General features: G+C 42.9%; 2 protein-coding genes, 1 long non-coding RNA gene and 1 other non-coding gene across 5 annotated transcripts; 2 read left to right on the top strand and 2 right to left on the bottom strand.

Moving 5' to 3' along the window:
* Positions 1–1820: 1820 nt before the first annotated feature.
* On the bottom strand, positions 1821–85382 carry LOC121290656 (adhesion G-protein coupled receptor G7-like). Of its 2 annotated transcripts, XM_041211395.1 has the most exons (16): positions 85272–85382; positions 57171–57299; positions 56839–56955; positions 52097–52206; positions 50825–50989; positions 45989–46086; positions 39424–39560; positions 36774–36881; positions 35420–35580; positions 26282–26437; positions 15811–15923; positions 11954–12288; positions 8949–9030; positions 7036–7197; positions 6017–6173; positions 1821–2418 (listed from the first exon to the last, which is right to left on the bottom strand). In XM_041211395.1, the coding sequence occupies exons 5-16, from the start codon at positions 50984–50986 to the stop codon at positions 2200–2202; spliced, it is 1890 nt and encodes a 629-aa protein (XP_041067329.1). In that variant the 5' UTR covers positions 50987–50989; positions 52097–52206; positions 56839–56955; positions 57171–57299; positions 85272–85382; the 3' UTR covers positions 1821–2199. The 2 variants fall into 2 exon arrangements, with proteins under 2 accessions (XP_041067329.1, XP_041067328.1); XM_041211394.1 differs by lacking the exons at positions 52097–52206; positions 56839–56955.
* LOC121290658 lies at positions 11427–16378 on the top strand. The gene is made up of 3 exons (XR_005945858.1): positions 11427–11568; positions 13942–13999; positions 16253–16378. It is a non-coding gene; the product is annotated as an uncharacterized LOC121290658 (long non-coding RNA).
* jagn1a (jagunal homolog 1a) lies at positions 77759–85382 on the bottom strand. Its single transcript, XM_041211396.1, has 2 exons — positions 85272–85382; positions 77759–80002 (listed from the first exon to the last, which is right to left on the bottom strand). The coding sequence occupies exons 1-2, from the start codon at positions 85358–85360 to the stop codon at positions 79540–79542; spliced, it is 552 nt and encodes a 183-aa protein (XP_041067330.1). The 5' UTR covers positions 85361–85382; the 3' UTR covers positions 77759–79539.
* A 2104-nt stretch (positions 85383–87486) lies between these two features.
* Positions 87487–87591, top strand: LOC121291011. The gene has a single exon (XR_005945938.1). It is a non-coding gene; the product is annotated as a U6 spliceosomal RNA (small nuclear RNA).
* The last annotated feature ends 24027 nt before the right edge of the window (positions 87592–111618 follow it).

Raw genomic sequence — 111618 nt, 5'->3', positions numbered from 1 at the left:
ATATCCGACTTGCCAGTGCAGAGTAACATTGATAGAGTTCTGGAATTGTTTAATTTGTGCTAAAAGCAAAATGCAATGTTGTTCTTGTGGTTCTTGAAGTCACAGAATGTTTTCCTTTCCCCCAGTTTTATAATAAATCGGAACCCTTAACATGAATATTCCCTGTGCTGCTGTAGCCTAGTGGTACGTTTTGCTAACTCCAATTAATTCAGTCTTCTTTTATTGTTAGAGGAGCCAGTGGAAAATATTAAAATAGACTAATTGAACGAAAGGAAGGAATGAAATGTTATCTTAATGTTATTTTTAGAGCTATAGCCAGTCTTCCAATTACTTGAGGGTCAGGTTGTAAGAACAGGAACATAGGGTTGGATTTCATGCTGAGGTGGTTGGCTTACTTACTGGCTGAAAAGACGAACCTACTTCCACCCTCCTGGCAGACAGAATTGGAATTTACATTCGACAGGCAGTCCACTGCTTGAGGTCGTGGCTTCCACCTCCATATGGGAGGATGTTCCGCCTCCAAGAGCTATCGGCCAGCAGCACCACTAGGAATGGTAGCCAATTCTGGGATTGCAGTCAGTCTCCGATGAGGAGCCATGGAGGAGGCTGGACCATAAGGTAAGTGGAGAGGCCTTGCCGAAGCCAATTGGATAGTCTCCAGCAAGGGGAAGGGCTGCAATCAGGTGGTCAAGAGGGTGGGTTTGGGTGGTGTTTTCAGGCGGGGTTGGCCTTTTCCACTGCGGGGTTCCTCCATTGGGCATATGGTGGATGAAAAGGTGGCACCAACTGCCCGCACACCCCCAGATCTCGCCACATGGTGTAGGTACCCACCATTGGTAAAATAGTAGCAGCGGTGAGAGAAGGTCTTTGACCTCAGTGCCCAAAGATCAACCCCATCACTGGTGAAATACCAGCAGAAGCAAGTAGGTGACAGACATGGCACACTCCACCATCACCACTGATTTTACACATCCCCACCTGCCAGGCTGCTCCCATAAAATTTCAGCCATTGCAACTAGAATAGGCCATTCAGTTCTTTGAGCTGGCTCTGCCATTGAATTCGATGATGGCTGCTTGGTATCTCTACTGCATTTACCCAGCTAATTTAACACCAACAAAAATATAATATACATGGGGCAGAAACTTTCGCTCGGCGGGTGGCACTCACCCTACCTGCTCGAGTGTGAAATGACACACGTTGACATTGGCCAGGCATGCTGATGTCAACGCACAGTCGCGTGTTGGTTGGGTCGGTGGACGCGCGCCAGAGCCAGCAGCGCACCCGCTGACAATTAAAAGGCCTGTTAAGACCATTCAGTTAGCAATTAGCGTAAATTTTTCACTGCCCGTCCAACCTAATGGTTAGCGGGCAAGCAAAAAGGCCAAGTGGCCTTTGCATTTTTTTGGAAACGTCATTCACGGGCGGGATGAGCTTTCTAAAACCAAACAAAAATAAAAACTTTATTTTTTTCATTAAAAACATGTCCCTGCTCATGTGGCAGAGTCACATGAGGGGACATGTTTTATTGCATTTTTATGTTCTTTATTATTTAAAAAAAATATCTCTTCATCTCCTCTGAGGCAGCATGTGCGAAGCTCGCGCTTGGCCTGCTTGCCCTCCTCCCCCTGCCTGCACAGGCAGTGCTTAACGCTGCCGCTCGCGTATCATGCTGGGCGGGCCTTAATTGGCCTGTCAGCGTGAAATCATGGTGCGGCGCCGACTGCCCCTGGCCCCCTCCCACCAATCCTGCATGCCAAAGGCAAAATTCTGCCCATGATCTACTGAATCAATCAATAATAGCCATCAATGCAAAAACGTGAACAATGGATCCATACCCAGTAGCATGGTAATTTATTCTAATTCCAGTATTTCAGGAGCTTCAAATTTAACAATCATACATGCAGTTATTATGCCAAAAATACCAAATAGAATGCTGGCCTACAGTAATGCAATGTTTCAACTTGAAATTAATTGGAAGCTAACGTATGCAACATTTCCTCCAACAATGAGTTCACCTGGTATTGACGGGATATTATTGTTGAATTTTGCTAGGAATACACAATGTACTTTCCCATTATCGCAGCCATCATCCTGGGTAATAAAAGTATCAGGGAGGTTTGAGCAGCACTTTAGGAAGGAATAATGAAGAAAATCTGGTAGAAAATGTACCCAATCTCAAAATTTTATGGCCCTGTGTTCTAATATAGAATGGAAGGTATGGAACTTGAGGTTTCCAAGAAGTTCACTGTGTCATATTGTGTGTACCGTTCTCTACTCTCTGTAGTGCTTAAACTTTGAAGTGAGAATCTTTTAGAATGGACTGTACTGATGTTCTTAGCAAATCTGGAATCCCAGGCAGCATAGATCTTTTGAAATGTTTTTCGACGAGCAGTGAACAGAATGAAAATCTGTAGACCCTATTAATCAGAAAAAGCAATATTTTAGGAAATCAACATCTTCAGAAAGCAATGCTGTAAAATAATTTGGCCATCAACATTATGGTCTGTATTTACTGTTGTGTTAAACTTTACTAATTACTAAAACACTAGGAGATCCAGAATGGACCTCATTATCCTACTCAGCAAAATCATGGCACCCCCAAGGATTTTGCTGCTAGACTTCTTCAGGGTAGTGTCCTCAGCCCAACTATCTTCAACTGCTTCATCACAGACCTCTCCTATATAAGGTTAAGAGTGGGCTTTCCACTGATATGTAGTTCCATTCACAACTCCTCTGATAATGAAGCAGCCCATGTCAGCCAAATGCAGGGCCTGGTTTACATTCAGGCTTGGGCTAACAAATGGCAAATAACATTCACAGCACTTAAGTGACAGGCAATGACTACCTCCAACAAGAGAAAGCCCAACCATCTCACCATGACCGTCATCCATGCCATCATTGCTGAGTCCCTTATTATCAGCATCAACCAGCATTTGTAATGCACCATACATATAGATATCTTGGCTACAAGCACAAGACGGAGATTAGGTACTATGTGATGAGTGGCTCACCCCGCTAATCCCTAAAAGCCTAGTCACTGTCTACACAGCTCAATTCAAGACTGAGATAGAATGACCAGCACTCACTGGATAGATACAGCTGTAATGACACTCAAGAAGCTTAACACTATCCAGGACAGAACTGTGTTGTTGATCAGAATCCTGGCCATTAAATTCAATAGCCACTTCTCTATCACCAAGTACTGTGTGTAATTTACTGCAATAACTCACCAGGCTTCCTTCAGGAGCACCTCCCAGCCATGCAATTTCTGTCACACTGAAGGACAAGAGTAGCACCATGTGGGCATACCATCACTTACACACTTCCTTCCAAATCAAACACCAACCTGCCATGGGCATTTATCTTTGATCCTTCATTAGCATTAGGTCAGAATCCTAGAATTCCCTACCTAACATCATCATAGGTGGGCCATTACTGCAACTTTCCTCAGTTCTGATGCAGGGTCATCACAATCTAAAATGTTAACTGTTTCTGTTAAATGCTGTCTGTTTCTCTCCACAGATGCTGTTTGACCTGCTGAGTATTTCCAGCATTTTCTGTTTTTATTATCACAAGGGCTGCAATGGTTCAATTGAAAGACAGCTAGAAATGGATAATAAATACAGCCTTATTAGTACTGTCCCCATCTGAGGAACAAATAATAAAAATCTTTGCACATGTTACAAGTAAACCTTGTTAGTGTATCCCATCATAATATTACTCCAAACTGATTTTTCTACCCCATTTATCTCACCAGATACTTTACTGAGGCTCCAAGGATAGGATAATCTGGGTTATAATTTTCTCAGACTGGCATTTATAGATCTACATAAATTGCTTCCTCCTCATAATTGGAACTCCCAACTTCCCTGTGGCACCCTATCAAGGTATTTGGAATTCATAAAAATCACCTGACCAGTTAGAGCTACTTTTGGGCAAGTTTAAAGCTAAAATTTGCAACTTTCCATTTGGTGCTTGTGTGTTCCTACCAATAGTTCCTGTGGGGTCCATGAGATTATCATTTTTTTGGGGTTTTTTTGTATTTGTTGACTTACTACTAGCATATTTTTCCACTGCTGGACATTAAGAAATACTTATTCAACTAACCTTGCATAGTTTCTCTTAGGGTACTAATACTGCCTTTTCGAAGTTAGAACAATGAGGGTACCATTGCCCAGCAACACATTACATTTTGATCCTCTATGGCAATAGTTATCCTAATAATTTGCAATTCCAGTCATGACCAGATGGTTATCCAATCCTCATTTTAAAATCATTAACCATCATTGATGGGAGTTTGATCCTTTCATCTTTAATTTTGCAGTAGGCGTTTTAATGTTTTAAATTGTCCTCTGGTTCTGCATTACAGTTGACTGTAAGTAATCTGCTTGCTGTGATGAAACCTGTGATTTGCAGGAAGAAGAAAGGTGTGCAAGTTGTTGTCTGCACGATGGCTTGGCAAATGTTTGTTGGGGGCACTACCTTTAGTCGTAAAGCTTATTTTTTTTAAGACAGTCCCTAACTACAAAAGAAACTAAGACTTCAGGGCCAGGATTTTGGCCTTGTCGGCAGGCTTGGCAGGGGTGGACGGGGGCAGTCGGGAAGCTAACCACCGCCCGCGATTGGGGCGGGACCACACATTCACACTGGTGGGCCAATTAAGGCCCACCCAGCTTGAAACACGCACTCCAGTGCCAAGCGCTGCCTGTGTGTGGAGGGGGGGAATGGGAGGGCAAGTGGGGAAGTTCGCACTATCACGCAGGTGTGTACAGGAAAAGCTCTCTGAGGCACAGAGCTGCCTCAGGGAGCTGAAGGTATAAAAAAAATCAGAAATAAAGATTTTGAAAATGTTACAAAACATGTCCCCTCACATGAGCACAGACATGCTATTAAAGAAAAGTTAACATTTTTATTTTAGTTTTAATTGCTGTTGGAAACCTCATCCTGCCCATGGATGAGGTTTCCTAAAAAATGCAAAGGCTGCTTGGCCTTTTCGCCAGCCTGCCAACCATAAGGTTGGATGGGCAGCGAAAAATTACCTTTAATTGGTCCTTTAATGGCCTTAATAGTCCTGTTAATTGTCGGCGGGCGTGTGTGGGAATCGGCAGCATACCCGCCGACCAAACTATCAGCTCACCTGACATCATTGTGTGTCATTTTACACTCGTTCGGGTCAGGTGTGCGCCTGCCCGACGAGGTAAAAATTCTGGCCCAAGTTTCTGGGAATGGCTGTGACTTCAGGTTACTGGGGAAATGGAAACCAGACAAAAGGCAGGGCATTGAAATGATTTGCCCAGTGGAGTTCAGGGCAGGCAGGCTATGGGGAGAAGAAAGTTATGGCACAGCTGGGAATAATACCCAAAAAAGGATGGATCTAAGAACAGGGCTGAGAAAGATCTGGAAAAATGTGAAATTGGACCCATAGAACTAGAGTGAAGTAAAGCCACTATCGGATGGAACTTAGTGACCAAGGCCTCCAGATAAAGGAAGCGGAAGTCAACCTGAGGAAGACAGAGTTTTGAAGGACTTTGCCACTGAACATGTGCTAAGGGGACTGTCAATAAATCTGTGAGATCTATCTTTGTTGTATCAGCTACTTGAAGTGTAGTTCATAGCTTCTATTGAATACAATTTGACTGTTAATTTATGTTTGATTTATGTTGATTTTAATTTTATTGTTAAGCTATAAGTTATAAAATGTGAAATCTTGTCCATCTGTTTCTTCTCTTGTGGATCGTTCGATAACTTTTTTTTTTGATTAATTGGCTTCCTCTGGGGATATTAACATAATATTTACATGTTCTACGTTTTTCAGATGTATTCTTGCAATTTAACTTTTCTCATTGAAAGTAAGTTTTCTTTAAACATCTATCCATAATGTACAGTCTTAAGATTTACAATCAGTTATGCTTTTTCTCTGAATTTTGTCCAATTCACCAGGTTTTTACCTTTGTCAAATATTATAACAGCAACAACAACTTGCATTTAATGTTTCTGGAAGAAAAATCTACAAACCTGAGTAGCATTAAGAACGCAGAAGATATAGCTAAAGACAGTTTGTGTTTCATCATTTGCTATAAGCATCAAATAACCTAGACTCCATGTTAAACATAACACAACGGCGACTGATAAGGATCCCATCATTTTCTTTGCTGAGGTTGCCTGTTTTGCACTAAAAAAAAGCACAAAAGGAAGTGTTTGCAACTATTCAAGCTGTTTACTGATTTTGATAAAATTATACTCGAGACCTTTTGCTATCTTTCAATAAAATATTAAATCGGTCTTTACAGTCTGGTTCATATATAAAATGAATAAATCAATACTTTCTCACTTAGCTATATGACTTATTAAATTGCTTTAAACTTTACAACCTTGCTAAAATTTGTTATACAGTCTGCAGCAGCTTCTTGGGGAGACTTATCATGATTTTCACTTCCTTCCCATGGGAAAATAACTGACCTGAGCTTTGGAATAATATTTTTGAATGGGATATTCTAAATGACAGATAAACAACGAAGATCAATTCTAAAGTGTGAGAATATCCAATTAAAATCGTTTATAGTTATTTGCTTTTAAACCATTATAGTAAATTTGGCATCTAATGAGGTCCACATATGCATGAAAAAGGATGCACACAACCCGGAAGTAATAGTCTACCATAGCTAAACAAACAATGCTGGTTACCAAAAAGGAATGGAAAGAATTATGGTGGCATACTTTTATGCTTTGAGCCATTGACTGAGTGATCTAAATCCCAATTGATGAATTGGTGATCAGCTGAATTGTAACGTGCATGGGCAGAAGGAAGGATGCTAAAAAGGGAAAATTCAATTGCAGGAATACACCTACATCACTACAGAATTTCCTCGTCACTAAGTCGAAAATGCAACTTATGATGCATACAGAAGCGAACTAATACATTTAGCTCTTCCTGACCAGTGAGGAATATTTGAATACAGGAGACATAGTTGGGTTGAGCAAAACTGAAATTTGTCTCAGTGCAAAAGAAGTTAATAAAAAATATGTTGTAGTACCTGCAAGTACCATGGTCTTTGCTGAACAGCACCAACATTGTCACTAAAGTAAACATGACAAAATTAAATAGCAGTAATATCCCAACTGGAACAAGAAATCCCCAAAGCATTGGCTTTGACAGATCCAGATTCCCATGTAGATTGAAACCAGAAAGCCAACAGCTGTGAAAAAAAAAGCGATTACAGTCAAAATCTGATTAAAAAACAGACTGAACATGCAACAGAAGGAGATTCATTGACTTGTTTGTAAAATCCAAACCCAAAGCAAATGATGCTTTGAGTTGAAAATTCTCCTGTCAAGAATGTTTTGCTTACATTGTACTACATTCTAATTACAGCACAAAAAGAGGTCATTTTGGGCTAACAGGTCCATGCTATTGTTTGTGTTCCTCACCATCCTCCAATCCTTCTAAATCCATCTACATATCCTTCTATTCCTTTCTCCCTCGTGTGTTTATCTAGCTTTCCCCCAAACGCATCTATGCCACTTGCTTCAATTACACCTGGTGTACGTGAGTTACGCATTCTAACCACTCACTGGGTAACAAAGCTTCTCCTGAATTCTGTTGCCTAAGGTCAGAGGACACCTTGCTTTATAGTACAGAAAAAGCATATCATGTAGATCACATTAAATTATTCTACTGCTGAAGTACAGTGTGAATGTTCACCTTCAGATTCTTGAGTCAATCAGAAATCAGGCTGGCTTTCTTATTTTCGCTTTTAAATAAGAGATCTGAAAGATCATTTAGAGGTGACAGGGATTATGATTTGTGGATCAATAAGCCATCTTCCAAAATAGGGAGAGATTTTCTGTAGATTACAAATAATTAGTTTTCTTTCTCTTTTTAAAATAATTCTGTATAGTGTGACGCATGGAGTTTGATGGACAAAATAAAAGGAAGGAATGCCAGGCTGCGGAACTGGCACAGGGTCACCCAGCTTGAGTGAAAATTCACAGATGCCCTGCACAGAGATAATGAATCTGTTTTGCTTACGTTGTATTACATACTAGTTACTTCTCAGAAAGAGGTCATTTTGGGCTAACAGGTCTATGCTGGTGTTTATGTGTCTCACCTCCTCCAACTCTTCTAACTCAATCAGCATATCCTTCTATTCCTTTCTCCCTCGTGTGTTTATCTAGATTTCCCCTTAAATGCATCTATGCCACTTGCCTCACCTACACTTTGTGGCTGTGGAGTTATGCATTTGAACCACTCACTGATTAGTTTCTAGAAAATAAATGGTTCATGTTTTTCTTAACCCTTGTCGTAGGTAATTAAATGGACAGATACCACTGCTGCTTTTTGTTTCTGTGAGGAAGGTCACATTTTTGTTGTGTTGTGTGGCCTGCAGCACTCCATGACTGGCATGGCTTTTGTGTACATGTTGGCAGCTATTTCATTTTACCATATGATTAGAGTCTTATTTTAACCCATGGGACATTTACCCTTTAAAACTTAATTTTGACAGCTTGTTGGATATTTTCCTAATGTCGTAATGTGGGCGATGAGGACCTAATTGTACTGAATGAAATTGCAACCAATGAAACCTTGCATCAGGTGCAATGTCCCAGGGAATTGCCTCTGTAAAATTACAATAAAGTAGAAGTGTAAGGATTAATGGTTATTCTTTTGAAATCATATTCACATAAAATTTGTTTATCTGCTATGATTAACACATTTGATTTAAATTAGTTAATACTTTTGGAAAAATAGCGGACAAAGGAGCAACGTCATATTATGCTTTTTTAACAATAATTTTCAAGGCTATACAATTATACAATATGTTTATACATTGAATCCCAATCTGTGCCCCAGACTATCCATGAGCAACACCAGAAAAGTTTACTAATTTATTATAATTTTCATGATTTGAAATGCATTGGAAATATATAATGATTATACAATACTCACAATTCCTCTCGCCGATAATTCAGTGCGTTATCAGTCTTATAGGTAGTTGCTAATGTTATTATAACTATAACTGCTGGAAGACCTGAGGAATACATTATTGAAACAAAATGATGTTCCTACTTATATAAATTCTATTTTACTCAGAAATATTATTCTGCCCAATAAAATCCAGAATTTGCCAATTTATTGGGAGCAAAATCACCAAAGCTCAATAAAATCGGAAAGTTTTGAATCTCCATTTAATGCTGCCAAGTCAATTAGTTGCATGTGAACAAATTTTTATGAACATTACCTTTAAAAATAAAAATGTCAAAATTAACAGCAAATGCAGTGAATTGCATAGAAACTGTTCCAGAACAAAAATATTGTGGGAAGCTTTCATCTTCACCAGTGGGTGGTAAACTAACTGAGTGGATTGTCTAACCATTGTGGAACTTACCTATTTACATGCAACGGAAAGTTCTACAACAGGCAGGCAATCCACTCTGCCAGATTACCACCCAGGCAATGGTGATAAAATCTACCACATTGTGTTTTACCATAGATATGCAGCTTTGGTGGTCAAAATCCCTCTAATAAAAAGTGCAGTGCCCTTTTTAAAGTTAGCCTACTTAATGTGCAACTGTGGCAGCCTTCTATTCATGACATTCTGATGTCTATCATATAGCATGTATAACTTATTGCTTATTGCTACAGTGTGCCAAACATCATGTGATATGCTCCTTGTTATATATCTGCTTTGGAGATAATTTTGATGGGGCTGTTATAAATACTTAAGGGAGTTATATTACCTTTTACAAATTCTCAAGAGGAAATTCCAGCGGGCATTAACCAAGCATATACAGTTCAACCATCAGGGGTATTGGGAACTGTCTTCTGCTTTAGTCCCTCACTCTCTGAAACTTGTCTCTGCAGTTCCTGTTCCATTATTATGCAGAAGGGGTGCTTGCCCATCGGACAAGCCATTCCAGCTGCTTAGTCCTTCTGAACATGTTGGGTGAAGTGGAGGAGGGGGGTGTAATGGGGATCTGAAAAAGTTTGATTGCACTGAGATGGACAGCACTAGGGGTTACTGCAAGTCTCAGGGAGAAAACTTAGAAAAAATTTTCAAAGAAAATTGCTATCAAACTTCAGAAGTCTGAGCATCAGGTCATTTTGGGCTCTGGAACAGAACTGCTTTGGCCACAAGTTCCTTAAATGTTCCATATATTGCAACTGTGACTACACTTCAAAAATACTTCATTCAGTGTAAAGGATCTTGGGACATTCTGAAATTGTGACAATCACTATACAAATGCAAGACTTTATCTCCCAATTACCAATTATATATGAAAACTGTTTTAAAGAGGTTTCACTTATTATATGAGTGACATGAGATAGTCAGTATATAGTTTTTCAGGAAACTATTTATTTACACTATTCACAAGACTTCACAGTAAGCACATGGGCCTGAATTTCATGCTACCCACCCCCCTCCGGTAATTTTCTAGGTGGGCGAGGAGAGGGTGAAACTGAAGGAACAGGATTCCCTCTGGGTTCCCACCTGCCCCTACCTTGCAGCAGTTTTATGCTGGGGTGCGCAAGACCTCAGGTGGGCCACTCACCCCTTGCCCCAAATGAGGTCATAAAGTGGCCACTTAAGAGCCGTTTCCCGCCCAGCCTCAATTTTTAGGCAAGCAAGAAGATTTACCTGGTGAGGGGGAGCCTGAAAATCAACGGGCTTAGGCCTTGGGTGGGAAGGGTGGTGGGGGTGTCGCTTCGATCAGAGGCCCCCTTCTGACTTCCAGAACATCCCCCCTTCCGAATGTCCAGTGGCTGCTGAACCTCCCTCCTCCTGCCCCAGCCTTTCCCCTGACGCCCCTATCGCTCACTTTCCAGCCCCCCCCGCCCCCCCCTCCCCCAGATCCCATAAACTTACCTTGCCATCCAGTTCCGGGACTTAGGCTCAGGCATCTTCTTGAATTGCCCCTTCTGCCCACTGCAGCTCTTGACGCTGCAGGAACAATGAACACAGCTCTCTCAGGCAGGACCTCCTCCCAAGTGATGGGCGGAAGTCCCGCCTGCAGCTAACTGCCGATCATCCGAGGTGAACTGGCTGCAGGGCAGTCAGAATCAGCGGGGATGTGTTCCCTGCTGACTCTTCGGATGCTGGGAAGGGGAACACCGCCATCCTAAATATTCAGGCCATGATTCTATGAACACAGTCTATTCTGTATCTTGCTGTTTTGGAGCCTCTTTGTCATCTGACCCTGATGTCATGTTTGCATCATTGTCATATTAATGTAATTGTTAACCCTTTTAGTCTAGCAGCTGCTCAGGAGTGCACAAAATCCTATCCTCCACCTTCCTGAAAAGAAAATTAAAAATACAAAGGCAAAATTCCAATTTACGTTTTATGCTTTTTCAGTTTTATATGGACAATCTGTTTTATTAACAAAAACAAAAACAGAATTACCTGGAAAAACTCAGCCAGTCTGGCAGCATCGGCGGAGAAGAAAAGAGTTGACGTTTCGAGTCCTCATGACCCTTCAACAGAACTTGAGTTCGAGTTTTATTGCTTGTTTATTCTGGATATTTGAATTTGATGTGTAAGACTTTTTAAGGTGTGGATGTGAATTAGGTACGTAACTATTCCTAATCTGCATATGTAGTTTAGACATGCACTTCAATAGTCATGTTATGGATATTAGTTAAATCATGCTTCATTAATCTGCATTTTATTCTCTTTCATACATTATACCTTATTCCTATTAACAAATGCAACAAATCATGCAACAGACAGAACATCGATATGTAGTTTATGAATTATTAGTAAAAACGAGAAAGAAATAACGCTGATTGGCTATAGCCAAAGGCACTTTTATCCTACTCTTGCACCTACAGATTAAGCAATAATGATCAAAAAAGCAACCATTCCATTAATGGTAAAAGCGAGATTCACTTTGTATTGGAGCTGCGCAAAATATGATAAGGAAATAATTGTTTAAAATTAACTGATCTCTTACCCCATCCAACCACTGAAATCCATATTAAGAAATGCCGTGGTAGTGGTTTGAACACGTGAACCAGAAGAACGTACATCTGTGCACCATACAGTGCTGACCAAGTAAATGTAGCCATTAGAAAATAATGAAGGATGGCAGCAGCAGCAGTGCATGAGTAAACCTCTGGTGGGCTGGATCGGTCAGAAGGTAGAATGACGTTTTCTGTATTGTTCGCATCACTTTTTTCATTCAGAGCATTGGGGTTGTTTATCCCAGAGATGAAGATCAAATTAACCATGAACATTGATGTGCAAAGACTCACAGTTACCCAGGTAAGCGAGGTCTTGCGTGCTTGCCTGAAGAGAAATTCTTCATTAGATAGAGTTTTGGTACTATTTAAAATGACAGATTAGGACACACATAGCAAATACAGCAATTTAGCATATCCCATTCAAGAACAAATCTAACAACAGCAAATTCTATTTCAAAAAGGATGTATAAAGAGTTGTTCGTTATTCATTTTTGTTGTGACAAAATTCCTTTAACAGCAAAGTTTCCAAGTCCACCTAAAGTAGCCTGGCGCTATTATGGTACGATCTTCTGTCCTGCTAATCAGACACAACTTATTTCACATGCATAAACAATAATTTGCATTTATATAGTCCCTTTAAGGTCATAAACACATTCCAAGGTGATTCACAGGAGCTTTATCAGGCAAAATCTGACACCAAGGCACATAAAATTTAATCATGACAGATGACCAAAAGCTGTGTTTTAAGGGTCTACTTAAAGGAGGAGGGAGAGGTATAGAGGCAGAGACATTGAGGGAGGGAATAGCAGAGCTTAGGACCTAAAGCAGCTGAAGTCACAGCTGCCAATGGTAGCGTGATAAAAATTGAAGATGAACAAAATCAGAGGAGAGCAGTTTTTTGGGCTGCAGGATTTTACAGATTGCAAAGGGCAGCATGGAGGGATTTCAACATAAGGATTAAAATTTTAAAATTGAGGTATTGAACCAGAAGGCCAATGTAGCTCAGGGTGACGAGTGAACAGGACTTGCTGTGACTTAGGGCATGGCAGCACCGTTTTGGATGAGCACAGGTTCATGGAGAGTGGAAGGTTGGAGGCTGGTCAGGAGAGCATTGGAATCATCATAATAATGTATAATTAAGTTAGAAATTGTCTCATTCCAGATGCCATTAATATATTTTTCTTTTTAAACTGATACCTTAAGATTTTGTTTAAATAATAGTGTGATATCCTGCTAATGAATCTAAATCATCAAAAAATGTAATTATATCTGAGCTGTAAGTGCATGTTGCTGATACGAGGTGCCAAAAGTGGAAAGGTGTTCCATTTCCTTACTGATAACTCAGTGCGAGGAAATTTCATTCAAAAAGAAGCAGCAAATAAGTATTGGGCCAGAAATTTCTCCCTGTTGTGGGGGGGTTATGCGGGGGCAGGCGCGAACCCGACCGGTGCCCCCGATCGGGCCCGCACCACCATTTTACATGGGCAGGCCAATTAAGGCCCACCCATCGTGACAGGTGCCTGGAAGCTGAGTGCTCCCTGTGCGGGCAGGGGGTAGTGCTTCGCTGCGCTCTTTCACGCATGCCTAAGGGAGATTTGCTTCAGTGTTAAACTTGTAAATAAAGGTTTTTAAAACTTTTAAAACATGTCCCCTCATGTGACACTATCACATGAGCTGGGACATGTCAAAGAATAAATGCAAATATTTTTATTAGATTTTAAAAGCTCTTCATGAAACCTCATCCCGCTCGTGGATGAGGTTTCATGAAATATGCAACAGCTGCCTGGGTTCTTCGCCTGCCCGCCAACCTAAAGGTTGGATGGGCAGCTCATTAAATTGAGTTAATTAGGTTTTAAATGGCCTTAATAGGCTTTGACAGTTCGGTGGGTGCACAGCCAACTCGGTTGCGTGCCCGTCGAACTGAAAGTCTAAATGACGCACAGTGATGTCGGTAATCCTGTCCTCTCCTTGCCAACAGGAAAATGCTGCCCCTGGGGAAGATGCTGTGCACTGGACTCTTGCTGCATTTTGAACTGGTAGGATGCAGGTTTGCAGTTGTGATTTGCACATACACGGCTGAACTTAATATGCCCTCCCCCGAGGTGACTTTGGAGGTGGGGAGACATTTAATTGGGTGGGAGGGTGCCAAGTGGGGTTCCCGCTACCTTCATGCCCCTGCCCCAATTAAGTCCTGGGTGGGAAGGCTCAAGGAAGGCCTTCCTGCCCTACTGCCAATTGAGGCCTTTAAGTGGGTAATTAAGGCTGGTGGGATTTCTGCCTCTGAGGCCCTTGATCCTGGGGATGGCCCGCTGTGGGCACTAAGCACCTAACTGGCACATAATATGGCGGGCCTTCCCTAAAGGAGATGTCATGGGGTCCAGCTGGCAGGAGAGACCTTTCTCTCCTGGATTAAATTCTGTCTGCAGAGCCTCTGCTTGAAAGTCAGGCACTTTTACACACAGAGAGAGGAAAGATCATTGGGAGAGTTACATTCACCAAAATTCTGTTATGCACTTTCAAGCAACCAGTTTCAAATAAGCATCGGTAAAAGCCACAAATTCTTGGCAGGAAATAGCTCATCATTCAAGGTGACGCCAAAGTGGGATGGGAGAAAATTCTTTAAGCAAGACATGGTTTTACCCTAACAGATGTTTTAAAATCTATTTAACTGACTGAATAAAGTAATACAAAATAATATTGCACAATCAAAACCCTAAGTTGCCATCTGGCTTTCTCTTGTCACACTATCTGGTTAAATGGTTCATAAATATTGTAAGGATCTACCTATACGGTTAGAGTTGTAGTATTTCATGCTTTGAGATGTAGCATGTTCTTGACTAGTAGGAAAATGGACATCTTAATTCTGTCAATACTGATTTCAATCAAAATAAATTTGATTGTGAAAATATTATGCAAATATATACAAAATATTGTAGAACTAAATTAACAAATTATTGTCCAAGGTTATTTTATATAGGGGCTGAGTGGTACAATGTATTAGAAAACTATACTTTCATCACACCTGGCTTCATGTCCAGCATAGATAAACAGTATGGCCATCTCTTCTCTCTGACAGCTCCAAGTCTCAAATGAAATGAGTTTGCAAATGCTATAGCTTCTAATATATATTAACCCAAGTTATATAAACTACCTTAAAATATCCTATACTCTAGCACTAATTCAGCAAGCTGGCTGAACTGGGGTGATCTTAATCTACTTCCCTGGTCGAAACCGGGCAGGTGGGTTGTTCAAACATCCCAGGCTACTTGCCTGTTGGGAAGCTGCCCAGATCCTGCAATTTTCACTTAGGCTTCTAAGTGAGTGATTAAGCTACTTACCTAAATCCCACAGAGTCATTCTTTAAATATGTCATTTAGGATCCAATTTTACCATCAGGCCCTGACTGTAATTTTAATTCCTGCCTGAGTGGGAAGCCACAGAAGTGGGAAGTAAACCAATGCTATGTTAATGAGGCCTTGAAGTTATATTATCCCAGGCTCATTCTGCCACAGTGGGTGCATTTCTAATTTATCTGCCAGACAACTGCCTGGAGTTAAAATTGGGGCAGTACGTTAAATGTGTTTACCTGAATTCATGTAGAATCTTGGTGCACTCTAGGGGGAATTTAGCATTTCATCTGACCCATTGAAGCATTGTAATGTACAGAACTGAAAAAACTATTTGCATCTAACTAGCCAGTCCCAAAGATTGTACCTGAGGTGTGGCATCTGTCTTTAGGTCTAAGATATAAAAAAAAATGACACATCCCCTGATGCACATACATAGTATAATAAATCAGCTTGAAATGATTACTATACTAATACATTTGCCACTGTTAAGTTCTTACCTGGTGATAATTTGAAATGCAATAGTGATGGTTAACCCAGCTATTGAAAACCCACATCCAACATATGACACAATGTTTAATGGTTCAGTGTAAGTGTAATTCCGTCTGAAGCTCTATCATAAAAAAAAATTGATCACAATTGAGTTTTGAAAATTATATTGTTTTCGAACAAATGGCTATTTATCTGAAACTTTAAAACATTAATTTTTGCAATACTTTTCTTTTAGATTAGCCAATCCCAGGGCATCACTCACTGAGTTTGAGGTATGCCGTTGCAAGGTAAAGTCTTGCTCGTATATAGGAGTGGCGGAGGGTGCACATTTCCACTGAAAGGATTAGGAAAGAAATTTGTGAGATGTGGGCAGAGACAAGAAGGGCTAATCTTTTTTGATTCTCAAATTTTAAATATTTTCAATCATCTGCAATTACTCATTCCACCTAGATCAACTTTAATTACCATTCCGGAGAGCTGTAATAAGACAAGGATCAAGAAGTTCTGCAATTGAAGAAAATTTGCAACTCTGATAGTGCACATATGGAGAAGGAGCAGGAGTAGGCCATTTGGCCCCTCGAGCCTGCTCCGCCATTTAATAAGATCATGAATGATTTGATAGTAACCTCAAAAGTGCATCCCGCCTACCCCTAATAACCTATCACCCCCTTGCTTACCAAGAATCTATCTACCTCTGCCTCAAAAATATTCAAAGACTCTGCTTCCACCGACTTTTCAGGAAGAGAGTTCCAAAGACTCAACACCCTCTGAGAGAAAAGGTTTTGCCTCATCTCCATTTTAAATGGTGACTCCTTATTTTTAAACAGTGACCCATAGTTCTAGATTCCCCCACAAGAGGAAGCATCCTCTCTACATCCACCCTGTCAAGACCCCTCAGGATATGTTTCAATCAAGTCACCTCTTACTCTTCTAAACTCCAACGGATACAAGCCTAGCCTGTCCAACCTTTTCTCATAAGACAACCTGCCCATTCCAGATATTAGTCTGGTAAAAACAGAAAATGCTGGAAAAACACAGTACGTCTGACAGCATCTGTGGAGAGAGAAACAGAGTTAACGTTTCAAGGCTGTATGACCCTTTTCAGAGCGGTAAGTCTGATAAACCTTCTCTGAACTGCTTTCAACGCATTTACATCCTTCCTTAAATAAGGTGACCAATACAGTGCACAGTACTACAGATGTGGTCTCACAGTGCTCTGTATAACTGAAACATAACCTCCCTACTTTTGTATTCAATTCCCCTTGCAATAAATCATAACATTCTATTAGCTTTCCTAATTACTTGCTGTATCTGCATACTAACCTTTTGCGGTTCATGCACTAAGACACCCAGATCCCTCTGCATCTCAGAGCTCTGCAATCTCTCACCATTTAGATAATATGCCTTTCTTTTATTCTTCCTGCCAAAATGGACAATTTCACATTTTCCCACATTATACTCTATTTGCCAGATCCTTGCCCACTCACTTAATCTATCTATATCTTTTTATAACCTCCTTATGCCCTCTTCTCAAATTATTTTTCTACCTATCTTTGTGTCATCAGCAAATTTGTCAAGCATCCTATCCAACCCTTCATTCATGTCATTTATATGAATTGTAAACAATTGAGGTCCCAGCACTGATCCCTGTGGCACACCACTAGTTACATCTTGCCAAACCGAAAATGACCCATTTATGCCTACTGTCTGCTTCCCATTAGCCAGCCAATCTTCTATCCATGTCAATATACCCCCTATATTATGAACATTTAAGTTCTGCAATAACCTTTGATGTGGCATTTATTAAATGCCTTCTGGAAATCTAAGTTCAGTACATCCACCAGTTTCCCTTTATCCACAGGACATATTACTTCCTCAAAGATAACCAATAAGTTGGGTAAACATGATTTCCCTTTCACAATACCATGTTGACTCTGCCTGATTACCTTGAATTTATCCAAGTGCCCTGCTATAGCTTCTTTAATAATAGCTTCTAACGTTTTCCCTATGACAGATGTTAAGCTAACTAACCTGTATGTTCCCATTTTCTGTTTCCCCGACTTTTTGAATAATGGAGTTACATTTGCTATCTTCCAATCTAATGGAACCTTTCCTGAATTTAGGGAGTTTTGGAAAATTAAGGCCAATGCATCAACTATCTCACTAGCCACTTATTTTTAGACCCTAAGAGGAAGTCCATCAGGACCCAGACACTTGTCAGTCCGCAGCTCCAACAATTTACTCAATACCACTTCTCTGGTGATTGTAATTTTCCTGATTTCCTCCCTCACCTACATTTCCTGATTTATAGCTGCTTCAGGGATGTTATTCGTATCCTCTATAGTGAAGATTGATGCAAAATACCTGCTCAATTCATCTGCCATTTCCTTGTTTTCCAGTATCAATTCTCCAGACTCACTTTCTAGAGGACCAATACTCACTTCGTTAACTCGTTTCTCTTTAAAATATTTATAGAAACTCTGGCACCAGGCAGAAAATACAGCCTTCTGGATTCACGCTCTTTGCTGAGAGAACAGTGTCAATCCCTCTGACTATATTGTCCCCCACTACCACTACATTCCTTGTAACTCCTCCCATTTGAATGGCTTCCTGTACCACGGTGCCATGGCCAGTTAGCTCATCCGCCCTGAAGCTCCCACTCTCATCCAAACAAGATGAAAGAACCTCAAACGTGCTGGACAATTGCAAGGGCTGAGGCTTCTGCACTCCTTCCCTCTGGATTCCCTTACCTGCCTCACTTGCAGTCACACCCTCCTGTCCCTGACCACTGACCAAATCAGAAGACCTAAGGGGTCCTAAGACCACCTCCTGGAATAAAGTGTCCAGGTAACTTCCCCCTACCTGATATGCCACAGTGTCTGCAGCTCGGCCTCCAGTTCAATAACTCAGAGCCAAAGTTCCTGCAGCCACAAACACTTACTGTAGATATGTTTGCCCTGGATCACACCAATATGCAAAAGCTCCCACATCCTGCAATCTTAGTACATCACCTGCCCTGCCATCTCCAATATGTGTTAATTAATTAATTGCTAATTAATTATAATTAATAAAGCTTACACTTCCCAATAGGTTTTGGCACTGCCAGTAGTTTACAATGCTGATAAAACAATGCAGTACTTACAATACTGATAAAATTAATAATACAATTTTCTGATTTACCTGCTCCTTCTGTTGCACCAAATCAGAAATCAAATACAGGAGGCTGAAAAAGAGTAGAAGAAAAAAGCACCTCCTCCCCTCCGCCCTTCACCGAACCCCCGACACTTTACTTCTTGCAGTACCTAAAGCACCTCTTTCCCCCTTATGCACAGAATTCCCACTTTGAAACAAATTCCCAAATATACTCACTCGTTCTCTGTCTCACTCAGGCCAATAGCTCCCCTCTTTGATCGTACGCCTCCTAGTGACAGCAGTTCACTGTTTGTAGATATTTGATTAACTCTTGCCTTTGCGATAATGGGCAGATTTTTTAAGGCAAGGGGAAGAAAGTCTGGTGCATGTGGGGAGTTAAATCACCTAAAAGTGAGGTTGGGTCAGGGTCCTGCCGTCAGTCCGCCCCTTCCAGGTTTCAACCAGGCAGGTTTGGAGGCAAGCTGGGAATGCCTTTGCAGCTGTTGCTAAGTCATTTAAATCTCCAAATAGGTCAATAAACTGTGTTTTAACCAAGGATTCTGGCTTTAACAGCCTTTAGACCTATTTCCTAAGCTGTAGGCAACTCTCCAGGGTTAAGCAGGTGAGTTGCACAGTGGGAACCTTCTCCTCAGTGAAATTGACAGGCTGGGAAACTTTTATTATTGGAACTGAAGAACTGTAGCCATGGCCAGATGAGAGGGTGCTTGTTACATTGTTATACTATCCATAAAGAGCTAGATGCATAATTCGAAAGAATGGTAAATTGTTATGCGAATATATATCTTGGGGTACCATGTTTTACTGCTGCACTGCATTCATGTGATGAGTAACAATGTATCAGTCCACTAGTCCACCAGCCATATGCATGACTGACGAAGCTACAGCACTATGAGTTTAAGGTGTGATTATTTATAACTTATAGGTACTGGAAGACATAACACTGCTATCCACAGTACTTCTTCTTAGAGTGTGTTTTCAATGCTTCAGTGCCAACTTATTGGAAGTCATTACACTTGTCCTGCAAAGGATAGGCTCTCTCAACGTGTCTGAGCACCAGTGCCTCAGGAGGCTCAGGTTTTCATAGTAGGTCATTTCTAGCGTCTGCAGTTTCCTGGAACAAGATCCTCTTCCCAGTGAGGCAGGAGGGCATTCATTGCAATTGGCCATCAAGGTGTTTGTAACTGCAGTGTCATCATCCCCAGCCCACTCTCCAGGTCCCTCCTTCTCTTCATGATTGTGTGCTCTCTGCTGCAAGGAGAAATTGTAGACAGTCATGAATGTTAGTAATGGCTTGTGTGGAGAGGACTGAAGGACAACATTTGGGGAGGATTAGTCTGAGGCATAGATTCGAGAGGGCAATTGGATGAGGGTGAGTGTCAGTGTTGTCTGTTCAGATGGGGATGTGAGGAGGTGCCTGGAGAGGTGGAATGAGTGCAAGACATGTTGATCTGGGGAGTGCTATGCAGGAGAATGTAGGGAAAGTCAGAGTGTGATGCTTGGCAGCTGAAGTTATTATGTCACTCATCTTTCTTGCATTCCTGAGATCCTCTTGGTGCATTGACCCCAGATCAGAGGGGCCACACATCTGCAGCTGTCCTCCCTGTTCGCTTCCATCCACAGCTGCTTGGCAGGAGAAGTTGTCCTTTCTGTCCTTGGGAAAGCTTGCCTCACTACAGTCCCTCAGATCCCACAGCAGGATCACCAGGTAAGAATGAGATACGTAGGGAGCAGCCTTCCCATGTTTTCTCTCCATTCCTGAGGTCGCTACAGCCTCAAAAATCCATGTCCAGTTGAGACATTATAACCTATGCTTGGGTTCCTTTAATGAGAAATCCTTCCTTTGACATATCTAGCGTGTTGTGCCGCTGGCCCTCCTTGATTGTTCTGGAAACACTGAAGAGGGTTGTTAGTGCCGTTGTTCAACTAAAGAGCCACAGCAAAGCTCGTTGCAGAGTCCAATGAGTTCCCAGCCCACTAACAGTCCCAGAATTTATGCAATGATAATCAGCTTAAAACTCTACCCTAGGAATTTATTGCTTTATGTTGGCATTATCAGCAAGGAGGGCAATATCACTTCAGATGACATACATCATGTTACTGGTGAAGATCAGAAATAGTGGGGCCAATTACTATTATGCTGAGGAATTTCTGTTTCAACATGATTAAAAAAAAATGGAAGTTCACAACCCATTGCATTTTGAGACATTTGCATATTTCTTTCAGTGGTTCACTATATATACTACAAGACATTAACTTCTTAATGAAGTTCGGAAGATGTATACTACTGAATTTTCCAGAAATGGCAAGGTTTATTATGTAAAATGAACTGTGCATCCAGAAAATCACTACGTTTCTGGGTCATGAATTTGAGAGTGTCACAAGACAACCAAAGCCATATTGCTTTCAAACCAAATTGCCAGTGGGATAATAGGTGTTGAGATGTACTTCCATACAATTCACAATAGGGACACTGGCCTGTTATTGCATAAACTCCACCAGAGTGGAACCCAGGATTCTCTGACATTCACATCATAGAAACATTGAAAGATAGAAAATAGGAGCAGGAGTAGGTCGTTCGGCCTTTAGAGCCTGCTCCGCAATTCAACATGATCATAGCTGATCCTCTACCTCAATGCCGTACTCCCGCGCTCTCCCCATTCCCCATGACACCTTTAGAGTTCAGAAATTGATCCATTTCCTTCTTAAAAATATTCAGTGACTTGGCCTCCATAGCCTTCTGTGGTCGAGAATTCCGTAGATTCACCAACGTCTTCATTGTAGTCCAAAATGGTGTCCCCATAACCTGAGATTGTGACCCCTTGTTCTACAACCCCAGTCAGAGGAAATATCTTCCCTGCATCCAATCTGTCCACTCCTGTCAGAATTTTATATGTTTCAATGAGACCTCCTCTCATTCATCTAAACTCCAGTGAACACAGGCCTAGTCGGCCCAATCTCTCCACATACAACAATCCTGTCATCCCAGGAATCAATCAGGTGAACCTTCGCTGCACTCCCTCTATGGCAAGTATATCCCTTACTTAGGTAAGGAGACCAAAACTGCACAGAACACCCCAGGTATGGTCTCACCAAGACCCTTTACAGCTGCAGTAAGACATGCTTGCTCCTGTACTTAAGTACTCTCACAATGAAGGCCAACATACCATTTGCCTTCTTAAATGCATGCTGCACCTGCATGCAAGGTTTCTTTGTACCTCACCATTTCCCAAACTATCACCATTTAAATAATACTCTGCCATTCCGCTTTTCCTACCGAACAGGATAACTTCACACTTATCCACATAATACTGCATCTGCCATGTATTTGCTCACTCAACCTGTCTAAATCGCCTTGAAGTCTCTTAACACCCTCCTCATCGCTCACAGTCCACCAAGTTTCGTGTTGTCAGCAAACTTGGAACTATTACGTTTGGTTCCTTCATCCAAATTATTGATATATATTGTGAATAGCTGGGGCACAAGCACTAACCTCTGCAGTATCTAACTAGTCACTGCTTGTCACTCCGAAAAAGACCCATTTATTCCTACTCTCTGTTTCCTGTCGGTTAACCAATTCTCAATCCATGCCAATATATTACCCTCAATCCCACATATTTTAATTTTACACACTAACCTCTTCTGTGAGACTTTATCAAAAGCTTTCTGAAAATCCAAATACACCATTTCCACCAGTTCTCCCTCATCTATTCTGCTCGTTATGTCCTCAAAAAACTCCAGTTGGTTTGTCAACCATGATTTCCTTTTCATAAATCCATGTTGACTTTGTCTAATCTTGTTGATACTTTTCTATGTCCTGTTATCACATCCTTTATAACAAACTCTAGCATTTTCCCTACTATTGATGTTAGGCTAACCGGTTTGTAATTTGCTGTTTTATCGCTCCCTCTTTTTTTAAATAGTGGGGTTACATTTGCGACCCTCCAGTCTGCTGGGGCTGTTCCAGAATCTACAGCGTTTTGGAAGATGACAACCAACGTATCCAGTATTTCCATGGCCACCTCCTTTAGTACCCTGGGATGTAGAATATCAGGCCCTGGGAATTTATAATCTTTCAGTCCCATTAATTTCTCCAGCACTATTGTTTTAGTAATACTAATTTCTTTCAATTCCTTCTACCCACTAGACCCTTGGTTCCCTAGTTTCTCTGGGAAGTCATTTGTGCCTTCCTCCTTGAAGATAGAACTAAAGTAGTTGTTTAATTGTTCTGCCATATCCTTGTTCTCCTTTATAATTTCTCCTGTTTCAGACTATAAGGGACCTATATTTGTCTTCACTAATATTTTTCTTTTTACATACTTATAGAAACTTTTACAGTCCGCTTTTATGTTCCTTGCAAGTTTACTCTCATACTCTATTTTTCCCTTTTTAATCAATCTCTTGGTCCTTCTTTGCTGAATTCTAAACTGCTCCCAATCCTCAAGCTTGCTACTTTTTCTAGCAACTTTATATGACTCCTCTTTGGAGTCAGCAAGTTATCCTTAATTTATTTGTGTTACCCATGGTTGGGCTGGTTTTCCTGTTGTGTTTTTGTGGCAGAAAGGAATGTATAACTGTTGCAGTACATACATTTGTTCCTTAAATATTAGCCATTGTCTATCTACCGTCATGCCTATCAATGAAATTCCCCAATCCATCTTAACCAACTCACGCCTCATACCTTCGTAGTTTCTATTGTTAACATTTTGGACCCCAATTCTAGATCAGACTACTTCACTTTCAATCCTTTTGAAGAACTCTATTATGTTATGGTCACTGTTCCCTAAAGGACCCCACACAGCAAGATTATTAATTAACTCCTCCTCATTGCACAAATCCTGGAATAGCCTGTTCCCTCGTCGGTTCCTCGACATACTGGCCTAAAAGACCATCTCGTACACACTCCAGGAATTCATTTGCCACAGTATTATTGCTAATTTGGTTTGCTCAGTCTATATGTAGATTAAAGTCATCCATGATTACTGTACCACCCTTGTTACATGCATCTCTAATTTCCTGTTTAAAGCTGTCCTGTACCTTATCATTACTGTTTGAAAGCCTATAAACAACTCCCACTAATGTTTTCTGCCCCTTGTTGCTTCTTAGCTCCACCTAGAACTGACTCTACATCTAGATTTTCTGAGCCAATATGCTTTCTCACTATCACACTGATTTCATCCTTAACTAACAATGCCATGACACCTCCTTTACCTTTTTCCCTGTCTGTCGTAAATATTGAGTACCCTTGGATATTCAGTTCCCAGCCTTGGTCATCCTGCAGCCTTGTCTCCATAATTGCAATCATATCAGACCTGTTTACATGTATTTGCACTGTTAATTCGTCTACCTTATTGCGAATGCTCCATGCATTCAGATACAGTGTCTTTAGACTTAACTTTTTAACATTTTTACACATTTTTTTTGTGGCCCTATTTGCTGCTAGCCCTTATTTACTCTGCCTTCCACTTTTGCTTTCTACTTTTCTGTCTTTCATTCCTATCTTCATTTACCTCTCTTGTGAATCCCTGCTCAGGTTCCCATCCCCCTGCCAATCTAGTTTAAACCCTTCCCCACAGTACTAGCGATTACCCCTGTGAGGATATTCATCCTGGTCCTGCTGAGATGCAAGCTGTCTAGCTTGTACAGGTCCCATCTTCCCCAGAATCAGTCCCAATGCCTCAGGAATCTAAATCCCTCCCTCCTATACCACCTCTCCAGCCACACATTCATCTGGTCTATTCTCCTATTCCTGATCTCGCTAGCATGTGGCACTGGAAGTAATCCTGAGAATACTACCTTTGAGGTCCTGCTTTTTAATTTATTTTCTAGCTCCCTATATTTCATTCTCAGGACTGCATCCCTCTTTTTACCTATGTCTTTGGTACCGATATGGACCACAATCTCTGGCTGTTCACCCTCCCACTTCAGAATGTCCTGCAGCCACTCATTGACATCCTTGACCTTGGCATCAGGGAGGCAACATATCATCCTGGTGTCATGTCTGCGGCTACAGAAATGTCTATCTATTCCACTTTTAATAGGATCCCCTTTCACTATTGCTCTCCCACACTTTATCCCCCCTCTGTGCAGCTGATCCACTCATGCCGCCACGGCTTTTGCTGCATTCTCCTGAGAAACCATCTCCCCAAGCAGTATCCAAATGGAAAATCTGTTGGAGAGGGAGGTGGACCCAGGGGATTCCTGTACCACCTGCTTAGTCCTTTTACCCTGTCTGGTGCTTACCTATTCCCTTTCTGCCCGTGCATTCTTTTCATTCTTTGCCTGTGGTGGAACCACTTCACTGTATGTGCCATCCACGAAGATCTCATTCTTCCAGATGCTCCACAGTGACTCCAGCCACAGCTTCAGCTCCGAAACACAGATTTAGGGTAGCTGCAGCTGAAGACACTTCCTGCACATATGGTCGTCCTGGACACTGGATGTGTCCCTGACTTCCCACATCACACAGGAGGAGCATTCCACTTGGCTGAGTTGTCCTACCATGACTTACCCTTAAATTACTCCCTTTTCTTTTACTTCCTCTAGCTTAGAGAATATTAAGGATGGAAGAAATATTTACCAGGTCCTACTTACCAAGGCCCCAGCTCTTCTTAATGAGGAAAGGTAGAAAATGAAAGAATCACCTTCCTCCCTCTTCAGCAAACTCCCTCTCTCACTAAACTCCAACTAAGGCAGTCTAATGCAGCCCAAAGCAGCACTGTAGATGGTTTGTTTTTGTGCTGTCTGAATCTAGCTTCTAAAAACCTGTTTAAACCAGTTAACTAATTTACTAGCTGCAGCTGCAAGCAGAGCCTGTAAAACTCCTGTTTTAAAGCTGGACTAAAACTCACCTTCTCCCAACCCAAAAACCAACTTTTAATTAGTTGCTAAATTAAAGAAAGATTAGAACCCACATCAATGCTAAGTTTAAAATGATGTCCTTTGTGATGTAAGAACTTCTCAAACTGAGTGAGGAAATCTTGACATTGTAGTCCAACCCCCTATGGCAAACTGCTTACTATTTGATTCAGAGCACAGACAGGCTTACATAAGAACATCTGAACATAAGAAATAGGTGCAGGAGTAGACAACATGGCCCCTCGTGCCTGCTCCACCATTCAATACAATCATGGCTGATCTGCCTTAACTCCACCTTCCAGCCCACTCCTCATATTCCTGATACCCTGAGAGACCAACAATCTGTCTCTCTCAGGTGACATGAAACCTGCTGAAAGAGCTTACACAAAAACAGAAATCCTTAGAGTGAAAAACTGCTGAAAAGCACATGTAAATATATTAAACTTGATTGTAATATAACTTTGGTCTTACCATCAGCACTGCAAAATTAGTGGTGTGATTGCACTGACATCTCAAATACCCAAACTCATCTGTGCTCTTTGAACAGCCTGCTGTATTCCAATCATCCACAGTATAGTCCCAAAACACACAGGCATGATCATGAATGAAATACTCTGTAGAATTGTACTGAATAAAAACATAAATAAACTTATTTAAGAAAAAATGTATCAAACTAACCATTTGTCCTGCATTATGTCACTCTTGTACAGGATGAGGTAAACTTATGAAAATATCAATTTGACATTATTACATCTGAGCTTTAATCCTTATTTCTTCAGATGACATTGGAAAAGTTGCATTTATTGCCCACTTCCAGTTGTCCTGAGAACATAGTAGCAGGCCTTCTTTGAGAACTGCTGCAAACCTTACAGTGATGGCATTCCCAATATATTCTACTCATGATGATTCTTATTCTATGGTTCAATGCTGATATTTGCATTACTACCAGGCTTGCTCTTCACTACATTATCATATTTCAGCAGTAAATTGAAGCCACATGTCCAATGCCAGAAAAATATTTTTGAAAGACAGTATTTTTTTTAAACTTAAAATCAGAAAATACTGGGCTTGCACAGCCAGTCCATCAGCATTTGTAAAAGACACATTAATATTTTGGTTGTAGACTATTCCTTAAAACTGAAAGCTGGAAAATAAGTGAACTACTTAATTGAACGGGAGAAAACAAAACAGCAGATAAAAAATAGAGCCTTAATGGCTCGAGTGACTAAACAGACACAACTGAAAAGCTGGAAATAGATAAAAACTGGTGGAAGATGCATGAAGATAATTTCAGTGAGGCAGTGAAAAGATATTAAAAGAACAAGAGTGTGAAACCAGCAAAAGAAACGATATCTTCAGCCATTCCATCATATTCCCATTGAAATCTCAGCAGACGTTTACCAGAACAGCTGGTACCTCAGCCAGGATCTGACAGAGCTGAAAATTTAGGCCTTGTAGGGGAAGGGGAGTGCAGGGGAGAGAGAGGAGAAGACAGAGGCTGGGATTTTCCATACCCACTGGCCATTGGGTGTGTTCAGTGACGTGAGCGGACAATATGTTGCGATCGGTTTCACAACAGTGTGAAAACTGTTTGTGATCGTCTGCTCAGCTCGCCATGTTTCCTGCCATCAGACGTTGGGAACCTCATTGTAATACATCAACATATCATTTTTAGGCCAGTCCGCCGGAATCAGCCCACACCCGTCCCATTGGATCATCCGTCCACCTCGGCAGGAAAGCATGCCTGCGTTTTTCACAACAGTATATAAAAGGTGTGAACTTGGCGGGCTGCACTTTGAGGGGAACTCAGAGGTGAGTGCACAGTAACAATGCGCAGTGCTTGCCAGGGTCATTTGTTGGACTTCAAGTTTCAAGAGCTTTGGGGGGGGGGTGGTGTGAAGGGCAGCCCTGCTGTTGAGGCGTCTAGTGGGAGGGAGGGGGAAATGGGCAGCCCTGCCCTTGAGGCGACTTGTGGGAGGGGGGCAAGGGTTACTTTGCATTGAGATGACTTGTGGTGGGGGGGAGGGGGTGTGGCAAGGGCAGCCCTGCTGTTCAATATAGTGCACAAGCAAACAGGGTGGGGGTAGGGTGGGTGAGGGAAGCAGCCACTCGCTAGGGAAACCTGTATAAAGTGACCAGTTCAAGAGAAGCCACATTGATATAATTGGAGTCGGGCTTCTAGCTTCTCTGCTCATTCAAGCAACGCAGAGACATCAAAGTGCCACCAAGTGTTCCAAAGCTTTCACCACCCTGGCACAACCTGCAAAGTCATGAGCATTTTAGTGGACTTCAGAACAGCTGGAAGACTATACACATACAATCTCCTTGCTAAAGCTGGCCATGAAGCAGCTCACTCCTGGTTTGGACCAGTCTCCCCCATGGTTCAAGCTAACAGTTTAGCCTTACAGTGCGGGTTAGGAGAATGCCTGTGCCTGAGCTGAGATGACAGCATGCAGTGCAATGGGAGAAGCTGCTGCCAATTGGTTGGGTGAAGTGGGGCGGAGGTGGATGGGGTTTTTGGCAGCCATGCAGCGCACTAATCTCTGGCCATCCAAGTGGTGGCCAACACTCTTCAGGAAGCTTTAAGAGGCTTTCACACTTAACCAGGAGAGGTTCTTAGTACACCCATGCTAACCACATGTCTCTCTCTTTCATCCTGCAGGAGGAGTACATCAGGATCATGGAGCCTGGTGAACTAGCTGTATTGCTGATAGCCTACAGAGAGTGAAGACGATGGAGGAGAGTGCGACTGAGGCTCCTGGCTGCGCAGAGGCAGAAGCAGCAACCTCAGGAAGAAGGGGCAGCTAGGGCTCCCACACATGCCACTGAAAAGCCACAGCGAGCCATCGCTGGTTGGCGCCTAGCAACACCCAGGGTCTACAGACGCCGCCTGTCATTCCTGCAGATGACTGAGAGCCAGTGTCGCTGAAGACTGTGCATGTCTATGGAATCGGTGTGCATGTCTATGGAATCGGTCGCTCGCATCTGCCAGCTACTGCCGGATTCGGCGCCATGGAGACATGGCGGGCATCCACTGCCAGTGGCTGTGAAAGTGACAGTGGCGCTCAATTTCTACACCAGTAGCTCCTTTCAGGGCTCCACAGGTGTCCTCTAGGAGATCTCACAATCCTCCACCCACAAATGCATCAATGAAGTCACGGATCCTATCTTCGTGAGGGCACACAACTTTGTGTATTTCGCGTGGGACCAGGACATCCAGGATGCAAGAACAATTGGATTTGCCCAGATCTCAGGTTTGCTATAGGTGCAAAGTGCGATTGACTGCACTCACGTGGCCCTTCGATCTCTGTTGCAAGACATGGTGGGCTACATCAACCGCAAGGGGTTCCATTCGCTGAATGTGCAGCTGGTGTGTGACCAGAAATGCATCTTGCAGGTGTATGCACAATTTCCAGGAAGCGTGCATGACTCCTACATCCTCCATCAGTCACAGGTCCCTGAAGTCTTCCAAAGTCCACAGAGGCTGCAGGGATGGCTCCTCGGGATCAAGGGCTATCAGCATAGAACATGGCTGATGACACCTGTGCGACGGCCTCAGGCTGCAGCAGAGCGACAGTATAATGAGGCTCATGCTGCAGCTCGCAACTTGCTGGAGCAAACCATCGGGATGCTGAAGATGAGGTTCAGTGCCTGGACTGGTCTTGGTGGAGCTCTGCAATTGGCTGCACGAAGCTCAGGGAAGAGGCCCTGAACTGAGACATCTGCCTTTATCTTGTGCAGGAAGGTTTCACATCTGAGTGACAAAAACACTGCTCATCAGAACAAGGAGCCATAGGCAGGGAGATATTCTTGGGAGTTAATTGACAATAGTGAACAGTTTGTACAAGTGATTAACACCCATGCCCAGGCTGTGCAACTACATCTTCTTAACGGCTTGGCCTAAATAGCCAAGTGGTTATGGTACTGGGTTTGTAACCCCAAGATCAAGAGTTCAAATCTCACAATGGCAAACTATGAAACAATGTAACTTCATCTGAAACAGATGGAAACGGGTTTGTACTCGAAAGAGTTACATCTTCTTAACGGCTTGGCCTAAATAGCCAAGTGGTTATGGTACTGGGTTTGTAACCCCAAGATCAAGAGTTCAAATCTCAGAATGGCAAGCTATGAAGAGCTGTCAGAGAACCTATTGGGCTTGGCCTAAATAGCCAAGTGGTTATGGTACTGGGTTTGTAACCCCAAGATCAAGAGTTCAAATTTCACTAATGACAAACTATGAAACAATGTAACTTCATCTGAAACAGATGGAAACAGGTTTGTACTTGAAAGAGTTAAAAGCCACCAGGAGCTTTCCTTTAAGCTTGGCCTAAATAGCCAGGTGGTTATGGTACCGGGTTTGTAAACCCAAGATCAAGAGTTCAAATCTCACAATGGCAAACTATGAAACAATGTTACTTCATCTGAAACAGATGGAAACGTGTTTGTACTCAAAAGAGTTACATCTTCTTAACGGCTTGGCCTAAATAGCCAAGTGGTTATGGTACTGGGTTTGTAACCCCAAGATCAAGAGTTCAAATCTCACAATGGCAAACTATGAAACAATGTAACTTCATCTGAAACAGATGGAAACGGGTTTGTACTCGAAAGAGTTACATCTTCTTAACGGCTTGGCCTAAATAGCCAAGTGGTTATGGTACTGGGTTTGTAACCCCAAGATCAAGAGTTCAAATCTCACAATGGCAAACTATGAAACATTGTAACTTCATCTGAATAGGAACAGATGGAAACGTGTTTGTACTCGAAGAGTTACATCTTCTTAACCTTCCCAACCCTGCCGCTACATCTTGGTGCTCCCCCAGTGTCCACAGCGGAGGTGGAAGCAGCCTGCTGATTGCTATGCCCCGTCTATGATGACCTTCGCGGGCGTCCTTTGGAGAGCTGAGACTTGGAAGGCCCCTGCCTGCTTTCAGGGTCCTGCTGTGTGGCAGTGACACCCTCCTCAGCTTGTAGAGCTGGAGCTGCTGAGGTCACAGCAAGAGGGGAGTCGGATGGGCCGGACACTCTTGGAGTCACCTGGCTGGATGGTCTTGGGGTGTGCACCTGCTGATCCTCCTCCCAATGGGTGCCAAGGGCCCTAGGCTGACTCCTTGAGAAGAAGGGGGTAGTTGGAGTGAGATCGAGCTGCCCGGCACCCCTCTCACGTACACACTGTTGGAGGCCAACTATGGCATCAACAATGGAGTTGAACCCGTGCAGCAGTGCAGGACTGATGTCCTGGACCAAGGTCTCCATGGTGGCCACCATCATACCACTGTTGATCTCGCTGCATGCTGGCGCTATCACGTCAGAGCGATGGCGGATGAACCCCTCCATCGTACCGCAATCTGAGGAGTTCAGTGGACATCCCTTCCTGATGTTCCCAAGCTTGCCTTTGCAGCTCCAGCAACTATGACATGACCAAGTCCAGAGGCTCGTCATCTGACTCAGACTCAGCAAATTTCTGTTCTCCAGCAGTCTTCTGATTGCCAGGCACTATGGATGTCCCTGCTGCTGCCTGCTGTGGATCAGACACTGTGATGTGCTCACCAGATTATGATCTCAAGACTATTTTAAAGCTAGGTCCCACTGAGGTGTGTGTCTCTGCACTGGTGGAGGCTGTGGGTGAGCATTGTGACAGGACTTCAAGGAAGCTGCCTCCAGATTCCTCTTCAGAGGTTTCTTTGGGGCTTGATTGGAGGCCCTGCATCATGGACTCTGTCAGTGGAAGCAAGGGGAGATAATTATTGCATGGCAGTGGCCTGTGAGACAGGACACATCACTCACAGCATGGTTGTCTGATGATGTTGCACTGCTGGACCCTCATTTGGTACAGCAGTGCCGACCTCCCCGTCAGCACAGGAATGGTCCAGTTCGTCGCCAGCCAGCTGGATGGCTTTGTTTTCAAAGTGAGGAGGTTGATTTCAGGCATTCGTCCACCACTCTGTGACCTCTCCCTGTTGTTGTGTGCTGGCTTGTCCTGCATGAATAGAGACAGAGAAAGTGTAAGCAGAATGCCTGCCAGGCCAAATGATAAGTATGCCTGGCACATGTGGATGGTGGTTGGTCCCATGGACGGGAGGAGGACAATGATGGTGAGAGGGTGAATGGTGATATCTCTAGTACTGACAGTGAGTGAGATGCCTATGGATGTGTGATGACATTGAGTGTGTGAGTTGAGAGTGATGAGACGAGTGAATTACCATGGTAGAACGGAGAGATCATTCATCCTCTTGAAGCACTGGGTGGCTGTCCTCTTTTGAAGAGCGTTGGCGCTGACCACCACTGCCACCACCTCCTAAGCCTGGTTTGTCAAGCTGCTGCCCATTCTGGGGTAGAGGACATCCCGGAGGGACTTCATGGTATCTAAAAGGTGGTTCCAATGACACGTCTCTAAATCTGGGGGCTGCAGTCTTTTTGTCTTTTGTGGACACCTTCCCTGCAGCAGTCGTAGCTGGGATCACTGAGATGAATGCGCACGACTGGACTTTAAATATGGTGTTCGGCATGATTAAGTGGCAAGGTGATGGCAGACGGGTGAATGAGAGCCTGCCCGCCATAGAAACGGCATAAATAATGTGGTGGGTTTGGGACAATACGGTGTGAAAATCCGCCATCGTGGTCTATGGGTAAAACATCATTTTACCCACCCGCTACCACACTTCATGCAAATCTGGGGCAATTCCGCCTAGAGTCTTTTTCTGCTCTTTACATGAGCTTTGTCATAATGGGAAAAGTGCAGAATCATTTTTGACAAGAGTTCTTGAACCTTTGACCTTCCATAGTATCTGGCATATGTTCATTGAAGGAATGCCTCATGAAGTAAATTAGCTGACTAAAGCATGGTTACGTGAAAGTTCAGGCATGGACCATCAAAGATTGAGCTGTGACTTTTTGAAAAAAATATATATAAATTGCCCCCTTGTAAAGGAGCTTCTGGGAGTAACAAAACTTTTACTTCCCATTCATCGACCTTTTTTACCTCGGTATTTCTGCATGCATGCAGACATGAACTATCTGAGGAATTATGAATGGAGTTGAACTCTATGTACATATCAACAAGCAGCTTCACTTCTGACCTAATGATCAAGGGAGGCTGATTGATAAAGCAGCTGAAGATTATTGGGCCAAGAATACTGCCCTGAGGAACTCCTGCAACAGTGTCCTGGGACTCAGATGTTTGGCCACACCATTTTCCTTTACACAAGGTATGAACGCAGCCACAAGAGTTTTCCTTTTAATACCCATTGACTTCAATTTTGCTAGGGTTCCTTGATATCACACCGGTCGATTGCTGCCTTGATATCAAGGAAACTCACTCTCACTATAGACTTTAAATTTAGATCTTGTGTCAATGTTGGAAGAAGGCTGTAATGAGGAGCCAAGTGATTCTGATAGGACCCAAATTAAACATCGATGAGCAGGTTATAGGTGACAGCACGGTTGATGATGACTTCTTCCATCACTTAGCAGTAGGCTGCTAGAGCAGTAATTGGCTGGTTTGGATTTGTCTTGCTTTTTGTAGTCAGACATATCTGAGGAATTTTCCACATTTTTGGATGGATGCCTATGTTTTTACTGTTTTAAAACAGCTTGTGCAGGGATGCAGCTAATTCTGGAGCACAAATCTTTATGAGAGACGGGATGTTAACAGACCCCATAATCTTTGCTGCAGCCAGTGTTTCTAAACTGTTTCTTTATCATATACAGTGAATAAAATTGGCTGAGGCCTGACAGGAGGAGGCTGAGGAGGATCGTCCACTTTGGCATCCATGGCTCAAGATGGTGGAAAATGTTGCAGCCTTATCTTTCACATTCACATGCTGGTTTCTGCTATTGTTGAGGATGAATGTTCCTGAGGCCTCCTCCTTCTGTTGCTTAATTGTCCACCATTAGTCAAATTATATTTGGTGGCACTAGAGAACTTTGACCCGGTTCATTGTTTGTAGGATCACTTGCTTTTGCTTTCTCTATACACGTAGCCTGGTATTTTAACTTCAAAATGTTAGTATCTCATTTTCACATGCTCTTGGTGCTGCTCTTGATATGATTCTTCTACGCTCCTGATCGAACCAGAGTTACTCACCTGACTTGGTGTTGATTGAGGAGTGAGGGTTAGGTTATTCCGGATTACAAAGTTACAGATAGTGATGGTATACAAATTTGCAGCTGCTTATAGCCCACAGTACCTCCTGCATGTTTAGCTTTGAGCTCCTAGATCTGTTCTTAATCTATCAAATTAACATGGTTGTAGTGCCACATGAGATGGTGGAGGGCGTCTTCTCTTTGAAACCAAGACTTTATTTCCACAAGGTTTGTGTGGTGATCATTCCAACCAATGCTGTCATGTACAGATGTATCTGCGACAGGTAAATTAGTGAGGCCATGGTCAAATAAATTATTCCCTTGTGCTAATTGCTTCATCACCACCACAAGCCAAGTCTTAAAGTTATAATCTTCAGTGATGCTGCATACTTGATGGTGGACATTGACATTCTGTATACCCTTGTAACCTCAATCCTTCATCCAAACAATGGCTAACATGAAGGAGTACTGATTCATCAGCTGAAGGAGCATGGTAAGTGGTAATCAGCCAAAGGTTTCCTTGCTCATGTTTGACTCGAAGCCCTGAGACTTCATGGAGTTTAGAGTCAATGATGAATACTCATAGGCCTATGTCTACCTGAATGTACGTCACTGTGCCCTACCTCTGTTGGGTCCATCCAGCTGCTGAGACAGAATTTATCCGGGAATAGTGATGGAAGAATTTGGGATATTGGCAGATGGATATGATTGTCTGGGTGTAACACTATCCACTGACCTGTCTGTGGGACAGCTCTCCCAAATTTGGCACTAGTCACCATATGTTATTGAAAAGGACTTTTCCGGATTGACTGGGCAGAATGTGCTTTTGCTGCGTCTTGATTCAATGTCTATGTCACAGTCAATTAGTCAGTCGTGTTTTTTGTTGGTATTCTTTGATACAGCTAAGTTTGTGATGGTGGACAAACTCAAACATGAATGCAGAAGTTTGGGTATGCTTGGATTTCACATCTGGCTAACTCCTTACTGAAGGAATCACATTCAGTTTGAGTATAATGGCCTAAACTGAAAGACAATTCTGTGAAAATTAAATAAAATATTAAGTGTGAATTTAGCTCTTGATTTCTTTATTTTCAGATCCTGTCATCTTGAGCTCTTTTGCATATCCAATCTTTTGCGATTCTTTAAACCTAAATTAGGTTTCTTTCATCACAGTGTTTGTTTTTTTTTCATCATTCATGTTTAAAATATCAGTACTTATGAACTTAAAACAACATTGGTGCTTAATCTAATTTTTGGCTCAATGACTAGGCTTGACTCCTTTACACTTTGCATTATAAGTTTTCTCCTCTCATTAAGTATCATGGAAGCATTCTGTTGAGTTTAAATCTCGATACCATCGTGCTTGATTCTGATTTGAAGCAACTCTTAGATTAGTCATTTGCAGTTATCAATGAACCCTTAGCTTATTTTAACCTCAGATGGCCATTGATGGCTGTGCCTTTCTGTTATGCAGCAAGTACTGTTAGAATGCTGGGATATTGTTTCAAAACAAAATGGTACTCTTACCTTTGGGTTAAAAAGTAGTTCAACACCATTCAGAACTCCTTCCGCAATATTTCCAGAAATAACACGACGACTCTGGTTGTTTATACTATGGTGGACTTTGGACTGAAAGAACTTGTCGTTTTGATACAGGATAATTCCCAATTTTCCATCTTGAGTGCTATCTGCATAAAGTAAACTTCCTTACTAAGAACAACTTGAAACAAAACCTTAACTTTGTTGAGATCTTGTCTTGGAATTTTGTCTGGGACAATATTGCATTGGGACAGAATTTGAGAACTGTATGCACTATTCAGCTTTGTACCATAGGAAACATATTGAAGCTTTAGAGAGGGTACAATACAGAATCACTAGGATGCTGCCTGGTATGAAAGAATATAAATGTGAAGAAAGACTTGACTTTTTTGATGGAAGAACAATTTTCACAGAGGGTTGTGAGACTGTGGAATTCACTGATGCAGAAACCATGATTAGATTGGAAAAGGGGTTGTAGTAGTATGGGAAAAGGCAGGTAAATTAGAATTATTTGATCTCACGGAGGGTAAACTCCAGCATTGGCTGGATGGTCTGAATTGCCTATTTCCATGTAAAACTTCTATGTATTTCTATTTATTTCTGCTTGCTGGACAAACCCATTTTCCTGGTTCAAAGTCAATTACACATTTGCAAGGCAAGGTCTCAGTAATACTGTGTTCTGCAGAAGAAGCTCACTGCCACCAGGGAAGAAAGCTCTGCGGTGTTGCAACAGGACACTTGCTCATCATCAGGAATGGACTGAGCTTCTATTAAAGGGAGCAGATGCCCTTGAAATAATTTACACTGAAATTTGGAAGCAGCTTTGATTGAGTGCTACATCTTGCCTTTTGTTGTTTGCACTATTTGGGAGGTAGAGAGGTAGTCAATTCTTACCTTCTTTTACCAACCCTCCTGCCTCCCACTACCACTGCTCCCCTCACCCCCAATCATCTTCTTTCTTAGTTTTTCCTTGGCAACAATGGTGGAAGGCTGAAAGGGGGTTCTGCACTCAAAAGTACATTCTGGTGCTCTGGTGCTGTCCTGTAAAGCTATTAGGGGCCAGTGCCACTAATGCCAACACATGCTGTGTATAGATCACACCTTCACACAAACAATATTGACATGGAATTGCAGAGGAGAAACGTCTGCACCTGACTGATTTCGGGACTTTACTAGATAGCTGTGATTTTCACATCATGTGAGCATTATTCTGAATTTTATGTTAATTGTAGCTTGGAAACCTCCAAGCTCTGGAGTACAAAAACAATTCTTGATCCTGATTTAAAATAAAAAGTTTGTTAAAATGGCTTTGCTGAAGAAAACAGAAGACCTACATACTTACTTGTGGAAACATTGACAAATATTTGAACTTCTGCATTTGTATTTAGTAAGAACTTTGCAGCATTGGTGTTCAGTTCAATTCGTTTTGAGACTAAGGTGTCATCACATCCTGTAATAGACACAGTTCATAATTTCAGACACATCAGTGATTAAAAATATTCCCATCTTGACTGGGACACACAGGAAAAGATTAAAACTACCAGATGACAATGATTCATCTTCAATGTTTTTGGGGACATCTGTGGGAGTAATCCTGGGGGAGCAGGCTTTCAATTTGTTCTTCTACTGACATTACTTTTTATTTTAGGAGAGTTGTTTTCCTGAATTATCTTACCGTATTAAAGTGATATTGGCCTGAAAATAAATATAAATACTTCCATTCATTCTTACACATTTTCCCTAGATATTTTTTGCGATTTTTGAAAGGTAGGCCTTATCATTATTATGGTTATACCAGTTCTCAGGACCTCCTTTTCATGGACACAGTGGCATTATAAGCACTACAGTTAGACAGGGGTAGATATTTTTAAGTCAATGTTCATGCTTAATTTGGTAATAGATGGCTATTATAGAGGATATTTAGTCTTTGACCCAATCTCAGCATCATTCATTCCAGACCTGGTGTGCCATGTGTCAGAGGGCTTCTCTAAGGTACTTAGCTGAGAAGGACACTCCAAGGCAAGAACAGCTTATATTTGCAAAGTGCCCCTAGCATGATGAAATGATCTAAAGCATTTCACACAGGGACTGATCAAACATTGGGCAGTAAAAGGGAGAAGGTTCGGTTAGGTGACTTTAAGAAGTGGTTCTAAGAAACTTTTAAAGGCTGGGGTTAGAGGGAGAGAAATGTGAAGATGGAGGAGCTTAGGAAGAGAATTCCAGTGTGCTATATATGGACGTGACATCTGAAAGCTGTCAGCTACGGGGAAAGAGGATATAAGGGACTGGGTGCAGTGGAGGTGGAAGGGAGGGCATGGAAAGAGTAGTCTAGCCTTAGATATGTGTAGAATACAAGCTGGTGTGTGAAGCTGAAGGATATATGAATGAGTAGGCCACTTTTGACTCTGGCAAAGTCATAACTAATCACTATGTAAAATTTCCTAATCCATTTTGCAGCTTTTGAAACATTTTTGGACCATGCCATTTAATGCTTTTTCACTTCAGTTACTCTGGGCTGGACTTAATGTGATGGGATCTCACCTGCCAGCTGGAGAGCCTGCAGGAGACCTGCATCACCTCTTTTGGGGAAAGCCTGCTGAATTAAGAAACACCATGCACATAGCTGGAAGGTGGAGGGCCTTCCCCGAGATCAAGGACCCTGGAGCAGAAGTCCCGCCCACCGTGAGTGGCCAGTTCATCAGAGGCTGGCAGCTGTACTGAACAACAGTGCCACTGGGGAGGTGGTGGCTTCTGCCGGTATGACACCCACCCAAGGCCTAGTATCATCTCTGGATCCCAGGATACAGATGAGTGATAGTGGAAAAGGGTTCATTGGTGAGGGGTTTGGAAGCAAGAGCAGAGTGGTGGCTCTCAGAAGCACTCCTCCCCTCCCCTAATGCCAGGTACCTCGATCAGGCACTGTGTCTTCGAAAGAGGGACCCCAGGGTTTGCTTGTTGTATTCCCTAGCTTGTGAGCCCCTAGCCGCTGCTAGATAAATAACATCGGCAGCGGGATGAGGCCCTTAAGTGGGCCTCAATTGGAGGAAGGGTGTGTGGGAAGGCCATCCACGGACTTAATTGGGGTGGAGACAGGAAGGTGGTGGGATCCGCACCCGCTATTCTCCAGCCTGCTTAAATGCCCCTGCTTCCAAACTTGGCACAGAGGTGGGCATTAAATTCCGCCCCTCTCTCCTTTTTTAATTTCTGCCTGTCTCCACTTCTGTCTCCTTCCTATTTTACTTCTGGTTCTCTCTTTCCTCAACTTCCTTCACTTCTGAACCTCCCACTTCTCATTCTCTCCTTCCCCTTCACCTTTACCGCTCTCCCCCCACAGGTCCCGACACAGGTCAACGAGGACAGGAGTGAGCTCCACTAATGAAAATCACTCATCTCTGAGAAGCCCATGTGGTGAAATGGTTGAACTGCCCCCTGGGCTGTGAGAATTTGTTAAAAAACAAATCACTGACTTGTCAATTTTCTCAGGGAAAATGCAATATTGGCAGGTCAGCGTATACTTCCTCCCCCAGCAAGCCTGCTGTTCTTCATTCCTTCAACTGACAGTTACAGAAAGGAAAGCAATTTCTGTCTTTTCTGAAGGAGTGCAGTAACATAGCTGGGAGCAGGAAGGACATGTCAACCCAGTGAAATCCTGTTGAGAAACCCAGCAAGTCGGTATGTGAACCTATTAAGAAAGCTTTCAAAACTTTCAACTGACAAATCATCTGTTATTGTGGTGGAAGAGATCAAAAGGCAGATCTTCAAGGGCATTCAGAATTGTGGCGATGAATGAGCAGAACTTGGTACAGAATAAGATGAGGGCAGGTGTCTTCTGAATGAGTTGGAGTTTATGTAGGTTGGAGGAAAGGGGCATATAGCTCAACCCCCGTTTACAGCAAACTATTTCTAGAAACAAACAACAGAGCGTATCCCAAACTACTGTCCTTACAGGTGTAAATATAGGCAGGTGAAAAGATGATGAAAGAAATTTGTACCTTTTAATACAGAAAGCATAATTCCACGTGTCGTGCCATTCTCTAAAGTAATGGATGAAGCTGCAAGGTTGGGCTGGACCACCTGGCTGAAATTAATTTCTAAATCTGTAAGGACAGCTCCCAAAATTTCTGTCACACTAGAATGAAATGCAAAGTAAGTGCCTTCTAGGCATGCATATATAAACATACATATACAAATAGACGTAGAGCTGGATTATATGGTCGAACTACCACTATTCCCCCCCCTTAAAATATGTCATGATGAGGGGCTCAGCGATCTGATGTCATCCATCTAGTCTCCGATCATATGGAAGGTGAGCAGATATCGGAATCGGAAGCCTGCCCACCCCCTTTTGAATATTAAAAAGCCAATTGATTGCAATTTTTTTTCATTGTCCACTCCATTTTGTGCTCATTGCATTGGGAGTGAGTTACGCCAGGTATGAGGAGATGGTTCAAGGGCAGATGAAAAGTCCAGCAAATGGGACCATGGCTGGGCATTAACAGCAGAATCTGCTGCTGAAGGTGGCAGCATTTGGCTGTCAGCAGACTTCACTTGTTCAGCTTTTATAGGCGGACATAACAATTAAGGAGGGAGTGAGAGGGAAAGGGGCTTTTAAATTGGTGGCAGGCACCAACTTCCAGTTCGTGGTCTAACCCCGCCCCCACTGGACATCCTGCCCTAGATGCCCAGAGCCCCCTCTTCATTATTTTAACTGGCTGGCATTCCCAATGACCAGCTGCTGAGCAGTCAGCCAACGCTAGACATGCTGAAATGGCAGGGGCAGGAGCCAGCCGACTGCACACTTCCCGTTCTGCTTCTTTCATCTCACTGGAAACCATGAAATCCAGACCATAAAAGATCCGGCACTGGATTTTAATAGGGTGGTTACACCCCAACGTAAACGTTAATGACGAGCCCACCTCCTCCTCGCAGCCATTCAGCAGTCACCGGGCCTTTAATCAGATCGAGGAAGGGCTTCCGACCTCATCAGAGAGCAAAGCCCCACCTCTCAGAACTGCCGGTCAATCAGTGCAACTCCTAAAACTGCAGGCAATCCCAAAGAGGGGACACTGATGTAGCCCAGACTCAATGGTAAGTCTGGGATCTTGCCAGGGACTGGACTGAATGCCCTGGCGAATGGCTGGGACGCCGAATTGTCAGGGTTGTGAGGGGGAGGGGAAGCTGGTGGGGTGTGGGGTGGAGTGGGAGAATTACCTTGGGTACTGCCTCCGATGGGCACGAGGGTGCCTGAAAAAGAAGCACCCCACCTTGCCCATCCATAAGTCTGCCAAGTTTCACCAGGCAGGCTGAACACTTGGCGTCAGCCTTCCCTGCTGTTGGTAAAATCCCAGTGGAATCAGGCAGGGGCTGGTGAGGGGATGGTGAGGTGCCAGTGCTATGACACCCAGTTTTACGCCATGCCATCCCGTCTGCAGGGATAAATTCCGGCCCTGAAGTTTCCTCTGTGGATGCAACCTGAGAGTTAAACTGAAAATGAGTGCAATGGCACAGCCATTTTTCCAATGTCAAGTTTCATCCAAGTATCAAGCTAATGTCATTAGAACAAGGACAGAATGCTAGAAATCTGAAAAAGAACCAGAAAATGCTGGAAAAACTGGCAGCATCTGTGGAGATAGTAAATAGTTTTATTTATTATAGATATATAGGATATAACACATGGTGCAAAAAGTAAACACATTTCCAAAAGCAAAGAGTGTACTATAACCAAAAAGAGCCACAATACCCTGAAATCAACTCAATAACTATATGATTCCATACCTTACTCAATCATGTTCTGATGAAGGGTAATCGACCTGAAATATTGGGTTGGATTATATGCTGAGGGTGGACTCCTTGCATCCCAGTGTAAATGTAGGGAGTAAGCCCCACCTCCTCTTGGCCAGCACACCCTGCTTTAATTTCTAATTATTATGAGGCGAAACCTCTCCTCCCATCGTCTCTCCAGAAGGAAGTATCACCTCATAGAGCCATAGAACTGCTGGCCTTTCGGAGGCTGGCAGCTCTGCAGTACTGGCAGTGCCACTGGGAGTGGTGGTCACTGTTGGTATTGCAGGAGGCCCAAGAGAAAGTGCAAGCCTGGATGTCTTATATTTCACCCCTTTCTTGGATTCACTCAAGTTCTGTTGAAGGGTCACGAGGACTCGAAACGTCAACTCTTTTCTTCTCTGCTGATGCTGCCAGACCTGCTGAGTTTTTCCAGGTAATTCTGTTTTTGTTTTGGATTTCCAGCATCCGCAGTTTATTTGTTTTTATACCTGGATGTCTCACTGGGCCCACGCAACAGGACAGGGAGGTGTGGTGGAATGGTGGGCATGGCAAGGGTAAACTGGCAGGGGGTGGCTCAGATTGGCATTGGTTGAGCAGAGAGAAGGTATCCCATCTTTCACTGACAGTCACCTGTTAAATCTGAGTGGCAGTAAGACGAGGCCCTTAAGTGAGCATTAATCACCTACTTAGGGTCTCAAATGAGTTACGGGCAGGTAGTGCACCTGCCACTCATAAAATCATGGTGGGAATGGGGTTCGGCAGGGAGGTGATGAACACACCACCAATGGCATGACACCCTATTTTACACCTTTTTCCCACCCCTGGTTGGCCCCTAAAATCCAGCCCCTTAACTCCGTTTCTCTCTCCTCAGATACTGCCAGTCCTGCTAAGTATTTCCAGCATTTTCTGTTTTTATCAATCTCACTAGAAAATGTCTGGACTTAAATTGGGCAGAAAATCAATTGGAGCCCAGACCATATCTTCCTTCCTTTAAGTCTGAAAATGTATGTTTCAACCTGTTCAACCATCAGTCACAATGGCTACAGCATGTTTGGGAACCTGCAACTGGGGTAACCTTCCAATTTTTATTGTGCTTTGCCATAAAAATCCACACAAAGAAACAGACCATAGAGAACAGGACTCAGTGAGAATAAATGGAGAAAAATAACCTCTGAAAACTGTAATTAAACACCAGAATTACTTTCATTCCTGCCTTGTTTGAAAATCGGGTTACAATGTTAAGAGAGCCCCCACTATGCCTCCCCCCACTCCCCACCAAAGAAGAGTAATTTCGGAGCTGGGAGAGTGATCATTTTGTGGGCAGAGAATTATTTGGGCAAAGGATTTGATGAATGGACAGAAAAGATCAATGCAATTCCATACCTGCTGGTCTCTAGATCGTCGGAGACTGGACGTATGACCCAAGATGCACATTTGGACCCCGCAGACGTCCAGACACACTGACTTCTGTGGAAATTGTCCAGGGAGTGTGAACTTCTGATGAGCAATTCCCTTATTTTCTGGGACCCTCTGCAAAAGTCTCCAGCTCAGAGCTTGAGTTGGGACTTACCTGGATAGTTACCCAGGAAATGTTAGACAGATAAACCTTCGGCTAACTTCTGGGTAACTATATGACTGACCTCCAATCGCTCACACTGACCGCCTGACTCCTCCCTTGTCCCCCCGCTGTCTACTCCCGATCACTTGATCACTTATTTGACCAGACCTGACTACCCACCACCACCCAACAATCCCCCCCGACCTGACTAGACTACAACCTGATTACCCCTCATGACCCACCTACCACCTCACCCAGCTGTCATTTTACCCACCTGCCACCCTACCAATCTGCCACCCTAGCCACCTGCCACCCTACCCACTTACCTCATCCACCCTACCCACTTACCCACCACCCACTCATCCAATCACCCTATCCATTCACTCATTCATCTACTTACCCATTCACGAACTTTCAGCCATTCAGCTATTGACTAAGATTCATACTGGACATTTAAACTTACGTTACAACAGCTATAGTGCCGTAAAATGGGGCGTGTCCTGTCTTTCAGTGCTACGGCGCTGCAATGGAGTTCTCCGAGGTATCCTGCAATCTGCATTTTTGGAGAAACTGGGCTTGGAAGACCCACCAAGAAATTATGAGCGGCACCAAGGCATGGGAAAGTTAAAGTGGAGCGGCAATCGTCAGTGATTGCTGCTCTGTGGAAGATCCGGGCTTTTGTAGCTATCTGCATAACTCACTTGCCCAAAAAATCAGCTATCCTTTAAGTCACATTTGCATTCAGATTACATCTCTTTGGTGTAAATACTGAGAAAACTCCAGGTCACAATCTTTCTTACTTAACTGAGATAACTTGTGTTTTCAATAAATACCATGAGCAAGTTTTAAATTTTGAATTTGCATTTACTGCTGTATTTGATATGGCCTTGGCTGTAATTTTGAGTAAAATTTGACTGACACTATGATCATCAGCCTATAACCACAGTTGCCAACAGAGCAACATATTTCGCATTTTTGTCTTTTGGAACCATTAAATATGTTTGTTTGTAAAATGGCATATTATAAATGGAGAGATGGTATTGGTGTTCCATTAATAAATAAATAATAATATAGTGCATTTCCATCACAGATTCAATAAGCATCTCTTTTTTATTCTCCAAGATACATATAGATAGGGTCAGCATTCAGAACTTTTGAGTTTCAGCTTTAATTTTGGCCCTGGATGATGTAAACCTTGTGTATTCAGGAAGGATGTGCTGACCCTGAAGAGGGTCCAGAGGAGGTTCACGAGAATGATCCCAGGAATGAAAGGCTTAACATATGAGGAACGTTTGAGGACTCTGGGTCTATGTTCAATGAAGTTTAGAAGGATGAGGGGGGATCTGATTGAAACTTGCAGAATACTGAAAGGCCTGGATAGAGTGGACGTGGGGAAGATGTTTCCATTAGTAGGAGAGACTAGGACCCGAGGGCACAGCCTCAGCGTAAAGGGAAGACCTTTTAAAACAGAGATGAGGAGAAACTTCTTTAGCCAGAGAGTGGTGAATCTTTGTAATTCATCGCCACAGAAGGCTGTGGAGGCCAGGTCATTGAGTGTATTTAAGACCGAGATAGATAGGTTCTTGATTGGTAAGGGGATCAAAGGTTACGGGGAGAAGGTGGGAGAATGGGGTTGAGAGACTTATCAGCCATGATTGAATGGCTGAGCAGACTCGATGGGCCGAATGGCCTAATTTCTGCTCCTATGTCTTATGGTCTATTCATGAGCTAAATAAAGCCCAAACAGCAGTCCAAATAAAGTCACTCAAGCTTTCTAGGACTGCTGATAATCCTACAAAGCTCCACTGGATATGCATTATTGTTTAACTCTACACTGAAAAGTAGACCTTGAAGGCATTATTACACCGGAACAATCGCTCACACAACAAACTAGCAGGGATTGGACGCAGAACCCACCTCAGCCCCAGGCCACTCTGAGAATCTCTGTCAACACTGGCCCCTAGAAGCAAGATGGCAGCCACCTAAGCTTCCATGGCAACAGTGTAACTAGCAGTAAAAAGTGCTGTAAATACCCAGCAGGCCAGGCAGCATCTGTAGTGAAAGATGTCAACATTCCAGATCGACGACCTTTTGTCAAGCTTCCAGTTCTGACGATAGGTCACCGACCTGAAAAGTTAATTCTCTCTCTCACAGGTGCCTGGCCTGTTGAGTATTTCCAGAATTTTCTGTTTTTATTTCAGATTTCCAGCATCTGCAGTATTTTATTTTTGGTGAGCTGCGTTGGAGGAATTTCTATCCTCTGAAGGGAAATGGATCTCCCTCCTCCTCTCGATCACTTGGTCCACAACCTTCAATGTGGCATCAGAGAACCTGGGTGCTTTATATGGATCTTTCCATCCAATTCTCTCAATTTCCCTGTTGCCTGCAGCCAGCATACCCATCCATTTAAGAGGTACTACCTGCCTTTAAGTAGCATCAGAGATGCCTGATTGCCCACCCAGTAAAAAGGCATGTAGCCAATGAGTTACCGTCTGAATTCTGTCAATGAGGTTCCATCAGATGTTCATGTTGTCCCTGCTACATGATCAAGTGTGTGCTACCGGCACTCATTTATAAGGCGTGATTAAATTTCTGGGCTATTGACTTTTACTATCTTGTCTCTTCAGAGAGTGGGAAATAAACTTTCTACTGAAAGTATATAAATCACTGTTAGATTCATTTGTTCATTGTGTTTAACAATGTTATTGAGTTCCGATATGATGCTCCATCACTTTTGAACCCTGGAGGAGGGATCTTATGAAGACGTAACACAGTTGAGTACCAAATATTACTTGCTGTTTATCTGAGTATTACTGAAAGGCTACCTAGACTTCAAGGCAATGAGAGACACTGACATAGATTTAGGATATAAGGTCTTACCAATAAGAGTGATCTAAGATTTGGGAGCCAAAATAATGAACATTAAGAAAGTTTAAAAATCCAAAAAGTGTAACAGCTACAAATTTTTATTTACTTTAAAAGTATTTACGTTATGAAAAATTCAATGTGAAACAATTCCTTCTCTCAATAATATACATGCTGACTGTTACTGGACAACAGTAATTCAATTGGAAAATCGTAGAACCATGGTTTCTCAAGGTGCCATTGTGTGCACTATTGCACATTGGGAATGCCAGATTCTGCTATAAGCACTAATAAGGTGCATTAAATTTATGCTTGATGCATATAAGCTCAGAACTCAAACATTATCTCACCTTTGGGTAATGTTAAAGATCTCTTTATTTGTGGGATCAAATGCTGTTTCATTAACATTGAGGAGTTGACTGATTGTAGTAATTGCCAAGGAAGCAGCCTGCAAATCATAATCCAAGAAGTACAGTTGTATAAGTTTTAATAACCATTTCAAAGCAAATAAATTACCAAGAAGTTCAACATCATCCAGAACAGAGCAGTTTGTTTGATCACTGCCCTTGCTACCGCACTCAATATTGATCCCCTCCATTACTGACACCCTATGGCAGCACTATTTACAATCTGCAGGATGGACTGCAGCAGTTATCTCGACAGCACCATTCTCTCCTGGAACCTTCACCAATGACTGCTGACATATTTAGCAATGTCTTAGGAATATCATTGCCTCCAAGTCATGCATTATCCTTGCTTAGACATTGTTGTCATTCCTGCATTGTAGTTCTGTCGATATTGTGGAATTCCCTGCCTAATAGTATTGAGGGAGCAATATCACCAGAGGAACTGTAACAGTTCAAGGAGAAGGTCAGTGCTTTCAGTTGAACCAAACTATTCACAACCTTGGTGACCAATTTGGGCTTCCAACCCCATATCCTCTCTGTCTCTAAGACTACCTACTTCCACCTCCATAATATGCCCAATTCCACTGTCTGATCTCAACTATCACCTCATGATTCGACTATTCCAATGCCCTCTTGACCAGCCCCCTATCCTCCACCCCTACTGTTGCCAGTATTCTATCCCCCACCATTCCTGCTCACCCATCACTCCTATGCTCACTGACCAGCACCTTCAATTTCAAGTGTTCATTCTCGTGTTCAAATCCCTTCATGACTTTGGCCGTTCCTATCACTGTGCCCTCCTCCAACCATACAACCCTCTGAAAACTGCCCGTTGTACATCCCTGCAATGTTCATCCCACCTTTTGGAGCTGCTTGTTCAACAGTCTGATTCCTAAGCTCTGGAACTCCCTCCTTAACCATTCCTCCTCTCCATGTCTCTCTTCCCCTTTAAGACTTTTCTCAAAATCTGCCTCAGTGACCAAACTTTAGTTACCCCATCTAATATCCCCTCTGGCTTGGTATCAACTTTTTGTCTGAGAATTCTTCTAGGAAGTTCTTCTATGTTGAAAACACTATATTAATGTAAGCTATTGTTGTTCCAATATGTGGGGCCCAAAATTGCACACAATTCTCCAACTGTGGTCTTACTCAGCTTTCACACGGATTCAAAGGAACACACATACGAATATACAAATTAGGAGCAGGAATAGGCCACTTGGCCCCTCGAGCCTGCTCTGCCATTCAATAAGATCATGACTGATCTGATTGTAACCTCAACAACATATTCCCACTCCCCCCCTACCCCCTATCTAGCTCTGCCTTAAAAATATTCAAATACTCTGCTTCCACCACCTTTTCAGGAAGAGAGTTCCAAAGACTCACAACCCTCTGGGAAAAAAAAATCACCTCATATCTGTTTTAAATGGGCGATCCCTTAGTTTTAAACAGCGACCCCTATTTCTAGATTCTCTCACAAGAGGAAATATTCTTTCCACATCCACCCTGTAAAGTCCCCTCAGGATCTTACATGTTTTAAGCAAGTTGCCTCTTACTCTTCTAAACTCCAGCGGAGACAAGCCAACCTGTCCAACCTTTCCTCTTAAGACAACCCTCCCATTCCAGGTATTAGTCTAGTAAACGTTCTCTGAACTACTTTCAACGCATTTACACCCTACCCTAAATTAGGGGACCAAATGCCCTGTATGACTGAAGCATAAGCTCTCTACTTTTGTATTTAATTCCCCTCATAACATTCTATTAGCTTTCCTAATTACTTGCTGTACTTGCATACTAACCTTTTGTGATTCATGCACCAGGACGCCCAGATCCCTCTGCATCTCAGAGATCTGAAATCTCTCATCATTTTGATAATATGCTTCTTTTTTATTCTTTCTGCCAAAATGGACAATTTCACATTTTCCCACATTATTCTCCATTTGCCAGATCTTTGCCCACTCACTTAACCTATCTAAATCCTTTTGCAACCCCCTTGACAACTTACTTTCCTACCCACTCTGAGGAAGAGTCTTATGGACTCTAAACGTTAGATCTGTTTCTCTCTCCACAGATGCTGCCAGACGTGTTAAGGATTTCCAGCATTTTCTGTTTTTATTTCAGATTTCCAGCATCCGCAGTAGTTTGCTTTTATTATCACTTTCCTACCTATCTTTGTATCGTCAGAAAATTTAGCAACCTTACCTTCGCTCCCTTCATCCAAGTCATTTATATGAATTGTAAAAAGTATAGGCCCCAGCACTGATCCCTGTGGCAAACCACTTGTTACATCTTGCTGACCAGAAAATGATTCAGCTCTCTCAACATTATATTCTATACCCAATGGTCTATACAGGTCAGTACCACATCAAACAATCGACTTAACTATTTGGACAGAAAGGTCCCAGGTTTTATATATATACACACACACACACACACGCGCGCAAACACACATGCATTCCAAAAGGTCTGACAGTCTTCTGGTGCCACTGGAATGCACTGCAATTGGATGGTGGCAGGGAAGGCAACCCACTTGCCTTCAATTAACTACTCATTAAGTTCATTGAAGAGCTTGTTAAGGGCCTGGAGAGGGACAGGATGAAATTTTCAAAGTGACGAGCATGAGTGAATGATCTGAGGTAAGTTAGTGCACCCTGTCAGGGGCACTGCAGGGAGGATGTTACTGCTGAATTAAAGTGTTGAACAATAAAAGGGTTACTCAAACTGATATGCTCAAGTGGTGGTACAAAGTTGCCATCATTTAAGCAGAACGGGTCGAGTACCTTGTGATTGACTGTTTGGCCACATGGCTGCACTGTGAGGCTGCTAGGTCTCTGCTCTCCTGCCTGCTCCAATCTGCATGGCAACAGCAAGCCCAGTCATGGCTGCCCTCTGCTTTGGGCAAAGCACTCCCTAGACAGTTCCTGCCTTCAGACAGTGCCTGATGACACTAATTGGGCGCCAAGGTTGCCCCTGGCCCAATTTGGGGCCTTGAATAATAAATAGCATTGAGTCAGCAGTGCAGACGTGATGTGGAGTGGGGCCCGAAAAATGATCCGGAACACGGGTTCCTGGCCCTAATTGAAAATCCAGCTCCATGTCTTTGACCTCTTGGCTGCCACCTACAGATGGCAAGCAAGGAGGCCATGCACTCACTTTGCTGGTTAGCTCAGGCAGACAGTGAAAAGAGGACAAATAAAAGAAACACAAAACAAAGAAGGAAACTTTTCTAAATACCTACACAAAATAAATTAATTATCCTGCGAATGTTACAGAATTTAGGGGCTGAATATTAAGCCTTAAACCTCCAAGAAGCAAAGTTGGTGTGGAGCCGACCCACTCCACGCTAGCCCACACTACAGCCATAACTTGTTACTAGTGGGCTAAACAAGGGCCAAATTGGACTTTTGCCCCTCACTGGTCAGTTAGTCCCATCCTTGGGAGCTGCTGGCCAATGGGATTGGCCGGCAGCTCCATCAGTCTTGGCAATGCCAAGAGTGTGTTAGTGGGCGCTGCTGGGACTGGAAGAGGAAGAAGACCTATGGATCCCCAGAGAAAGGTAAGTCTGCAGTCTTGGGCAGGGAAGGTTTGGACAAGTCAGGGAGGGGGTTGGGTTGAAGACTGCAGGCAGGTAGGAAGAAAAGAGGGTTTTATCTTGAAGGGGTGGCCGTCCCCTCCAACTGGCAAAGGGCAGCCCCTGAAGATAGAATCCTCCCCCTCCTTCCCGCCCTTTGAAAAGATTATTTTTAAAAATTGGGCTGCCAAACATTTTATGGTATGGGCAGCATATTATTGAGGTCTATTAGCTTGGTAACAAGACTAATTGACCCTTGCTTATTTATTTAAATTTGGCAGCCAGCAGCCAGCTTCGACACCTGCTCACCCCCCTTATTTTGGGCATGAGTGGGAAGGTGGTGGGGTGGGCACCCGCCCTATTTTATGTCACCCCCCCCGCCACCCTGCTGAATACACATCTGGTGGAGGCACGTAAGATGCAGCCCCATGACAATCAAGTAATTAAACAAGAACTGATGCAAAATCTGAGTATGAGATTTTGATTAAGCAAAGTTTTCCTTTTTGCTATTATTCTTTTTATGGGATGTGGGCGTCACTGGCTAGGCCAGCATTTGTTGCTCATCCCTAATTGTCCTTGAGAAGGTGGTGGTGAGCCACCATCTTGAACTGATGCAGTCCATATGGTGCAGGTACATTCACTGCGCTGTTAGGGAGGGAGTTCCAGGATTTTGATCCAGCAGCATGAAGGAACAATGATATAGTTCCAAGTCAGGATAGTGAGTGGTTTGGGGGAGAACTTGCAGGTGATGGTGTTCCCATTTATCTGCTGCCCTTGATCTTCAAGGTGGTAGATTTCGAGGGTTTGAAAGGTGTTGTCAAAGGAGCCTTGGTGAGTTGCTGCAGAACATCTTGTATATAGTACACATTGCTGCCACTGTGCGTCTGTAGTGGAGGGAGTGAATGTTTTAAATGGATTGATGAGGTGCCAATCAAGCGGACTGCTTTGTCCTGGATGGTACTGAGCTTCTTGAGTGTTGTTTGAGCCGCATTATCCAGGTATTCTATCACACTCCTGACTTGTGCCTTGTAATGAACAGGCTTTGCAGAGTCAGGAATTGAGTTACTCACCTCAGAATTCCCAGCCTTTGATCTGCTCTTGTAGCCACATTATTTATATGGCTGGTCCAGTTCAATTTCAATTAATCTAAAAGCTTAGGTTCCTGTCTAGCATTTCATTTTAATGTGAATAAAATGGTAATTGCTTCTCACCTCAAATGAGTCCAATATGTCCGACTGATTCAAAACGTGGTGCACTATTTGAGCAGCAAAGCTGATGTTCTCTGAAGTTAGTTCATGTGGTTCTGAGGTCAGGATCTGAACAGCGGTTGCAATTTTCACCAGTTCTTCTTCAGTAATATTGGTGTGTTTCATTATCTGTCGATAGAACCAAACTAATATTAATACAAATATTTATTATATATGAGCTCAATAATTGAATAAGCCAATAGTTAAATACAGATAAGGAAAATAAAACTGACAATGAACATTGCAGATTCATATATCTCTTTCCAAGACTAGTTTAGTTTTATTCGTATTGAATTGGATCTTTTTTGAAGGTAGGTTCTAATCATTTGATTTGTTAGCTTGGCTCAGTGTCACTGTTGTCACCTCTAAAATTGTGGGTTCAAATTTCACATCAGGAATTTGAGCAGATAATCTAGGCTGATACATTACTGCAGTGCAGTGCCTTTTGAGGAAAAGCTGTATTGCTAGAGGCATTGTCTTTCAGAAAGGACAGCTTCTATCTGTTCAGTTGAACATAAAAGATTTCAAGCCATTATGTAAATATGAGCAGGGGAGTTCTCCCAGTGTCCTGCTCCACATGTATCCATTAAGTACTGCTACCAAAACAAAGCTGGGACCATGCTGAGCCGAATAAAATGCTGTTGCTGTCTACATAGCATCCATATCTACATTCAAAAATAATTTGTTGACTATGCAGTGCTTTCAGATACCCTGAGGATGTCAAAGGTTTGATATAAAAGTAAGGTTTTTCCTCTTTACAATCAGGAAGAGAAATCGATGATGGTTCTGCTGTCCTTTATCAATGTTACTGTGTGAATTTTTATAGAATTCTTATTTATTCTAGAGACATTTTAATACATTTTCTGGGGACTATGTGATTGATAATTAAAGTACCTCAATGATGAAATCAGCAACTTTGTAAACTTAGTAATAAGTTAAACTGTCCTCTAGTTAAGGAAGAATAATATCCTTTCAATTTTTGACAATCCTAAGCGTGTTAATTGTCGCTGTTTCTTTTATTTATTTGTTCATGGGATGTGGGCATCGCTGATTAGGCCAACATTTATTGCGCATCCCTAATTGCCTGGGAGAAGGTGTTGGTGAGCCACCTTCTTGAATGGCTGTAGTCCATCTTTTCTTTTTACTTAAGCCATTTTTCTCTCCTTTTATGATTCTGTTCCTCCTTTGCTTTGGCTCAGCTGGCTAATAACTGGAGACTGAGACAGAAGATAGTACCTTGTCTCTAAGGTTCTTAAAATTTTCATTGCAGTCTGTTAATGTGTCATTTTGTAGACTGATGATTCCATCCTTCTCAGTGCATAGGCGTGATGCTTTTGAAATATTTGCTGTTGAGATATAAGTGGAATTTCAACAAGTTCATAATTCAACACCATCTTGCAATTTTTAAAACTGAGGTATAGTCTGTCAGGGAAATACATGAACATATATGACAATATGAAAAAATGGTGCTTCTCTGTCTTGTTTTAGAGTGTCTAAAGTCTCTTTGATATATTAAATTGTGAATGCCTTATTGTTTTTATTTTGCAATCCTTAAGCATTACTATAATGAAGGTTTTACTAAAATTCTGATAAATGTTTTGAGATTTAAATTCTGAGTGTCACAGTCACCAGTCATTGCAAGTAATGTGGGGTTAACCACTTCACAGAATCACAGAATCTTAACGGCACATCATGTCTGCACCTGCTCTCCAATGAGCATTATGACCTAGTGCCATTGCCCTGCCTTTTCCTTGTACCCCTGCACCTTGTTTCTATTCAAATAATCATCTAATGCCTTCTTGAATGCCTCAATTGAACTTGCTTTCACTACACTTCCAGGCAGTGCATTCCAGACCCGTTGTGTGAAAACATTTTTTCTCACGTCACATTTGCTTCTTTTGCAAATCACTTTAAATCTGTGCCCTCTCGTTCTTGACCCTTTTATGAGTGGGAACAGCTTCTCCCTATCTGCTCTGTCCAGCCCCCTCATGATTTTGAAAACTTCTATCAAGTCTCCGCTCCAAGGAAAACAGTCCCAACTTCTCCAATCTATCCTCAGAGCTGAAGTTTCTCATCCTTCCGACCATTCTTGTATTCCTCTTCTGCACTGTCTCCAATGTGTTCACATCCTTCCTATAATATGGTGCCCAGAACTGTACACAATATTCCAGCTGAGGTCTAACAAGTGATTTATATAAATTCAGCATAACCTCCCTGCTCTTGTACTCTATGCCCCTATTAATAAAGCCCAGGATATTGTATGCTTTATTAACTGCTCTCTCCACCAGTCCTGCTACCTTCAATAATCTGTGTACATATACACCCAAGTCTTTCTGCTCCTGCACCCCCTTCAAAATTTCACCCCTTATTTGATATTGTCTGTCCATGTTCTTTCTACCAATGCATCACCTCAAACTTCTCCACATTGAACTTCACTTGCCATCTATCTGCCCACTCCACCAACTTGTCTATGTTCTCTTGAAGTTTCACACAGTCTTCTTCGCAGTTCACAACACTCCCAACTTTGTATCATCCGCAAACTTTGAAATTGTTCTCTGCACACCAAGATCTTGATCATTAATAAATATCAGGAAAAGCAAGGGTCCCAATACTGACCCCTGGGGAACTTCACTACAAACCTTCCTCCAGCCCGAAAAACATCCTCTGCTTCCTATTTTTCAACCAATTTTGTATCCACATTGCTACTGCCCCTTTTATTCTATGAGCAATAACTCAGGGCCCTCTCCCTGATGGGTAAAATGATGCACCGTGACATCGGGCATGCGTCCTGATGTCACCGCGCATCATTCCGATTTTCAGTACAGTGGGCACGCACCGAAGTTGGCTGCACGCCTGCCAAACTGTCAAAGGCCTATTCAGGCCATTTAAAAACTAATTAAACCACCTAACATAGCTGCCCGTCCAACCTTAAGGTTGGCGAGCAGGCGAAGAGTCCAGGCAGCCTTTGCATTTTTCATCGAACCTCATCCACGGGCAGGATAAAATTTCATGAATGATTTATAAGTGAAATAAAGATTTTCATTAAAATTCATTTACATGTCCCAGCTCATGTGACAAGTATTAAATGAATACTTTGCATCTGTCTCTACCAAGGAGGTAGATACTACCCAGGCCAAAGTGACAGACAAGGAAACTCTGTCACTAGAAGGGTTCAAAATTGATATGGCAGAAATGTTGAATAGACTGTCAGTACTTAAAGTTGACAAGACACCAGGACTGGATGAGATACATACAAGGATATTAAAGGAAATGAGAGTAGAAATTGCAGGGGCACTGGCTATTATCGTTAAGTGGTAGACTCAGTGGTAGTGCCAGAGGACTGGAGAATTGCAAACGTTCCACCCTTGTTCAAAAAAGGTTGTAAGGGTGAGCCCAGCAATTACAGACCAGTCAGTTTAACTTCAGTCGTGGGCAAGATTCTAGAAACAATTATTCAAGATAGAATTAGGAGTCACATGGAAAAATATAGGTTGCTAAGGAAGAGCCAGCATGGATTTCTAAAGGGGAAATCATGTTTAACTAACTTGCTGGGGTTTTTTGAAAGAGATAACAGAAAAGGGCGATGAGGATAATGCTGTTGACGTGGGGGAGAATTTTCTCCCCATCGGGGGGGGGTTGGAGGGGGGATTGGGCAGGAGTGGGTGCGGGCGGGCGCGCAGCCAATCGCCACCCGTAATCGGCTGCACGCCATCATTTTATGTGGGCGAGCGTTCCTTGTGCAGGCAGGGGGAGGAGGGAGAGTTGGGGCCTGTGTTCTTTTGTACATGTGCGCGAAAGAGTGCAGAAATCTCCCTGAGGCACAGAGCTGCCTCAGGGAGATCAGTTTGAGAGTCAAAAATTCTAAGGACCATGTGTAAATTACCTTTTAGGTCCTTAATTGGCCCGACTCCTCCTTTTACCACCCTTTTACTATTTATATGTCTATAGAAGATTTTGGGATTCCCCTTTATGCTGGCTGCCAGTCTTTTCTCATAATCCCTCTCCGCCTCTTTAATATGCTTTTTCACCTCCCCTCTGACCTTTCTGTATTCCTCTTAGTTCTCAATTGTATTTTCTACCTGACACCTGTCATAAGTACACTTTTTCTTCTTTATCTTAATTTCAATCTCCTTTTTCATCCAGCGAGCTCTGGATTTGTTTGCCCTATCTTTTCCTTCTGATGGAATATACCTTTACTGTGCCCGAACCAATTCTTTTTTGAAGATAAAAACAAAAAACTGCAGATGCTGGAAATCCAAAACAAAACAAAAACAGAATTACCTGGAAAAACTCAGCAGGTCTGGCAGCATCGGCGGAGAAGAAAAGAGTTGACGTTTCGAGTCCTCATGACCCTTCAACAGAACTTGAGTTCGAGTCCAAGAAAGAGTTAAAATATAAGCTGGTTTAAGGTGTGTGTGTGGGGGGCGGAGAGAGAGAGAGAGAGAGAGAAGTGGAGTGGGGGTGTGGTTATAGGGACAAACAAGCAGTGATAGAAGCAGATCATCAAAAGATGTCAACAACAATAGTACAAAAGAACACATAGGTGTTAAAGTTGGTTAAATTATCTAAACGAATGTGCTAATTAAGAATGGATGGTAGGGCACTCAAGGTATAGCTCTAGTGGGGGTGGGGAGAGCATAAAAGATTTTTAAAAAATTTTTTAAAAATTTTAAAAAATGTGGTCTCCTCTACATTGAGAGACCAAACGTAAACTGGGCGACCGCTTTGCAGAACACCTGCGGTCTGTCCGCAAGAATGACCCAAACCTCCCTGTCGCTTGCCATTTTAACACTCCACCCTGCTCTCTTGCCCACATGTATGTCCTTGGCTTGCTGCATTGTTCCAGTGAAGCCCAACGCAAACTGGAGGAACAACACCTCATCTTCTGACTAGGCACTTTACAGCCTTCTGGACTGAATATTGAATTCAACAACTTTAGGTCGTGAGCTCCCTCCCCCATCCCCACCCCCACCCCCGTTCTGTCTCCCCCTTCCTTTTAAAAAAAATTTTTTTTTTTTAAATTTTTAAAAAATCTTTTATGCTCTCCCCACCCCCACTAGAGCTATACCTTGAGTGCCCTACCATCCATTCTTAATTAGCACGTTCGTTTAGATAATATCACCAACTTTAACTTTAACACCTATGTGTTCTTTTGTACTATTGTTGTTGACATCTTTTGATGATCTGCTTCTATCACTGCTTGTTTGTCCCTACAACCACACCCCCACTCCACTTTTCTCTCTCTTTCTCTCTCTCTCTCTCCGCCCCCCACACACACACCTTAAACCAACTTATATTTCAACTCTTTCTTGGACTCGAACTCAAGTTCTGTCGAAGGGTCATGAGGACTCGAAACGTCAACTCTTTTCTTCTCCGCCGATGCTGCCAGACCTGCTGAGTTTTTCCAGGTAATTCTGTTTTTGTTTTTGTTCTTTTTTGAAGATAGCCCATTGTGCAACTACAGTTTTTCCTACCAATCTTTCGTTCTCGTCTATCTGGTCCAGCTCCGTTCTTGCTCCTTCGAAGTCAGCTCTTGTCCAATTCATTATTTTTACTCTGGATTGCCTATCGTCCTTTTTTATCATTATCCTAAACTGTACAATACAATGATCACTGTCTCCTAAATGTTCCCCCACTGACACTTGATCTACTTGCCCACCTTATTTCCAAGAACCAGGTCCAACAGTGCATCTTTTCTTGTTGGATTGGACACGTACTGCTGTAGAAAATTCTCTTGAGCACAATCTAGGAACTTCGGGGAAGAGGTGTTTGCATGAAAAACAGAGGTGTATTAATGCATTTGACATGTGACAAATGCGAACCTGATATTCTGAAGTAATAAAGTTCAAATTATGTGGATCTTCTTTTATGCAAGATATATAATGATAGAGAAACTTATTTCTAAGGGAACTTTTGTTGCTGATTTAAGATATTGGACAATATTATCTGTTAATACCATAAACAAGAGATTAACATACCAGTTAATGTGTATGGCTCACATTCTTCTTTAGAATAACCATAGTGTCCCACTAAAATTTCACTGAACGTAAACAGTCCCTGAGAAGAATTGTACACACTTCCTTCACAGAAATTGGCTGCAAAAACATCAAATGAAATTTTCTTAAGGTAGTAAAGAGACAAAATGAGTCACGGATTTATATATAAAAAGATATGACTCATTACCATTTCATCAAATTACATCTGTTATTGCGTAATCACTAACTGCTCCAACAGCTAGTTCAATGTAATTTTCACTAAACCATGAATAATTGTCTACAATTGTCAAATGGAAAAGATCAGATATACAGACCAATCTCGCAATGGTCTCCTTTCCATTCATCTGGACATACACAGATTTCATTCTCACAGGTTCCATTGTTTTGGCAGTAACATGACTGTGGATTGGCAGACGAGACTGATGGTGGTTTTATGGAAGAATCTGAAAATTAAAAAATACAGTATTTAAAAGGGGAAATGAGTTTAAAGAGTTTGGCTCTTGAATCTAATAGCTGAATGTTTAGCTTTAATATTTGTCTACACTTACCCGGTATTTGAAAGTAATACTTTTGGTATTCCTTGTATTTAGTCCACAAATTTCACTGCTATACAATAAAAAAAAACAAAACTTCCATCATAGACAGTAAAATTCTGAAAAACAGACTTTAGGGCCTGAATTTTCAGGTTGGCAGGCGGGTATGATCAGGGGGCCCAGGATTGGCAGGGAAACAGGCTGTCGCCCAGGATCGCGATTTCATGCTGGCTGGCCAATTAAGGCCCATCCAGCATGAAACCCGGCTTCCCAGTGGTTGGGAAGGGCCGGGCGCGGGCACCTTGAAGGCTGCCAGTGAAGAAGCATACAATCTGTGTTGTGGTGACGGTACCTAAGGCCTCAGCAGCAGCTGGAAACATAAGGTGGGAGGGCAGGTCAGGTGGGCCATCGGGCCCCCGCTTTTCAGACAAGTGCCTCGCCGAGGTGATTGCCAGGAGGTGTACCCATTTCCAAGGGGTGGAAGGAGGGGGCCACCACACCTGGTGAAGAAAGCCTGGGAGGAGGTCAGCAGCCATGACGTGACGTGGCGCACATGGGCGCAGTGCCACAAGAGGTTCAATGACCTGCTGCGATTGGGAAGGGTGAGTACCGTGTTGGCATGGATTAGTGTGCAGAAGTGTTAAGGGCTGGCTGTCCCCCTGTGGAGCTCAGGTGTGTTAGAGTCTGAGTGCGAACTGTCAACGATACCAGAGCTGGCCAAGGGGGTGAGCCCTGGCTGCTTGGACTGAGTGCCTTGCGGCTCGAGGGCCATGACTCGGATGTGCCCTGCAAGGTGTTCCTCAGGTGGAGTTGGCCAGGCTACAATGGTGCTACAGGTAGAGAGTGGACTAATCAATGCTCCTCTGTCCTTTTAAGAGTAGATGAGCCATAACCAATCAGAGAAGGCACATACAGGTGGAGACCCGCCCAGTGTGCTGCTGCTGACCAGGTTTGAGCAGGACACCCTTGAGCTGGAGAGCTGGCATGCTCCCTGTGTAACCGGGCGTGGAGAGGCTGGGGTGTCAGATGAAGGTAAGAGTGCAGTGCACAGAGGTGAGAGTTTCAGATTGCACAACCATTCTAGTGTAGTGTCTTCACTGATCGGAGCCTCAAACCTGGAGACCCATTGATCATTGAAAGTCGATGGCACCGTGATGGAGATCTCCACTGTCTCACCAGGGTGCCTGCCATGCACAGTGACAGTGTGATGACTTTAACTAATGACACGTCCTTGTTCGCCCTTAGATTCGCCAGCACGCACTCAATCTCAGGACCCCGAAGGGCCACCCCTTACGCCACAGGACCGCCGGGCTTCACCTGCACCTGCGTCACACCTGCACTCTGAACCAGGCACTAGCACAGATACCAGCACCTCGGTGGGTGTTAGATCATCGACTACAATGTCAGTGCACATTGGTGAGGGCACATCACACTCGCTTGAGGTGCAGGTGGGGCAGAGAGTGCTCAGGGCGCTGGCAGTTGGAGGACTGCTGGAGACCAGGACGATCCTGGGTCAAAGAGAGATGATGAGCCTCTGGAGCCTCCATTAGGCAGCAAATGTTTGATGTCCAGCAGGATGTGCAGGAGGATCTAGCGGAGATCCTTGAGGGTCTGCGTGCCATGGTCTCTGTTGTGGAGGAGTCCATGTGGAACATCAGCACTGCATTGACCCTCATGGCCGAGCGCACTCCTCCTCTTATGAGATAGTGATGACTCTCATGGAGAGGCAGCTCCAGGGACAGAATCAGGGGTTCCTGGGGTTGCGCTCGGACCAGCAAGTCCTGTCACAGGTAATAACTTCGGGTGGTCAGTGCCAGTGTGGGAGATGGATGAGGCATCTAGTAACCAAGCTAAGTGGCTGTCCATCAATGGCGAGCAGGGAGGTCCAGAGTAACCTCATGTTGGCGCACGACCTGATTGTCATCTCTGCCGTCTCCTCTCAGGGCACTCTGGATGATGGCAGCAGCTCCTCTGCCCCTTCGCCAGCGACTGTGGCATCTGATGAGGCTGCAATGACTGGGAAGATGCTATGCGTGGCACTGGCTACTCCCTCCCAGTCGGGGCCAGCTCAGGCTCCACAGCCAGAGGACTCCCGCCAAGGTCATTAGGGCCAACAAGACAGCAAAGTCAGCAGGCTGTCTCCAATGCGACTGCCAGTGAGTGGGGGGGCACCAAGACCCAGCACTCACAAACATAAGGTTAAGGCAGCATGAGCACAAGAGAGACTGTTCACGGGTGATCTTCTGTTCAGTTGTTTGGTTTATATGTCTACTGGTGTGGACATCAACACCAGTAATGGTCATGTCAACGTGATTTTAATGTGACAATAACATTAAATTTGCTTTTGTTGTGATGGCCCGAGTATGCTTCACCTTTTATTTTTGGTGCCGGGTACACCAGTATGTAATGCTGGATGGGAATGGCTCTAAACATTATTGCACAGGCATTGAGTGGACTTTAGTTCACATGACAGGAGCATTTCAGACATTCCTGATGGAGGTGGCAGCCCTGGGATGAGGTGGGAGCAGATCTTTGGCAGCCTAGCTGAAGGAGCATTGGATCAAGGCGTTCCTGGTGTCCCTGCCTCCCTGAAGGTTACGGAGGTCTGTCTTCATGCCCTCAACGTTCTCCTCACTGCACTCTTCTTGTGGCTCACTATTGGATTCATCCTCTGTGGCCTGTGAAGCTGTGTCAAGATCCTCTTCCTCCAGTAGGTTCCCCCGCCTTGCCAGAGCAAGATTGTGGAGAGTGCAGCATGTAACCACTATCAGTGACACCCACTCTAGTGGGCATTGTAGTGCACCACCTGAACGGTCCAGGCATTGGAAGCGCATCTTCAGAAGACCTATGCTTCTCTCCATCACTGCTGTTGTGGAGGCATGACTCGTATTATAGCGCTGCTCTGGCTCTGTCCTTGGGTAGCAGAAAGGAATCATGAGGCACCTTTCCAATGGATAGCCCTTGTCACCCAGCAGCCATCCATCCAGTCCGGCTGGAGCACTGAAGAGCCCCGGCACCTGGGAGTGTCTCAGGATATGCGCGTCATGGGAGCTGCCAGGGTACCTTGCACAGACTTGCAGAATCTGCATCCTGTGGTCACACATTATCTGTGCATTCATAGAGCAGAGTCCCTTCCTGTTGACGAAGGCATCCGGCTGACCCGCTGGCGCCTTGGTGGCCACATATGTGCAGTTGATGGTACCCTGGATGTGAGGGAACCCAGCAATCGCTGCAAAGTCTCTGGGTCACTCAGCCTGGTTGGCCTCATCCGTACAGAAATTAATAAATGTCATTACCACCTGAACAGAGCTTCTGTCACCAGCTTGACGCAACTGTGCACAGCAGATTGGGAGACTCCACACAGATCCCCCACTGAGCCCTGGAAAGAGCCGGATGCATAGAAGTTGAGGGCCACCATGATCTACGGCACTACTGGCATGGGGTGTCCACCTACACAGTCTGGAGCTGATCTCAGGCCCAATCATCTGACAGATGGAGGTCACAGTCTCCCTGGAGAGGCGGAGCTTCTTTCAGCATTGAACCTCGGACATTTTGACGTAGCTGCATCGCCGCCTGACGGCAGGATAGTGGTGTCTTCTGTGGCCCCTTATGCCTTGGACTACCTGCTGGCCCTGCGCCCCTTGTGTCTGCGCCTCTCCTCCCAGAGGTCACTCCACTGGAAGCGGCATAGGAACATGTGGCCTCCTCTTCCTTCTGTCCTTCTCTTCCACCTCAAAGGGGGTGCCTCCAGTGGCAACACAATCCCCATTGCCAGGGAAGGCTGTCTGATACCTGGAAGGGTCCACATGGTCTGAATTCTCAGGAGGCCTGGCAGACAGCAATGAGTCCTGAAATGAAGCTTGGAAACGCTAAGAATGAAGCCCCAAACAGTGATGAAACTGCCAAGTACCAATAAACAATCAACAGTGAACTATCTCCTAAACTCCTCACTACTCACACTGACAATGCTGCTGACTCTTTTCATCCCGCCCTTGAATGAGGTTTTGCAAAATGTCGGCTGCTCGCCTGCCCGTTTTGCCCATATGACAAGCGTGAAATCACACAGGCAATGTGAAATCTTGGTCAATTGCCTTTTTAATGGCCTTAACTGGCCTCTTAATTGTTGGCAGGCACGACTCTAATACCCATGTGCGCCCGCTGATTGAGATATCGCGTGAGCGCAGGATGACATTGAGACGCTTGCCCGACATCATCTCGCTTGATTTCACCTCCGATCGGGGCAGGTGCGTGCCTGCCCGATCAGCATAAAATTCTGCCCTTGAAATCTGAGAACGGCTGAAAAGCAAAATAATCAAGATCCAGAATAGCTATCCTGGCCCAGATCGTCTGTTTAGGGTCGAACTCCTATTTCCGACCTTGCTCAGACGAAAACCTTACCTCCCCCTGATTTTTCAGGCCAAACTTCCAATGGAGGGTCCTGCAGAACTCAGTCAACGCAGAAAACCTTGGGAGGGGTGGCAGAGAGAAATCGTGTAGAAGCCACGCCCCCTAGCTGCCATATTCTGGTAAGTAAAGAGTTTAGGTGTCCCAAAGTTTCTTTGAAAAGCTACAGTGAGTGGTAAGGGAGTAGGGTGGGTAAGGTAAGTGGATAAAGTGGTTGAGGGGGTAGGATGGATAAGGGTTATGATAGTAGGTGTGTAGGGTGGTGAGATTGGATTGGGAGATTCGGGGGAAGCTAGTCAGATCAGGGGGGTTGTCGGCGGGGGGGTTGTTGGGGGGAACTGGGGGGTTGGAGGTGGAGTTGAGGGATGGTCAGGGTGGAGTCAGGAGGTCAGTGTCAGTGACTGGGTGGGCTGTCAATGTGAGCAATTGGGGGTAATTTGTTTTATAGCTACCCAAGTGTTAGATGAGGTTTTAATCTGCCAACTTTTCCTGGGTAACTATCCAGGTAAGTAATTCAAAACTGTTCGAAGTCTCCGACTCTAACTCAGAGTTTGAGACTTTTTCAAAGGGTCCTGAGCAGCAGGGGAATTGCCTATCAGAAGTTCAAATGGAGTTTTTGTGTTGGGATTTCCAAGGGGTCCCGTAGCGTATTTTGTGGGTTAATTCCAGTCTCCGGCTGTCCGGAGACTGGAAGATCTGGGCTATTGTCATTAAAATTCCTTGTATTAAATGGTATGCAGCTGTAGTAACTGATGGTGTAGCCACTCCTGCTGTCTATCAGGGATCACGTGATGTTCTTCGTGGCTCCGACAAATTAGCCCTAAGCGTGGGCAATCTGGGGGGAGGTGTGGGCTTCCTGCTGAGAGTCCTGATCGAGCATGTAGCTTCTGAAAAGCTCTCTGTTTCTTATCTGTTTCTTGTTGAAATCTGTCCTGTCCATCTAGTCATTACAGCAGCCATTAGTAGCCCAATTTATGTAATTCTAAATGGGGCAGGCAAACTGTCATCACCCAAATTAGGAACTGCACCAAAGTGAGGTGTTGGAGGGGGTGTGGGAAGGGAGGTGGCATTCAAGGCAATAAAGCCACTTTATGAGCTGAATTGGTAGATTTTATTTGCGAAGTTCCTGCGTACTGAGGAGATGCCATGTGCCATGTAAATGGTGGGTCTTAGGTCGAAATGGGAGGGAGTCAGATCTTTTTTGCTTGAATGCTTCAAAGTGTTCAAATGGGCTTCTGTTCAAAAAACATCAACTGAGAGCAGAGAATTTTATGAAAATGGATTGACTCTTATTTTATGCGCTACCAACCTCTGATTGTTTTTAGGATGAAGCACAATTTACATAAAGCAATTTCTACCTTCTTTGTAATCATAACAACTTGCCTTTGTATAATGCCTTTAGCATAATAAAATGACCCAAGGAGCTTCCACAAGAGTGTTACCAAACAGAATTTAACACCAAGCTTACGTAAGAAGATATCAGGACAGGTGACCAAAAGTTTGGTCAGAGGCAGGTTTTAAGGAGTGTCTTGAAGGAGGAAAGAGAATTGGTGGGGCTTGGGGGGAGAATCGCAGAGGTTAGGGCCCAGGCAAAAGAGAGCATGGTCGCCAAAGGTGGGGCGATGAAAATCAAGAAATCACAAGGGGTCAGAAGTAGTAGATATGTCAGAGAGTGATAGGGCTGGAGGGGTTTCAGAGAAAAGGTGATTAAAAGCTATTTTACACCAAACATCAAGGTGCACCTTCTGCAGCATGTGGAAATTAAGTTAACAAATGAGAAAAAAGTAATAAAAATAAAAATAAGCATGGCCCACGATGCAGGACCCAAATTCAATAGGACCAGCTGCATCTCAGAAATAGATATGAAAAATATAAAGATCTACAAGAGGCACTGCAGAAACTCACCAAGGCTTCTTAGACAGGACCTTCCAAACCTATGACTTCCTAACAGCACTGTGGGTGTACCTACACCACATGGACTGCAGAGGTTTAAGGCGGCAGCTCACCACCACCTTCTCAAGGGCAACCAGGGATGGGCAATAAATGTTGGCCCAGACAGTGAAGCCCACATCCTGTAAAGTGAATTTTTAAAAAATTCACTGAATTTGTCTAGTTTATCAAGTAACTCCCTTTCTACCTTAAATATCTTCTTCTAATGTCATGTCCATTTTGTTAGTCTCCCTGGTTCAAAAACCGAGACAAAGCAACTACTGAATAATCCTGCACTTTCCCTGTCATTATCGGTGAGTTTATCTTGTGCATGCCTTAGTGGAACTATGCCCATCTTAATTTTCATTTTGTTATTGATGTGTCTAAGGATACCTTGATATTCTTTTCATATACTTTGATCACTTCATTTTGTAATTTCAAAATTATGTAGGTAGCTAATGTCAGGTTCAAAGTGTAACAGAACTCTCAGGTTTAATGCTGAAAACAAATCTTTGGAGTTCCATTTATGCCATTAAAGCGCTCGAGTGTGTTAATTCATGCTTTGTAGCACACATCCAGCAAGAAGGCAATACTTGTGTATTGTCTCAGAGCAGAAGGCCAGTGAACATCCAAGCAGCTCACAGAAGATACCTTTACGTTTGATATGGTGGTGAGTACTCATGTATAATACTTAGGCCAAAGAAAAGTGAAAAATGAGGAATTTACATACACCAGAAATGCCAGTCAGCCCATTAAAGTGAAATCCCTTCAAAAATATTCCCAAATTGTGGAGGTATTCATTGATGCTCAACGCCATGTCCAGCTCGATGGAAAAAAGTATGACTCATGCTTAAAGTGGATCCACCTTGCAAAGGTGTGCAGGTTGTCAAAAAAGAGGATTCAATTAGTTCAACATGGGGAGCAGTCTCTTCCTGGGAGTGAGGTACAGCATGCGTATACCATCATGGATGGTAAAGCACCTAGTCATTTAAGGAATGCTCAATTGAGATTGTGGACATTTCAGTGTCGCTTCTCATCGATGTCGGTATGCAAGTATCTATATTGAATTCTACCACTGCTAATTTTAGCAACGTTCTTTCACTCCAACGACAGACACTCTTCAATGATCACTTAATTATTCTAGCTTTGGGAATGATCACGGTTCCAATGTATGACAAAAACGTCAACCTGACATATTCACATTTTATATAGCCAAAGACAAAAGCCTTATGGGGTAAATCTATTTTTGATAAACTTGGCTTCAAAGTTGACTCCAGTGGAGCACACATTAACATGATTGAAAACATGGACTATACCCAACAGTATTCTTCCTTATTTAAGGGATAATCAAGGGGTACTTGTCATGCCCTTTACTGTCATGCCCCTTGCATCGTCATGCCAATTCTGCCAGTTTTACAAAATTCAATACGGTTGATATTTGCAATCCATGTTGAAGTATCACAGGAGCTGAAATGATTTGAACCAGATGGTATAATTGAGCAAACGCACTCATCACCATGGATATTGAACCTAGTCATTGCACAATGCAAAAATGGCGACCTTAGACTAGGCGTCGACATTAAGGCAGTCAACATTAAGGCAGTCAACAAAGCTATCATTCTAGAAAAATATTCACATCCTAAAATGCAAGAACTATTGCATCATTTCATGACTCCTCGGTCTTCATGAAGCTCAACCAATGAAGCTATCTTCAGATACCACTAGTGGAGCAAAGTCGATATCTTACAGCTTTTTTTACTCACAAAGGTGTGTTTTAGTCACACGGAATGCCCTTTAGATTAAGTTTAGCACCTAGCACATTCCAGAAGATATTCCACCAGTCTTGTCAGACATGCTCTATCTATTTGACAGCATCGTCGTGCATGGAATGGACAAAACAGAACAAAATCAGCGGTGCTCGCTTGAACAACACAATTTGAGGCTGAACATGGACAAATGCGCATTCGCAGGTATCCGAGATTAACTTTTTATAGTACAGAGTGACAGCAGCTGGATTAAAGCCTACACAGGATAACATCAAAGCCATTCATGTGCTTCCGACCCCATCTAACGTGATGAGTTGGCATCATTCCTCAGTACTACCAACTTTTATCATGAATTTGTTACTAAGTATGCAGAGAATCCGGAGCCTTTTCGATAGTTACTGCGCAAAGATGCACAATGGAAATGGACAATTGCACAGCAAACAGCGTTGGACAGGTTAAAGGTGATGATAGCAATTCTGCCAGTCCTCGTGCGTTTCATGCGAAAACATATGTCACAACCGATGCGTCAGACTTGGAAATATATCACTGTTCCTTCACTGTCGCTGGGTCAAAATCCTGGAACTCCCTTCCTAACAGCACTGTGGGTGTACCTACACCACATGGACTGCAGCGGTTCAAGAAGGCACCTCACCACCACCTTCTCAAGGGCATCTAGAGATGGGCAATAAATGCTGGTCCAGCCAGCGAAGCTCACATCCCGAGAATGAATAAAAAAAAAGTGAAAGGTGCTGTAGTCTCTCAGTGCTTTGAAAGAAGCAAACTACCAATCACTTATGCATCATGCTCATTGCCAGAAACTGAGCACAAATACTCTACGGGAGAATTGGAAGCACTAGCCTTCATCTACTCTTGTGAACATTGGCACATGCATCTCTATGGTAGAAAGTTTACTTTCTGCACTGATCACCAAGCACTGACTGCATGGTTAGCTACATCAGGATCTGGTCATCAACCTCTACACATCTACAGATAGTCAGATCGTTTTCATTAGTACAACTTTGAGGTAGTGCATCTCACAGCTTCAAGCAACTGAGTAGCTTACATGCTTAGAAGTATTATTATTACAGTGTTAGCGATAGTGAAGCAACTTGCGACATTGACGACTACGTGATTTTTACATGTAACCGTGAATCTTGTTACAGGAGAGGAGTTGAAGGCAGAAGCAGCAACAAACAGTGTACTGCAAAAAGTTATCCAGCACCTGAAAAACTGACTGGTCACTGACGCCCAGTTTGGCTTCCGCCAGGGCTACTCAGCTTCTGACCTCATTACAGCCTTGGTTCAAACATGGAAAAAAGAACTGAACTCCCAAGGTGAGGTTAGAATGACTGTCCTTGAAATCAAGGCTGCATTTGACCGATTGTGGCATCAAGGAGCCATAGCAAAGCTGGAGTCAATGGGAATCAGGGGGAAAACTCTCCATTGGTTGGAGTCATACCTAGCACAAAGGAAGATGGCTGTGGTCGTTGGAGGTCAGTCATTTCAGCTCCAGGACGTCACTGCAGGAGTTCCTCAGGGTAGTGTCACTGGCCCAACCATCTTCAGTTGCTTCATCAATGACCTTCCTTCCATTATAAGGTCAGAAGTGGGGATGTTCGCTGATGATTGCACAATGCTCAGTACCATTTGATACTGAAGCAGTCCATGTCCAAACACAGCTAGACCCAGACAATATCCAGGCTTGGGCTGACAAGTGCCAAGTAAATTCACGCCATACAAGTGCCAGGCAATGACCATCTCCAACAAGAGAGAATCTAACTATCGCTCCTTGATGTTCATTGGATTACTATCACTGAATCCCTAGCTATCAACATCCTGGGGTTACCACTGACCAGAAACTGAACTGAACTAGCCATATAAATACTGTGGCTACAAGAGCGGGTCAAAGGGTAGGAATCCTGTGACAATTAACTCATCTCCTGACTCCCCAAAGCCTGTCCACCATTTACAAGGCATAAGTCAGGAGTGTGATGGAATACTCTCCACTTGCCTGGATGAGTGCAGCTCCCACAACACTCAAGAAGCTTGACACCATCCAGAACAAAGCAGTCTGCTTGATTGGCACCACATCCACAAACATTCACTCCCTCCACTGACTGACAATAACAGCAGTGTGTACCATCTACAAGATGCACTGCAGGAATTCAACAAGGCTTCTGCGACAGCACTTTTCAAACCCACGACCATTACCATTTGGAAGTACAAGGGCAGCAGATACATGGGAACACAATCACCTGGAGGTTCCCCTCCAAGTTACTCACCATCCTGAATTGGAAATATATCGCTGTTCCTTCACTGTCGCTGGGTCAAGATCCTGGAGCTCCCTTCCTGACAGCACTGTGGGTGTACCTACACTACATGCGCTGCAGAGGTTTACGAAGGCAGCTCACCACCACCTTCTCAAGGGCAACTATGGGTGGGCAATAAATGCTGACCCAGCCAGGGAAGCCCACATTGCGTGAATTAATAAAGAAAAAACAAATGGCCTCATGAAATAAAAGAAGAACTGATCCCATATTACAGAATACGCAATGAGCTCACATTGTTGATGACAGCTGTGTCACACGGAGAACATGAGAACATGAGCGGTTATCCCAAAAGCGCTACAGCAACATGTATTGCATCTTGCCCATGTAGGACACCTGAGACAAAAACAGAAAATGCTGGAAAAACTCAGCAGGTCTAGCAGCATCTGTGGCGAGAGAAACAGAGTGAACGTTTCGAGTCCTTGTGACCCTTCTTCAGATTTCCAGCATCCGCAGTATTTTGCTTTTATCTTAAGAGTACCTGGGTGTTGTTAAGATGAAACAATGATCTCGTGAAACAGTCTGGTGGCCAGTAATAGAGCGCCTTATAGAAAAGCTCATTAGAAACTGTGTAGTTGGTAAAACAGTGTTCTACACCTCTACAATTGACCCCATGGCTAACAAAACCATGTAACAACCCCAAGTATATATTTTTGGAGAAGCGCAGGCAGCCCCTTTCAGTCAACATTTTTTGCTTGTTGTTCGTGATCTATATATCAAAATGGCCCGAAATTTCTACAACAAATTCCATAACAACCACTTCAGTCATCAACATTGTGGACAAGTTGCTTACAAAAAGGAATTTCCCGGAGGCTATCACTATAGACAATGGACTGCAGTTTGTTTCCAGTCAGATCATGGAGTTCCGAGCTAGCTATGGAATTCACCACCATCCTGTATTATGACACAACCACAATCAAATGGTCGTGTCAAACGATTCAACAGGGTGATAAAAGCTGTGAGCTAGTATGTCAGAGTGAAAAACTTTTGAACAATCCTTTCATATCCTATTCCCACATATCAATCCATCCCACATTCTCTGACTGGGAAGACAATGGTCAAGCTTATGAGAGGTTGTAACCTTGCTGACCATTCTTAAGTCATCACCACCATCCAATGAGAATGTCAGAACGAATGCAGAAGAAATCGCAAAGCGGCAAGGTAAAGCAAAAGCGTACTTTGACAAGTGAACAGATGCAAGGGACCATGATTTGAAGTTGGATTCACATCAAATGGCCAAATCACGACCACAAATTCACATCATCTCTATCAGGACCAAAGCAGATCAAGTGGTTGCTTGGTACCAATACTTATCTATTGGATGACAACACAGTGTGGAACGCGAGTCGCTTGATAGTGAGCAGACCAGGGTTATTTCAAGGACAGTGGTTTGAGGATCTATTTCCTTTCCTGATGAGCGACTGCAATGTTGATCATCTGCCTCATCGAACTGATGATGCAGAACCACAACCTCAAGTTTGCAGATCTCAGTGCCATCATCAATGACCTTCATTTCCTGAAGACTATTTCTGTACTTAGAGTAAACTGCCACTCTGGTCTCTAAGAAGTGATTTGATGTACGCATGTTTGTTGTTTATGATGGTTTACTTTAAAATAGGTCTTTAATTTTACAGGGGGAAAAAGATATTGTATTCAGTTGTTCAATTGTTTGGTGTTATATGTGTCAGTTAACTATTCACTGTGTGCTATTAGTCAAGTCTGATTGTTGTTACTGAGAAACAGAAACTAAACAAAAACTCAAAGCTGGTAGAATGAGAGATCAGACATTTTTAAAGCACTATATTAAAACACCTGCACACTTTGAAGCTTGTGCTCTCTGCATATCTCTGAGGCGCAAAACACAATAGAATGCTTTTTGGAAATCCAAATACGCTATGTCTCCCAGTTCCCTTTTATCCAGCCTACTTGTTACATCCTCAAAGAACACTAATAAATTTGTCAAACATGATTTGCCTTTCATAAAAACATGTTGACTCTGCTTGATTGTATTACGATTTTCTAAATGGCCTGCTACCACTTCCTCAAAAATGGATTCTAGCATTTTCCCAATGACAGATGTTAGGCTAACTGGCCTATAGTTTTCTGCCTCACTCCTTTCGTGAATGGAAATGTTACATTTATAATAGAGGTGTTACATTTGCTCTTGTGAGATCATTGAACTTCTCTCTGCATTGAACCCAGGTCCTGGTGGTGTTCCTGACCCTTTCAGACATCTCTGTCCAGGCCTACTTCATTCTGGAATTCAGGATACCCCTAACAAGAACAGCTGCTTCTGCCTTGTTCTTTCTTCCTCTGTTACAACCCCCAGAGAGGTATCTGAAAAGTGAGAAACTGCTCTTCAACTCATCTGCGACTCAAAAGTCTCCCACAGTTCCTAAACATAAATCCAAGCATGGCAGGTGGATACAATTGTTTTCCAGCATGAGTCAGCAATTTCAAGAGGCGCAGATAGGGAAAAATTAGTCAGGAAAACAACGCACCTGTACTTCCTACCTGATTTAAATTTACGTGCAAGCTGCCAGAAGCAGGCACCCAAAATTCCTGTGGTAGCAAGGCTACAGAGGACTCCAACCAGCACCTTGCGGTTACAATTTAGACGAAGCATGTTGATCCTTGTGCCCATTGTTGAACTGCCTTTCTTTAATAAGCAAGTTATTAAGTGGAGCTACAAGCTGTTTCTCATAAGTCCTGTTACACATTAACTGCTTCATTTCCCCTCTAATTCATGAGAGGTTTACATCTGATTAAATTAGGAGAAATGTTAAATGATGAGCAGTAACCATGTGTTAAAATATACATAGCAGTTAGTACCTCAGATTATTAGACTTATCAATACCCTTTTTGTGCAATTGAGATAAAATCAAATTGGAGCTTACTTCATAAACATCAACTCTGTGCAGTAATCCTTCAGCAGTGAAACATTAACCTTGACATTTGGTCCACCAACAAATAAGAATGTCCAGATCTTGATGCCCCGTGTGGCTGTTTCAACCATTCTCACTCTATATGAATCCCTGACAGTTTACTGCACTAAAAAGAAATAATCTGTCAGCAATATCTAATAGCGTGAATTTAATACTGAATTATTTATGATTAGAATTATTTATATGTGGCACCAGTACTGTGTAAGGAGTTTAGCTCAACACACATTTGGTGAAGAATTTTTATATCTGAAGGATACTGGAAATATTTTCCTCAAGTAGTTTTTTTTTGTCACTGTTTGTCCACTCTAATTATTGAACAAGTCGATGTAACGCATTTCTAGTTCAATCAAATTTTGCTTCAAATTACTATTATTTGTAAACCATTCAGCCTGGTACCTTTACATCTGTGGAACATTTTCCAAGCTGGAACAAAATGCAATATTATAATGCCACAGCAGTGTGATTCCTGCTTGGTAGCTGTAGGGAGTCAAATCCCAACCTAACTCTGGAGGGAAGCACTGTAACATAATGCTCTGCAGCAAAAAAATGACAGAATTTATTCCTGCAAGTTCTCGAATAGTTAAAAAATAGTACTCAAAGCACCGGAAAAGTACCGCCTTCACAAGATCCTCCAAATCTGGTAGCAAGAAAGGCAGTCCAACAGCAGCGTCTTCTCCCAAGTCAACTTGCCCAGCATTGAGGCACTAATCACTCAAAACCAGCTCCACTGGGCAGGACATGACATTTGTATGCCTGACACCAGACGCCCAAAGCAATTGCTGTACCCAGAACTCGGTAATGGCAGGAGAATTCCAGGAGGACAGTGGAAATGCTTTAGGGATGACCTTAAAGCATCCCTGAAAAGGTCAAACATAGCCACCGACTCATGGGAGACCCTGGCTTGTGAACATCCAAAATAGTGGAGGCTCATTTGGGAAGGTACCAAAACACAATGAGATATTTCCTTGGGAACACGCAGAGGCGAAGTTGAGGTGTTGGAGGGAACGCACAAACCTCGAAACAACTCATCTACTCAACACTTCAAGCACCACCTGCTCCACATGTGGCAGAGTCTGGACTTATCAGCCATCTCAGAACGCATCGAACCAGTTGGAAGCAAGTCATCCTCAATCCTAAGGGACTGGCTAAGAAGGAAGAGAAGAAACAGGAACAGGAGTAGGCAATTTAGCCCTTGACAGCTAGAACTGGAAAATCAGGCAAAAGGAAAATTGGCTTAAAAGAATTCTGAAGGATATGGAAAATTACATCTTTGAGAAGTTGAGGAAAAATAGTAAGACCAAGATCAAACTGCCTGAATAAGGAAGGCAAGAACACACTAAGAATTATTCTAAAAGATACCAGGAATAAAAAGTGGATCTTAAAGGAGGGAGGTGGAGAGATAGAGTTGTTTAAGATGAAAATTCAAAAGCATGGGGTAGCTGAAGGCACAATAGTGGCTTGAAAGGAGAATGGATGCACAAGCGGCCAGAGTCAGAAGAAATGAAATTTCAGGAGCGGTTATTGGGCTAGAAGAAGTTGACGTTGGGGAGAGTCAAGGTCATGAGATTTAACCACAAGAATGCAAAATTTAAATTTGAAGCATTGGGAGTCAATGTACGTCAACGAGCACAGGGATGATGCATCAGCAGAACTTCCTGCAGGATAGGACAGTGACAGAGTTTGGTTGAACTGCAGTTTATGGAAGGTGGCCAAAAGAGTATTGGAATAATGGCCACAAAAGCAAAATACTTCAGAAGCTGGAAGTCTGAAATAAAAACAGAAAAGTCTGGAATCACTCAGCAGGTCAGGCAGCATCTGTGGAAAGAGACAGCTAACTTTTCTAACTTTACCCAGTTCTGATGAAGGGTCATCCATCTGAAACGTTAACTCTGTTTCTCTCCACAGATGCTGCCAGACTTGCTGCGTATTTCCAGCATTTTCTGTTTTTATTATTGGAATAATTGAAACAAGGTAACAAAGCATGGATAAGGATTTAAGTGAAGATAGGCTGTGGTAAGTTATGACAATTTTATGCAGGTTGAAAGTTAAATAGGATGCTGAACTTACAAACCATCATGTTATGATCTCTGTAGGGACCGATGACATTTAAAAAGAAACTTGAACTTTCAGTCAATAGCTGAAAGAACGACATGTCAAGATTTCATGTTTAAAACTTTTATTGTAGCAAATGACTAAAAGTACTACTCACAAAACACTATATTCTTTCTGTAGGTGGCTTAAATGTTAAAACTACAGAGATGAACATTCCCCTCCATCGAATTAATCTTTTTAGAACATAGAAAACAATTTCTCCCAGTTTCCAATGGTTCCCATATCCCCATTGCACCGAGTAGCAACTTTGGGTGAACGTCTCCAGGAGTTTTCCTCAGTTTTTGGAGAGTTTCTTAAATCAACCACCAGCAGTAAAGCCTGTTCCGATGATTATTCTTCCCCATGTCATGTCACAACAAATCCCATGGAATCCACAGAAGGCTGCAGTTATCAATCTCTTCAACTAGAGACCACCGCCCTCCTGTATCTGGCTGTGGTAGCTCGCAAAGTCGAGCAACGTTTCTGCTGACCACATAGAATCTCTACTGTCGATCTGTGATATTCATTGATTCATAGGGAGGCCTTTAACCTGAATCTCAAAAATGGCTTCCTTTGCTTTCTTTCCCATAGCAACATGAAACACATTAGCCTTGCATCCATGTAAAACTGCTAAGTGGCTATCTTTAATCGTAACTTTCTTCCTTCATCTTAGAAGTAAAAGGAACAGTTTACTGTACAACTGTTTACAAAATGATACCTAGAGTACCTTTCTGGGACTTTGGGAAACTCAGTCTATTCATTGCAAACTCAAAGACTGCTGCCAGTGTCTCCAAGCATATATACATTGCACTTTCTTCTCACTAACACAACCTAAGTCTTCCTTTGATCTCTAACAATCAAACCACCTGGGCTTATTATCAGGCAGACTTCAGAAAAGGTCACCTGACCCTCTTCACTTACTCTAAATTTAAAGCTACACTCCCAAGACCTTACAAATCTCATTCTAATAATCTGCTTCAACCTGAGACAGTGGCCAGGGAGATTAATGGAATGAGTGGCTAAGGCAAGAAGTTTGTGGTAGAGGCTGAAGATGCCTTTGGTCTTACCACTGGTTAACTGGAATACGCTGTGGCTCATCTAAACTTGGGTATACTGGATGTAAGACAAGCAGTCTGATAACACAGGGAGTGCGTGCAGTGGTTGAGGGGAGTAGTGGAGAGATAGAGTTGAAAATACCCACCACCTGCAAGGTTGCCCAAGTCAGACCCCATCTTAACCAGGAAATGTAATTACTGTTCTTTCACCATCGCTAGGTTAAAATCCTGGAACTCCTTCCTTAACAGCACTATATACCCCATAGACTGTAGCAATTCAAGGCAGCAGCTCACCATTACCTTCCCAAGGGAAATTAGGGATGGGCATTGCCTTGCCAGCAATGCCTACATCCCTGTTTCAGCTTCTCCAATTTTACTTGGGGTCACCATAATGTTGCTTACCCTGCTCCATTTCCTCCTGTCAGTCACCCATTCTTCTTCCAATCCCAATGCATTTAAGTCTCTTGCCATCCTTCCGTCTGGTCTTTGTCTTTCCTCTTCTCTTTCTGACAGTCCCATCTCCATCACTTGCTTCACCGTGTGTCCTCTCTCTCACTACAATAGATGACCATACCTTGGCTACTTTCTTCAATGCTTCTTTAATATTCACTGACCCTCCTGATTTTGTCCTTTCTTGTTACCCCACACATCTATCTCAGCATTTGCATCTCATTGCTATCCTGTCATTGTTCAAGTTTCTGTACTATATAAAAAGGTAAGTCTCATGACTGTCTTGTACATTCTTCTTTTCCGTTTCAGTGATACTTCTCTATCACACATTCCACTGAACTTCTTCCAACTCCAACTACAGCTAATCCATTGCTTAATTTCCATTCCCATACTTCCGTCTTCTGCCACCACTTCCCTCATCCCATGAGCAAATAAAAAATGTGGGAAATTGCTAAATCTCAACTCTGGTACTTTGCCCTAAGTGAAACAGTAAACTTCAAAAACCAGTTAACCACCCCTTATATTATAATATGGTTGCCGTAATCATCATGGAGAGCTATAATCATTTCTTCTCCAGTTTTTTTTTGCAATAAGTATTCTCTCTTCTATAGAATAGCCTAACCAGAAATAACTTGCTTTGAAAAAGTTAATTTTCAATAGGGTCACCTTCCTGTAAGGCTATTTCAGTGACATCAATTATTGCTGAAGACAGAGACATGCTATCAAAGCTTCTTGTCTCACACTCATGAGAATAGATGCAAGAATGCCAGATTTCAAAGCGAAGAAAAAAAGGGAGCTAATTGGTTAGTATGTCAGCTTCAATTAGAGGAGGCTTTGCCATGAAGAATGCACCAGGGAGCTGTTGACTCCATGCTTTTATTTCAAAAATGGCACAAATTCTTTTTGTCCACAAGAGGGCAAGTCCTGTGATGGTGATTCAGTTTCCCAGACTTTAGCTATGTGACATTAATTGGTAATTGCTTATTAATATTAAAGTGGCATGCTTAAGGCCAAATTTTCCTAACAGTTGATTTTTTTTTTTCAGGATTACTCACACTTTAGAGGACAATTATATCTGACCTTGTGAATTACAGATCAAGGGTGCTCAAACTAATTTCTGCTGGGGAACAGCAAATGTGACTAAGGCCTACATCTGCAGTTCAGACTGGAATCTAAACTCATCTTCTGTGAGGAGTAAATATAATCTTGTAGCATGCTTATACTATCCCATCCTAATGTTGTCAGTCCAATAAACCCACTTTGACATGAGCTTTAATTTTTTCCATGTTTCTAACAAATACAAGCAACAGGAGCATTCCTGCTAGTGATATATACATATAGATTTGATAAACAAGCAGAATATACATACATTCCAGCCTAACATAAATTAAATTATTTATGTTCACCCGCAGCTGTATAAAATTTATAAAGATATAACAATTCATTACCATTTTACTATAAATTGACATCAAAGCAAAGCATTACATGGTGCACTTCAATAATTTTATAGATGATACATATTTTCAAATTCTGAAAACAGTAATTCAGACATTGGAAATTAGCACACTACATGCACTATTACAGGAAAGAGGATCAATATTTCTAAAGGATTACCAGCTCTACTTACAAGGATCAGTAAAGTCCATTTTAATTACCAATTTAAAAACTCATTTTTGAGAGAGTTTTCAATTTCTATTCTATGAATCAAAGAAATAAAAATGTTGAAAAATGGAACCTGAAAAGGATTCAGTAAAAAAGTTATTGGAAAAATTTGTTTTATTTCCTCCATACCCCTTCTCTGCTCACCCAACTAAAATAAAAATGTGAAGAGAATGTGATAAGGCTTGGTTGTAATGCTATGCCACAGCCAACTAGCTTGCCAGCATTTATTATCCAGGGGCACACAAAGAATGAGGTACTGGAGGGCTCCTGGTACTAATAAATTTATACCAGGAGAGTCTAGAACAATGAAGATATTTTACACATCTATTTTTATGCAGTTATAAATAAAAGTGCATTCTAAAATGTAATAATGGAAGAAATTATGCCCTGGGCAGCAGAAAGCTGAAAATCCTCACTCATGAAACTGAAATTTATAGATCACTATCATTGAGCACACATACTCTTTGTTGCTCCAGGCATTTCTCCTAAACACAAAAGCAGCCAATACCTTAATGGATTCCCTCTCCTATTGTATTTATTAAAACAAATTCTGCAAAACATAGATACCTCACATATAGTTTTAACATTCTGAAACATTTAAATAGTTACTACTTCAAAATAAAGATATAATTTCCTGAAATTGAATTGCCTCAGCGGTTGAAAATGAATAAACGTGTAGATGTGACAGAATATTTTTCTAAATTATTTATATTTCTAAACATAATTGTCAATGTTGAAAACACAGGAGATACTTCTGGTTTTATTTCTATTATAGGAATAGAAACTACTTCTGCAAGCATTGTATCTAGAGTTGCCCTAGTAGTCTACAAGGAAACAAAACAAAAAAAATCCTCATCTGTGCACATTCACTTCACCTGGGATATATTTTCATCAGGAGCTTATAGTATCCCATCCCCAACACCTTTTTTTATTTTTATAACAAAACAGATTGTGCTCCATTCTCTTTGCCAACTAAGCCATTGAGGGAATTTTAAGTCCTTCTCCAGTTAGCATAACTTCACACATCAGAACTCTTAAGATAAAACAACTCAAAAGTCTAGGTAAATTTTCATTAAATTACAACTCATCAGCCTGCCCATTCTGTTAACCCAGGTCCCCTTCTAGTCATTTACACTGGTTTTCTTGTTGCTAAAACTGCTACCAGGACCAAACCTTTGATACATAGAAAAACGCGTAACGAAATATAAAAAAAATTTCTGTACTAATTCTTAGGTTGCCAAATATTGACACTGATCTCTGCAATGGAGGCAAACCTTCAAAACATAGGACGAGAGTTCAAGGAATTAAATTTATACTGTATATTGTAGAAAAGGTTAAGCAGCCAAGAAACAACATTTATTGGATTATGGCAATAACCAAAACTAAACATTTTCACTAACTTGCCAATACTGAACTATCTGTTCCATTTATTATATTTGAGACCATAATGCAGTGAGATCAGGCACAGAGTTTGAAGTATAGTAAAAATGTTATTATGAATCAGAGAATGGGAAAGTAATTCATCCTTGTCAGGAGTTCAATATTCTGAGATCTGAATTTGAACTTTCTTTCAAGCTAGTGGAAGCAAATTAAAGATGGTAAGTTTGTTACAATAGTTGTAACTATTTACTGTACAATAGAGTTGAAAGAGTAGTAATAAGTAATTAGTTTTGCAACAGTAATCCTTCATCCTATTAAATATTTACAAAATGGTAAAAAGGACAAAACAGATTACAAAAATTACTGTGAGATGACCCAATTTTATTCACAAAGCACAAAATACATAGCAAATGGATACTGGACAAGTTACAACAATTACATCAAAAGCCCACTGAAATTATGATACACCAGTACAGTACATTGAATGAAGTATTGCACCTAGTTATTGTCATTGTGGCAAACAAAAGATGAAATGGTGAGAATCAGAATAAAAATTGAACTCCCATTTGAAATAAAACACAAACTTTACTTAATTTAGAATTAATTAAGTTCAATATTCTCATGGTTTTCATTTTTCGTCCAGATCAATGTGAAGTTCCTAGCCTTAATGCCCTCTTTGAGATAGCCAAATCTGCAGTGATTAAAACCCAGCACATGCTCCCCACAATTATCTGACCCTCCATCACAGCAGTTTTTGTACTGTCAAGCTTCTTGCTTTCTCCATAAATAAATTGGAAGTTTCTCCCAAGAGTTTATGATTGAATATGGGGCAGAAATATAGCTCAATTTGTTAGGCCAGATTACAAACTGCCAGCGGGGTTAAGATCACTTTTGTACAGCATTATCACTCTTGTGTAACCATTTGTGTTATGAAATCATTGCAGGCATGCTGACAGCATTTGCAGTTCTCAGAGGCCAAAGAATGTCACACTTGTATTACATATATTAAGATTTGCCTTCCTATTGTAAATAACATGGACACATAACCAACCAATTTCTGCAACACCAGTGATTTTAAAGAAAGCACAAGAAAAAAACTGTACTGAGCTTAAAACGTTGATTTTTTTTAAAAAAGGGAGATGCAAAAAAACACTGGTTAGTGTATGTTTTACATTTAAGATCATGAGATCCAAAATATACAGATGGTTTTATATGCAATATAGTAAAGTGCAACATTATAGCAAAGTAGTAACAGACTGCACAATGATCAGGAGCCAAATCCAAAATGCAGAGAGTTGTATAATACAACTTCAAAACTGTATGCAAAGGAACTGTCAGAAAAAGGTTAAATTTTGGTCTTTAAAGAAATTGTTGACATATACCATTACTCCTTTTAACTGTGTTAGCACAAGCATTTTTAATTAAATAGTTCAATTAACTTGGGAAGCTATCATGTAAAACATTAAAATAGATGGCTTGATCTTCAAGGATTGAAGAAATCTTGTTGGTCTCAACATTCTATCCCCAATCATGATTGTATTTAAATACAGTCTGCATGAGGCTTAGTAGCACAAGTCCCAGTGTTATATAACAGTTCAGTCTACCAGCCACACACCTTTATGTTTAGTTAAGTTAGCAAGACCAAATGATGTAAAAAATGTTTAATCTTACTGCAGTATTTCACAGTACATAAAACGAACTGAACCATTTGTTTTTCCTCTTGAAAATCACAAGCTATGCCAATCATGGTGTATCAACAGGGAATACAATCAAACCTTTGATTTGGATAGATCAGGTTCAGTGTTTGGAAACAGTTCCCAGTTTTGCATTTCCCAGTAGTTTAGTGACTCTGCACCATAATTTTTTTTAAAGCAGCATCAAGCACATAGGCATCCACAGTGTGGAGTAACATTAACATCAAATGTCCTGGGGGAAGAACTTACCACTGCCAGTTTTTCTTTGTGTGGAAGCAAATGCAGTAGGGTAGAAAGATGGTAATAAAAACAAAAACAGCTTGCACAAAACAATCTGCAGTATTTAAGCCCTAGACTTTCATTTTTACTGGACTGATGCAGTCCCATTAAATTCATCATTGTTCATCAACCAGCTCTCAGTATCCAAAGGGTATTTTCTTCTGCAAACTATTTCTTCTTCTTTTCCTGTGTGGAGGTAAACCAAGAGTCCAGTAATTTTTTGCTGTAGTAGATCTGCCAGCCATGCACTTGCACTGCAATAACCAAGACCAAGTACATGACTGCTACAGCAGAAAAGCCAAAGATGAAGCGGTAGGCCTTGCCATGCCGGTATAGCTGCTGTGCCATGGGGAACATCTCCATGGTTCCATAAATGAGGGGGGCAATGGAGAAGAGCCCTGCACTGATCATGGAAAGCACAAGATAACTGATGTTGTTACGAGGAAAAGCAATAAAACCGAAGATAGATGGTATGATGCTCAGGAGGTACGGGTATTCCCATTGGTATGGCATAGCTATCAGGTCATGTGACACTAATTTCATGTGACTGACAATGACCTGGAGAGCGAGCAGTGTCCAGATTACCAAGTGAGCAATTATCAGCTTCTTAATCTCAGACTTCAGAGTTACACTGGAATTGAAAAAGACAAATACAATTTTAAATTAATTTTGATCCCTACAGATACATTTGAGATTCTGCTTTAAAAATTACTTTACAACTTATCTGCAAAAAGTATAGCTATTAGTATACAAAATACTATTTTAGTTTAATGGTATAAATAGTCTTCACAACGCTATTATTGCTTTGTAGATTGTTAAATATAGGCTTGTAGATTTTTGTTATGCATTCATGGGATGTGGGCATCGCTGGCTAGGCCAGCATTTATTGCTCATTCCTTGTTCAGAGGGAGTCAACCATATGGCTGTGGGTCTGGAGCCAGACCAGGTAAGGACAGCAGATTTCCTTCCCTAATAGATTTTTAAGACAATCAGCAATAATTTCATGGTCATCGGACATTTAATTCCAGATTTTTACAGAACTCAAATTTCACCATCTGCCGTGGCATTACCCCGGGTCCCTGGATTACTAGTCCAGCTAAACCATCACTGCTTCTCAAATGGAGAATTTGAGTCAATATCCCGGTTACTTAAGTGTAGGATTTCTGTAGGAAAGATGATCAAAATAAGTATCTGTTTAAGTTAAGCACTATTACCAAGCTTAAAAAATAAATTTGTGAAGTGTCTGATCACATCTCAGAAATATCTCAAGATACTTCAAACACAATTAGTTATTTTGAAGTTCAGTAACTTATGTTTATAAAAAGAGTTTCTATTTTCAGCTTATTGTCTAGGTTTTATGGACAGTGGCAAGAAAACAGCACTGCCATTGGCCTCAACATTGCCCACAAATGTCTATTTAGTGATTTTTGTGGTGTGGACTTGCAATTTTCTGATGGCAGTTTAAATCTGGCACCAAGTCAAAAGGGATTTCCAGGCATGCAGCAGTAGTGATGACAATAAGCAGGGCAAGCAGCCAATCACACTAAAGCAATCTTACAGACAGAAAACCAACAGGTTACAAGCAATGAATGCCTTCACTTTTAATTTAAAATTTCAGATAGCAAAATAAATGACAACTAGATTTTGGTAGAAGCTAAAATGTAAATATAGCCGAACCTTGACGTGTGGAATTTACTAGGAGAAAATTAATATTCCATGAATATATTAAATATGAAATTAGCTTCTCAGGGCCAGGGAGGGTGTCCGGCAGTAATTATAAAGTCAGCACATCATTAAAAACCCAGTTATAACTTAATCAGCAAGGTGCAAGCTTTTCAAAAGTTCTTTTTCAATACAGAGTCATAGAATGGTTGGAGGACAAAAGGGAGTCCATTCAACACATTGAGTCTGTGATGGCTTTCAGCAAGGGCAATTCAATTAGACCAACTCCCTTGCTCTTTCCCCATAACTCTGCAAATTCTTCCCCTTTCAGATGCTTAGCAATTCCCTTTTGAAAATCCCAATTGAATCTGCCTCAATCACCTTCTCAACTAGCGCATTCCAGATCCAACCACATGCTAAGTAGAAAGAATATTTTCTCATGTAACTTTTGGTTCTTTTTGCAATCACCTAAATCTGCATCCTATGATTTCTTGATCCCTTTGCCAAAGAGAACAGTTTCTCTCCAACTACTGTCTAAAATCAGCAATGTAAAAGTGCAAGTTTGCATGAATTCACTGATTCTTCAAGAGCACTCCCTCTGGAAGAGTGTAGAATCACTGACTTCTAGATTTCCGCTTATTCTGTGCTTGTGTGAGTTTCCAAAGTTGCTGTCAGTTTCAGTGGAGTAATGATAGTGAATGTTGATATTACAACTGCAAAATCTGGGCTATTAGCTCAAATTGCATTGAAAGATCAATTAATTTGTTTTCGGTAGTGTCCCAGGAAGAATGTTAGAATAATGATAAAATTCCCTGCTCCAATGCCCATCTAAACCATCAGAATAGCCAAAGAGAGCCCCTGCTGAACATCCTATCTGGAGGACTTCACCAACAATGCAGCCCTTCTTCAGTACAGTAGTAGCCTGGATTGGGTGCTAAATATAGCAGATCATCTCCTAATGAGAAGCAAGGCTGCTACTAACCAACCCAGATTATTATTTATCTTTATGAAGTACTAAAAAAAGATTTGGGTGCAGATCCCCTTGTGGAGGTAACAGGGAGAAATGACAAGTAAAAATGTTTATTAAAAAAATAAATAAATGCTAATCCCAGCACAATTGTGGGGCAATACAGAGTCACATTTACAATGCCAAAACAGTAACTGAAGACCACACCAGAGACCAAGTACCTTCTTGTAGTCTAGGTTGAAGATATGTCACAAACTGGGCATTCTTACACATCTTCTAGCAGCTAACTTAAATGCAGCATTGACTGAGATCTGAAATAGATCAACCACCTCACCCTCAAGTTCAGGAATGCTACATGACACAGGAACACCACAATGAGTGAGGGAAAGTGCAGAACATGCTAGATTACCTATCATAGTATAGTCTTTCTCATTTTCTAGGTGTCATTCAATTCCAGAAATAAGAAATTGCATCATCCTACAAGGCAAAACATTTGAAGCAAACTTTGTACTATTCTTGAATCATGTATCTATTCTCATCCTTAAAAAGAACCCTTTAATGTGGGACACATTCACATTTTAACAATGTCGGATGCAGCAGGGACCAGAGTACTACTAGATTTATATATAATTAAGAGAACTTGCCAAGTAGCACCAATTCAGACAGAGCTTTCTGATCAGAGGGAAAAACTACACTAAAAAAATCATACCTGCACCAGGCAATTTAACATTTTTCCTCATTACAATACGGAGAACACCTACATACAAATGTATATTAAAATAATGCAGAGTCAAGGAGGTAGCACTCTTGGGAACATAAAATACACTTAATGCATGGTAGCAACAAAACATCTTTTCAAACAGCAGTCCAAAACAACACTGCTCAGCCCAGGTGGGAGTGAGCTGGGTGGAGGATGGTGGAGTTCATGTTAAAGATCAGTCATAATTTAAGTGAAATGCAGAACAGATTCAAGAGGCCGAATGGCTTACTCCTAGCTCTAATGTTCTTATGAAATGAGGAGTCACTTGATCCATTCGCTCTGGTGCTGGAATTCAACTTATTCTGCACATTTGTGTTTACATGATCCCAACTCCAGACTGTACAACTTTGATATACTTTGTAGAAGCTGAACTAACAAGGTGGGAAATGGACATCCTGAAAGGAACACGACTGTTTTAAGTGTATCTTTTAAAGGTGGCAAGAACCTCAAAAGATTCTAGCAATTTGTTCAAAAACCAGATTCCAATTCTAACATCTGAGAGATAGCTCCCAACATTTACACCATTAAATTTAGCTCTTGTCCCAAATCTACAATTCTGCTGCTGGGTCACAGATGCTGGCTTCCCAGAGTCCAACTTAAAACTTAAATAAAAGTGACTAAGACAGTATAGCCAGAGTATCAAGCATCTGTAACGTGGACCTTACATATTCTATTTAACACTGTAAAACTTCAGAGTTGAAACATTGCAAATCAGGTAACTCAAGTCAAGAGGGCCTGCTATTTACTACAGCATCATTAAATCCTATGTGCGATTTGGTTGAGGACATCCAATAGCAGCAGAGCTTGAAGGTCCAAAGGTCATGTTTCCTTTGCTGAATAAGCTTATGTTCTCATATCTTATGATCGTACTGGCTAAAATGGAAAATAAGGCATGGGCCAGCTACAATGGAAAGTGATTTTTTTCCTAAGCTTATTCAGTATAACACTTTTCTTCCTAGAAGTATACAGAACATGTTATTCAGCTAATCAAAAAATGTGGTTTTGATCATCTCTCCTCCCCAGCCTATGAAGGAACTAAAGCATCAAAGGAATGAGAACATGATTGAATGTATACGGCAGTCTCTCAGAGGTAACTTTGATGGGTATTTCAATTCAGGCACTTCCCAATGACTAGTAAAAAACTAAATAATTGAGTCAATTTGGGGAATTTGAGTCAACTTGAGTCAGTGTGGAGGAAGATTGTGAAGAATGAATGCAGTATATCGAATTAAAAATGGCACAAGTAAATCGCTGTACAGTCGAGTGTTATATGGGAGTGTTTGGGAGGAGGGATTGGTCACTTCGAGTACTGGAAGGAGAAGATATATCAGGCTGGAGAAGGTGCTAATCTATCCTTTGAATGTGGAGGTTGGAATCTGAGAACTAAATTGTTTCTCTGTGAGGGTAAGGGATGAAAGCAGAAGTATGTGAAATAGAACGGACACTGTCGAAGACCCTGTCAGCCACAACAGAGGAGATTCCTTAGTTGAGGGAACAAAGGGAGGACATATTAGAAGCACCAGTGAGCAAGGTGTCATCATCCAAGCAGATGCGATGGAGCCAAATAAACTGGGAGAATAGAATGGAGTCATTCCAGGAAGCAGGGAGGGAGGAAATGTAATCAAGGCAGTTGTGGGAGTTGATGGGCTTATATTAGATATTGGTTGACAGTTTATGCCATGTCAGAAGCAATGGTGCAGAAGCTGGCATCAGAATGCTGCTTTTTACATCAATGCTTTCGATACCTTCCCATGTAAGCACAGAAGACCAACATCTGCCCTTCCCACTGTCTAGGATCTCCAAGCACTCCTTATTTCAATTTTGAAAACTGTACTTGCTGCTCACGTTGCAGTCTCCTCAACAGTGGGGAGACCAAATGCAGATTCTGAACACCTCTGTTCAGTCCGCAAGCATGATTCCAAGCTTCCAATTACTATTTTAATTAGCTGTTCCACTTTGAGCTCTCCTATATTGTTCCAATGAAGCTCAACGTATGGTCAAGAAACAACTCTTCATTGCTTGTTTATGAACTTCCAGACTCAACATTGATGTCAATTGCTTCAGATCAGAACCATTTCTCCAGTTTTTTCAACAGAGCAAGTTAATGATTCTGTTGTTGCTATATACACAGTTCCTATAGACACATGCTTTGTTTCTTTACTTGTCTCTTTACTATCCCCTTTTCCCTGCACCATTATCACATATATTACTCTATCCCATGACCAACCATCCATTTTCTTCTTTCCTCCACTCTCCCTCCTTTCCCTAGCCTTTTCTTGCTTGCAAACTGTGAATCTCAAACTACTCCCAGTTCTGATGAAAGGTCATTGACCTGAAAAGTTAAGCTGTTTCTCTGTCCATAGATGATGCCTGACCTGAGTATTGCTGACATTTTCTGCTTTCGCTGCAAATTCCCAGTATTAATAGTATTTTGCTTTTAAGTATGTGGCAACATTTTAGTGCTGTTCTGTACAAATATGATTCCAAGTAATAAGTTATAAAAAACCTTACCTCATCTGATAGTGTGAAGCTACTTTCTCTCTATGGTGGAAGTCACTGCCATCTGTTCCTGCTGCACGTGGACCAGCACGAGATGCCATGGTGAACAATCAACTTCCAGACCTATGGGGAATGAGGACATTTAAAAAAGTGACCCAATAGGTTGATGCTACTCGATGGTTTGAGCTACTCCCTTCAGCTCTGCAACATTCCAGTTCTTTCTGGAAATCTAATTCCCCTTTCTCTCTAAATCTCACTCATTTTGCTCTACACAGCAGAGAAGGTTAAGAGGAGATTTGATAAAGATGTTCAAAACATAAATATTTATTCTTATGAAAACTAAAGAGAAATTGTTCCAGTAGCAGAAACATTGGGAAACTAATATAAAATGGTGACAAAACTCAGGAAGTTATGATGATCTGGAATGCAATATATAAGAGGGTGAGGTGGAAACAGATTCAATATTTTAAAAGAAAATTTGATAATAAATCGGGGGTAACAATTACAAAGCAATGCGGAAAGAGCAAGAGGGGTTAATGGGTAGTTCTACCAAAGAGCCAACGATGGCCACCCTCGCTGCTGTGATATCCTATGAAGTTTAATTTCTTGCACCCCCTCAGACATACTCGTGGAACCCCTCCATTCATACAAGCAAACTCCCTCAGTCCCAACCCCCCTCTCTTCCCAAACCCAACCTTAACCATAACCCCACCGCAACTCTTCCTGCTCCCACCTCCTCCTGCCACCATCTCAGCCCCAATCCCCGTCTCTGCTAGGCCCCACCTCGCCCCAATACCTTTTCTTCCCGCCACTACCTCAGCCACAATCACACTTCCTCCCGCCCCCCACCTCAGCCCCATCACAATTCTTCCTGCCCTCATCTCAGCCCCAATCCCCGTCTCTGCTAGGCCCCACCTCGCCCCAATACCTTTTCTTCCCGCCACTACCTCAGCCACAATCACACTTCCTCCCGCCCCCCACCTCAGCCCCATCACAATTCTTCCTGCCCTCATCTCAGCCTCAATCCACCCCTCTACTGTCCTCGTCCTAGCCCCAATCCCTCCAACAGGCCCCACCTCAACCCCAATCCCACTTTGCTCTCTACCGCTCCCTTTCAATTCCCACTCCACGCCCGATACCCCCTCCCTCACTCTTTCCCCATCTCAGCCATGAGCCCCCTCCCTTTCACACCCTGAACTCCAATACCTCTCCCTGTCTCAGCCTGATCCCACTCTTTCTCACCCCTCCCCCAGGTGCCCCAATAACCCGCCCCGCTCTTTGCCCGTAATCACCTCCCTCGTCTCCCACCCTCAGCTTCACTCCCCCTCCCAGCTTCGCTCTCCCTTCCACACCCTCCTGGCTTCACTCTCCCTCCGCTCAGCCCCGGTTCCCTGTCCCTCCCTCCCCTCAGCCCCAATCAACCCCTCTTCCCTCCCTCCCTCTCTCCGCTCAGCCCCGAACCTCCCTCCCTCCCCTCACTGCCGATCCCTTCCTGCCTCCGCTCAGCCCCGACCCCCTCCCTCCGCTCAGCCCCAACCCCCCTCTGTCGCCCCCCTCTTCCCTTGGCCCCGACGCCGCCCCCTCCCCCTCGGCCCCGACGGCTCCCCTCCCCTCCTCTCCCCCCCCCCCTCGGCCCCGACACCCCCCCACCCTCCCCTCCTCCCCCCCCCCCCCTCCCCTCCTCTCCCCCCCCCCTCGGCCCCGACACCCCCCCACCCTCCCCTCTGCCCCGATCCCTCCCACCCTCCCCTCTGCCCCGATCCCTCCCACCCTCCCCCTCCGCCCCGATCTCCTCCCCCCTCCAGTCCCGATCCCATACCCCCTCCAGCCCCGATCCCCTCCCCGTCAACTCCGATCCCCACCCCCCTCAATCCCGTTCCCCTCCCCACAGCCCCGATCCATCCCCCCTCCTGTCAAAGAACTGCTGAGCGCGCAAATCCCCCAATACAGCAGCAAGTAAACGCGGCTGGATCCCCAGTCCCGCCGGCGCCCCGGGGTTGTTACCGGGCGGTCAGCTGGCTCTCCAAGCAGCAGGGCGACGATAACCGGGATTCCTCCGCCTAACTGACTCAGCTCGAGTCGCCACTCCCACCCTGCACCGCGGTACCCCCGCACTCAGGTGGTTCTGGAGCGCTGCTCTGATTGGCACGTCTTCCCTTGCTCAGTGGGCCAATCCCCGTCCCCGTCCGTATCATTCTAATTTCAGCAGGTGGTGCTCGCTGTGGGCTTTGACCTTTAGCATTGATCATGAATGTTATTGGAACGATACAGAGAAGATTAGCATGGCCCCTGCGCAAGGATGACGCAAATTCATGAAGCGTTCCATATTTTTAGCTTGGCCTAAATAGCCAAGTGGTTATGGTACTGGGTTTGTAACCCCAAGATCACGAGTTCAAATCTCACAATGGCAAACAATGAATATGAACTTAATGAGTGCAAAAACAATGATTGAAGTGTAAAACAAGCTGCAACTTCCAGCATCCACTGTACCGGGCAGTTGCACGTCAGCAAGTTACTGTCGGAATTGCCCTGTTCCACCGGTAGTTTCGCAGTTGCTGGCAGACCTGCTGAGTATTTCCAGCACTCTTGTTTTTATTTCAGCTTTTATATACAGGTGAGATGTTGCTGTATTTCTGTGACACACACTCACCAAAAAAGGCCTTGTCCAGTGTAATTGAATTTTGAATGGCATGATAACTCTTATTTGTTGCCAATCTCGCAGAGACTGAAAATGAACTTTTACAACTGTGGAGTTGCCTTCCTTCAGATTTTATTCATTGTTAAACCAGTACTGAATGCACAGAAATTTCCTCCAAATAAATATTGGAAAGACCAAAGCCATCCCCGTTGGAAAGACCAAAGGCCAATCCTTAGCAATCAGATCTATCCTTCTGTCTAGCAACCTGCTGAGGCTGATGCACACTGTTCGAACCTTGGTCTCACGAGATGAGCTTTTAACTGCACATTTGCACCATCACTGGATAGCCTAAATTTACTTCCATAATATTATCTGACCCCACCCCTGCCTCAGATCATCACTGAAACACTCACCCTTTCCTTTGTTAGTTCCAGAGTTAACTATCCCAATGCACAATCTCCCATCCTCCATAAACATAAGGTCACCCAAAACTCTGATGTCCTAATTCACACTAAATCCTCTTCACCTATCACTCTTATGTTCACTGACCTACATTGGCTCCCAGTTCAGCAATACTTTCATTGTCAATTTCTTATCCTTTTTTTGAACTCTCTCCATGGTTCAACCCTCCCTATCTTTGTAATCTCCTCCAGACCCACAACACTCTGAGATACCTGACCTCATCTAATTCTAGTCTCTTGGGTAACCCTGATATTAACTACTCCACTATTAGCTGTGCCTTCAGCTGTCAAGGCCCTAATCTTTGGAATTCCCTCCGGAAAACAAGGATGAGGATTTTAATATTGAGGCATAGCTTAACTGGGAGCCAACATAGGTCAGCGAAAGCAGGGGTGAACATGGCTTAGTGTGAGTTAGGACATGGGCAGCAGAGTTTTGGAATACCTTAAGTTTACAGAGGGTAGAATGTTGGAGGTAGAACCCTCCCCAACCCCAAAGTTGTTGGTGGATTTAGTTAGAGATCAATAACATTCTTAAGTTTGAATATTTTATTAATTCAAAGAAAATAAGATATATCTCTCATTTACCAAGAAGGTCAGGGATGTAGTGCATTGTTCGTTTGAGGCTGCCAACCTTGTTTGACGGAGCATGCGCAATGATGAAACGTACACGTTGCACCGATACACAAAAATGGAAATAAGGGTTCACCAGTCCTGAGTGCCTGTTCTTATTGAGAGCTTTACAGAAGCCTTAACCCAATAAGGACATAAGTTAGAATCTTTAGCCAAAAGGGAGAGGCAGTTGAGATGGAACAATGTTTAATGGTGAAAAATCTAGTCTTGGTGATAGAGTGGATGCTGATGGGGAAACACAGCTAGGGATCAAGCAACATACTGAGGTTTGAGCTGAGTTGTCCATGAGGCAGGTTGATGGAGAGACAGGGACACAAGACAATTTGGAGGGACTAAAAGGATGACTTTTAAAAAGAAAAATTAAGATGAAACAAATTTTGGGTCATCCAACGCTTAGGATTATATTTCCTTCCTTTCATCCCTACAAGGTCAGGGTAGGACTTATGCTAGGCTGCCAAGACCAAAGGACATCAGCAGAATAGGGCTGAAATAGAGGGAGAGGAAACTTGCAAAAGATAGGAGCCTTCCGACCCCTACCCAGGCAGTCTCATCAAGCAGCAGGAAGTATTTGGGAAGAAAGTGGGCTACAAACCCAGATGCTGCCCATCCACCATAGACACTTGCAGGAGGATCGGTGGTCAGAACTAGGGTGTATATGGGATAGAGCTTTAAAGGCGGAAGCTTAAACAATTGCATAGATGATTACAAACATAGTGATCTAAAAGCATAGGCTTTTCAAACTGGCATTAGAAGTGAGGTTGACTGAGGCAGGGGGCAGGGTATGAGAAGGCAGCTTGTCATGGAAAAAAGAATGATGCTGAATTAAGAGGAGTATTTGGTCATGGTAAAGGAGCCATGGTAATAACTAGTATGGTCAAGTTAGACTGGCAGTGGATGACTCGGCCAATCATATTCAGATAAGTAGAGCCCTCAAATGTAGGATATGAAAGTGGAAAATGCACTTGGAGAACTCCAGGATTGGGATGTGCTGAATGAGTTAATGAACACAAGTGCATAATGAAGGAAGAGTTGACCAAGCCAACCACAGAAGTGGTGTTGTCATCATGTTGGGGGGAGGCGTTTCATTCAAAAGTAGAGGGTGATGGGGGTAGGCTTGGGGATAGGCAGGGAAATAAATTCAGAATTTTTTCTGGTGCCAGTCCACTAATCACTGGATTTATTTACTTTCACAAAATGCCGTGGAGATTTGACCAAAATGAAGATGGGAGACTGACAGGCTGTGGTCATGAATATAGATATTCTCCTCCTTCAGGTACCATGCCCTAAGATGGCATTGGTGACCGTGGACTTCCATTGGATTGGTCCATGATTATGCTTGGCAAAGTAATGCAGCTACCATTGCCTTCTACAGAATGATTGATGCGGAAACTCTCCTGCCTGCCACTAGGTGTATCAGAAGGATTTAACAGGTTAATAATCAACCTGTTTGGCCATATTATGAATGCCCCTGCTGTGGTCATCAACTCCTGGAGTGAGACTTGAGCCTTGAGCTTCTGGCTCAGAGGTAAGTACTCTACCACTGTGCCACAAGACCCACAAATACAGATATACTATCCACTATTATTCAGGTTTAAAATGTTTCGTCTTGGGTTTGGGGTCTAGATGGGGTTTCCTTAGGCTTTGTCTGTTATCCTAGGAATGCTACCATAGACTGTTATTTATAAAAACTATGATCTGTGTACATCTCAGTGCTCTACACAAGATTGTACTTCTGCTCCTCACCAGATCTCAGCCTCCTAGTCATGTGATATTGCATCGTAGCTACATCAGTAGTTACATTAGTATCAGGTGCTCCTGGTATTAACCATTTACGTAAAGTTCTCTGTGTGCTATCCATAATGAATTAGCCAATTCATTTGGGTGGTATTTTTTGAAATCAGTAATTTCCTTAAAATAAAATATATTTCAAAGTTGCATTGAAGGAGTGCTCCTGACGACTTTTTTCTCTTGCAATGATCTTATGTTGTTCTATTAAAAGTCTTAATTTTTTTCAAGGTGTAATAGTCTAAATTTCATTAGGATGGAATCATCTATCATTGGCAATCAATTGTACTGTTTATTCTGTAGTCTTTCAGATTGTCAAAGCTTTTAATGTGTTTCAATGACCAAAATTGGATCAAATTGTTAAGTTTCCGTCTGACCAGAGTACTACAGTCAAAACATGGAATCCTCCAACTTATTCCCGACTAAACTTGTAATATAATTTAGCATCCCATGTGCTTTGTTGATTGCTGCTCTGCAGTTCCTAACATATGAGATACCACTCTATTAACGCATCTAAGTTTCTTTCAGCTTAAACCTTTAGCTGACTCATATGGTTCAGCAATCACTCCTTTTTTCTTATCCATAAACTTATCCAAAGTAAATTTCAGCTGATATATTTCTCTATAAAGTTATAAATTTTAAAAGGCTTGTTTTCTTAGCCCTTGAATGCTTTATTAGAATTGACTGCACCCATTTCCTTCCACCACCACCACACACACACACACACACACACACACACATATATGTACACAGTTTAATATTGTCTGTGTACCAATTTGTATTGAGCTTATGAATACAAATCTTGGACATTAATTTGAATCATTGAGGCCAAATCTTCCAGCCTCTGGATTGTCAAAAGACCGAACATATGAATGACGATGTGGGTTTGGACCCTGCAAAAGTCCTGACATGGGGCCTATGTGGGAATTGACTGGGAAGTTGCAATTTCCGATGGGCAATTCCCCACTCCCCAGGACCTTCCGCGACTATCTGACTCTGAGTTAGAGTCAGAGACTTCAGACAGATCTGTGGGATTTACCTGGGTAGTTACTCAGGAAATGTTAGACAGATTAAAACCTAGTCTAAACCTGAGTAACTACACAATCTCCAAAATCACCCGCCCAGCCCGCCCTCCATAAGTAAAATCCTGGCCTATAGCTTTTTGTTTCACAGTATGCTTTAATGATCTGCTTTCAAAAGTGTAAACAATATAAGCAATAAACTTAAACATAACTTGAGCACTCACCTTCACCAGTAACACTTGATCTTTTTACATTGATAATCTTTCCATCTCTTCCTTTAAAAAAACAAATTTGAAGCCAGACTTCTGGCACACATTCAATATTAAGTCTGCAAACATTACTTTTTGCATGCATTTTTGTCTTTTTGTTCCGTTTAAACATGGCATTTCATTCATATGTGCAAATACAACAAAAGAAAATATCTATAATATCAAGTTTATGTAGCTTATAGTCTTGCAAGTAGTCCTTTTGCATTAATCTAATGAAATGGTGCAGAATTTACACTCAGTCATATACAATGAGATGAAAGAGCTGCTCATTCAACTGAAAGTAGTTTACTTGTAACATAATTGCTTAAGTATGGTGGACATTTCTGTTCATGAGTATATTGGTATATGACATCTGGTGTTGTCACATTTAACTCATGTTCTTTATCTGAGATGCTACTGTCTGAATTGCACTCAACACGTTTGAATGGTGTTTTCTATGCTTTGAAGAGTGATGCCTTTCATGCGATTTGTGAACCACGCCTGGCAGTGATCATTAATCCTTTTGTGTTGGTCACAACAAATGACTGGATGTCATAGTGCATTGTTTGCTTTCCAACATATCCATCATGTTTCACAAGCACTTTGTCTCCTGGCTTTAGAGATGTAGCTCTAAATTTCATGTTTTACTCCACGTTTCCTTTCATGAGATCTTTCTGTCTTCAATCATGCCCACGAATTAGCTTCACGGGTAGCTCTGGATGAGTGTAACATGAGGCTTGGTTCAATGAGGTAATTGGGAAGAAAGTGATATAACATCTTCCAATGACTTGCTCTCAGCAGTAGCAGTTTGGATCACTTTTCTCACAGTTGATGAATCTCTCAACTTCTCGATTAGCTCTTGGCCAAGTGAGCTTTGTCATGGTGATTTTCCCCGAATTGGCCAATCAGTGTCCAGATAGCAATTAAGAATGATGGATGGGCTCACAAAGCTGGAGGGCCAATGGGAGGCCCTCCAGGTTGGAAGGAGCTGCAGGCTGCCTTTTCAGGTAAGATTTCCTCTCTAACTTTTTAAATTTTTAAATAAAAAATGGAATCAGCAGCAGGGACACAGGGAGCTCTCCACAGGAAGGCCTCCATCTGCAGCTGCAGCTGCGGCCAGGTAGGTGGGGACGACCTCAAAGCCTTCCTGCATGAAGCGCCGGTCCCCTGGGTCTGCAGCCAGGAGGCCACCTCCAGGCAGCCGGCATAGTGCCTCGAGGGACCTGTACTGGGATTCCTGTTGGCCAATGGCAATAGGCTTTAAGTCGTCATTTAATTCCCAGCATTTAGCTACCTGCCACTTACAGGCGGCTAGCCCTGCCGACTCTCATCCTACTTCTGGGAAAATTACCTGGGGCAGGACAATGCCAGTGAACCAGTACCCCCATCTGCTTCTGTAGTCACCCCTATATGGAGGGGGAAATCCTGCCTTCAGCTGTTTTCTGTAAATTCAGATTGTTATTTTACATTTCTGGCAGTAGGGGGCAGCGAAGTATTGGAAAATCATAGTAGCTAGTTGGGATAGTAAACTTATTTGGGTTCTTCTGCCAGTATAGAACTGAGTTATACAGACAAGAAGGTTTCTTGTTCTACTCCATAGGTCTATGCTGGGTCAGCTGATGTCTCTACCAGGACAGAATCACTAATGGAGCTCAGGGGGAGAAAGGTGCTCATGGACATAATATTGTGAGCAAGCAGCGTTAAATTTGTAATTGTATAAGGCAAGGTATATGTTGTGTAAAGGGTTAACAGATGGGCTACGCCAATGTATGATGTAAATGATGATGTACCACTGACACTAGTCAGTCATGTGTCAGATTCTCGGGAGACAGGTTGGAATCATACCTGAGAGCTATGTGCCTACTATGTAACCTGTTTAGATGTAGTACTAATAAACAAGTATTAAGCAGATACCAGAGTATATCTATAGTCTAAGAACCAAGTCCCACTCCTAGAGTCCAAGGCAGAAGGACCCGACCTCAGAACATGGTGGCAGCTCAGAGCAAAATACAGGAAGGCAATATATAGCTCATTCTGAACTGAAAGCTAGAACTTCAGTTTAACATGCTAGTTGAGGGATTGCACTGGCAACAAAGGTCAGTTTACATTACGTGGTGGTCTTGAATCTATAACCTTCTAACTCAAAGGTGATAGCACTATCACTGAGCCAAGCTGACACGAGAATGTTGCTTCATGCTAAGCTTACAGAATTCAGCCGCAGTGCTCGACTCGATGTCAGCTTTGGTGAACAATGGAGGGGGAGAAAAAGCCAGGATTTCCGCTGCTGCAAGTGATGCTTTTGGGGAACTCCATTTATGTGGATGTTTGATTTGGACATGATCAAAGTTGCTATGATGCCCATCACCCCCTCTCCCTTGCTATCCCACAGTCAAACATCCTGCTGACTTGCCGGGGGCCAAATTGTATAACTCTGAAAGTAGGCGTGAAGATGACTGAACGACTTAACTTTTAACTGAAATGCAGGCAGATGCCAGCTTCATGATGTCTACTCATTAGCATAATTTCTACATGCAACTAGCTCTAACTAGACTGCTCAGTGGCAGCCCACATCAGAAGGGCGCTGAAAATTGTAACTTTCTAGCATCACTTAAAGATAACCTGCTTAAAGATGTGGCTGGTGCAGGTGGTAGCAGTAGTGTAGGAAGTGAATCTATCCTGGGGGACATTTAGGAGAGGCACAACGTGGGAGGGAGTGGGCTCCAAGGTTTCTGGATGCGGCACTTGGTGGAGGAAGTGAAAAGGAGGAGAGATGTTCCATATCTGCAGGGAGCAGGAGACCCACCAGACACATAGTCAAAAGGAAATGGGAATAGATAGCCAAGGAGGTCACTGGCAGAAGTCAAGTCTGAGGACCAGGATACAGTTCTGCAAGAAATTTAATGACCTCACATGGTGAAGGTCAATGATTGGATCTTTAAATACCATGTCCTAGCAACAGCACCACCAGCCTTACACACTTATTCATCATATTCACCATATCACTCAGCTACTGACAATTTTTATGTATCACAACTCATACCTAACATTCAGATACCTCACCTCACCCTCACACACTCAGCACTGCTGCAAACCTCACGCTCACATCTTATAGCTTGCACATACTCTCAGCCATTCAATCATGACAACCACATCACCCAAACACATTGCATGGCAGCTATCAAGTGATACACTTCTCTTTCTCTGGCAAGACTTGTTGGTAAAATACAGGATGCAACTGGAGCTCACCAAGTGGGTGAGGCAGTGGAGAGAGGTTGGGGGTGGGGGGGTGGTGGATGGAGGGAACTGGGATGGGTGAGTGTGAAACAAACATGCTTGCATGTCCTAACCCCAATGGAGAAGATGGTACTGACCATTACTGGAACAGCTGTTGCTGAAGCTGTGGGAGGTGGCAGGGCTGAAAATAGCAGTACTATCATAACTAATCCTCCTTCTCATATTCTGCTCTCCCCTGGTCTCACAATCTCTTCTGATGCAGGTGGTGTAAGCATGAACATCTTACTTTCCTCTACTCCCCTCACCACACCCTTTACACTTTTGTCTTTTTTTCCTGTCAGATACGCAAAAGGTGCAACCTGGCCAGGCTGTGAAGGAAGACCAAGAAGAGAGTAACGATGAAGACAGAGCACCGTCACTTCATTTCACAGTCGCAGCCACCAGCTAAGACATTGATACTGTGTGCATCAAAGAGGATAAATGAGGGGCAGAATCTGCATGTGGTGACACACGAGGCACGAGTGTGCTGTTGCCAGGGCAAAGGACAAGCATTGAGCAGGTATTAGTTCACTGGAGAATGGAGGTCACACATGCATGCCATTGCGGAGGACTCAACTGAGGACTTCGATAAACAGCCTAAAGAAGCTCTGAAGAAGAGACATAAGGACTCGAGACGTTAACTCTTTTTTCTCTCTCCACCGATGCTGTTAGACCTGCTGCATTTTTCCAGCATTTTCTGTTTTTGTTTCAGATTTCCAGCATCCACAGTATTTTGCTTTTATTTAAAAAAAGGCGATGAATATGCACAAGAGACACTTGGTGCATTGGGAAGCCTGCCAGAAAGCCTACTGTCAATATTAAGGGCGGTGGAAGAATTCAGTGCCAGCTTTGTACAGGACTTGGTGCAGAGTCCATCCTTTCCAGTGGTGACCAGCTCTGTTTGCACACTTGTGAACGCAACCATGCAGCATATGCTGGTCGATGTTGTAACTTCCATTGCAGCACAAGCATCCAATCTTTGAGTGATGCAGTGTAAGCTCATACTTTGGTAATGCAAGATTAATTTGCTGCAATGCAAGCTCAGACTGCTGAGATTATGGCTGTGGATTGCAGTGTGCAAAGGAGTTTGCAGGGTGTCACAGCAATTCAGCAATCTATCCTCTGAAAGATTACTAGCATTGCTGTGGTGCTGCCCTGGGTAAGTGGCAGTGATTACATGGATCAAAAAACTTCTGCCCTCTCTCAGGATGAACAGCATTTCTCCTCTCACCAATGCCAGTACGCCAGTGCCCTGGCTGTTGCCTGTCAGCCAAAAAGCCCAGACTGGTGTTGCTCAAGCCAAGGTTAATCTTTTAAGCCCAGAGCTGCTTGAGCTTGTCCACCAAGGCCATTTGCAGTTTCCTCCACTGAAAGTCAACAGCGTTCCACCAGCCATGCTGCAGCGAGTGGGTAGCACTGCATGGGAGCACTAGGTCAGGCAAAGGTATCTGCAAGACAGGCACTAAGGAAATGCACAAGAATGATTAGTTAATGTTTGTATGTAACATGACATGATTTCATATACATATACTTCTGGTAAGTGTTAACCGCATGCATACTCATGCCCTCACCAATATTGTATCTGGCGAGATTCGCGGCAGAATCGTGCCATATGCCTCAGGTGTCATTTTGGTCCCCAGGTGGCTATTGAGCTATCGAGTCCAAGTTCACACCCTCACTGTCTAAACTTACATATGGGGAATAGCTATTGGGAAAATATTGGGAGGGCTGCTAGAACCTTTGGAACCAGCAGAGGGCTATTTGCCCAATATAGCTGCAAAAAGGCAGCTGCAATTTTGACGCTCTGGTCTCGCCTACATCAATCTTGCAAGCTGTGGGACACCATAGGCACCCTGTTACAGTTTACCAGGTTAAAATTGGCTCAGCCAGCAGCAAGGGAGATGGATCCACGGTTGTAGAGCAAGGAGATTTATGAGTGGCAGCAAATAATTTCAAACCTACCTTTGCTAGGACACTCCAGCAATAATGCTGCTGTATCTGATTGAAGAGTTCATGGCCCACACACAGGCCTGTTCTCTCTTAAAATGGCAATCAATGTCCTATATTTGTATATGATCCCAATTTGCATATTAAAAGAATCTTCTGCTTGTTTCAGGCTGTGCTTTGGCTTCCATATGGGAGGTTCCTTTCAAAATGGCAGTGGGCCAAATGTTACATTATCAAAGTGATAAAGCTAAGGACCCTATCTTAGGCTCTTAGTGCCCTATTTTGTCAATCTTCCCTATGGATGAAAATGACCTCAATGCCTTTGAAATGAGGGAGGAAAGAAAACAGGATAGCCAGACTTACAGAACTAAAACATACAGTTACATTGTGTAAAATCAGAGGCTTTGGTAACACTTACATCTTAGACTATTGGCTCTTCTCTTATAACTATTGGTTACATTTCCTGAAACTTTAAATTCATTACTTTCAATTCATTCCTTCTCCTACCAATCAGAAATATAGAACAATAAGAGTTATGTCATATTTGACTGTTGAGTCTATTTTGATAAGAACATTAAGAACACAAGAACATAAGAAATAGGAGCAGCAGTAGGCTGCTTTGTCATTCAATGAGATAATGGCTGATCTTCTACTTCAACGCCATTATGTTGCACTATCCCCATTTCCCTTGATGTTTTTAATATATAGGATATGAGAATAAGAATTTTCATAATGTACATTTATACTTCCATTAATTTACAAAACTGAAAGTAAATTTGCTTCAGAAAGAACCTTATAATTTTAAATGACTTAACTGCACAATCTCAGAAGACTCAAAAATCTTTAAGCCCTAAATTCCAAGCAGTTTTATTCTAGAGCCACAAGCATAGAGAATTGGGTTAAGCAAAATAGAAGCCTGGAAATTTTCATGTGAAGGATTTAAATGGTTCCATCCCATGAGAATTTCTCCATGTTGATACAATGATTCACAAATGGTAACTTCCCAATTGATTACTCAATTCCTCCAGATTGCATGTAACTGTGCTAACATTTCTAATACTTCTTGTGGTAAACATAATGGTGATGATAAAACAAAAACAGAATTACCTGGAAAAACTCAGCAGGTCTGGCAGCATCGGCGGAGAAGAAAAGAGTTGACGTTTCGAGTCCTCATGACCCTTCGACAGAACTTGGTGATGATACCTGTGTTATTGATGTGTAAATCAGATAACAACATCTAGTTAAATGCCTAAATCAAGATGCAGTCTGAGATATCCTGCTCCTCAAGAAGCTGTGTAATAACGCCGAGACTCGCGGCATCGAAACACACAGAATGGTGTTGTTACCTGATACTTACAGACTAAACTCACCAGGAAAAGTTTGGACTTTTTCATTCCACTGTAAGTGCCCTTATAATGGTGTGGTAATCATAATTACATAAACAGAAGATAAATAAGGAACATTAAATTGTACATTGAAAATCATTTATAAATAATACCCGATATTTTATAGAGCTCTTACATCGTACACAGTTATTTTCTAATACAAGCAGTATTATATTCTAAAACAAAAACAGAATTACCTGGAAAAACTCAGCAGGTCTGGCAGCATTGGCGGAGAAGAAAAGAGTTGACGTTTCGAGTCCTCATGACCCTTCGACAGAACTCAAGAAATGCGTACCTCCTTGAAGAAGTTCTGTTCTTTTCTGCGACAAGATTTCTGTTCCTCTCTTTTGCCTTGCTCACCTTCATTGCTTTCCATTTCTCTCCTAGTGTTTGACTGTTCTATTGTTGTTGGCATCTTTTGATGATCTGCTTCTATCACTGCTTGTTTGTCCCTACAACCACACCCCCCCCTCCACTTCTCTCTCTCTCTCTCCGCCCCCCCCCACACACCTTAAACCAGCTTATATTTCAACTCTTTCTTGGACTCAAGTTCTGTCGAAGGGTCATGAGGACTCGAAACGTCAACTCTTTTCTTCTCCGCCGATGCTGCCAGACCTGCTGAGTTTTTCCAGTATTATATTCTGTTGCTGGAGGTCACCGGTAAAGGTTGTTGGCTTAGTACAAAGAGGAGAAGAGTTAATTCTCTCTTAACTCTAAATTTGCTTTATTCACGTTGTTAGATCATATACATATAGCTTACATGGCTGGTTAGATATAGACATGCAGTTTGCACCAGGTTATACAGTCTTAAACCCAAACTAGGATCTAAACGCACACCCACTAGGTTTCTCTGACACTCCCTGAGTGGTCACAGAATCTAAACCTGAAAAGGAGAGCTGACGCTGGCCAGGCGTTCCGTTCTCCCTCTTTTTCGACATCGTCTCTAGGTTGCTGACATAGGTTCTTCCACTTCCGCGATGGTTATTCTCCGGAGTCTTCGCTGGCACCACGCCTGAGATTCTCCACTCTTATACTGAATCTTATCTCTTCAAGTTGTGCTGTCTCTGTGTTGGTTTAGGCTTGCTTGCCTAGTCTGTGGCATCTTCTCATTGGCTCTGTCCCAGAGATTTAGGTAGCATTACCTCGTTACTCCTTTTCTAAATAAAGACTTGTGTCTTATCACATTCCCTTTGTCTTTCAAGAAACTCAGCTACTTCAAACCGGTTCCAGCCAGCTCAGGCCAGTGACTGGACTCAGGTTACTTCAGGTCAAAAGTTGCTTTTGCCTGTGTCAGCAGTTCGGCTGCAGCCCCTGGCCAACAATTCAGTACTTAGAAATCATTTATAAAATGTATCTTTTATATATAATATATATTTATAATGAATTTTGTCATTTCATGCTGTTATGAAGATCCTGTGGGAGGCAGTATATAGGAGGCGAGGGGCCTTGTTCCAAGAAGGTGGCAGGAGAAGGCTGCCAAGCCAAATTAAGCAGGCCTGGCTGGAGCTGGCAGAAAATGTCAGTAGCCACATTGTCAGCAGAGGACTTGGGTGCAATGCTGCAAAAGGTTTAATGATCTTCTTTGCTCTGGCATGGTGAGTACAATGTGACACCCAGATAACAGGCCTCCAGGCCTGCACCAGCAGACACTCCAGCTCTGCAGCCTGAAAGCGCATTGTGTTTCTGAACATGGGTGTAATGTGTCCCCAGAGTAATTACTGACCCCTCAGCAAGCCCCAAAACCTGAGTGCTGGTGAGAAAAGGGTACAGAATGCACGGGAGAGGGCATGCATAGGAGGAGCAGTGCCCCAGCTCGCTGCCCTGACTGTCACAGAAGAAGTGGCAATAGACCTTGCAAGAGGATGCCTCTTGAAGCAGTGGGCAGTGGATAGATGAGGATATTTGGAGGAGAGGGTGAAAAAATAGAGTTCTGTAGATGAAGGGGATGGAGTGTACTCCACACCAACTGACAGTACGCCAAAGCCTCAGCTGTCTTGGGAAACCTTAGCACCGCAGAGACATCATCAGTCACAGGTGGGTTTGAATAATCTCCTTCTTATGTCTCCCACAGGGCCATCTGTGGAGGGGGAGTATGCCAGTGCTGCTGTCGCATCACCTCACTGGGCACCTCAGACAAAATGGAACCAACAGATTTTTCACCGTCACATCATTCAAGTGCACCCTCCACCCGTGCAGATACAATCACATTGGTGTGTCCTGATGTACCATTAGAAAGAATGGCACTGGGGTGAGGAGCATGTCATGAGTGAGCAGGAGGGGTTAATGGAGGCAGAGGCAGCTGTTGGCAGTCCCCCTCAGAGGATTGGACAACAGACACAATCATGCTCAACTGGGTCAGATGCAAGGCCACGGGAGCCACAAAGTGGCTCTACTTTGATTAGCAGCATGAGCTGGCTACCCACATGTCAGAGTTCCCTGTGGCAGTGCGGAGTCAGTGGGCCTGGAGGAGTCCATTCAGATCATCTGCACCATCATGGCTTGGGGCTTTGAACACATGAGCTCCTCTATTGAGAGAGTGGAAAAGGTCATGGAGAGCCAAATGTGGCAGCACTCAGAGTGGAAGCAGGAACAATGCACTGATGTGCACAGAATTCATGGAAGGCTCTGTAGCACTAGCCAGTCAGTGGTGCAGTTGGTGCAAAGATGCATGGAGTGAATGTCAGTTGTGCCCAGCTTGTGGTCCGTTCCAGCAATCCAGAGTGCCTAAGGGCTGAGGCGGTCACCAAAAAGAATGAAGGTGCTACCCCTCACAGGGCAGCATCATCAACATTGGCCTCCTTGGCTCCTCTGAACAGGGACCATCTATGCAGCAGAAGTCTGAATTGGAGGCTTCCCCTGCTTTGACAATGGTGCAGCAGCCTCTGGAGGTGCACCCACTGGTGCCTCCATGACAAGGACAACTGCTGTGAGCATCTCACCTGCAAACAGACACAAGCAAACAGGCTGCCTCCACCTCATCCAAGGAGCACTATGTAGGAGTGGCCAAAGTGAAGCCCACCATGTCAGTCATTGCACTAAATGGTTCACTTGGGTTAATTTCACTTATGATTGTGCATACTGTAATTTATTAATAACATTGGAGATGTTGAGCCATTATCCCAGACACGTGAGCTGTGATTCTTTAATGGCAAGACTGGAAAAGAGGAAAGAGTGTTAAAGCGGAGCAGTAGCCTTTGAGTGGGGACACAGACGTCTGGAGACATATGTATAAATACTGGTAAAAATGGATCTATTCAAAGCTGTGTGTTGAATGAATGTGTTCTGACAGGTAGATGAAAGTGAGTACCAGAGCATGCAGCCATACTGGATGAGTAACACTCAGGTGAAATGTGCGTGGATCAGATGTGCCCTAGCGTCATCCTAATGAAAGCTTTGATTCCTGAGGTGGATCTGGCCATCTTCCTGCACAGCATGGGTGCTATTCTGCTCTGTATCTTCCTCCTCCTCCTCCTTTGAACTGTATCAATCCAGTGCTTTACCATCTTCATGGTCCACACATCTCTGGGAGGCCTTGTTATGGAGAATGCAGCAGACCACCACAATGCTTAAGATCCTTGCAGGAATGTACTGCAGGGCACCACCTGACTGGTCAAAGAATCAGAACCCATCTTCAGAAGCTCAATGACTTGTGAGCAGATGGCTTCAGTTGTAGTGTCTGTGTGCTTCCATCTCGATTCAAGGAATATACCTTGTCTTCTTGAAGCCATCCATGGAGTTCCGGGGCTGAAATGAAGAGCAGTGGCACCTTGGGCTGCCAAAGGATGTTGAAGTCATGGCAGCTGCCAGGATTGCGAGTGCAGACATGCTCTTGTTACAGTTGCAAACCAGCTGAACACTGAGTGAAGCCCTTCTCATTGATGAATCTCACTGGCCACTCACTCAGCGCCCTGGCAGCCACACGAGTACAACCGATGGTGCCCTGCACCTGCAGGAATCGAGCAATCTCTTTATGTCTGTGAGGCCCCCATCTGTTTGAAATTGTATGTACAGCCCAGATCTTACAAATAGGCAAGTGTAGAATATTCCATCACACTCCTGACATGTGCCCTCTGGATGGTGGACAGGCTTTGAGGGGTCAGGAGGTGAGTTTCTTGCTCAGAATTCCTAGCCTCTTACCTGCTCCTGTAGCCAAAGTTTTTGCAGGGATGGTCCAGTTAAATTTTTGGTCAATAGTAACCCACAGGATGTTGACGGTGGGGATTTGCTGATTGTACTGCCATTAAACGTAATGGGGAGATGATTAGATCCTCTATTGTTAGAGATGGAGATTCATTGCCTGGCATTTGTGTAGTGCAAATTTTACTTGCCACTAATCAGCCTAAACCTGAATGGTGCCCAGGTTTTGCTGCCTGCAGGCACAGATTCAGTACCTGAGGAGTCACGAATGATGCTGAATATTGTGCAATCATCAGTGAATATCCCCAATTTGGAACTTATGATGGAGGGATGTTCATTAATGAGCAGCTGAAGATGGTTGGGCCTGCGACAATAACCAGAGGAACTTCTGCAGCGATAACCTGAGGCTGAGGTGATTGACTTCCATCTTCCTTTATGCTTAGTATGACTCCAGCTGTTTTCTCTCTGACTCTCATTAATATCAATTGTTTAGGGCCCCTGGCTACCACACTTGGTCAAATGTGGCCTTGATGTTAGGAGCAATTGCTCTCACTTCCATCTCTTGAATTCAGCTCTTTAATCCATGTTTGGACCAAGGCTGTAATGAGGTCTGGAGCTAAGTGGCATAACAGTACCCAAACTGTGCATCGGTGAGCAGGTTTTTAATAAGTAAATACAGCTGGACTGCACTTTCTACAATACCTTCCATCACTTTGCTAATAATTGAGAGAAGGTTGATAGGTTGGTTTGACTTTCCCCTGCTCCTTGTGGGCGATTTTCAACTTTTTCAGGTGGTTGCTAGTGTTGTAGCTGTACTAGAACAGCTTGATCAAAAGAACCACTAGTTCTGGATCATGAGTTTTCATTACTAAAGCAGGATGTTGTGAGGGTCCATAGCTTTTGCTCCATCCAATGATTTCAGCTGCCTCTCACTATCACATAGAGTGAATAGAATAGGCTGAAGACTGACACCTGGAGACTTCAAGATCATCCACTGGGCACTTCTGGCTGAAGGCAGCTGCAAATGCTTCAGCCTGGTAATGTGCAGTTGCAGGATTATCCCTCCCCTTTTTTTGAATAAGGGTGTAACAATCCTCCAACCCTCTGGTACAGTTCCTATAACTGAAGAGTTTGCGAAGACAAATGCAAAGTTCTCATTCAGTACAGTTATTGCCTCAGCTTCTACAAGAGGATTACCTTGTTTGTCCCTAATCTGTTAAGATATGTTAATTGTATTATTAAGATTAAGGATATACTGGTGGAGGATATTGATTGATTAAGCATCTTGAGCACACAAAGGGAGACTTAGCAGCAGGTGATTGAAGGGGTTGTTTGTCCTGATTGTTTGCCTCTCTTCTGTGGCTATGTCTATGCCTGGATGTCCCTGGAGAGGGAGTGGTGTCCACCAGCGTGCTTGATGCCTTCTGTGAGTGGTGGGAATGCAGGGGCTGGAGCGTATTATCAGCCCTGGGAATGGCATTTTAATTTAATTTGCTATGTTTGTGTTGAAGTTTTTGCTTTTTGTTACAGTGCCCCCTTTAAGGGGCTTCCAATTTATTAATTTGATGATTTGCTTTACTCAAAAAAAGTATAGAGATTTATCAGCAGATGGTTGAGGGGGTAAATTTGCCCTGATTGCCTACCCCTCTTTCACGGTTATGTCCGCGCCTAGCTGTCTCTGGAGAGGAAGCATGCAGTGTCCACTGGTATGCTTGAGGGCTTCTGTGACCAGTGGGTGCTATGGGGGCTGGAATGTATCATCTCCCATAGAATGACATTTTAATTTAATTTGCTAGGTTTCCTTTAAAGTTTTGTTTTTGTTACAGTGCCCCTTTACGGAGCTGCTAATTAGTTTAGTCAATTTGGTTTCCACAGAATCATAGAATTGTTACAGCATGGAAGGAGGTCATTCAGCCCATCATGTCTGCACCAACTCTCTGACTGAGCAATTCACCTCACACCATTTTCCTGCCTTCTCCCTGTAACCCTGCAGATTGATTATTTGAAAGGAAACATCAAATTCCCTCTTGAATGCCTCAATTGAACCTGCCTCCACCACACTTTTAGGCAGTGCATTCCAGACCCTAGCCACTTGCTTTGTGGAAAAAGTTGTGTCTCATATCGCTTTTTTGCATCTTTTGCCAATTACATAAAATCTGTGCCCTCTGGCTCTCGACCCTTCCACAAGTGGGAACAGTTTCTCCCTATCTACTCTGTCCAGACCCCTCATGATTTTGAATACTTCTACCAAATTTCCTCTCAGCCTTATTTTCCCCAAGGAAAAGGGTCCCAGCTTCTTCAATCTTGCTTCATAACTGAAGTTACTTATCTCTGGAACCATTCTCGTAAACCTCTTTTGCACTCTCTCCAATGCCTTAACATCTTTCCTAAAATGAGGTACCCAGAGCTGTACACAATATTTCAGCTGAGGTCTCACTAGTGTCTTATAAAAGTTCAACATAACCTCCTTGCGCTTGTACTCTATGACCCTACTAATAAAGCACAGAATAATGTATGCTTTATTAACTGCTTTCTCAGTTTGTCCTGCCACCTTTAACGACTATGTACATATACACCCTGGTCCCTCTGCTCCTGCACCCCTTTTAGAGAGTAGTATCCTTTATATTGCCTTTTCATGTTCTTTCAACTTCCCATCAAAATCTATCACCTCACATTTCTCCACATTGAACTTCATCTGCCACCTATCTACCCATTCCACCAACTTATCTATGTCCTTTTGAGGTTCTACATGACCTCCTCACAGTTTACAATGTTTCCAAGTTTTGTATCATCTGCAACTTTTGAAATTCTTTCCTGCACACCAAGGTCTAGATCATTAACAAAAATCAGGAAAGCAAGGGTCCCAATACCGACCTCTGGGAAACTCCACTACAAATCTTCCTCCAGCCTGAAAAACATCCATTAACCATTGCTCTTTGTTTCCTGTCACTCAGCCAATTTTGTATCCCTGTTGCTACTGTCCCTTAAATTCCATTAGCTATAACTTTTCTCACAGGTCTGTTGTGTGGCATTGTATCAAAAACCTTTTGGAAGTCCATGTACACCACATCAACAACATTTCCCCCTTCAACCCTCTCTGTTAACCCAAGTTAGTAAACACAATTTAAGAAATCCATGCTGGCTCTCCTTAATTAACTATGTGACTATTAGTTCTGTCCCAAATTATAGCTTCCAGAAGGTCCCTCACCACTGAAGTTAAACTGACTGGTCTATAGTTGCTGGGCTTATCTTTATACCCTTTTTTGAATAAGGACAATGTTTGCAATGTTCCAGTCCTCCAGCACCACCCTGAGTCTAAGGAAGACTGAAAAATTATGGCCAGTGCCTCTTCAATTCCCACTTGCACTTCCCTCAGTATCCTTGGATGCATCTCACCCGGCCCCAGTGCCTTGTCCACTTTAAGCACAGACAGCCTATCCAATAACTTATCAATTTTAAAACCTTTTAGTGTCTGAATTACCTCATCCTTCACCATGGCCTGGGTAACATCTTATTCCTTGGTAAAGACGGATACAAAGTATTAATTTAATACCTTATCCAGCCCCTCTGCCTCCATGTGTAAATCCCCTTTTTGTTCCTTAATCAGCCATATTCCTCCTTTTGCTATATTTATATGCCTATAGAAGACTTTGGGATTCGCTTTCACATTAGCTTCCTGTCTCTTTTCATACTTCCTCTTTGCTTCGCTTATTTGCTTTTACACTTCCCCTCTGAATCTTCTGTATTCAATCGGTTCTCAGTTCTATTTTCTACCTAACATCTGTCAGAAGCACACTTTTTCTTCTTTACAATAATTTCTACCTCCTTTGTCATCCAGGAAGCTTTGGATTTGTTTGCCCTACCTTTCCCTGTTGAGGGAATATGCTTTGACTGCTCAAACCATTTCTTCTTTGAAGGTTGCCCATTGTTTAGCTACCATTTTCCTGCAAACATTTAGCTCCGATTTATTTGCCTCTTATCTGTTTTTACCCCATTGATGTTGGATTTCTCCTAGTTTTTTTTTATTCATTCATGGGATGTAGGCATCGCTGGCTAGGCCAGCATTTATTGCCCATCCCTAATTGCCCTTGAGAAGGTGGTGGTGAGCTGCCTTCTTGAACCACTGCAGTCCATGTGGTGTAGAGGTGCACCCATAATGCTGTTAGGGAGGGAGTTCCAGGATTTTGACACAGTGACAGTGAAGGAACGGCGTTGTATTTCCAAGTCATGATGGTGAGTGGCTCAGATGGGAACTTCCAGGTGGTAATGATCTCATGTGTCTGGATGTGCCTTGCCCTTCTAGATGGGAGAGTTTGTGGGTTTGGAAGATGCTAAGGAGCCTTAGTGAGTTTCTGCAGTGCATCTTGTAGATGGTACACACTGCTGCCACTGCACATTGGTGGTGGTGAGAGTGAATGTTTGTGTATGGGGTGCCAATCGAGCGGGCTGCTTTGTCCTGGATGGTATCAAGCTTCTTGAGTGTTGTTGGAGCTGCACTCATCCAGGCAAGTGGAGAGTATTCCATCACACTCCTGACTTTTGCCTTGCAGATGATGGACAGGCTTTGGGGAGTAAGGAGGTGAGTTTCTTGCCACAAGATTCCTAGCCTCTTACCTGCTCTTGTAGCCACAGTATTTATATGGCTAGTCCAGTCAATTCTGGTCAATAGTAACCCCACAGGATGTTTATAGTGGAGGATTCAGTGAATGTGCTTTTTTTATTCTTTAATGGGATGTGAGCATTGTTGGCAAGGCCAATATTTATTGCCTGCCCCTAATTGCCATGGAGAAGGTGATGATGAGCTGCCTTCTTGAACCACTGCAGTCCATTTCGTGTAGGTTCACCCACAGTACTGTTAGGAAGGGAATTCCAAGTTTTTAATCCAGAGGGAATGAAGCAACAATGATATAGTTTCAAGTTATAATGGTGTGTGGCTTAGAGAGGATCTTGCAAATGGTGGTGCATACAGGCACAACAGAGGACTATTGAATCCGCTATTTAAAAAAAAAAATCGCAGTGCTGCACTTTCTTATACCCATTGTGCTCCCAAGTCTCCCACAGTATTGTGGATTTGCTTCTGTGTGCAGTGCCTTGAGATATCATCACCCTCACTGGTTTTCAACTCTGAGCACCAGTTTGTGAGTGCTACATTTCCGTGGGCTTCCTGTTGCGTGCCTCTTCCTCCTAATCTGCCTAGTGGTCACCCAGTTCCTTCTGCTCTCCTCTGAACTTTCTGCAACTGCAGTTAGTGCGATAACATCCTGAAATGTGCTAGCCATGAAACTCTCAGCTTCCTGATTGTAGATGATGCAGCCTGGCAAACTTAGGTAACCTCTCAAGCATGTATTGCAGAGAATCTATACTGTTATCTGAGCAGTAAAACCATTGCTTGAGGAAGCCAATGGCTTGCTCCACTGTCTATTCTTGCTTAGTTCTGTTGAAGAGTCATACAGACTCGAAACGTTAACTATATTCCTCTCCACAGATGCTGCCAGACCCGCTGAGTTTTTCCAGGTATTTTTATTTTTGGCTTGCTCCACTGTGTTGCGGGTGACTACATGGTTTTGACTGAGGTCCTCTGACCTTGCGAGGCAGAAGGAGGTCATGAACCTGCCTACCACACAGAGGTTTCTCATGAGCTAATGAATGAGTTCAAGTTAAATGTGGAAGTTTGTGGGCTCCTGCCAACTTCCCAAAATTCCGACAGTTTCTACTGTTTTAACCTGCTGCCCGCACAAAAACACATCCACCCTGGCAGGTTAAAATTCAGTCCATTAATGAGCCACCCTGATCAATGCCACGTTCTGTAAAAATCAGTGATGCCTGGAAGCAGCAAAAACATACAGTTTGTAACATTAAACCACTATTATTAAGGGATTAATCTGAAGCACAATGTGGATTGGAACATTCATAAATGGTGAAGAGGTTTCCTTTTTAGGGAAGGAAACATAAGCTGTAAGCAGAGAAAGGAAAATTATTTGTGCCTAAATCAAAGAACAAAGGTAGGTCTGAGAAATTGCAATGGAGTAGATTTCAAACAAGAGATTCTGAAAATGTACTAATGCAGATTTTTGTGATACGTGTAAGGGAGTTTTTGTTTCTTTTCCAAGAAATAAGTGAATATTATCATGTGTTCATAAATTTGAAGTTTAGGATTGATGCAAAGCCAAAACTGATTTGTAAAATATCAAGCAGCGGGAGAGAGTCAGCATTAACAACACAGCTTATCAGGAGACCCAAAACAGCAGATTTAACAGCAGTTGAGCCAGCAGCAAGGAGCCTTTTGGGGCCTCCGGAGTAGCAAATACCAGACAAACAGAGAAAAAACTCAAAAAGTGATGTCATTGTAGTAGTAGGGCCTGCTACATAAATGTGAATGTGGCACAGAGTACAATACCACGCATACAGTGCTGTAAGAAGGCACATGAGCCAGAGCCAGGGTCAGTCTAAAGATGGATTGTGATGGGTAAAGATCTGGACTGGAGTCAGCTCCATACCTGTACCCTCTAATGTAAATATACACGTAGTAATGAGTTGTTAATAAAGACATGTTGTTAACCTACTCTAGACTTAGCCTATTTCATGGTGTCCGAAGCAGGATTCTTCATGGTGGCAGCCTCGGGGTAAAAACACTCATCCTCACAAGAATGCTGAGCAATTAAGAAAAAGGATACCTTCAACGGATTCTGCACAGAACCTAACAATGTACTAAAGCTACAGACACTGAGAAAACTCACCAGAAAGTAAAACAGAAAAAAACTCCAGAGACTGAAGAACCTGGAAGCAAACAAGTAAAGGTAGAAACAAAAATAAAAACAAAAAAACTGCGGATGCTGGAAATCCAAAACAAAAACAGAATTACCTGGAAAAACTCAGCAGGTCTGGCAGCATCGGCGGAGAAGAAAAGAGTTGATGTTTCGTGTCCTCATGACCCTTCGACAGAACTGTCGAAGGGTCATGAGGACTCGAAACGTCAACTCTTTTCTTCTCCGCCGATGCTGCCAGACCTGCTGAGTTTTTCCAGGTAAATAAAGGTAGAAGTTTTACTCAAGCAGAAGACTCCATTGCATCCTTCTTAGAAGTATAGCTTCAGCAAGCAGAGCTCACAGCCTACAAGGGTAAGATAATATTTTAACTTCCAGGCCAGCTAGTCCTGAGAAACCCCTTTAAGTAATTCAGTCAGAAGCGCCATTTGAAAGCAACCGTTCACTAAAACCAATCCCAGACTCCGAGTCTCAATACATGGTTCCCAAATCCGGCAAAAAAAAAACGAATTAACTGATTTCATTCATTCCAGGTACCTCACGACCATCCAAGTTCAGAAACAGCAAACCTGCGGTTCTTTTCCAAGAATCCTGACTTGTAGCCAGCTGACCTACACCGCCATTGCAGTTCTTTCTTCTTCAGGCAGAAACCTGCCAAAAACCGGCAAGCATGGGAAGATCCTCTGTTCAGCAGTAACTAGCAACACCATGTTGGGAGCCTGTACTCTATTAAAGCTGTACCCATACTTTTTAATATCTTCAAAAATGGATTGCAATTCCTCACTTCCAGCTCAACTGGGATTGACTCCAACAATACTCAAGAAGCTTGATACCATCTAGGACAAAGCAGTCTGCTTGATTGGCACCCCATACACAAACATTCACTTTCACCACCACCGATACGCATTGGCAGCAATGTGTACCATCTACAAGATGCACTGCAGAAACTCACTAAGGCTCCTTAGACAGCATTTTCCAAACCCACGACCTCTATCATCCAAAAGGACAAGGGCAGCAGACACATGAGAACACTACCACCTAGAAATTCCCGTCTGAGCCACTCACCATCATGACTTGGAAATACAACGCCGTTCCTTCATTGTCATTGGGTCAAAATTCTGGAACTCCTCCCTAACAGCATTGTGGGTGTACCTATGCCACGTGGACTGCAGTGGTTCAAGAAGGCAGCTCACCACCACCTTCATCAGGGCAATTAGGGATGGGCAAAAATGCTGGCCTAGCCAGCGATGCCCACATCCCATAAGACCATAAGACATAGGAACAGAAATTAGGCCATTTGGCCCATCGAGTCTGCTCCGCCATTCAATCATGGCTGATAAGTTTCTCAAGCCCATTCTCCCGCCTTCTCCCCGTAACATTTGATCCCCTTACCAATCAAGAACCTATCTATCTTGGTCTTAAATACATTCAATGACCTGGCCTCCACAGCCTTCTGTGGCAATGAATTCCATGGATTCATGGCTAAAGAAGTTTCTCCTCATCTCTGGTCTAAAAGGTCTTCCCTTTACTCTGAGGCTTTGCCCTCGGATCCTAGTCTCTCCTACTATTGGAAACATCTTCCCCACATCCACTCTATCCAGGCCTTTCAGTATTCTGTAAGTTTCAGTCAGATCCCCCCCCATCCTTCTAAACTCCATCGAGCAGAGACCCAGAGTCCTCAAACCTTCCTCATATGTTAAGCCTCTCATTCCTGGGATCGTTCTCGTGAACCTTCTCTGGACCCTCTCCAGGGCCAGCACATCCTTCCTGAGATATGGGGCCCAAAATTGCTCACAATATTCTAAATGTGGTCTGACCAGAGCCTTATAAAGCCTCAGCAGCACATCCCTGCTTTTATATTCTAGTCCTCTTGAAATAAATGCCAACATTGCATTTGCCTTCCTAACTACCGACTCAACCTGCAAGTTAGCCTTAAGAGAATCCTGGACTAGGACTCCCAAGTCCCTTTGCACTCCAGATTTCTGAATTCTCTCCCCATTTAGAAAATAGTCTATGCCTCTATTCTTCCTACCAAAGTACATGACATCACACTTCCCCATGTTGTATTC

The sequence above is a fragment of the Carcharodon carcharias genome, chromosome 18 (genome assembly GCF_017639515.1).
Source record: "Carcharodon carcharias isolate sCarCar2 chromosome 18, sCarCar2.pri, whole genome shotgun sequence".
Classification (NCBI taxonomy): Eukaryota; Metazoa; Chordata; class Chondrichthyes; order Lamniformes; family Lamnidae; genus Carcharodon; species Carcharodon carcharias.
The sequence above is the reverse complement of the archived record's forward strand: the minus strand, read 5'-3'. Positions and strand labels throughout refer to the sequence as shown.

Excerpts from the sequence above, each read along its gene's own strand:
- jagn1a (XM_041211396.1), bottom strand. The coding sequence starts at position 85,360 with ATGGCATCTCGTGCTGGTCCACGTGCAGCAGGAACAGATGGCAGTGAC. Across the intron at positions 80,003-85,271 it reads GCTTCACACTATCAGATGAG|TGTAACTCTGAAGTCTGAGA; the intron begins GTAAGGTTTTTT and ends TTTCAATTCCAG.
- LOC121290656 (XM_041211394.1), bottom strand. The coding sequence starts at position 57,236 with ATGGAACCTGTGAGAATGAAATCTGTGTATGTCCAGATGAATGGAAAG. Across the intron at positions 46,087-50,824 it reads ACATATTGGACTCATTTGAG|GCTGCTTCCTTGGCAATTAC; the intron begins GTGAGAAGCAAT and ends TATGATTTGCAG. Across the intron at positions 15,924-26,281 it reads CTAATTTTGCAGTGCTGATG|AGCTTCAGACGGAATTACAC; the intron begins GTAAGACCAAAG and ends TTTTTATGATAG.